Raw genomic sequence first — 133,673 nt, forward strand, 5'->3', positions numbered from 1 at the left:
AGGTGACAACTATAGTCCTGGCCAAAAACCAGAGCCTTGCATTATGGAATACAGTAGATGGAAACAATACTTTGGCCACCATATGAGAAGAGAAGAATCCTTGGAAAAGACCCTGATGTTGGGAAAGATTGAGGGCACTAGGAGAAGGGGACGACAGAGGACAAGATGGTTGGACAGTGTTCTCGAAGCTACGAACATGAGTTTGACCAAACTACGGGAGGCAGTGGAAGACAGGAGTGCCTGGCGTGCTATGGTCCATGGGGTCACGAAGAGTCGGACACGACTAAACGACTAAACAACAACAACAAAGATGGAAACAAATAACTGCAGCAGGCAAGCTTTTAAAAGCCTGACACCACTTTGCATGTTGAGAGTTACTTTGAAACTTAAAACTGGATGTGCCTGTGTATAGGTATTGTACAGTGCCTTCCCTTGAGTGGCTGCTTTAACTGGCATCTCACGAGCAGAGGGTCTCTAACCTGGAGGTATTAAAGCATAAAACTGAAGAATAAATTGCACTTTCGTTGGGCATCATTAAAATAAAAATCTCATAAATCTACTTCCCTTCGTTACATATCCTTTCCTCTTCAAAATGGATCAACGTCTTCACTAGAGAGCAGAAACTAGGAACAAGCCACTTCATTGCTATAGCAACATGGGCTACAAGCTAATGCATCCTTCCTCTGTTGTAAGCACCATTTGATAAAATTCCACACACCAGCCAGATGCTCTCTGGATGTTCTCTGCTACAACTGAAGAATGGAATGTTGTATGCTTTTGGGTGTGACTAAGTCATATCAATGCCATTGGCGGAAGATTACAAGAGCAGATCAGTTCCTCCTTCCTCCTCTAAATTAGTATAGGGGGTTCAATCTCATGGGAATTATTATTATTACTGGTTGGTGCAATCTTAGATTACGTTTGGTATTAACCTCATAGCATTAGGCTGCTGCAACATGGACTTTTTATGTATGCCAGGGATTGAAAGGAACAATAATCGCTAATAGTATGGGAGAGTATACTTGTGTTTTGAATGTGCAGGCATAGATTGAGGTGTGAGTGTGTTTGGAATTAGTGTGGATATTGAGCCAGTGTGTTTTATATACTGTGTGAGGGTGAGAGCCAATGCATTGTGGGCAGCACAATAGGCTTCTCCTCCTCCAGCCCCCAACACACACACACCAAAATCTGCTCCAAAGGGTTAGGGGGGACCACTTGGAGCAGATTCTGATACACGTGTTTGGAGACTGGAGGGGAGAACCCAGAAGTTCTCTTGTGCTAGTGGAGCGCCTTTTGTACAAGTGGGTGGATGTAATTGGATCTCACCCTCTGTTATTTGATGCTGTGGTCTGCTTGTCCTTGTAAACTACTGTATATTCGGGCGTATAAGACGACCCCCAACTTTTCCAGTTAAACTATAGAGTTTGGGTTACAGACTGGAAAGAGAAGTTGCTGAATTGGAACTCATTACCAAGCTTAAAACCATGGAGCCACCTGGGATGAATAAAGACATTGGATTCTTATCTCATTATGCATGATCAAGCTTTCTTTAGCGCCTCAGCCCTTGCTTCCCCCCCCCCAGAACCAATTGCAGTCATCAGCAGTCGTTAACAGCCATCTACAGGTTTACCACTCCCATCAGCCCATCACCCATTCCCATCACCCCCACCCCCCCACCCTCTGAATATACATAAGGGTTTGGTGGATTCTGTTTCAGTGTATCTGACGAAGTGTGCATGCACATGAAAGCTCATACCAAAATAAAAACTTAGTTGGTCTTTAAGGTGCTACTGAATGATTTTTTTTATAGAGTTTGGGATATACTTGCCGTATAAGAAATATGACCCGCCATATAAGACGACCCCCGACTTTTGAGAAAATTTTCCTGGGTTAAAAAGAAGTCTCATACGCAGGAATATACAGGACTTTGCAATCTTTTTCGATTAAAAATACTTGAAACCACAACAGCTTTTCTTGACACGATGGATGGGAGATATGTTGGTTCAGATTTGTCTGCCTTCTACCTTACTTTGCCTCATGGCAGCCTCTTAAATTCTAAGCCACCAGCTGGCTGAACTGAATTGGCACTACAATCCTAAACACATCGACTTATTATGAAGTCCCATGTACTGTATGGTAAAATTTACTTCCAGTCTGGATTATTTAAGATTACATCCTACCATAGGACCAGAGACTTCCAGAATCCAGAGCCATGGCAACACAAAATGATCTTAATACAGTTCAAAGCATTTTTTAGTTAATGCTAGTTCTATTTTAGCGTAGGCGTGGGGGGTCCTAGTCTCCTCATACGAATTAGGATCGTCAGGATTCCGCACAGCAAAGGAAGGATCTCTCTTTGACCTCAGATACCCGAGGCAACTTATTTGGAGATTTCCGTTTTGGAAATGTTTTATCATGCCATTTGGGTGTTGTTCACACACCAGGGCAAAATGCCAGAATCCTGCTTGCTTCTTGCAAGGCCTTTTGAAATGTTTCGCCTAGTCACTGCGAAGCGTGTTTTCCCCCCCATTATTATATGAGGATGTTTATTCCAAGCAGAAGATATGCTCTTTTCATTGTGATGGTGCTGCAATTTCGTGTGAAACGAACAAAATGAAAAGGATTGCATGTACTATTATGTTTGCCCTGAAGTCAAGTGCCTGGAGTTGTACAAAAGGCTTTGAAGTGTTCACTTGCTTAATTATTGATTTGTAAACATGGTGATGGTTATAGAAAAGGCTGAAAACAGCCACTGGATACCAATTGCAGTGGCAGAATGTTATCCTTTCAGGTGCTTTATAAGCAAGAGCCTTTTTTGTGGCTGCACAAAGACTGACTGACCGAGATCGCTTAGAAATAACCCTTAGTATACCGAGTAAGATTTATCTACATAATGTATGCTCTTTCAGAACCAGAAGGGACCTCCAGTGTGGCTAAAAAAATAAGCACAGTAAAAACAAAACAAAATGCAAAACTGTGGACAACCAGGGTAGCCAGTGGTTTAAAGTGTTGGTGCAAAAGAAAAATATAGGACGAGAAGTCACTAGGTGCTAAGATCCAGGTTTGGGGCAAGTACTCTTTGGTGAAAGAACCTCAGCAGAGATTTTAAGTCACAAAATATGCAGCAAAGCAAAGCTTGGAAACATAGGCTGTTCGACCTTTAAAATATGCCCTTCAAAGTTTCTCTCCTCCCCCGGCATAGGAAGAGACTACACTTTTGGTAAGTTAGAAATTGATTTACAGTACTTACAAATTCTTCTATGGTCTGGTTCATGTGCTTTTCCATACATCAGTCAGTAATACATAGCTTTGTTACTAAGTGGCAAAAGTTCCTAGATTATTGGTATAGGAAATCAAGAGTGGCTTGTGAGAGACATGCGGTTGAGCTGGAGCAACCAGCACAAACCTCTTCACACGCAGAGTTTCTCAGGTAGACGGGGGTGGGTGGGTGGGCAGGCAGGCTTGATTAATTATTTCCTTCCAAGGGAAGTGACATAGCTAAGGCTGGCAGGACATCTTACTGTATGGTATTAACCCCTTCATGCATTAATTAGACTTAAGCATGTTGATTATATGAGGCTGGTTATCCCGCATAAAGAACCCCAAGAACAGAGATCAGCAGGGACCTTGGCATTGCCCATCCACACTCAGACTGATCAGGAACCCAGGTCACCTGGTCATAAGTCTTCCCCACAATAGCAAGCTGTTGTGTATTTCTATTTAAACTGTAGTTATTATTTCTAATTTTGCATCTTTCATTTTAGGCGATGCATAAATAGCCACTCCAGGCAACACTGAATCTTAAATGGTATCAAAAACAATATTAAAATATCAAACAATGTAAAAAACAAACAAACCAATATTAGACATGTGAACATATGTAATGATGAACAACATTTTCCCGCATGGATTAAAACACACATCCTCGACTCTTTCGGGGCTTCTATGTCTCTTAATTAAACCAGATTTACAGTAGCATACAACCACTTTGTCCATGTCTCATTTATCAGTACAATCATTTTAATGGACCCAAAGCAGTAGGAAAATCCATTTAATTGGATTGGTATTCTATCATTTTAATATGACAGCCAAAATTACTTCCAACACTCAATTGGGGTAATTTTGGGTGCAATTACTGTCACTCACAATTAGCCATATTAAAACTGCCAGCAAAATGTAAGCAAATATTTCATGCATTTTGCCCTCTCATTACAGCTCTGCGGACAAGGAAAGGCCCACTCCTAATCCTGCTTTCAGTACTTTGTGTCCTCACAAAAATTAGCAGGACACCATCTCCTAAGGCTGGCAGCGTGGGAGAATCAGTGGTACCTGACCTTTCCTGAATGGCCAGGTAATGTGAAAAGACTGGGGCCCACGGTATATGCTATACAGTTGTAGATCAAGCCATTCAGGTGCTTGACAACTCTGCTGTTTTTACAGTCCCAGGCAAAGTACAAAGGTGGGAGGATTATTTTGTCCTCGGTGGCCATCATTCATGACTGACAGGCTGTGTTGAGTTTGGTGAATACTGAATTGGGCACATCTAACCAGGTGGTCATAGAATCATAGAACTGTAGACCTGGAAGTGTTGTCTCCTCTGCCCATCAGACAACTGCAGCATCCATCATTCAGAGACCACTTCCAAATATTGCATTGGACTGTCACAAATCTAAGTGAAGACCAAGGACTTGGAGAATTAGTTTGTCTTAGATGGAAACATTAAGAGCAGCTTGACCAATCCATTGTCTCCTTCAATACACGGTTTGGCAACTTGGGAAGCACGCCAATCTGCCAGCAGATGGCACTTGCTTACCACTTAACTGCACATCTCTGAAGGGTCCCTAACTTCCAAACTCACCAGGTGAGGAAAATCAAAATAACTACCTTCCCTCTGCTTGCATTTGTGTCCAAAAGCTGCACAGGGAAGCAGCGGCTCCAAAGTTCAGTTCCATGCATGAATATTTCTGGTATCACTTTGCACTTGTACACTTTGTTGTATCAAGAAAAAGGCTGCCGCTGTTAACTCTGTGTGACAAAACAGTTAACAGAAACACCACTGAATGGGGGTTTCCAGAATAAGGGCCAGCAGAGTCAAAGAAGAAAAGAGAAATATGCGCAATGAGCAGCAGGAGTGAAGCACTTTTAATGCACAAAGCAGTTCAACATCCCCATCTCAGTCATCTCTGGTTTGCTCTGGGAAAGACGCTAGGACTCTTCCTCTTTTACAGCCCCTCACTGCCAGAGGCCTTCCCACAACAGTGTACAAACTGAGCTAAATCCCAGGTCGACATCACAGTCTAATACCGCATGTTTCAATGTAATTTATTGACCTGATTGGAATGTGGTCGAGCTGCTGTTGTTTTGTGTGCGCCTTAAGCATTTTGAATGAGGTGGGGGGTTTCTGCAACAAGCTAGAACTTGTGGACATTTCAAAGGGAGGGGATGGAAATTAAGTTGGGAGGGAAGGAGAGGAGTCCTTCCAACTCCACAGCCCCCCCCCAGCTCTAGTACTCATTTAATTATTAAAAGATAATTGTAGGGGGGCAGGTGGATTTGATCTGAAGGGGTCAGTCTCCTTGCATCTTAAAAGGATCCTTCAGGAAGAATAGGCTTCCACAGTGTACCTAACATGCTCCCAGCGCAATTTATGTTCCTGTTTTCAGTCAAAGGGTTGCAAGAGTAGTTTGCTTGCTTCCCTTTAGCTATCCCCTCCCCAGGCCCCATCCGGCAAGAGTGATACTTGTGAGGTGCCCTCCAAGGCCAGTATTGTTTCCCAGCACTACAAGTTCTGGGCACCACAGTTCAAGAAGGATACTGACAAGCTGGAATGTGTCCAGAAGAGGGCAACCAAAATGGTCAAAGGCCTGGAAATGATGCCTTATGAGGAACGGCTTAGGGAGCTGGGTATGTTTAGCCTGGAGAAGAGAAGGTTAATGTGATAGCCATGTTCAAATATATAAAAGGATGTCATATAGAGGAGGGAGAAAGGTTGTTTTCTGCTGCTCCAGAGAAGTAGACACGGAGCAATGGATTCAAACTACAAGACAGAAGATTCCACCTAAACATTAGGAAGAACTTCCTGACAGTAAGAGCTGTTCAGCAGTGGAATTTGCTACCAAGGAGTGTGGCGGAGTCTCCTTCTTTGGAGGTCTTTAAGCAGAGGCTTGACAGGCATATGTCAAGAATGCTTTGATGGTGTTTCCTGCTTGGCAGGGGGTTGGACTGGATGGTCCTTGTGGTCTCTTCCAACTCTATGATTCTAAGTACAAATGCAACATCCACACATTGTCATTTGGAAAGGAGGAAGCCATGGCGGTGGGCCATTCCTCCTGTTTTCTGGCATGACCTCTTCCCATGTAGATGCCACAAGTGGATGTCCTCAGGTGGACATACTACTTTACTGATATAGAGCACCATATCTACTTTTTAAGTGCCAGTTAAAGACACTCTGATCCCAACAAACTCTCCTTGTTGTGTGCAGGTTATCACAGATGGCCAGTCTGAAAGCGACTTCAAAACAGAAAGTTAGGTGGGGCATCATAAGGATTGGGGCCTTTTTTTTGATGTGGCACCCTCCTTACGCAAAGCCCTCTCTAGGGAAAGTTGCCTTGCAATCTCCAATCTTAGGAAAAGTAGTTTGTTGTCTCTAGGAACAGAGGCAGAATGTCTCTGAATACCAGTTGCCAAGTAGCAACTTCCAGATGGTGGGCCTTCTGTAGGATCTGGTTACCCATTGTAGATTACACGGTGCAAGACTGGACAGGAGTTTGGTCTAATCCAATAGGGTTCTTTTTACATTCTAATAATTTTGAGATGCTGCATTTTATGAGTTTAGGAATGGATGTACCCTGCATTCAGCAGGTGTCTTCTGTGCCAAACTTGGGGGGGGGGGGCACGTTTCCTGTAAATTCTTTTTTTTAATAATAATTTTTATTAGTTTCCAATTACAACCCAATAATAGCCTCATTACTGTGCCAAACTCTAAACGTTTGCTGAAAACAAAATTAACACCACCTTACAATAGTCTATTGATTTTAATTTCTTTTTGCTTTTACTTGCTTTTAACTTTTTATGAAGTTATTGTTTGCTTTTTATACTGCTGTAAACTGCTGTGACACAGTTTTATAATACAACTGTCTATAAATATTTTTTTCTGGAATTTGACAGACCGTTGTGAACCACCGTGAGACTAAGAAAATACGTTCCATGCCCTTTACTGTTACCAAGTAGACCCCCATCAACACACTAAACACAGGCAAGAACAAACTACATTTGAACTTTGTTTTCTAAATCAATACAATTTCTCAAATTTATTTTTAAGAATTACTTCTAATATATCTTTTTCACAGAAGGAGGGTATAGGGAATGCTCTCATTCCATCTGTAAACACTGAAATACAGATCTGGGAAACAAGGGAAGAGACACAAAAAAGTGCATTTTACAAAATTATCAACTAAAATATATTTTACATGTATTACATTTCAATTTAAATTCTACTGACTGCATTTTCAGTTTCAAAAATATTTCCATATCTAATAGATTAAAAAAGCATGAAATATTTTCATTTCAGATAAGACATTTCAAATCATTTACATGCTGCCCGCAAAACAGCATAAAACAACCACACAAGTCTTTAAACAATATTTCTTGGCCTGAAGTAGATTCTGACAATATCAGAAGCACGGAAGGGTTAGGGATTCTCCTCTCCAGAAAGGGGGCTTCTAGCCCACCCCCGAACCTGGGCAGATATACAATTTATTTCCTTTTGTACAATTGTGTGAGTTTTGTTTTTGTTTTTGTTCCTGCCTGGAGAGGAGGCAGGACGAAGGAGGAGGAGGAGGAGGAAGCAGTAGCAGACATCAGATTTTTTCAGGAAATGTCTGGTTTCTCAATTTTCCCAAAAGCTCTTTTTTACAGGGCAGTAGCACCCTGAACATGAGTCTCGAATTAAAAGCTTTGAGGATTCCCATCACTATACCTTGAACAACACTACTATTTCCCCCCTCCCCAGAAAAAGAGGATACCTAGCAACGTGGTTTCTTTCCCCCCACCCCCAATTACAGGGGCGGAGAAAGGAACCCCAAATCTGATTCTGCATAGATCAGACTACTCAACTTCTAACACACACACACACACACACACACACACACACACACACACACTTTTACCCATATCATTCTGGGAACATTCCCTATTCCAGTCATTCTCTTTCCCCTACAATTCCCTCTTCAACCAGGCAAATGGAAGAACAGGCAGCAACTACAGAACCCACAGTATTGCTCCCAAACTACCCCAGCATACCTCTAGACTGAAAAGAGTGATGCCAGCTCTACCCTTCCTTCCATCCCATCTGAGCCTCCCTCACTGTCAGGCTCTCTCGCCTGCTTGAGGGAAACATCACACGGAAGCTTCTGTTCCATTCCTGTGCTATAACAAGGTGTGCTTTGTAGCACCGGCAACTCCCAAGAGCCCACCGACATGCCCAAGCAATGGTTACGGGGGGGAAATAAAGCCATTACTTTGGCACTAGCCAGCTTGGATCAGCCACAGATTCTTGCTCGGAATTAGGGTGGGGAAGTTCCCCCATTAACGGCAGGGAGCAAATCCTTTCCTACTGAAACACAGTAGGAATCGTCTCCCCGTGACCTTGAGGTATAACCAACCATCTCTTGCTTTGACCTTCCCAACCTCTCTCTCTCTCTCCTCCCCTTCACTTTCCCATCTTTGGTATGATGAGCAAAATCTGCAGATCCCCAACTTGCGCTCACGGCACAAGGAACTGAACGTGGCAGGGATACTTCCTCCGAGCCAGGCAGGCAGAGAGAGCCCAGGTGGCGAGACTCCGTTCCAGCCTGTGGGCAAGTACTACTTCTACTTGAAAAAAAGACGACAATATTAAAGCCGTAGGAACGTTTCTATCATCGTATAATAACACTAGTTCAGAACACTCCCCCCCCCCCACAACACCCCCCCCCAAAAAGTAACCCCCACAGGTCCCTTGTTCGGGTGAGCGACTCTGGCCATCAGCAAGCACATCGGACTGATCCAGTGTTAATTCTCATTCTTTAGAATTAGTGCAATCTACAAATGGAACCCCAGCTTTGTGTGACCGGTTCAGCGGGCTCTTCGTATGCTGTCCTTTGGTTTGCTTTTAGAATTAACTGAAATAGCTTCGTGTTAAAGCCAAAACTAAAGTAGTTTTTTCTTTCTTTCTAACACCTATACATGTAAGGCAAGAGGCAGAAGTATCCGTAGGAATCAGGTAGCAAGTTTTTCCCCCTCCAAAATGCAAACCTCTCATTGGTCAGTTCCTTTTGGGAGCCAAAGAGTCTCGCCTTGGTGGGCATGCTCAGATGTCAGTGTTAAGAGGAGATTTTTTGGGGGGTGGGGAGGTGTTTGGGAGAGGAGAGAGGTAGGCAGGCAAAAGCAGACCAGGCTGGTCAGGTTAGGGTGCCTGTTTCGAAAAGAATGCAGCTCAAGCGGTACAATGTCCTTGCTAACTGTGGCTTCTAAGCCCTCCCCGAGTACGCTGGAGTGTGCAAATCCAGGTTCTACAAGGGCTGGAAATAAGAGCAAAGAAAATGAAATTGGGATGGGAAAGAATACCCACTATTTCAACCAGCAGAAGGGATGCCTCTCCAAACATCCGGAGGGAAGGCATCGGTTTTGTAGCAGCTGTCAATTAAACTCTGGGAGCTGTTGCCCACTTATGAAGCAGTGATCCTTAAGGTTGGACCCTGTTTTCTCTCGTGTGTATGTGTGTGCGTGTGTGTGTGTGCTAAATCTACGCAGCTTTTCATAACGGTCTGAAGTAATCCTATTGCATCTTTCCCACTTCCTGCTTTGGAGGTGAAGCTCCAAGCCAGTCAGGAAAGCAAACAACGGACCGGGCAACCCCAGAAAGCAAGTGTGGTTCTCCTCCCCTTAGCAAATCAAAACCTGTTCAGCATGTGGCAAGGATACGCAGCACGTAAACGTCTCCCAAACAGGGGTGCTTCTCCAACCTCAAGTATGGCATTGATCAGAAGGATCTCTGCCCTCAGCCTTCATATCGAGGACCCACGGCAGCTCAGCTCTCTTCTGCACTCGTTCCCCTTCTGTATACTCTAACCGTCCCCACCAAAACTGGCTCTGGATTCAGTTTATACTGGCTTTTATCCCCTGGACCACCCTGCCCTTTCCCCTCCCCTCCCCTCCCCCTCCCTCCCCCCTTATAAGATGCTCATTGTACATATATATATATAGATATAGATTTACAGAAGCAAGTACCTATATCTATATACACACACACACATATTTCTCTATAGATATATATTTCCATTTATGCTCTTTATATGAAGTGCTGTGCTTTGAACTTCTGCCTCGGCAGGAAATCTGCTCCCAAAACGCAGAGGAAATAAGAGTGCTTGGGCATCCCGTCCTGTGCCCAAGGGCAGGGCTCCACCACAGCACGTGCCAGCAATGAGGTCAGGCTGCCCTCGGCTCTCCAGCCGCCACCACTTGTCAACCCCACGGAGCTGCAGAGCTTGGCTACTGCGGATTCTTCAAGATGCGCCCATGCCGGAAGTCGTAGACATGGCGGCAGAGGAAAACCAACTCAGGATCAGTGTCCTCTGGCACCTTGCGATGGGCAGGGGTGGAATACTCTTCCGATGGAGGAACCATCATGGCTTTCTTGCCCGGGATCCCCTCCACTCGACGCTTCGCCAAGGCACAAAATCTGCAAAGTAAAAAAAAAAAAGAATAATACCATTTTTTTTAGTATTATTAAATTCCTATAGAACAGAATAAATGTCTAGTTGAGCCTCTCTAAAGGGCAAGGGCAAGCAAAACCAAGAGTGGGTTATAGTGATCTTCCCATTTTGAATCAACCAGAAAAATGAGAGGAGGGCCATGAAGGCCCATGATGCACTGATAAGACCTCAGAGAAAACACATGGAAGAAACGTATACTGTAGTAATGTGGCCCTACAGACTCCTCTGCTCCATCTTGGCCATGTTGAAATTCAAAGAAAAATTCCCCACATGTTCTGTTGACGAGGGTGACTGGGGGAAAATTCACTTGCTTACAACTGAAAACACAGCAATTGGACTGTGGATGATCAGTGGAAGCTTCTCTCTGCTCTTCCACTGTTCAATCCATATCATTTGCATGCTGAGTTTGTATAAGCATAGACTGGATTACTGCAGTTCACTTTATGTGGGTCTGCCCTTGGAAGCTCCAACTGCAGCAGACTGTGGTAGCCAGACTGCTCATGGGGGCACCTGTTCATCTACTACTGAGCCAGGTTCAAGGTCCAGTTCTGGGCACCACAGTTCAAGAAGGATACTGACAAGATGGAACGTGTGCAGAAGAGGGCAACCAAAATGGTCAAAGGCCTGGAAACGATGCCTTATGAGGAACGGCTTAGGGAGCTGGGTATGTTTAGCCTGGAGAAGAGAAGGTTAAGGGGTGATATGATAGCCATGTTCAAATATATAAAAGGATGTCATATAGAGGAGGGAGAGAGGTTGTTTTCTGCTGCTCCAGAGAAGTAGACACGGAGCAATGGATTCAAACTACAAGAAAGAAGATTCCACCTAAACATTAGGAAGAACTTCCTAACAGTAAGAGCTGTTCGGCAGTGGAATTTGCTACCAAGGAGTGTGTTGGAGTCTCCTTCTTTGGAGGTCTTTAAGCAGAGGCTTGACAGGCATATGTCAAGAATGCTTTGATGGTGTTTCCTGCTTGGCAGGGGGTTGGACTGGATGGCCCTTGTGGTCTCTTCCAACTCTATGATTCTATAATTAATTTACAAGGCCCTGAACACCTGAGGTCCTAGGTAGCTTAGGAACACTTGAACACTTCTCTTCCAGCTTGATCACTGAAATCATCAGCAGAAGCATTGCTGGTTGTTTCCCAAGTTCACAATGCTCATTTGACAACAACAATTTATGGGATGGCATTCAATTTCATTGTACTACGTACAATGACAATAAAGTATCTATCTATCTATCTATCTATCTATCTATCTATCTATCTATCTATCTATCTATCTATCTATCTACGAGAAACTGAGCCATTGGTGTCATGTGCCGAGTCTTGTTGAAAACTCTGCAAATAGATCCAGCACGCGCCTTCTGTTTCAATATTTTAACCCCACTAGGGTTATGCTGGCAATTAAGACTATAATCTTTCCACAAAAGTTAAGCTTATTTCTCAATTAAGATTTTTTATATGTGGCTTTTGGTATGGTTTTATATATATATTGTTGTAAGCTGCTCTGATACTATTTATGAATCATGGTACAGAAACAATTTATATGAATAAATAAAATGAACAAACAAACCAGTTTTAACCCAATCTGATTTTTTTAAATTATACAGTGGCACCTTGGTTCTCGAACTTAATCCGTTCCGGGAGTCCATTCGACTCCCGAAACGGTTCAACTTCCAAGGCGCGGCTTCCGATTGGCTGCAGGAGCTTCCTGCACTCAATTGTAAGCCGCAGAAGCCGCGTCAGACGTTTGGCCTCCGAAAAATGTTCGCAAACCGAAACACTCACTTCCAGGTTTGTGGAGTTTGGGAGCTGATTTGTTCAGGAGCCAAGTCGTATGACTACCAAGGTACTGCCTTTTCACAAAGAAATGCACAAGGCAGTCTTGTTTGTTAAATGAAAAGAACTACAGTCGAATTATTTAAACAGGAGCTTCTTTTAAAAGGGCTAGGGAAGATATAGGTGGGGACGGCGCTCTCAATTGCGTTCTACTGTGCAGCTTAATCATAAGGACTGGCCACTTCTTTATCTTATATGGCCCCATGGACTAGATAGGTGAGGATTGCCTTTGACTTCAAAACTATTTTATAACAATGAAATACTTTAGGAAACAAACAGCTCACGACTACAAAATTATACAGAAGACTGCTCCCTACAGTCCGGGCAAACGTCCTTTAATAATGCATAGGAGCTTAGATACACTTAGCAAACATTAAATGTTCCTTCTAAAAAGGATTCAGATTTCTCTACTGGGGAAAGGGAGATTCTCATGCCTTAAGCTGTCTTTAATGTTAGTGGGGTGTGGTATTTTGATTCAGACTGTGGATTATAAAACGGCACTCTTCAATTTTTGAACGAGCTTTTAACTATTCTCTCCCCACCCACCCCTACCCCCCAGTTTCACAGAGAGAGGAATGAGTTGGCAGGTGAGAGGCGAGTGGACAGGGTTTTGTTTATTTAAAAAAAACTAAAACAGGAAAGAAGCCAAAGTAGTAATACTCTTTTCTCCTAGACATACCAAGAATAATCGACTGAAAATGGATTGATATGCCCAGACAAGCATGATTGATGCCAAGGCAGAGAGAGAAAGAACACACCCATCAGCACATGCAGCAAAGCAAAGCACACGCCATGCCGTGGAACTGCCTTTCTGGAACTCTGAGACTACAGCAAAAGCAAGGTAAGAGCACCACCTACCTGCAGTATTCTGCAAAGGTCAGGACATAGCACTTCTCCTCGATACAGGCAACACTGTTTTCATCCTGATGTCGGGATGCAAAGATCTCATTCTGCAAGAGAGCACACAGTTGGGACCGTCGCAATGCATAGCAAAACTTCCTGTGCAGGGGAGGCAGTTGTCCTGCGCATACTTTTGTCTCTGGACTGCTAAGATAGCATGCCTGCATATTTCTCAGGCAGCCACTTTGAACGTAGGCTGTGAAGCAACTTCTCATGGGACACATATGGGGTGTTGTTCCAAGTAAAACTTAAGAGCTGCCATCTTTTTAGACCAGGCTTTGCTAACCTGGTGCCCACCAGATGTTTGGAACCCAAAGCTACCACCTGGAGAGCACCAGTTTGGTGAAAGTGGTTTTAGATTATATAAGGCATTCGCTGTTGAGATTCTCCCTTAACTGTCTGGGAGCTAAACTGCCCAATCTTAATGTATGGGTACTAAGGAGCAAGCCCAATTAAAATCAATATCTTGTAAGTGTGCACAGGATTACAGCCTGAATTTAATCTCAACATCCACAAGGCATCTAAGCCTTACTAAAATTCTATCATTTAAATCAGGCATGTCCAACAGGTAAACTTCAGAAGAGGAGAGAATACGAATGAAGCAAGAACAGGAGTGCTAGACTTGGTCTTTTGCTTAAATCTTGATAGATTTGAAATGAGGCTGCACTTTAAATTTTAATACTGTATTTTAATCTGTATTTTAATTAATTGTTTTTATGTTTTATTGTAATCCTGTTGGTGTGAGCCGCCCTGAGCTTGGTTTTTGACTGGGGAGGGCGGGGTATAAATAAAAATTTATTATTATTATTAGATCATGATCTACCAGTAGATCACTGGACGTCTGCGGTAGATCACTGGTAGATCACTGGCTCCCCCCAAAGAGGCTGAAAAACTGTGGCTCCCCTAAAAAGCTCAACAACTTTGACCTGAACCCCCCAAAAGGGGGTAGATCACTACCAGTTTTTAACTCTGTGAGTAGATCACAGTCTCTTGGGAGTTGGCCACCGCTGATTTAAATGATTCACGTGAAGGTTGCTGGCATCCAATTGTCTTGATAGACAATGGAGTGTGCCTCTGGGGGGTGAAGTCAAATGGATGTGTTAGCAAGCACCAAAGTGACCTCCCTGGGGCACAAACCTGGGCAGTGTTTATGGAGGTCCAGGGCTGGCCAGACAACAAGACACCCCCCCCTGGCCTCACTAATACAGTCCAAAGGAAAGTAGAGAAGTACATTTGGCACCAGCTTGGCTGCATGAATTGGCGGAAGGAGGAGTACAAAGTGCTAGTCATCTTGGAGACATCACTCCCAGATTTATGTGGGGTTTACTCCTTAGCCTTTTCTTCTACTAAAGATAACACCCAAGGCAATGGAGGTATATTGCCAGAAACAGGTAGAATTACTTGTGAAGAATTATACTCCCTAGAGTAAATGTAGTTTTTCATGTTATTTTGCAACCAGCAAGAAAACCACTATGCTGCAAAATAGTTTGAGAAAATGTTAACTGGAATCCATTTTAACAGCATTGTTACTTTGCAAGCTTTGGGGCTTGGATATTAATGTTTATATTTTACATGGAACTGTTAACTAAGAACTCTTGTCAGTTCAGAGAAATTTATGTGAATTTTAAAAGGATGCATTGCCTTTCCAATCACTGCAGAAGTTGGACCAATATACAAGATTCTTCTTTCTGTTTCTGGAACCAGCTTGTCAACGCTTCAAATCAGATGCCTCCCTTATCCTCACAAACTACTCCTTTCTTTCCCACACAATTTAAAGTATTCTTTTAACTTGAAAGGCAAGTGTGTCATTCTAGAACAGATATGAAGCAATCAGGAGTGGCTGAATCATCCTGTCAGCAGGACAACAGAGCCAGAACTAGTTTGATAAAAGGAATTCTAGGGTGGTTTTGTGTGTGTGTGCTGAAGAGACAAGGAGAGCATTTTTTGTTTTGCTGCTGCTCAAAAAAGTCTAATTCTCCCACAACTGACCTATTAAACTGTGGGGAAGATGATCAAACCTTCCATAACAGACAAACACCTGTGTATTTAGTGTACAATAAAACAACTGCCTGCGAAGGGAGAAATACAACAGGTGCAGATCTTAAAAATCTAGTATTTAAAGAGGTCTCTTTAAATACAGCTATACCGAGCTTTTCAAACAGAATGTGTTCCGGGAGTCCGTTTGACTCCTGAACTGTTTGAAAACCAAGGTGCGGCTTCCGGTTGGCTGCAGGAGCGTTCTGCAGCCATTTGGAAGCCGTGCCGGACGTTTGGCTTCCAAAAATTGTTTGGGAAACCGAAACATTCACTTCTGGTTTTTGATCATTTGGGAGTTGAAACGTATGAGTTCCAAGGCATTCAGCAACCAAGGTACAACTGTACAGGTAACTCACAACTTATGCACATTTAACTTGCATGCATTCAAAAAGGGGGAAGACTTTCACAGAGGTAACAGCACACTTCCAGAGCAGCTACAAGTTGACTGTAAAATCACGAATGTTCTGAATGAGGCAGTAGAGGGCCGTTTTTACACCGGAACTCAGATTACTTGCCAATTTATGAGATGCAGCAGGTATTTACTTATCAAACCACACTGGTTACGGTTACAGTAAGAGATAGCCTGGCTAACCAGGAATAGAAAATTCCAAATGTTTTGAAATAGGCAGCACCTGGGTAAGGAAGGTATGTTAATCACTCTCCCTTCTCCCTGCAAGAAAATGACGGCACAATGATCCCCACCTGATCATCCCAACTACCACACAGACACACGCAACTCACCTGATGCATGCTGGGATTGCGGCCTCCCTGAGTGTGCTCTGGTCTGTAATACCACAGGAGGCTCATCATCAGCTCCCCTGGAAGCAGACAAGGTAGGTTTACAAAGAAATCAGCATCAGCAGGAGCATAGACATAGCAAGAGAGAGAGAGAGAGAGAGAGAGAGCGCACTCCCAGCATTCCCTTGGCTATAAGGTGAGCCTGACTTCATGGCAGAAATAAGAGTTGTGCATACTCATACATTTCTGCACCACTCTGGAATCGTCTCAGGAAGGCTCGTTAAGAAATATTTAAGTAAGTAAAGTTTTTAAAGTAAGTTTTAAAAAGTTGTGCGTGTCTTCACCCACAAAATTAACAGTCATGGAAGCAGTTAATTATTTGCCCAGGATTGAATGACTTCTTCTAGTCAGTTCAGTCTTTACACTGGAGCTTTGGGTCAGTCTGTTTAGACTTCCTTCGGGCTGCTCAGATTGTCTCACAAGCGACAACAAACAGCTTCTGCAAACAGGATGGTGGTTCTGCCGTTTCAAAGCAAGGCAACATGGTTGTGGGTTGAAGCTTTATTTGATCAATGCTCTTCAACCTTGAGTTCCCATATGTACTGGACTACAGCTCCCATTATCCCTGACCATTGAGCTAAGCTGGGAGGGCAAGAGAGGAGTTATAGTCCAACATCATCTGGGAACCAGAGGCTGAACTAAAACTGGATTAGAGAGCTCTAGAATTCCAAACCGCTTTCTTAGCCACACAAAGCTGTAGGCACTTTGGGACAATTCCACAGCATTCCTCTTTAGGAAGCCAAAAGGTTTGGATGCTCCTCGTAGCCTTTTTACTATTGGCGTTTGGAATGTAACTTTTTATTTTTTGAAACATGTTTTGTTAAATTTTCAAGAATAAGTAAATACATAAGCAGCGGGTGCTGATACAATTGCATCACACTATTATACTATCCTCAAATAACTATCTAATTGAAACAAAACTAATTCCCTTCCTCCCCCTACCAACAGACCCTTTGGTTCCAAGTGTCGTAAGAATGCCCTGTTACTCCACTACAGGCAAGTGTGGCAAAGAAATGTGAAGCATAACACGTACCAAAATATAGCAAATCTACCAAAATAGCACTCTACTTTAAGATGCCCAAACCCTAACAAAGGTGGTAAAATCCCACCACTCTCCCGCAAAGTAATCTTTATTTGCTTGTCCCCCAATTGCTTCCCATTTATATGTAAGTTTCCCCACTAAAGTTAATGCCATTTAACTTCTAAGTCTTGAGTCATCTTCTGCAAATTAAGAAACTTCCCCTCAAAACCCACCCACCCCTGGCCTGGAAAGGGAGAAGCCACCTTGCTCCCACACAATACTTCTGCTTTTTGTTCCCACCTGCAGCACGGCATGATCCTAGCTGCTAGAAGACAGATTACAAAGCAGGCAGAAACCAGAGCTTGACGCTATTTCCCAGATTGCGAACTATAAAGAACATTAGTCTAATTAGTGGCTTCTGAGATTCTGGCTGTTAAAAGAATCACGTGGCAGCAGGTGTTGCTTAGATGTTACGATCAGTAGAAATACAGTACAACTGTTTTGAGGGCAGATTCCCCAAGTATGCAGCTTGAGGCAAGAGCCAGAATTTGCAGTTCTTAAGAACAGTAGGAGAAATGCTCAGGGATCATACGACAAGGCATTCCTGCGCTTCCCGTTGTTGTTGTTGTTGTTTGCAAGGGGAGGGAAATGAAGGGAATAATGTGTTGAGAGCCATTTCAGAGGGTTGCCGTGTGTGAGCCATCAGGCAGGCGGACAGAAGGGAAAAGGCTTTTTCAGCAGTGACCCTACATTTGTGAAACTCTGTTCCAATTGGGATTCAACTGGCTCCATCATGACAGGCCCTTAAGGGGACATGGAAAACTCATTTGTTGACTGCCAACTTTTCACATTTTTAGGATTTTAACTGGGCTGCTGTCGTTGTGATGCTGCTTTATTTTGAGATCTCCTGTTCTACTGAGCTGTTATCGTGGCTGCTGTGGCTCAGTTCTGTTGAGATGGTGGGCTCACAATTCACTCCCTTAATGTGTTCTGCTAAGCCTACTCATTGCCCTGTGGGGAACTTTGACATAATGGGCCTTCTGCTTCCTTCTAATTTGGATGGAATCATTAGAGGCTTTGGCAGAGGTGTGGAGGCAAGGTGGAAAGGATAACCCTCCAATTCTCTTCTAGCTCTTTAGTTCTTTGATAAATAAATTCAGTATTAGCTGTGTGTGTGTGTGTGTGTGTGTGTGCGCGCGCGCATTTACAAGCCATCTATCACATGCTACCTTCCATTCCATTTCTCCCTGACAAAGGAGATGGTTATACAGTCATTTACCCATCCAATACCTGTTTTGGGGTCTTCCCATAGGGCCGATATCTTTGCCACATAAGGCATAGATTTCTTTCGTGGTCCAGATTTCAGGAGGACTGTGTCTCGGACCCGGATGATTTCTCCATCTCTCTCCACGGCCTGGTAGCTCTTGCGAACAGCTGGCTCTGGTTCGTTCTACAAATATTGACAAGAGAGAGCGCCGAGGAAAGAAGTGAGGCAGGGAAACAATGCTGAGAAACAGACGCCAGCTTCCTTGAATCCACCTACACCAAGCAGAAATCTTTCTGCCAGAAAGGGTGTGTCTGCACTGCCAGAGGAACCCATGGAGAAGCTGCAGCATACAAAACAGCAGGATGCATCTCTCCTCCCAGCAGGTTAATTTCAGAAGCAAAACATGCTGCTCAGATGAAAGGCAATGATTATGAAACCCAGAAAAGAAAAGGAAAAGAAATCCTCAAGCAACTTCAGTTTGTTCACACTGGTTTTAAGGAAAGCAGCTCTGCAAAAAGTGGGGTACTTCAGCACTCTGGCCGCAGGCTTAACATCCCCAGGAGAAGAATCTGTTTAAACTTCTTTGCAGTGAAACACAACACAGGGCAGTCCCACTTAATACAAGGATGCTCTATGATTTTTTTCCAACTTTTTTCCAACACAGAAGCAGGAGCAGGGTGGGGCAAGGCACATAAAGTCAATCATCATCATCATCATCATCAATTAAAATGGTATACAGTCGTACCTTGGTTTTCGAACAGCTTAGTTCTCGAACATTTTGGCTTCCAAACGCCGCAAACCTGGAAGGGACTGTTCCGGTTTATGAACTATTTTTGGAAGCTGAACGTCCGACGGGGCTTCCACAGCTTCCAATTGGCTGCAGGAGCCTCCTGCAGCCACTCAGAAGCCGTGCTTTGGTTTCCGAATGTTTTGGAAGTCAAACGGACTTGCGGAACTGATTCCATTTGACTTCCAAGGTACGACTGTACTGCCCTATACCCGCAGGTCTCAAGGTGGTTACAACATAAAACCACAATACAAAACCCCAAAATACATAATAAAAACAAAAACAACCCAATACATTTTAAAAGGGCATTGGGTGTCAATCAGCCAAAGGCCTGGTTAAAGAGGAACGCTTTTGCTTGGCGCCTAGAGCTGTATATTCAAGCAAACCTCATTACTGGAGAAAAAGCCGCAGTTTTGGCAGGCTGCTTACCACAACATAGACAGCCTTCTCAGAGGCTGCTCCAATGGGTATCCAGCCATTGGTGGCTCTTCTCCGGTTGATGCGTTGCTGCTTTGGATGAGAGTGACCCCCAACGGTTTTGCTGTCGGACACATGTAAACAGCTGGCGGTGTTGCGGAGGCCTGATTTGGAGCCGCTGGGAGGCTTGGAGCTCTGTGGGCACTCACGGGCCATAGTCTGGGGCTCCGAGTTGGGCGTCTGCAAGTGAGGAACAGGTTCTGCAGCTGGTGGCACACTTGGTACCGGACATCCTGAGAGTGGGTGGGCAGGTGAAACAGGGTGCCCTGCCACAGGGATTGTGAGGCTCAGCTGGTCCAGGGACTTGCAGCTGTCTACAAGGAGATGAGGAGGGAGGGAAAGCAAAATACAGCGTGAGGCACTGCTTGTCGGAAGAAGGGGGAATTATTGGGATGGTTCCTGAGAGCACGGCCGTAAAGCCCTGCTTAACAATGACTAAGCACAAATATTACCATCGGAAGCCAAGTGTCACGCTCAGAATAACAGCAGGAAGAATGACATCCTGGCTCCATTAAAAAAAATACTTTTTGCTTCTGCCCAGTTCACCTCCTCCACCACAGTATTTACGCAGCATTTTCAGTATTCAAAATACTTGACTGCCCGGTGCCAAATTTGTCAGAACGTGTTTTCAACCTCAAGAACCAAAGTCTCATTTTCCTTGCACCTTCTTTTTCTTTCAAGGGCAAGTTTTTAGCTTGTGTGCTCTAGTGATTAGTTGGGGGGGGGAGTAAACGTGCAAACCGATTTTGACTGAGATATAGAAGGCAAAATGGGTCTTCCAGGAAAAAGATTCCTGTACTTCCCCATGCTATCAGATGCTCTTCTCCCTAGTCCCTACATCATTACTGCCGCTTCAGGTGTCCCAGAGGGGGTTATCTGCGCCGTATTATTAGATTTTGAACGAAAATAACAAAAGAAATCTCCTGCAACCAGAAGAAAATGTGGAAAATCCCTATGATTCAGTAACAGTTCACATGAGAAGACCTCTTCTGCTTGCCACACATGCAGAAAATCCAAACCTCTTGGGCACGCAGCTGCCACATCAGTGGCATTGGGTGCTGCTGCCCTATTTCTGGTCTACCTACCAAATCAAGTATAAAAACAATACCAAAACACCCGCGGTTCCTCCTGGCAAAATGCACACAAAAAGGGCTTCATTTTCTTAGGATAAGTTAGAACAGGAGAATGACTGAACTGTTCCAAAATAATGCAAAAGGCTGCTTCCTATGTGGGACTGGGGATCCTAGCTGTCACAGCCAAACACGCCTCGGCGCAAAGACGTTTTTGAATGGCAAGAGTAAACATGGGTGGAAAGGTGCTTACCTAGCTCAGTTGGTAGAGCATGAGACTCTTAATCTCAGGGTTGTAGGTTCAAGCCCCACGTTGGGCAGAAGATTCCTGCATTGCAGGGGACTGGAGTAGATGGTCCTCGGGGTCCCTTCCAACTCTACAATTCTATAACTAGACTGGTGACTGGGAGCGGCCGCTGAGACCACATAACACCAGCCTTGAAAGACCTACATTGGCTCCCAGTACGTTTCCGAGCACAATTCAAAGTGTTGGTGCTGACCTTTAAAGCCCTAAATGGCCTCAGTCCAGTATACTTGAAGGAGCGTCTCCACCCCCGTCGTTCTGCCCGGACACTGAGGTCCAGCGCCGAGGGCCTTCTGGCGGTTCCCTCGCTACGAGAAGCCAAGTTACAGGGAACCAGGCAGAGGGCCTTCTCGGTAGTGGCGCCCACCCTGTGGAATGCCCTCCTGTCAGATGTCAAAGAGAATAACAATTACCAGACCTTTAGAAGGCATCTTAAGGCAGCCCTGTTTAGGGAAGCTTTTAATGTTTGATGGATTTCTGTATTTTAATATTTTGTTGGAAGCCGCCCAGAGTGGCTGGGGGAACCCGGCCAGATGGGCGGGGTATAAATAATAAATTATTATTATTATTATTATTATTATTATTATTATTATTATTATTATTATCTGAAGGCAGCCCTGTTTAGGGAAGCTTTTAATGTTTAATAGATGATTGCATTTTAATATTCTGTTGGAAGCCGCCCAGAGTGGCTTGGGAAACCCGGCCAGATGGGCGGGGTACAAATAATAAATTATTGTTATTATTATTATTATTATTACTATTATTATTATTCTATGATTCCCCTATGATGACCTGACCAACTCTGCAAGAAGGGAGCTCCAAACATGAAGATAAGCCGGCTGGCCTGAACCTTTCAGAACAGTCAGCGGAGCAACTTCAGTCGGCCTCCGGTAAGTGAGAAAGTTCACAGAAATGGGTGCTGCTATGAGTGGCGGCCCCTACGTACGCAGCCTTGGAAATCCCAGCAAATTAGAAAAATCAATGCCACAGCTGATTTCGATCTAAAGCAGCAAAGTACGGCTGAGGCTTTTTGCTGTGGGAAACTGCTGCCCTCTGCCTCCCACTCTGCAAGCTGTAAAACAAGGCTGGGAAGCAGTCCTCCCTCCTCAGAGATGGGAGTATTAACAAGCAAGTGCCACAGCTGTAAAAACAAGGACAGCTAATAAAATAGGACAAGATCTTTAAATGACCTGATTATTACAGGCACAGCCACCTTTCCAGGGCTCCCTGAGTTGTGGTGGCCCCGCCGTTTGATATGTTAAAAACATCAATGCAGAATCCCTGAAGTAGTAGCACTTTTTGTATCTCAAATCCAGTTCTCAATGAGCTGGACAAACCTGCATTTCGGCTGTTAACACTTCAGGCTGCAGATGCTGGCTTGGCTGAATGAGCCCTTCATACACAAATAATAATGATCTAAATCAGGCTTCCTCAACCTCGGCCCTCCAGATGTTTTGAGACTACAATTCCCATCATCCCTGACCACTGGTCCTGCTAGCTAGGGATCATGGGAGTTGTAGGCCAAAAACATCTGGAGGGCCAAGTTTGAGGAAGCCTGATATAATTCACCCACCTAGAACCAGTCTTCCTGAAATATAGTTCTCTAGCACTAGGTCTCAGTACACAAAGAGGTAAGGGGATGAATTCTGGCTTCCTGCATGACTCAGGGAAGCAACCAAAGATTATCAAGCTCACTGGGTGATCTTGAGCCAGTCACTCCCTCTCAGCCTAGCCTACCTCTCAGGGTCCTTGTGGGAATTAAATGGAGAGGGAGAAAACAATGTAGGGCACCTTTAAGAAAAAGGTGGGGTGCTACTGGAATGAATTTTTTTATTTTGTTAAAGCAGCTAGAAGGAAATCTCAATTTGCTGCAACGAATCAAGCATTTTAGATTGGGACGGGAAGGGAGGACAAACAGGAGAAGTTTGGAATCTCATGGGCGGGAACAGAGAGATGGGAAGAAAGGAGTTACTGTCTCAAGGCTGGACTCATGCAATAAAGTTGGCAGACAACAGGTTTAAGTCAGGACAAAATGCTTCGAACATTGCATTGAACAGAATAGCCAACACACCAGCACAAAATACTGTGCTGGCTGAAGTGCTAAGATAAAAGGCTTTTAAAACAAAAGGATTAGGTGAACACAGATACCTAGAGGCTAGAAGTTCAACTTCCATCTTGAGTGTATCTGATGAAGTATGCATGCACACGAAAGCTCATACCAAAATAAAAACTTAGTTGGTCTTTAAGGTGCTACTGAAGGAATTCCATCTTGAGTGTTCACATCTATGAGTATCTGACACTGTGGCAACGAGGGACTGACACAAATGTTTTGACCTGTTTCCGATCTTCTCTGGCACGTCTGGCTGCCAACGGCAGAGGGAGAATGCTCAGTTAGGTGATCTGAGCTGGCACAAAAATTCCCACAAAAGTTCATTAAGGCTAAATGGCAGTTCTCCGCTGCACAAAGCATGTTTTAATTACGTCATTGAACACTCAGCTGTTCAAAGGTGGCTGTTATCACAAAACCATCACATTGATATGTCCTGAGTTATGGAAGACTCAGAAAGTTAATCCACCTTAGGTAAAGGTAAAGGGACCCCTGACCATTAGGTCCAGTTGTGACCCTGGGGTTGCAGCGCTCATCTCATGTTATTGGCCGAGGGAGCCGGCGTACAGCTTCCAGGTCATGTGGCCAGCATGACAAAGCCGCTTCTGGCAAACCAGAGCAGCACACGGAAATGCCGTTTACCTTCCCGCTGTAGCGGTACCTATTTATCTACTTGCACTTTGACGTGCTTTCGAACTACTGGGTTGGCAGGAGCTGGGACCAAGCAACGGGAGCTCACCCCGTCATGGGGATTCAAACCGCTGACCCTCTGATTGGCAAGCCCTAGGCTCAGTGGTTTAACCCACAGCGCCAAATCCACCTTACTAAGTTCTAAATACCAGCTCACACCTTTAAGGCAGGAATAACCGAAATATATCACAATTAAAAATGTCATGAGAGATCCATGCCTCTAATTTTAAAAATTAAAAAGAGAGAGAGAGAGAGATCCACGCCACTTCTCCAACATGGCACAAATCTGTGCAGTCAGCCAATAAACTGACCAGCCAGCAAGTCGTGCTGCAAGGATTGGTGAGACTGGTGCAAGGAGTCTCCATTTTGCCAGTGGTCTTTTACCTATTATTGGATATTACTGCCAGCTCCATGACACTCAATTGACCTGGAGGAGGCACTCTGCTGTCTGCAACAATCTTCTTGCCAGACTGAGGGAAAAGGAAAGAACTAAAAGTGACTTTCAAGCAATTGCTTCTGACCCAACTTAGAAGTGCCAGCCAGATGAAAGACAGGCAGTTTGAGGGGAGGGCTTCAATGGCCACTGGACCAATTGGCACCTATAGACCAATTGGCCGCATACAATCCTGAGTACCATCAACTACCAACAGAGGATAGAGCTGTTGATGGCTACTAGTAATGGGAGCTATATATTATCTGTATGTCTCTGAGCACCAGTTGCAGGGGGATGTGAGTGGGAGTGTGTTATTGTGCCCATGACCGGCTTGTGGGAGGCTTCCCATAGGCATCTGGTTGAAGGCTGGACCAGATAAGCCTTTGATCTGACCCAGCAGGGCTCCTCTCATGTTTAGCCACCACTCAAACCTCCTAATTTATGAAGGACACTCATCTTCCTTTAGCAACTTCATCCCTTTCTAAGAAAGGCAAAACCTGATTAAAGGTCTTCCCATGCATGACTCAAAATATTTACACCACCTTCCCGGTTCTGCCAACTAAACTACAATTAAGTTCCTGATCATAACACAATGTGGCTTAGGGCACTGGCTCCCCTTTACAGAGTCTGCACTCCCCCAATTTCCTGAATGTGTTATGCAATCAGCAAGTCTTTAGTGCAAGGTAAGATTTTGAAGGCACATAAATCCACCAGGTGAGAACAAAAATGGCACTATGGTAGCACACATATTTATACAAATACACTCTTTGCTCATATGCTTTTCTTTTGGAACCGCAATATATTCCGGGAGCAGGAGGAAATCGTAATGCCCATCTTATCCCATAGTCCTAGTTTAAACATTTCAGCCATCTACCTAAAACCCTCCAACGGTTTAATTGGATTAGCTATCCTTTCCTGCGAATCTTAAAATGGTTTTCACAGCATGGCTGTGCACAGCCAGAAAGAGATGTCCACAGAGGCAACTGCCATCTCAGGGAGAGGAAATTACATCTCTTTATTGACTAATTGTGTAAATAACAGTTATTACAGATATAGAATTTTATAGTCCGGCAGCTTTTATTCTAGACGCAGAATTTCCTAGTACAGCAACAGTGAGAAGCGTTTTTAAATCATTGGGATCAACATTTTACATGCAGTAAGAGAAAGATCCAGAGAACACATTGATGAAGCCCGGCTACACAAACACCAGAAGCTGTACCTGAAACAAATAACCTATGAAGTTGCCTTATATGGAGCCAGCCCCTTGGTTTATCTAGCTCAAGCCTTCTCCAACTGTGGATCACTGGGTATTCAGACTGCAACCCCCATCAACCTCAGCTAGCATGCCCAATGGTCAAGGATGGTGGGGTTGTAGCTCCAACAACTTCTAGTGACCCACGTTTGTGGAAGACTGGTCTACTTCAAGTGGCCTTAGCTCTCTGTGGGTACCAGGCAGAGAGGAATCCTTTGGCGTCGGAGATGCTGGCGATTGAACCTGCAGCTTTGTGCATGCAAAACATGCGCTCTACCTACTGAGCTATGGCTTCTCTTTACATGGATTCGAGTAAGAAGAACACAGGAAACGAGAAGAACCTGAACAAAAATGTACGGGTTGTGTATGACTGGGGTCATACTCTGTGCAGGCCCACCAAAATCAACGGAATTACTAATTTGTCCATTGATTTCAATGGTTCTACTGCAAATATGGCTTGATTAAATAAAACAGAGCAGTTTTTAAAAAAAACGCATCTATTTTTTAAAAAAACAAGGTTTTTTGCTGTTTTTCTGTAACAAGAACGGCTTTCCCTCGTTAAACTGGATTAAAAAGAAAACCTTAATGTAAACTTCATTACTTAAAACAGAACTTACGTTTTCTTACAAACTTACAAAAGGCTGCTTCTCTCTTTAAGGTAAAACTGTGGCAAGCTATTGTCACCAGTCATCGCCATGCAGCACCATAGTTTATGCACTTGCACTACGGCCTGATCCTGGGGGCCAGGGACTGGCAAGCCACCACTTATCCCTCTGTAAAAGGGTCATAGCTCAGTGATACAGCTGCACAGGTCCTGAGATGGAAGCTTCCCACAGTCAATTCCTGGCATGGCCAGGGAGGGCAGCTGCTGCTAGCAGATCTACAAGTGTGTGAAATTACCGTAGTAGGCAAGCTTTAAAAGGTGTTGGAACTACAAATCCACCAAGTGCAATTTTAGCTTAGGGAAGGGGAAGACACTGAGGAGAACTCAGCGTTGTGACCTACTGGAGAAAGTGTGTGGTACAGAATTAAGAATCTTTTTTGTTTAGCTCAACTCAATTCTCTATAAGACTACAGTACTAAGGGCTGTAAAGAGAACTTTGCAATATGTTCCGAGGCCTCTGAGTTTAGCCCCAAAATGTCTGGGGACCCTCCACAGTGGGATAGGCTGCACTAAAAACCACTTGGAGAATAAAACAGAATAACCCCCTAAATGTGCTCAGGCGACCACTAGGGTGTGTTGACAGGAATCTTTAGACCCAAGCCGTAATCTATTTTAACAGAGGTTCGTAAATAGCTACTTGCTTGGTTGCTAGTGAAGAGGAAGAATCAAGGCCAGGAAAAGTTGTGATTAAGTAGAATACTACGCTATGCAAACCTGGCAAATGTAAGTCTTAGTTTTAATTCTATCAACGTTTAATTGTTTTTAAATTATTTCCTCCTCGCATGCCTTTAGCTGTTCTCGTTTTTATCTGTAAGCCGCCTTGCATCCCTGGCAGGGGAAAGGGTGTGTGTGTGTAAATAAATATATAACAACTTATTTGTAAGTTGCTTTGGTCTGAAACAACTGTAGCTTACCGTGCACACAAAACACAGCCCTGACTTTGTGGTTTGTTTCTGTCCAAACAAACCATGAGAAGAAGCCGAGAACAGAACAAACCACAATTTGTTGCAAGAGCACTGGTTTGCACATGATGTCATTTGGCAAAGGGAGGAGACAGACGAGCGCAATTCGCAGCAAGACGCAGTTTCAGAATTACTGTGAAGTGAGAACAGGGTTGCTAGTAGGTGTGTGGGGCAGGTGGCATTCGTGTACCAACCTTCATAAGTGCCTTTTGTTTTGTTTTGTTTTGTTTCCTTCTCTTCCCTTTACAAACTGCTTGGCTTCCTCCGAGTACCAGAGCACTAGAGGAGGGTTTGTGGGGCACAGTGCCTCTGGATGAGGAGCAGCTTGGTATGCTATTCAGCATGACCACCAAATTGTGTGCCCTTCCTCTGCATAATGGGAAAGGATGGTATTCAACCAGCCAAGATCTCTCCATGTTATCAGCAATGATGTACACATATTAGCAGCCAGATATGTGGAGCTCTAGAAAAGTTGGGCCGCTGCTTTTCCCCCTGCACCCTCCATAATATCCTTCCATACTCCCCTCTATGGATTGAGCTGCACACTTGGAAATAAAACAAGCACAAACCAAAGTATGAGATTTGGGTTACCACTGAAATGTGAGACTATCAGTAGAAGCTTCCCACACTTAAAACTATTTGCTTTTAAATATATGAAGGCACATAAGAACTCTGGAAAAATCGGGGGAGGGGAGTGTTTTGCTTTCATTTTCCTGCAAAGCCGCCTTTTTTTTATTCCCCCCCCCAACCAAATTGAAAAATGTTGGGGTGTGACATGTGAAAAGATAGAGAAACTTGTTTCAATCCAAGCATTTCTTCAAGTTTTAGAAGTGCTTGATGGATATGATGACAAATATGAAGAAGCAGAAGCTGATAATAATAGCTCAGAAAACGAGACTGATTAAATTCCATGTAATGTTCATTGAGTCTTGGTTCCTCTCCCCCATCTGCCTTCACATTTCTTTCTATGGAAATGAGTGCTGGTGGGGACTGAAAGAAGCATGGCCAACTTAGGCTCATTCATTTCAATGGGTATGCTCTTGAGTAGGACTTAGTTGAATACAAACCTTGGTAATTTTCTTTCTTTACTCTAATGTTGATGGTTTATCCTGTTTTTATTTGGGGGGAGAGGCTTGCCTACTCCTCACCAACTGGTAAAATGAAAGATGCCATGTTCCTTATAGCTCAGCATAACTTTTTCTTTTTAAAGGAAATTCAATACGTAATTATAGATTGAATAAATGGCATTTCTAATATACCAAACATGATAATGTAATGGCAAAGTTGAACATAATATATAGAATCAGAGTTGGAAGAGACCACAAGGGCCATCCAGTCCAACCCCCTGCCAAGCAGGAAACACCTTCAAAGCATTCTTGACATATGTCTGTCAAGCCTCTGCTTAAAGACCTCCAAAGAAGGAGACTCCACCACACTCCTTGGCAGCAAGTTCCACTGTCGAACAGCTCTTACTGTCAGGAAGTTCTTCCTAATGTTTAGGTGGAATCTTCTTTCTTGTAGCTTGAATCCATTCCCCCGTGTCTGCTTCTCTGGAGCAGCAGAAAACAACCTTTCTCCCTCCTCTATATGACATCCTTTTATATATTTGAACATGGCTATCATATCACCCCTTAACCTTCTCTTCTCCAGGCTAAACATGCCCAGCTCCCTAAGCCGTTCCTCATAAGGCACTGTTTCCAGGCCTTTGACCATTTTATGTTCCCAAAGTACCCAACTGATTTTTAAAGTGTAAAGGGTGCTAAAAACCCAAACACTGCTTATTTCCCCCCCTCCCAACCCTCCCAACCTCCAAATCCCACCCCCCACCCCCGGTTTCAAAATTTCTGGAAATTTTACATTTCTACTCAGGTTCTTTTCATAAATGAATTTTTCTGAGGGGAAAAACCCTGAAGCTGAATACCCACATCGGACAACCTGTAAGTTTGCAAGCCTTTCATCTCACACAGCAAAAACGGCACACGGTATATGTACCCCACTTGCAAACAGAGAATTCAGTTCAAGCCATCTAGTAGGAGAAACTGGGCTGCTATGGGCAACCATTAAAACCTATCCCTGCAAGACAGGTCATACTAGGAAGTAAGATGAGACAGTCGCTTCAAGGAATGTAAATGTCAAGGCCAGCACAGTACCCCAGCATCTGATCACGTAGACAAAACTAATCCATTCTCAACAGGCTACAGTAAAAAGCCGGCAACCCACACTGTAAAGCCTCAAGTACTCTTGAGTATCAGCAGCCAAGTTTTTCTTTTATATATAAGGCATGGGGAAATCCCATTTCAGACTTACCTGCTGCAAAAGGCATCTTATAAGGGTAGCAGTTCCGCCCTGCGTGCACAGTACTGATTCTGCTCTCGGGTACGTGCATAACTCCACAAAGGCTGTAACTGTTAATTGCCGGTCCTTCCCCGCAACAGTAGGGAGAGCTGCACCAGTGAAATGGCTGAAACGAGGGGTCTGGCGGTAAAGATCCCGGAGATACCAAAAGCCCCTCGCAACCCGTCGCCTGGGACAGCTCATCCTTCGGGTAAACAGAGCAGTGAGTGTAATCATTGTATCCGCTTTGGCCATAATAAACGTAGAACCCATTCAATGGAGTCAAGTCCGGCGATTCGTAGAGGCAGCCACAATCCGTATGGTTTCCTGGCACGGGCAAAGGGTGGAACTGAGGTACTGGGAAGGAAGGCTGATGAAATTCCTGCTTGGGAGTCGGAGATTTCTCTCCGGGTCTTCCATATTCAGGTTTCATAGAGGCTTGCCCACCCATGATCAAAGGCAGTCTGTGATAGAAACCCTCTGGGCCTTCGCAAGAGTTAGGTAGCGGCTCGTAACTGACAGATTCCGTCTCCCCCAAAATTCTAGGAGGATCCTGAAGGGCTGCTTTTGTAAATACACCCTCAGCGACTCCTTGCCAGCTATGATGACCCTCTGTTTTTACAGTGGACGTTTCCTTTTTGGGTTTAACACAGTTTTTCCCACTGGCTTTGGCCCATCTGAGCTTGGATTTGGAACCGTGGTTTTCCGGCTTGCTCTCTTTTTCGCCACTGGATTTACTCCTGGGCCTCAGCGGCTGGTCTTTCTCATGGGTCAGTTTCAGAAACGCCGCAGCGTTGAGACTGGCCAATCTCTTTGGAGCAGGGTGGTAGGAAATCCCGCCGTCCTCACGCCCTTTCCCATCGTCGACGACAACACCATCCAGTGGCTGAGAAGCACACTTTGGACTCGGTCGGTTTGGGTTCTTTCCCTTTGCTGCCTTGGAGCTCTGCTTCTCCGCTGAGGGCCAAGCGCCCTGAGCACCGCAGCATATCTTCTTAGTGCAACAAACTCCGCCGACTTTGGGGGGATCTTTCCGGAAACGCCGGCCGGTTATTAAGCCGCCGTCCCGCTCGAAAAGCAGGTTGTTCACCGCCTCTGCGTTCAGCGAGGCTAGCCTGCGCTTCCTGGGTTCTGCAAGGCAAGCATCGCTTCCCGGCCGCCCGGTCCCAGAACACAATATTGTGCATCTCCCTGCCGGTGACTCTTGCTTCGCTGCTCTCACGACCTGAACGTGATCCGGAAGGCAGGCGGGTCTGAAGTCATCCATACAATGGGAGAGGCCTCTCTTCATCCCACTCGGAGTCTCCTCCGACAGGGATCCGGCCACATCCTCCAATCTAGTGAGGAGCACAGAGCACGTTTTTTTATCCACGGGCGAGCTGAGGCGTTTTCTCAATGGATACGTCTTTCTGAGCTCCTGCAAATTCCTGCTTTTATTCACGCCTGCAAATCGACTCTGGCAGGTTTGCCCCTCAGCGCCATTGCCTCGCTCGCAATCCTCCGCCTCAGTCCTATCCATTCTCTCACCGTCAATCGGTGACAAAGCTTGGCCAGCAGAACCAGCTGAGTGTTTCAGAAGTAAGAGCTGTTTCTTCCGGGCATGCGTCATAGGATCAATGTCCACCCCTGAGAACAAAGAGGAAAATATCTTAATATCACGGGTTGAGAATATCGCACAATACACCAAGAGATGGCAGGGATATGTTTTAGAACCATCTGCCCTGTAGGAAAAAAAAATTTGGACCCCTTCAGTGAGGGAGAGCTTTTCAGTCAAATTAAGAGCCTAGATACGTTAAGATGGGGTTTTATTTCAAACTGCGGAGCTTGATAATTGTACGCAAGGCTAAAGGCCCAACGCCTTACTACTAAGCCTCCCTTTCTTTTCTCAGATGTGGGCTACCTCAATCACGTCAGCTGGGTGAACGCTATTTATGATGTAGTTATTTCATTAAAACCACATCTACCCCTGTTTCCAACAAGAATTTTTCACTTGCAGTTCTCCCACAGAAGTGGGAAAACCCACCCACTTTTTTTGGGGGGGGGATGGAAGAATTGGTTGTCTCTGTGAGTGCCCATATGAGAGACAGAAAGGGATGAGCACATGTGTGCATTTGTCTGGAAGGGAGGAGCGTGTGTGAGCGTGTGTGTGTGTGTGTGTGTGTAGTATACTGTACTAAGGAGTTCAGCCACGGGATGGTGTAATAAAAACACAGTGAGGGGGAGGAAAGGAACTCTGCACATGTTCAGAGGAGCCCACTTTGCACACAGGGAGCCTTGCAAGGTGTTGGGGAAAGAGGAGAGAGGGAGGGACATGGGAATAGGGGTGGAGGTTCAAACCCCTACTACCCCTAGTACTGACTGGGGAGCAGCCGTGAAGGTGATGCAAGGATACAAAGCAGGGCTGAAGAATAAGAGAGAGAAGCAACACCAGAAGTGAGGTTGGGGAGGTTAAAAGGGGGCTTGATAGCTGTGTGGGGATGGTAAGGGAAAGGTGTAGGGGGTTGCCATGGGAGAGTGGCAGACAGGGGCATAGCGAGGCACCGCGGCACCCAGGGCGGCAAATTGCCATGCACCCGCGTCGTCGCTACGTAACAATGCAGGTGTGTTACGTAATGATGCATGCGTCATTATGTGGCGGGGTATCGCCCCCCCGCGCCTCCAAAGCCGCGCACCTCCAGCTACAAACTCCAGGTAAAAAGCCCGCTCAGCACATGCGTGTTACATAGCAGGGTATCGCCGCCGCCACTGGTGACTCCAATCCGCGCAGTGCGGCGGGTGTGTGTGTGCCACTTGGCGCCCCCAGCCCCACGACTCCCAAGCCGAGCCTCCAGCCTCCCGGTAAAAAGTCCGCTGGAGGCTCGGCTTGGGAGTTGCAGTGGTGGGGGTGCCAAGTAGCACCCCCCCCCCACAGAGTGGAACCTGGGGCAGACTGCCCCCATTGCGACACCCGTGGTGGCAGAGCCCTGGTGAGGTGTAAAGGGCAGAAGGCTGGTAAATGGGCGGGGTGTGCACTGAGGAGGGTTGGAGGGCAACATGAGCCAAAACGGCAGCCCCGTGTGTGTGTGTGTGTGTGTGTGTGTGTGTGTGTGTGTGTGTGTGTGTAAACACAACACCATATGTGACACAAAGTACTGAACACCCTCATAGAGTGCCATTCTGCGTTAATAATCGAACACGGCTCTTCAGCAGAAGCAGCTATTTTGTGGCAATCTGCTTTAAAAATTTAAGCTGTCATATGGGAATTGGGATCCTGGAGTGTGCCGTTTTAATTCATGTTTAATAAATGCTGTTAAAAAGCTCTAAAAACCGGTTCATAATCTATTTGAGCTTCTATCTGCACAAAAAGCACCAGAAGGCAACAGAGTGGTGGTGGCCTGGGCCATGGAAACCCTGTGGGAAATGCGATGGGCCTGAGTGAAAGTGCACTGTGTGCAGTGTCAGAAATGGGCTGCAGAGCCTGCTAGGAGGAGGGTGGGAATATGTTGCCGGCTTCCAGGTATTCATAGTAAACGGGGGCATGTGGGAAGAATAAAGGTGTGCTTGTTAATAGCCACCTCACTTGGTTGCATGCGGCAAGAGCCTGGAGCCTGGGTGGCCCAGTGGGTTAGAGTGTGGTCCTGATAACACCCAGGTTGCAGGTTCGATCCCTGTATATTCCTGCACTGCAGGGGGTTGGACTAGATGATCCTCAGGGTCCCTTCCAACTCTACAATTCTATGATTCTAAGGAAGAACCATGTACACTTTAAAAAAAGCTCGTTCGCCCTCTACCATCTTTAGGCACATATCAAGAACGCAGGTGTGTTGTGGGCAGGATAGTGAAACTTAGTGGGCCTATTTGGAAGTAGGAAACGGCCCCCCACAAGACAGCATCTTGGATGGCTAGACTACGAAAGCTTTATTAGATAGGTGAGGTGAGGCATCTTTGCAGCTCTGCGCTTATGGGGTTAGCTTTTGCATCATTTGTGGATTTATCTCTTGCCCTCCAGGGTTTTGCGACCCACTTCAGAAAACATCCAGAATAGTGCAGTGCATCACATGGAGACTTCCTCTTTTGAAAGAGGCAAGCAACAGGGCTCTGAGGAACAGCAGCTGGCATTCCACAGGTGCAGAACGGCTGGCTGCAGCAGCTCCCCATTTGCTCAAGAAGCTTCCACTTGAGGCCTGCCGCCTGCCACACATTTTGTACATCAGTCGCAATCAAATGCATGCATCACATCTGACAGGAAGAGGACACCCAGAAGAGCCTGCTTTTCCCTTTAAATACAGGAGGGAAAGTCTCTCAAAGACACCAGTGCTTTTTTTTGTACCTTAATTGGAAAAGGTACAGGTAATCATAACTCCACCTCCCTCTCCCAGAGCCTTCATTCAACCTCTGAAGGTTGCTTTTGGTTAAAAGCACAGGGTCCACCCGGCGACAGCATCAAATGTCCTTGGTCACCCATTGAAACCTCTGCACATTTTATCTGCTGGAAGGTAAAATGGAAGCCTCTACATCAGGCATCCCCAAACTTCGGCCCTCCAGATGTTTTGGACTACAACTCCCATCTTCCCTGACCACTGGTCCCGTTAGCTAGGGATCATGGGAGTTGTAGGCCAAAACATTTGGAGGGCCGCAGTTTGGGGATGCCTGCTCTACATCTTCAAAGAGGTAGAGCAGGTACAACAAAGCCCAAACTGTTGTTTCTCCTTCCAATGAATGGATAAAGTCCAACTACTATAGGGCTATTGCCTTTCTGTTTCTATTATCTTACAGCTTCTTGATCCGGGGGGGGGGGGGGCTCTTCCGTATGGGAGGAAACAACCCAAACTGTGGCTGAAAAATATCAGTACAGTGGCACCTCGGTTGAAGAACAGTCCGGTTTAAGAACGATTTGGTTTACAAACTCTGCAAAACAAGAAATAGTGTCCCGGTTTGATAGCTTTACCTCGGTCTAAGAACGGAATCTGAACGGTGGAAGGGCACCGATGGCGGGAGGCCTCATTAGGGAAAGCGTGCCTCGGTTTAAGAATGGTTTTGGTTTCAGAACGGACTTCAGGAAGAGATTAAGTTCGTAAACCGAGGTACCACTGTACAATATTTAGACTGCCTGGAGGAAGTCAATGGCAACTGAAACAAATCTATTCCTCTCCACCCACTCCTTTACTTAGAATAACTTCTAATATTAGGCCGGTGACAAGGTTACTTCCTACATTTAGGCTTGGAAAGATTAGGCTGCTGATACACCCTTTTTTGCTTGAATATGACCTCAAGGGTGAACAAGTTTTAGAAATGCTGGGCAAAGACAACTCCTTCTGTTAAAAGTATGTGGCTCATTTTGAACCATTGTTGCTCTTCCGCTGACGGACAATTCAGCTATCTCAATCTTCTTGGCGCAGATCATTCATTACATTTTCTCAACAGAGGGAGAACATTTAAAGTGACTTGCACCAAGAATTCCATAAACTGTGAACCCATAACAGAATGTGAAATACAGTTCTTAATCCATGAAAGTCCATTAAAATGGGCAAAAAACAAAACATTACAACTTGGCAAGCCTACATGCCTACATGGTATATATACCATATAACAAACTCTACAAATACCAAACTCTAGGCTGCATTTTAGCAGATAAACACATGGAATTTATTTTCTCCTACTCTGCACATATCGGCCAAGTCTGGACACAATGATAAATAATGGTTTGTTACATGTGCAAATCTTGAGTTTGTGTGCTTCCCCCCTCCCTCTTTTGACATGACCACAAGAAGATTGGAAACTTGTGCTTCCAGATTCAATTAACAACAGTTTAGTGCTGCATTTGAACCCTAAACCATGGTTAATTTTAACTATCGCTAGCTGAAACAAGCCAAGTTCACAAAGCATGTTGTGAGATCAACTATGATTTATTAGTTTAAACAAGCAAAAGAGTATCTGTAGCATATTTCGGTTTAGAAAAATGTTAACTGTGGTTTGTCTTGGGGGGGGGGGGGAGGAAATGCTTCCAAACTCATTCCCCCGGCTGAATTTCTTTCATTTTGAAATCCCTGCACTTCCATATTAGGATGCATCCAATGCTGCTGTTCCAGTTGCATCACCACCTCCCCCCCCCAAGTTCTTCATGCATCCTCAAAATCTGCTCCAGGGGGTTGGGTGACACTCCACAGCACATGGCGGGGGCACACAAGAGAGCAAAGGAAGGAGAACTCCCCTCACCAAGCACTGGATACAATCCACCGTAATCTGGAATGTTTTGCATACGATTTAAAGCTTTCAAGAACCACACCTTTATGGTGACAGCACAGGCCCCCAATACATCAAGTGGCAGGCTGAATTCTACATAACCTCCACAGGAACCTAGTAGAACACACTGCATCAAAACTGAGGCTTCGTCACATTGATACGATTTGTTCCATAGCTCTGGAAAACAAGGCTTACATGCCCCAGGACAGTTAATTATTTTGGAACTGAGTTATGAAATTTGCAGACCATTTTATGCGACAGCATCTTCAAAGTCCCTAATCAAACCCAAACCAGGATTGTTCAATAGCTTTTAAATCTCTGGAGGTGGCAATATATTAGGCTATTAGAACAAATAGTGGCTACTAATAAAGGGGGGGAGGGACAGAGAGAATGCTGGCTTGAATGTGCTACTGGTCTTATCTAATACAGCAATTCTTGAGTTTTGAACCCAGTTAATGCTAGCATCTCCATAAACAGGCATGTCCAACAGGTAGATCGTGATCTACTGGCAGTCTGCGGTACATCACTGGTAGATCATTGGCTCCCCCCAAAGAAACTGAACAACTGTGGCTCCCCTAAAAAAAGCTCAACATTTTACCTCCTCCCTGGAAAAAAACTCAACAACTTTGACCCAAACCCCCCCTGTCCATAAAGATTACGTCTACTTCCCTTTACCTAACTTGAACAGAATTGCAAACTTGTGTGTCCCAGGTCAAAAAGTACAGAGACGAGTTTCATCATCTAGTTACACCACGGACCTGGCACTTAATCAAGTACATTAACAGCGTAGAAGTAAACACATTGGCCATCTAATCCCTCTCTCCTAGCAATTGCGATTTGGGCAAAGGAGGCTAAGGAGAGCTGCCAGCGTCTTGATGACGAAACACTCAAACTATCATCATAAAACATAAAAGCTGCACTTGGCATTAAGAGGAGGCCCTGGCAATTCACTCCCAGTTCCCAGGGTTCTTTGAGGAAACCATGACAAGCAAGTTTAAAACCAATTGACGTATAATTAGTATAGACGTAACTGTGTAGATAAATACAAGCACCATGAGTAAACTTGTCAAGTTAAATTTGGCGAGCGCTTTCGTGGATTTAGGGAGAGCTTCTCCCGGCACCTGTCAAAATTCGACTTTCACGCAGTATCCCACCTTGCGCTGAATCTGGCAAAGCCCAGTGTCAGGTCTGCGCAAGCGGCAAAAGTGGAGCAGGGTGGAGCAGTTTTACTCTGAAAACAAGCCCTAGAGCAGGAGTGGGCAAGCTCCAGGTTTGCAGGTTCTACTTGTTTTCCACTGACATCCACCAATCAGAGCACGGTGCAAAATAGTGGCTCCACTAAGAACGCTAAGAATTTAGGAAATGCCCAGCCAAGGAGTTTGTGATCAGCACGAGAAGTAATATCACAAGACCGTTTTCACACCCAAATCCACTCCTGGTTCACTCCCACCCACCCCTCTTTCTGGTCAGCCTAATTTGGGAAGGGAAAGCTTTTAGGTTGCTTGACAACAGAGATAGAAAATCTTACTGATCTACTGCAAATCAATCAATCTGTCTGTCTTCTGCACCCCCTGACGTAGAATATGGTTTAAGACAGGTTGGGAACATGGTGGGGAACCCTAGTCGCTGGAACACCGCAGAATAAAACCCAGAGGTACCACCTGGAATATTTTATACAGTGGAACTGAAGTCCCTCCTCCTCCTGGCCCATAAAAATCCTTTAAAAAAACTAACTGAAAATGCAAAAAGAAGCTACACGTCCAAACTCTCAGAAGTCTTTCCCTACACGCTTCTCATTCTAATTGCACAAAACTTTGAATAAGCAACGTCTTTGCCTCCCTTGCAAAGTAAAGTACAGCTATGAATAAGGGCCATTTCTGAAATTGGCAGTTTCTTCACTGCTCAGCTCTAGAAATCCATGCCAAAAAGAGCTGCTGATCTTTCCAGCTATCACATAACCATTGGCGTACCTGCTGGTAATCTTTTCAGTCAGACCAAAAATGCAAGCGTATGCAGAGTAAGCAGCTTTTTAAATTTTATTCCTTGTTGAATACGGTGGCTGCAAACATACGGGTCCCTTGAATCTCTGCGGGTGCAGACCCCATCCTAGCAATTATATCACTGCCAAGCAATCACACTCCACAGTAAATTATAGGACACGCTAAGCTGTTATCAAACCCAGCGCTTGCCTTTGCTGGAATGTTTGATTTTAAGGCCATGAGGCAAGCACATATGAATGTAGGCAGTAGTTGCAGGCTCCCCGCTTACACAGGAGTCTGCTGCGGTAGGCTTGCACCTTCCCTTAGAAGCCACTTCCTAATTGCAAGCATTCAAATCCTCTGGGGTTTTGCACTGCTGGCGCTAGGCTTAATTTCTGGCCAAGTGAGTAGTGCTGTGAATCGCTTGGCAGAAGCGCATAACCCACAAGGACAACAGCATATTTTCATTGACGCTATAACACAATCACCAAGCATTATTCCGATGGGAAGCTATCTGACTCTGAGGATTTGATAATAGACTAAAGGTGAAGGGAAACAAGAGAGGAACAGCTAGGAACACTACCGAACTTTGCGCAAATCCATGAAAATCCAAACTTGTTCCTCTGGGGAGAAATCATACCTTAGAGCAGTGGTTTTCAACCAGTGTGTCTTGGCACCTTGGGGTGCCCTGAATGAAGGTCAGGGGTGCCATGGGCAACACTGGCCTCTTTCCTTCCTTCCTTCCTTCCTTCCTTCCTTCCTTCCTTCCTTCCTTCCTTCCTTCCTCCCTCCCTCCCTCCCTCCCTCCCTCCCTCCCTCCCTCCCTCCCTCCTCTGATGCCCTCTTGCATCTCTGCCTCCCAAAGGCTTGCATGGCTGTTTGTTGCACCAGCCCTGGCTATAAGCTCTACAGGCAAATGGTGTCTCTGGGTCTGGCCAGGGAAAGCTGGTTGTCAAGAGCTGAAGCAAGCAAGCAGGCAAGGAAGTCCAGCCAGCATGTCCACCAGCCCTTGCTGTTGGGAATGGAAAGACACGTCCCAGGCCCCTGTGGGGCAGTGTGAGGGGCACCTCTCTTTGGGGCAGCTTGGAGACCAGGGCGGCGACAGCAGCTGCCTAGAGGACTTCCAAGGAGAGGGGAGGGGAGGCTGAAGGAACCCTCCACAAGGGAGGGGGTTCGAAAAGGGGTGGGGGGCTGCTGGCTCTGCAGGCAAGGGGGTGACATAACTGGGCTTCTGAGCCCCACAGGGGTAGCACAGAAAGAATGTAGTTGGTCAAGGGAGCCATGGGCACAACCACTGCCTTAGTGGTAAAAACCACAGAATTGTAGAGTTGGAAGGGACCCTGAAGATAATTAATAATAATAATAATAATTTATTTATTTATACCCCGCCCATCCGGCTGGGTTTCCCCAGCCACTCTGGGCGGCTTCCAACAGAAAAATAGAATAAAATAATCGATTAAACATTAAAAGCCTCCCTAAACAGGGCTGCCTTCAGTTGTCTTCTAAAAATCTGGTAGCTGTTTTTCTCTTTGACATTTGATGGGAGGGTGTTCCACAGGGTGGGCGCCACTACTGAGAAGGCCCTCTGCCTGGTTCCCTGCAACTTGGCTTCTTGCAACGAGGGAACTGCCAGAAGGCCCTCGGTACTGGATCTCAGTACCTGGGCTGAACGATGGGGGGGGGGGGGGTGGAGACGCTCCTTTAGGTATACTGGACCGAGGCCATTTAGGGCTTTAAAGGTCAGCACCAACAAGATCATCTAGTGGTCCAACCCCCTGCAATGCAGCACCATGCTCTAACCAACTGAGCTTTCCTGCACATGGATTTGCACGCAGAGCGTCCACAATTCAATCCCTGGCGCTGCCAATTAAAAGAATCAGGTTGCAGGTGGTGGGAAGACCTCTGCTCATCAATGGAGACTCTCCTGGGCTAGACGGACAAAATAGTCTGACCCAGCATAAAAAGGGGTTGCTTATGAAGGTGACCCAAAGGCTTGCAAAGCCTCTGGGCACAGCATTGTATTTATTTATTTATTTATTAAATTTATATACCGCCCTTCATCCGACGATCTCATGGCATCTCACAAGATAAAAACACAGGCTGAAAGCACAAAACAAATAATTAAAACGAAAATAAAGCAAAACCCCTCCAAACACATTCCAAAGGCTGTAGAATATTAATCAGCCCAAGGCCTGGTTGAAGAGGAACATTTTTGCTAGGTTCCTAGCAAAAAAAAAAATGCACCAGGTGAGCTTTCCTGGGGAGAGCATTCCTCAAACAGGGAGCCACCGCAGAAAAGACCCATTCTTGTATTTCCACCCTCCAGACCTCTCACAGGGAACTACACAAAAAAGGGCTTCAGATGAAGATCACAGAGGCAATCAAGCCAATCCTTTCTACACCCACAGTACATTCCGGCCAGCAGTATATATATATTTCCAATAAATAAAAAGGGAAATAAAAAATATAAATATTCCCAATTATCATAGCTGCCAAGTTATCACTTTTTAAAAGGGATTTTCCCTTATGCTGAATAGGCTTCCTCGCGAGAAAAGGGAAAACTTGGCAGCTATGGCAATTATGTAGCAGGTGCATGGGATCTGCTGCATATTTCCACCCTTTGCTGTGGCAAAGGTTAAATTTATTCAAATGTTCAATGTACGACTTGCTTCTCTTTCAAATTCAAGAAAGCTACAGACCGTTTCAAATTTTAGAACCACGTGGTGATTTCACAGTTTGTTAGTGTGCTGAAAAAAATGCTATATGAATGATAGATTCTGTTCCTACATTGTCAATGACAAACCTCCTGGTTTGAGATTGATATGAAAAGTGAAAAAGGAACTAATCTGGCATGTCCTGATGGCAGAGGTGGGGAGAGAATTTCCTTCGCAGAAGCATTCTGAAATGCCTGAAGAGGGAAGACATAACAGCTGATTCAATGTTGTTCACAGTCGTGGATAACCATTTCAGAATAATATTTTAGGTTAAATGCCGTATGTCTACCAACTATACTTCAACATCTGTCACATTCATGAAAATATGTAAATCATGCTCAAAGGCATCTAAAATATGCAGATTTCTAATCTGGTGCTGAATAAGTTGCTCACTTCTGTAACAGACACATGAGAGTACATGCATTCAGAGCGAGCGGGAAAATAAGAGTTCAAAAAGGAAGGACGAAAACGCAAAGAGAGGATTTGGAAAGTAGCAAATGTAGAGGAGGGCGAGCACGAACCAGAAGTGGGTGGCTATTAATCTGCATTTTTTATGTTCCATGTCCAATTTGAGCTAAAGTCTGGGTAGAAACTGTGGCTTGTTAAGGAAAAAGCCCGCAATCCCTGGGTTTAGACCTAACAGGAAGCCAAGGCTTCCTGGTTTGTTTATGCTGCTTTTACCAGCAGAGAAGCAAAGCAGAAGCAAGAGGCAGCTGGATTAACATCACATGTGAACACACCCACTGTTGTTGAACTGCACTTGAAATGGACGTGAAAAGGCAACACATAGGGCTGGATTGAACTAACCTAATGCACTAGCGGAAGCCAGAGTAAGGACTCCTGAAACTTCAACCAGCCGTTCCTCTGTCTCCTCTCTCTGCACCTCCCCCAAATCCACTTGGGATGGTTGGGAGCAGGGCTGGCGCGTCCATTTAGGTGAACTAGGCAGTTGCCTAGGGCGCCAAAATGGAGGGGGCGCGAGCCAGCCTGCCCAGGGCCGTCCCGTCCTAGCCTAGCTTCTGCTGAGCAGGTGGAGGCGGCACAGCCCGGCGGAGCGCGAGTTAGGCGTTCTGCTTGCCGCGCTGCGCCCTCCCTCCAGTTCCCTGTTGTGCCCTCCGGCAAGGCCAAGCACGATGGGCAGCCAGAGGGCGTGACAGGAAGCTGGAGGGCGCGATGCGGCGGGCGGGAACGCCAAACTCGCGCTCCACCAGGCTGTGCCGCCTCCGCCTGCTCAGCCCCGCTGCTTTGGGGCGAACCATGAGGGAGGGCTCCATTTCCCTCCCTCACGGCTTCCTTTGAAGCCCTCCTTCAAGGCTTTGAAGCGAGCCAGGGAGAGGTGGCGACAGGATCAGCGCCCCGAAACACTCCTTTCGGGGCACTCATCTCACCGCCGCCTCTCGCAAGAGCAGGCTTCCTCCCCCCTTTCTTTTTCTCTCTCTCTCCTTTCTCTCTCTCTCTCTCTCTCTCACCCACCCCTTCCTTCCTTCCCTCTCTTCCCTCCCTCCCTCTCTCTCTCTTGCTATTTCCCTCTCACCCCTCCTCCCTCCCTCCCTTCTCTGTCTCTTCCCTCCCTCCCTCTGTCCTTCCCTCTCCCTCCCCTTTTATCCCTTCCTTCCTTCCTTCCTTTCTTCCTTCCTTCTCTCTCTCTTCCGCCTCCCTCCCCACCCTGCACTGTTATTCTATTGTAGCAGGACTGCCACTGCTTTGGAACACGTAGCAGAGATCATGGTTACAAGGAACAGGTTGGATGTAAAATACATCTGTGTTTGAAATAGGATTGGCTGGGAGGGGGTGCCAGAAGGTGATCTCGCCTAGGGCGCAAAAAAATCCCTAGCACCGGCCCTGGTTGGGAGAACCCCCAGAACAGTGCAGAGGGGGAGGAGAGGGGAGATCGCTCCATGGGGCGAGCAGCAATGTCTGTGCTGGTGGACCGGTAGTCTTAGCGCAACAGGATAGCTCAACTGGTAGAGCAGGAGACTCAATCTCAGGATCGTGAGTTCAAGCCCCATGTTGGGCAAAACATTCCTGCACTGCAGGGATTTGGGCTAGATGACCCTTCCAGCTCTATGATTCTATGAATACTGAATTACACCCTTTAGTTTTTAATAACCGCTTTTAAAGCACACACACACAGACGTGTACACACAGACTGCCTCTAAGATGCGTGCTTTGAAGCAAGAGTGTGAAAAGAGGAAGCCCAAAGGGGCAACTCCAGTCAGTGTATGGAAAACTACAACACAAGCAACTGAGTTTGTCAGCTGCGGAATATTAAGTTCACGTCCTTGAGGGGTGTGGAGAACAGCTCGGAGAAGCAAGGTAAGTGCTCAAGACAAAGCAGCAGGGCTGCACATACTTCTAGACAGGTATATCCATGACTTGCTGAGTCCTCTATCTCTCATATATCCACAGTTATTCTGCCATCTGTACCTCTATTTCCCTCAGACCCCAAAGTCGTTGCAACATCCAGGTCCTTTGGAAGTATTCAGCAGAGGCACAGGGAGCTTATATTCTAGGAACTGAATTTAGATTTTTGCCGGTGGCAAACGTTGCCACCACACAGATCTTTGGCTATGACCAATAAGCATTGTGGCTCTCTGTTACTCAGTCCCACTTCAATTACATGTACGCCGTTGTTGGGGCAGCAAAAGTACAGTCAAAGCTAGGTTGTTGAACGCAATCCACTCCGGAAGCCCGATCAGCTTCCAAAACGTTCAACAACCGAGGTGCGGCTTCCGACTGGTTGCAAGAGCTTCCTGCACTCAAGTGGAAGCCGTGTCGGAAACTGGAGCATTTACTTCCGGGTTTTTGGTGTTTGGGAGCTGAAACATTCGAAAATGGAGCCGTTTGGGAGCCGATTTTTGACTGTATTTGCAAATAAAGCAACTGTAGAGCTGAACACCCAAACACCCCAAAGTGAAAAGGAGCATCAGTTTATGTGCAATCACTGTGACAGTTTATTTATAGACCTAGCCAGCTATGGATTTTGTTTGTGGTTTGTTAATGCACTTTGACTTATCCCTTTTGTTTTAAGTCCAAGTATATTATCACCCCACGAACAAAATCCATAGCTGACTAGCCCTATAAATGAAGCTTTTTATAGATTATCCCCCAGTGTTAATCTATGTAAATGACTGAAGTACCCACAGATCTTTGCAAGGCCCAACTATTCCTTGCTCCTTCTTAGCATAAGCTGCAGAGGGGGCGAGATCTCCTTCAGGCACATTCTTCCCGCAAGGAAGGACAAAAAGTACTAAAGTTCTTCCTGACCTTCAGAGTTGTGTGGTATAGATCACAAGAGCGTAAACGCCAAAATCTCAATGATTTATAGCAGCAGCAACTCTGACAGTTGCCAGCGGGGGCTGTAACTTCTCAGCTGGGGTGGCGGGTGGTTTTTATTATGGTTTGTCCCCTGTTCCTGAAACATCTGCACTGCTGAGGACTGACAGGGCTTTAAGTGCAGCGAGAACATTTTGGCAGCTCAGGGAAGTAACACGGACCAGCAACACTTGAGATGCTTCCTTGGGAAGGCCAGGTTGAAGGAAGGTGTCCCCAGAAGGGACAGCGGGTTCATCCCTTGGGGGAGGAGTGAGCGGCAGGGGCATTGTCCTTACTGTATTGGCATGGATTCCCCTTTCTGCATGGGAGGCAGGGAAAGGAGGGGTGCTGGGTGGGGTCTCCCCAAGGGAGAAGCAGGTTGGTTTCATGTAACTGGTTCCGGAAGTCTGTTCATAAACTGACACGTTCATAAACTGAAGCGAACTTGATTAGTGTGCGAACTTGATTAGTAGTGTGTCACTACTGACACAGCAGCAACTTTTCATGACGAAAAGGCACTCTCATTCTACAGATGCTTAGTAATCATCATAAAGAATTACTATCCATGGGTACAGAACTTGGAAAGTGGATTAATCTGTTCCAGACGGTCCGCGGAGTACTTAAACTGAAGCGTTCATAAACTGAAGCGAACTTTCCCATTGAAAGTAATGGAAAGTGACTTAATCCGTTCCAGATGGGTCCACGGCATTCGTAAACCGAAAATTCATAAACCGAGGTGTTCATAAAACGAGGTTCCACTGTATGTGGTTTGGACTTTAAAAGACTTTATCAGACCTTTATATTAAGTGATTGATTTGGGCGTTATGCATGTCTCATGTTAGGGTAATTTATAGAATTATGATATACTAGTATTGTGAAAAGCAACCGGTTACGTTTAGTGTGATGTGAAAATACGTAACCCAGGTTCATTGTTGTGTATGTGCCAGTCAATGCCTCTACATAGCTCCATCCTTATTTCAGATACTGTGATCTACCATTATATTGTGATGTTTAGCTGGTGATATATCGTTGAAAACTAGATATTGCCCGGCCCTAGAGAGGACCGAATGGAGGAGGTGGTTGAAGCCATTTAGTGTTGGCAGGAGGGCAGCTCCCTGTGAGGAGTAATGAGAGACTTATGTTTAAGCACTTTATGGTATATGATCAAGGTGCTATGAAGTGTATGTACTTTAACTTTTAGCCTCTTTACACATTTTCTAGTGCAAATTAATTAACTGCTATGCATTTCATAAAATAGGACCAAACTGATAGGAACTGTGTGCACTTTAATTTTTAGCCTTGAAAAAAAATTACACACTTTGTTACTTTTAATTCATTTGATATAGTACTACCAGGCAGTGTTTGCTGGTTTTATTATTGATAGTATGTAAAATGTGATTGATTGATAAAAATTGATATATGTTAATGATTAATGGCTTGTTTTATAATAATTTAAAATGTCGTAACGTTTATATTAGCAAAGTGAGTTGTTTGGATTGTCATTATGTTCTCAAAGGAACTAGTATTCAACTGTTATTGTAAGGATGTACTAAATTGCATTTCTGTTGTGTCGCGAGTCACTTTGGGCATGCATACAAACTGAAATAAAATTTAAAAAACAGACACACAGCCCTTCACCAAAACTGGTCACAGTAATTGTTTACAACAAGATAAGCAATATGAAACACATATAAGCAAGAACATTAAAAATAATTCTCATAAAATACCTAACCTAATAAGCAGCATCACAACTTTAAAATGACACAGACCCTCAGCTTCTAAAAAGGCAAGTATTTACGGTACCTGTAAGCAACTAACTGTTTCCTATGACACCTTGTGATGCACTCCATGTTGAGTCTAGCCACTTGAACACAATAAACAATTCTGCGAGAAATGAGCAACACTATCAATCTGCTTGTTGTTGTTATTATAATTTATCACCTGCCCTTCACTCTAAGGTCCCAGGGCAGGTTACAATTAAAACAAAACTTTAAAAACAGTTTGTAACAACTTGCAATCACAGAAATAAGGTAAGTCCTAAAAATATACATCTCTGGTGTCAAAAGCCAGGGTAAAGAAGTGTGTCTGCAGCATTTGCCAAAAGGTGTGCAATGAAGATGCCAGACACATCTCTGTGAGGAAGTAGTACCACAACGGGGCCACCATGAAGAAGGCCCTCTCCCAGGACACCCCCACCTGAGCTTTTGGGGGTGAGAGAATTACCAAAGGGTCTCGTTTGAACACCTGTGGGGAAGGTGGTCATTTAATACAAACTCCACTCATTTTGTGTTGAAAGCAAATCCGAAAAGAAAAGCTATGGATGCACATCGTGAACACAGTATGATACATTTTATTGCAAATATGATATTTACTCATCAGAATTCTGGATTGGCAGGAGTCCTTCACTACTTGAGCAACTGTTCCTATTCCTTGATGATACTGGAATGCTTCAGGCTAAACCTATACAGTACATGAAGCATTTCTGGTAAGAGCAGCATAATCTACCGTGTTTCTCATATTATAAGACATGTCTTATATTTATTTTTTCCTCAAAAAAACACACTATGGCTTATTTTCAAGGGATGTCTTATTTTTTTCCTCCTCCTCCTGCCACGGCTGGCATTGCTGCTGCGCCTATCACTATGTCTTATTTTCGGGGTATGGCTTATATTCCTCGAATGCTTAAAAATCCTGCTATGGCTTATTTTATGGGTATGTCTTAAAATATGAGAAACAGGGTATCGGATATTCCACCAAATTATCAAGGATTATAGATTAAGATCAGGCCATGTGTAAATTTCCATGTAGTGTGACTGCCAAAGACACTTAGAAATTGAAGCTTGTTACAAAGCCTGATGGACATAATCCTAGGAAATGCAAGGGAGGAAAACCAAGGTAACTCCTTGCCTATGACACTTGAACATGCATGCATTCAAATATACATGCAATGAAAACCAATTTCCATGCTACTTGGGATAAAAACAGCAAGTGATGTGAAATTTACATTTGGCTTCATAGCAGAAATAAACAATTCATTCAAAGAGCAACAACAGTGGTGTCTAGTATACTTTGGGGATGAAAATCTTGCTACTATAAAAACTGTGCCAAGACACTCTTGATGGTTCTGTTTCATCCAAGTTGTGAGTGGCATTCTTCATGCTAAAAACAGATGACTAGACTTGATGAAATGTCACATGTGTCATTTGACAGAAAGGCTGGCACCACTCCTAACTGTGCGGATAGCAAAATATTGACAGGTTACATCTAAAGCCAAACTCAAGCGGCAAAGAGTCTTTACATTTATAAATATTAACACATGTATTTAGTCTTCCCATTTGTTGTATTAAGTGACAGATTCTACTCCACCCAGAAATTCATTCTCAGTTTTGTTTTTAATCCAGCTATTTTGAATGATCACTCCCCGCATCATAGGTAAAAAGTACTCCACAGCATTCTTGTCCTTTTGTCAGAGATTTTATTTCAATCAGCGTTCGGTTGGGGGGGGGGCATCTCTTTCCCCCCACTGGCTAAACCAGCAGTGTTCACACTGTGTTCCAGAGAACTGTGAGATTTGTCAAAAATGTGAAGACTGCTGTACACACAGCAGTCTGAATTACATACAGGCTGAATTGCAGGACGTTAAACCATATGAGGACGTTAAACCATATGACCCAGTGGTTCCTTTTAACCGTTCGTAATTCTACAGAAGCTTAATCATATCCAAGACCAAAATATATGGTCGCTATGAGACATAACACTTAATGAAAAAGCAAGATTCTCACTTGTTATTATAGTGTCTAGAATTGTGTGCATCTCAAAATATGACATTTGTGACATGTTTGTATTACTGGTGGCCCGTCTCCGACGTTCTACTAGCACAAGAGACTTGCACTAGAAGAAATGAACTCTCCTCTCCTTTCCAGCCCCCATCCTGTGTACTTTCAAAATCAGTTCTGAACGGTTGGGGGTCCCACTGAAGAAGATGTGGGGAGCTGCAGGGGAAGGAGAGGAAATGAAACTACTTTGGATGAAACCCTGTACAGTGGAACCTTGGGTTACGTACCGTCCTCCTTACGAATGTTTCGGGTTACGAGCTCCCCTAACCCGGAAATAGATACTCCTGGTAGCAAACTTTGCCCTGGGGGTGCGAGCGGAAGTCGCGCAGCGGTGGCAGCGGGAGGGCCCCATTAGCGAAAGCGCGCCTCAGGTTAAGAATGGTTTCGGGTCAAGAGCGGACCTCCAGAACAAATTAAGTTCGTATTGCAGAGGTACCACTGCAATAGGTCTGATTCTAAGCATGGTTACTGGAAGCAACTCCTATTGTGTTCAGTGGGGCTTATTCCCAGGAATAGGATTCCAACATTACATAACTTACTGGCAAGACCAATAAACTAAAACAAAATCCCCAATTAAATGGATATGCAACTTTTTTCTCAAACAGCAGCTTTTTTAAAAAAGAAAAGAAAGGGGGGGACAGGTGCCTGGAGAAGTTTTTCTCCTTATCTCACACACTGTGGTAAGAATGCCTCCAAATCCATACATGTACCACAACATCTAGGAACTAAGAAAGAACAACTTTATCTTTAGACTTTTGCATTCATTCGTATACAAATACAGTGGTGCCTCGCAAGACGAAAGTAATTCGTTCCGCGAGTCGCTTCGTCTAGCGAGATTTTTGTCTTGCGAAGCGCGGTTTGCCAAGGCAAAACAAAAAACAAAAACACGCCGAAAAACTCCGTCTTGCGAAGCGCGGCCATAGAAAACTTCGTCTTGCGAAGTGCTGAAAACATCGCAAAACGCTTTAGTCTTGCGAGCTTTTCGTTGCGCGAGGCATTCGTCTTGCGAGGTACCACTGTATATGAAGATTTGAAATGATTACTCAAACTTGTCCTTCCTAGATTAAGAGATTTTTAAAATGAATAAATCAGGCACAGTGATCATACCTAACAGGGTATTCACCAAGGTGAAGCATGCTGAACACTTTAGAAGTGCTACTTAAATGCTATTCATTCAAATCACAGGTTATGTATTAAGCCCACCATATGGGAATCCCTTGCAGATGATCTCAGTGCCTGGAGAAAGACAGTCAGATCATGCATCCGCAGCAGTGACCAGAGGAGGAATGACTGCTGGGAGGAGCACAGAGAGAAGCAGTGCTATGGTGCATCTGTAGCAGCACAACTAGATGTCTTCATCTGCCCCAGCTGCAACAAAACATGTCTCCCCCATATCAGCCTCTACAGCCACAACAGGTGCTGTAACTCTCCAACTGTTTGACTTTACCCCCGAAGGTACACTCTTCCACTGTCTCCCAAGACAGACGGATGCCAGCAATAATCCTAGGTAGGTAAAATATTGCGAACAGCTCTGAGAAGGGAGTGAGTTTTTGCTTTGCTTCTCTTTTGATTCCACTCCTTCCATCCAACTACCTGAAATGTCATATTGCCAGCTGCAATCTGAAAAACGTAACAAACTCAACAGATTCTACTTGGGTAGAACAGCAGTGGGCTATGAACAAGTGCCATTAACACTTTAAGACTGTTCTTACCTATACAAACTTCTGGTATTTCCAACTCTCTCGTTGCTGCAGAGCAGGGAAAGAGAGAACCTTAAAGTTTAAATAAATGAGAACATGTGGATTCCATCCCACGGGCCATTGAAATTAGAAACACAAAGCAAAGGGAAGTTTCTTTTAATCAATCATCTCCATGGGACTTTCTTTGGACTTTATGGTTATTTCACAGCACCTACCGTAATACAAATTTAGCTGATGAATACTTTGCTATTTCACGTTGTCCTGTTTTATTTTCCCCCCTGCCCTCCTCTTGTTTCCCTAAATCCAGGAAGTTCTGCATTTTGGAATGAATCAAAAGGAGTGTGGTGCTATTTATAGAATACACTGAAGGGTGTACTTGCAGGTATTGCGAACGTCAAGGCTACAATCCTGTGCACAGTTCACTTGCTTAAAACTAACTGGAACCAGCAGCTTTTAAGTCACTCAAGTGCATGAAGAATCACAAAACTCTGAAGGAACCCCAGCTTTCTGATTATATTGCTCTGGGGATGATTTTGTACATCCTGATCACATTGTCAAATTCTGCATTCTTACCCTTGCAGTCAAGGCTTGCCCTTGAAAGACAAGGCAGGAGGGGAGTCATCCTACCAAAGAAATACAGTACATGACCCAAGGTTGAAGTAGCAAGACCAATCTTTCAAAAGCACCAGAAAATCCCCCATGAGCAGGTGTGAATCATTGGGGACAACTTATGAAGGGGAATCGTGTTGGCTGTTCCCGCACTAGAAATACAGCTAGCATGAATGAACTGCAACATTATTCTATCTATTCCGCCAGGCTTGCGCAGCCAACTGAGAAAACACCTTTCCACAATAGTCAGCTGATTTCTGGTCTTAAAAGTTTTATTGCATGGTTTTATGTTTAACATTTCTATTTTTAAAAAATGAATGAAATAGACATTATCAAGAGGTCCTGTTTCTACTCCTCGTGGAAAGTCTTTCCTCAGTTTCTGGCAAAGACAAGAACAAGTGTCTCAGCTTCTACCTTGGAGGTGGGGACAGAGTGGTGATGGCTTCCATAGTTGTGATCTTTGTTGGCTCAATGTAGGGAACCCAACTTTGAGAAACACTGGTGTGGGGAGTGGAAATATCCTTGCCCGTTTCTCTACCTGCAAGCTAGAGAGAAAGGTTGTAGATGACTTGGAACACTTCTGCCAGACAGCACCACCAGCACCAAATCAACCCTCTGCTTTTCTCCTCCAGCTCAAAAACTTTGGCGTGGAGAAGGTATCTTGAAATTGTCTCCAGACTCCTGTGCATGCACAGCAGTAGACAACAGGTTTTCTACATATGAAACTCACAAGCAAAAATTTAGCACCCTCGAGCTGATTCGGTGGCATGAGTTTGCCACCCAACGACAGTGATTGAATGACACGGTGGCCTAAAAGTTACTAAAATCAAAACTAGAAAATGCCATTTAAAAATTAATCTCTACTATACTATGCTCCAAAATTAAAGTTTTGCCCATCGAGTCTCTTATTCAAGCGCACATGTGTTTTTGGCCAGGTAAGGCCAGGTTATGAGAGCCTCAAGTTATTAAACACCTCCATCAGAACAGACAGTTTCTACCAGCCACTTTCCTGTAAAAGTTAATTGCTTGGCAATTAAATATTTCATTACTAAGCAATTAGCACTTAAAAGGTTTAAGTGCCGAGCACTCAGCTGCATTCCAGAACTGCACAGGAGGCAGGGAAGGCACCAATCCAGGCAAGGAGGGCACCGATCCAGCAATCCATGTGGCACAGCCAGGGGAGACCAGGTATGACACAAAAGCAGGTGTCAAATGCCATATTGCTGAGAGAAGACTCAATGAGGGATGAGCTTATCATCCAACTGTTGGGCTTGCATATTACAAAAGCTATAAACTGCTGTTCATACAGTGAGAATGCAAGCAAGGAATGGATGTTAGTAAAAGGAGCTGCAGAACCCTCTGAGAAATTTTACTAGGAAAATGTTTTGCTTTGGGTGAATTTCCTTGTGCTCTGTGTTAACAGGAAGCACACACGCGTACAAATGCATCTCAAACCTTTGCTCTAGGAAGGAGCTGGCAGCTACAGCATCCTAGAATTGCAAAGTTGGAAGGGACCCCCAAGGGTCATCTAGTCCAACCCCCTGCAATGCAGGAATGACAGCTAAAGAATCCCTGACAGATAGCCACCCAGCCTCTGCTTAAAACTTCCAAAGAAGGTATTCTGTTCCTCAGCTCTTACCCTCAAGAAAGTTCCTCATAAGGTTTCTGTTATGAATATAGAAAAAGGCAGAATAAAAGGTGGAACGTAGAAAAAGGATTTATTTCTGTTCAGACTATTTGCTCATCTAGTGCCAACATGGTCAATGGTGACAAAGGTGTAGCCCGGCAAGAGCAGGAGAGTCAAAGGTTCCCTTTATCAAGCCCATTATTCTGTACTCTGAGGAGGAATGGCAGAGTAATTGCCCCTTCCTCCCTTTTATAAAAAAGCTGCAGATACCAAAGACTGCACCAGGGAGCAGAGCATGTCCTTGACCAGGTAAGGTTGAGGAATGGTCCCTTACCTTAAATATGGTTGAGGTTAAACAACCTCTGAAAATGCATATAACATTACAAGATTCCCTAAGTAATGAGTCAGTGTTGACTGGAGGAAAAGAGAATGCTGAAGCCGGAAAAAGTGGCCCTTGGGAACAGGGTCACCACCATACTAAGGGATGAGATGGACTTATGAAAGACGCAGAGTAGGCTTGCTGTTGGGCCAAGGAGGCAGAGGCAATAGTTGGCTTTGCAGGGCACAATCTTTGCCAAAGATCCTACACAGAATGAGAAGATCAGTTTACATGCAACTTACAGGAAGAGGAGAACAAAAGCAAAATGCCACTAAGTGCCATGCAGAGTTCAATCTTGTCAAGTGTACAAAAATGCAAACAATTTCAGTTTATATAAAATACCCTTAACACACAACACAGGAATCCTGGGCTGATTACGTAGTAAGAGGAAGGAAGGAGGAGCTTTACACTGAACTCAGATACGGCACTTCCTTTCTCTACATTCAGTGCAGCAGCCCTTTCCTTCAAAACATCGCATCTGTAATGTCCACGCAACTAGTCTGTTCCAAGCCCTACGTTGTTTGCACAACTTATTAGCTAAATTCAATGACAATGATGTTATACTCTGATCTGTATTAGAAAAAGTCAAATGGAAACCACCACTAGCAACAAGATGATTTTTCCTTTTGGGGGGAAAACGCAACTTGACCAACAAAACCTCCACTGTTGGTCTCAGGAGCATAGTTTAAATAGACTTAACCCAGGATTATTAGACAGGTATAAAAGAAACACAAAACCCTTTGATGACAAGCACCAATAATACGATTCATCAATTTCCAAGTGACAGGGCTGGGTATGGTGCTTTCAAATTCCTAGGAACAGCCATACACACAATTTCTATGAGGCTTTCCTTCCAAGTTAAAACTTAAAACAAAGACAATTTTATGAGTTCTTTGTTTAAAAAAAAAATGTCAAAGGATGCGCTATAATGTGCTTAATTGTGTGCTGTATAGAAACAGTTTGGCTTTTGAATCCTCCTGTTCCATGTTAAAAACAAAACAAAACCCAGCCATAAATTTAGGCCATCAGAACTTTATAGCAACTACTGTACTACAAAATCTTTGCCTATCTAAGTAACTAATAGTACACAAGTAGTACATCATCCGATGTTCTTCTGAACCTTGTGAGGGGTCTTACACAATGCCTCCCCTTTCCCTTTTAGTCTGTTTCTGGAGCATATCAACATGGTTTCTCCAAGGAAAGGTTCTGCCTTACTAATATTTTCAAATACACTGAGATTTAAGGCATACATATAAACAGAAACAATGTAGACGTTATGTATTTCTGTTTCTGTAATGGTTTGGATAATATTTCCTCACAAAAGTTGTTGGATAGGATGTGTCCTCCTATGGATTAGAAGACAGATTTTTTATATATAAAAAAAACACAGCTAAATATTTGGAGTAGTGGGTCAGCAATGTTGCACCCAAGCCTGCAGATGACATCTGCTATTCAGGATGATGAAAAACAATTCAATGGCAAACAGCTCCCGAAAGAATATTTCTAGGGTGAGCAGGCAATTAAATGGTGAACGTGATTCGAAGTATTTGATTGGCAAAAGATTTGAGGCAGATAAAATAAAGTCCTTCTTCACAAAGTAGTTCTTCAAAACGAAACATAATTAATAAGGAATCGTATCCAACAAAGTTGTCCCCTTAGCACACCTTTGACTCCGTTGTCATCCAAGAGTTTAGCCACCTCCCAAAGTTCTAATGCCAAAGGAAGATAAGAAGATTATAGCTGAATTAATTCTTTGCATCTGTCTTCACAGGGAAAGATAAATGGAAGATTCCTCTGCCTGAACTAAATTTTGCAGGAAGGGTGTCTGAGGAACTCAAGCAAACAGTGGTGTTGAGAGATGAAGTTCTAGGCAGTCCAGTATACTTGAAGGAGCGTCTCCACCCCCGTCGTTCTGCCCAGATACTGAGGTCCAGTGCCGAGGGCCTTCTGGCGGTTCCCTCGCTATGAGAAGCTAAGTTACAGGGAACCAGGCAGAGGGCCTTCTCGGTAGTGGCACCCGCCCTGTGGAATGCCCTCTCCCCAGAGGTCAAAGAGAACAACAATTACCAGACCTTTAGAAGGCATCTTAAGGCAGCCCTGTTTAGGGAAGCTTTTAATGTTTGATGGATTTATGTATTTTAATGTTTTGTTGGAAGCCGCCCAGTGGCTGGGGGAACCCAGCCAGATGGGCGGGGTATAAATAATAAATTATTATTATTATTATTATTAGGCAGAATAGACAAAATAAAAACTGACAAATTGCCATGTCTAGATGGCATCTGCAGGAGAGTTCTCAAAGAACTCTCAAAGAACCTCTCAAAGGCGAAATTGCTGGATCTTCTAACAGAGAAAAAAAAGATAATTTCTCGCAAAGATCAGCCTCTATATCTCAGGACTGGAAAGTGCCCAATGCTTCACCAATTTTCAAAAAAGGATCGGGGTTGGGGAGAGGGAGGTTAATGGAAATTGCAGGTCAGTTAGCTCAACATCTTTTTCAGGAAACCTGGTGAAAAGGATTGCTAAAGATAAAATAGCCAACCACAGAAGAACAAGCCTTGCTGAAACAGATCCAGTATTGCTTCTGCAAGGGCAAGTACCGTCTCACAAACCTGTTCGAGTTCTCTGAGAGTTTCAGTAAGCATACCAGGTGTGTTCCAGGTCACATAGGAACTAGTTAAACAACAGGAAGCAGGAAGTAGGAATAAATAGTTCTCCCAAGGGAGGGATGTAGAAAGTGGAGTGCTGACCCACCAAGGATCAGTACTGGGACCTGTGCTTTTTAATTTGTTCATAAATGATCCACGGTTGGGTTGAGCAGTGAGGTGGCCACATTTGCTGATGATACAAAACTGCTCAGGGTCATCAAAACAAAAAGGGATTGCAGAGAGCTCCAAAATGACTTCTCCAAACCGACTAAATGGGTGGCAAAAACCGGCAAAAGCAATTCTATGTAAACAAGTGTAAAGTGATAACATGTACCGGTAGGGGCAAAATATGTTTATTTCACATAAAGACAGTGACACGTTTTTTTTCCATGTGTAGGAATGCTGTGTGGGAATCCCCACCTTAGTCATAAGCTCCCATACATAGTGGAATAATTTCTAGCATACAGGAAATGAGTGCAGCAGAGCCAGTTCATGCACTACATTTTTAGGGGCATATCTGAAACATCTAGTTATGCATCTAAAAATGTGAAGTATGAATTTAGAAAAAAACAGTCAGACTAGTAGTTACTATTATTATTAGTGATTTATCTATTTGCTACTTAATTTTAAAAAGTTTTCAAAGAGCTGTGAATATTTTCCCCAGTTGTGTTGGCTGCAAAACCTGGGCTAGCATATAATTTGCTAAATAGCCAGTGTAACAAACACAAAGGCCCAAACTCCCTGCTTCTCTTCAGAAGCCCCCTTTTCTGCCCACAGACATCTTCCATTCATAAAATGCACACACGGTGTTTGCATCGCTGTGGGTTAAACCACTGAGCCTAGGGCTTGCCAATCAGAAGGTCAGCGGTTCGAATTCGCGCAACAGGGTGAGCTCCCGTTGTTCGGTCCCAGCTCCTGCCAACCTAGCAGTTCGAAAGCACGTCAAAGTGCAAGTAGATAAATAGGTACCGCTCCAGCGGGAAGGTAAACGGTGTTTCCATGTGCTGCTCTGGTTCGCCAGAAGCGGCTTAGTCATGCTGGCCACATGACCAGTTAGCTGTATGCCGGCTCCCTCGGCCAGTAAAGCAAGATGAGCACAGCAACCCCAGAGTCGTCCGCGACTGGACCTAATGGTCAGGGGTCCCTTTACCTTTATCTTTTAAATATAGGAAGAAAAACATCACAAACTAAACAATGTGCTAAGTATTGCAACCTCTCTCTCTCTCTCTCTCTCTCTCTCTCTCTCTCTCTGTGTGTGTGTGTGTGTGTGTGTGTGTGTGTGTGTGTGTGTGTGTGTGAGAGAGAGAGAGAGAGAGAGAGAGAGAGAGAGAGAGAGAGAACACCCCAGATAGTCAAAATCCTCACTGACTGGATTCTTCTCCAAAATCACATGGGAGACATCCCATTAAAATATTGTGATTTTGGAGTTTGTCTTTATTATGGATGACCTTGCGGAGCTTTGTTTGTCCCCTTTCACCAACTGAATGAACCCAGGCTCAGCCTGTAGAAGGATGCTCTGCTATGTACCTCAGAACAGCTGCTGTAGGATTTCTATTGAACAAGTGCCACACTGTCATTCTCCCCCCCTTTCAAAAGCAACAATTTGCTTCTTTATGCCCCTTGGTCCTAATATTAATATATCCCAATTAGGGCTGGGCAATACCAGCTTTTCAACATCGTGATATATCACCAGCGAAACGCTGTGGTCTGGCAAGATACTGTGATGTTGAAAAAACAAGCTGGGTGAAATTGCCACACTGTGGGAGCTGAGACAGTTTCACCCCACCGCCTAGCGGGCTGGGACAAGGCAGCTTGTTTGTACAGCTCAGCTGGCAGAGACATCCCTGGTGCTCTCCCCGCTTGCGCAGGAGTCAGCGCCAGGCTTGGGAATCCTTTAACTGCTCGACTGAGGGGAGCAGCAACCGCACACTCCTCAGCCGGGTAGTTAAAAGATGCAGAGAGAGGAACAAGCTGTATCAGCACCTTGCCAATGTAGTTTTTTTCTCCCTCTGCACAGTATGAGGGCAGAGTAGGGTGGCGGTTTCACCAGTGATATAGCACTGAGTGAAGCCAACATTGCGGTTTGCTCCTCATACCGGTCCTGGGCGATGTATTGATATATCGCCTAGGCCTGATCCTAACTGGAGCTCTTGAAAGTGCCTGGTCAGTTGAACTAAGGATCCACCCAGCCACTCAGCTACTGTGCATACATGCAAGGAGAGGTATCTGCAAATCACAGAAGAATCACAGCCTAGCTGACCGTGATCACTGGACTGAGAAAAACATGCACACAGGGACCTTGGAACCATTACTATTAGCTACCAATTCTTGTGGATAGCTGAACTTGTGCACACAAGCTCAGTAAACACTGAAAACATTCACCTGGTCACAAATAACTTAGTATCACCCACTGCCAAACCCAGATTAATCCTAGTAGGCATGTAAACCAGCTAAATGTTAGACCAAATGTTGCATTAACAGCATTATATAGAAATTCACATTTTTTTAATGCCTTTCCGATCTACAGGACACAGATGAAATGCAAGGTGTTCTGGCTAAGATTGTCCATTCAAATAGTTCTGTGTAATTCAAAAGCTGACTGCATTGTACCAATAAAAGGTAAAGGGACCCCTGACCATTAGGTCCAGTCGTGACCGACTCTGGGGTTGCGCGCTCATCTCGCATTATTGGCCGAGGGAGCCGGCGTATAGCTTCCAGGTCATGTGGCCAGCATGACAAAGCCGCTTCTGACAAACCAGAGCGGCACACGGAAACGCCGTTTACCTTCCCGCTTTAGCGGTTCCTATTTATCTACTTGCATTTTGACGTGCTTTCGAACTGCTAGGTTGGCAGGAGCTGGGACCAAGCAACGGGAGCTCACCCCGTCTCAGGGATTCGAACCGCCGACCTTCTGATCAGCAAGCCCTAGGCCCAGTGGTTTAACCCAAAGTGCCACCTGGGTCCCTGTCGCCACCTGGGTCCCTGGGTCCCAATACGTTTGTATTTATAAGATGCACATGCTACTTTCCCATAAAACTATGCTGAACTATGCAGTTTCCATCCAACACTGAAAAGGTATTACCTGAACAGAATGCATGAGCAGAAACCAAAGAATATGAACAAGAATGTTGAAGAATAATCAAATTCTTTTAAAAAAAAACCACCCTCCTATCACCAGCACACACACACACAAAATTTGGCCATACCATTGATATGCAGCAAAAATCTGCTTAACAGCTTTTGTTTCCCAAAGGCACATTTCTCAAGCCATGCATTTTATAGACACAGTCCTTCCTACTGCAAGCGCCAGTCTACCAAGCAGCGATCCCTTTTTAAGCCTCCTCATGCTTTCATAAGCACCTCCTGCGTCTGCCCCAAGACCTCCTGGAACATACCAATCCCAGCAAGAGAAAGAAACCTTTGCCTTTATCACTAATTGTATCCTCACGGTAGGAAAGATCAGATAAATCCCAAGACAGGCACTTCTATCTGGATTGCACACACAGGCCAAGCAGCCACATACAGTAAAAGACACACATCTTATGTAGTTAAACCTCCCAAGCGTGAGGGGGAAAGTGGAATCATTACTTCTATGACCTCCATAGAGCAGCTATGATTCCTTGGCCTTGAGTAGTCTTCCTTTTCGCTGATCAAAGGTGCGTCTCACACTCCACCGTTTGACGGAAGAAAATAGATGCTCTTCTCTCCCGTCAAGTAAACAAGTAAATTAATGGCACTGAGAAAGCAACTTCAAAGGTGTTTTGAGTTTTTTAAAAAACACTTTACAAACTTTACAATTCCTATCTCTAGAGAGCACATTTTCACACCCTTTATTGGAAGTGTGTATAGGTTTTAATCATCACAACAAAAACATTTCATTCGTGGAATATGAAATTCTGGAAGGACACTACAGTCTGTAGAAGCAAAATAGTGAAGTTCAGCAGAATATTGCACCTGCCAAGTAACGTGTAGGTGGAAAGCCACATTTCAAAGTGGAATACAAGGTTATCCCACTGTGGTTACAACACTAGTCCTGTACCTATTCTACAGATATAGTCATACCTCGGTTTAAGTACGCCTCAGTTTGAGTATTTGAGGCTTCCTGGTTTGTTTATCCTGCTTTTACCAGCAGAGAAGCAAAGCAGAAGCGAGAGGCAGCTGAATTATCATCACATGTGAACACACCCACTGTTGTTGAACTGCACTTGAAATGGATGTGAAAAGGCAACACATAGGGCTGGACTGAACTAACCTAATGCGCTAGCGGAAGCCAGAGTAAGGACTCCTGAAACTTCAACCAGCCGTTCCTCTGTCTCCTCTCTCCGCACCTCCCCCAAATCCACTTGGGATGGTTAGGAGAACCCCCAGAACAGTGCAGAGGGGGAGGGGGGAGATCGCTCCATGGGGCAAGCAGCAATGCCTGTGGTGGTGGACCGGTAGTCTTAGCGCAACAGGATAGCTCAACTGGTAGAGCAGGAGACTCAATCTCAGGATCGTAAGTTCAAGCCCCATGTTGGGCAAAACATTCCTGCACTACAGGGATTTGGGGTAGATGACCCTTCCAGCTCTATGATTCTATGAATACTGAATTACAGTCATACCTTGGTTTAAGTATGCCTCGGTTTAAGTATTTTCAGTTTAAGTACTCAGCGGACCCGTCTGGAATGGATTAATCCACTTTCCATTACTTTCAATGGGAAAGTGCGCTTCAGGTTAAGTACAGACTTCCGGAACCAATTGTGTTTGTAAACTGAGGTACCACTGTACGATTGAAGAGCAGCTGCAGCCCACGTCTATGGATAGACTCAAGAGCAGCGTTCCCCAAACTTAGGTCTCCAAGCTGTTTTTGGAGTGCAATTCCCATCATCCCTGACCACTGGTCTTGCTAACTAGGGATGATGGGAGTTGTAGTCCAACAGTAGCTGGAGACCCAAGTTTGTGAAACACTGAGCTCAAGAGAGCTGTCATGCAGAAGGTGGGTCAGACTTGTTTTCGGCTGCTCCACAAGGCAGGACTAGAGCCAACCAGTGAAAATTGCAGGAAACAGATTTTAATTACTGTATACAATTAGGAAAAGCTTCCTAACCCAAAGAGCTTTCCACTCTGGGAGGTGGTAGGTTCCCCTTCACTGAAGGCATTTAAGCAGAGGCTCCATGGCCATCTATTAGGAAGGCTACAGTTGCACCCTGCATGTAGATTTCACACTGAGCTAGTCTGCCACTACAGTCCCTTCCATGTCTATGATTCTAAGTCCCACAATGTGATATTACTCCAAGTGTGCACAAGACGGAGGGTGGTACCAAACAAAGTTGTCCTATTCGTGCCAGGGCCTCTGCTTGAGCAACAAAACTTCACTTTTCCTTTCCCCTCCCTGTGTCCCCCCCCCATTTCGTTTGGGAGCGTTGAGGGAACCACATAAACAGATTTGGGGGCTGCATGAAGGAGGAGAATTTCAGTTTTGCATGTGGGAGTCCTTGCGCAAACGGGACAACTTTGTAGAATACAATCCTTGAAGTCATAGATGAAGTTTTTCCTCATTTCTATCCCTGCAGAGAAGACTAGTTTCTTTTTCAAGATAGCAATCTTTACTATGCCAAGCCAGGGAGGCAGGACCTATTTCTATCCCATGGTCTCCTTCCACCCTAATCCCCAAAACTAGAAACACCATCATTAGCATTGTCTACAATACCTGTTCTCCATATATGGGTGATTAGGAAAACAACACTTTCTACTCTCTACAGGTTAGCCAACAACAGCATCAATTCAAGTTTTATTATTATTATTTATATCCTGCCCCTCGTCTCTCAAAGGAGCCCAGGCCATATTCCAGAAGCAAAATAATGTCTACTAAGGCTTCAAGTACTCAACCATGTTTTGGTGGTTGTAGCACAGTTGTGGTATACCACGGGTGTTATTAGGTCTTTGCTGGTTGTGCTTACATTGCTGGGCACTACTGACACAGCAGCAACTTTTCATGACGAAAAGGCACTCTCATTCTACAGATGCTTAGTAATCATCATAAAGAATTACTATCCATGGGTACAGAAGTACAAGGGAGAGAGAAATCCCTTGTGCTTGGTTCTTTGCTGTACTGGTACCAAACGTTGTTCAGCTTCTCAAGCTTGATGTGGAATGATCCACCATGAAAATGTTTCACGAAATCTCGCTATGAGCTGCAATAGTGCAGGAAATTAGTGCGAAAATAAAATTACAAAATTGCACCTCTGGCTACCAGAGACATCTCTCAGACCCAAACCTCTCTTCCCAAATAATCTTTGCTACATATGCTAGACAGCTCTTACCAAGGATCATGCTATTTTTGCAAAAAAATTACATAGGCCATCACTTGAGGTCACCTTCAAATGCAAACACCACAATTCAGCATGAAGGACTGGGTGATGTTGGTGTCCCAAAATACAAGCTCTTAAGAGTCAGAAGGCAGGAGCTGCAAGGCTGGTTTTGTCATGAAAGTAGAGACAACCAACTCTCTGTGCTATATATATATATAATGAAAAATGCAAACAAAAAACAGTAACCATAATCAAGCTCCCATTCCCACTTTATCCAACACAGACGCAGAGTAAGAGAATTAATCTCATTAATTCATCAAAAGACAGTTCAGAACAGTTCACAAGATTAAAAACACAAGGTAAAAGCACAAATCAATAGTTAAACAGAAACAACCAAACAAGAAAATGGGATGGTATAACCAGTACTTTTTCCCTAGAAAAATAGGTGTTGGTACTCACCATTAAGTTATTATAGTGTCACACTTTTTAACAACTGTGTGCCCTTGAGTACCCCCTTTTAAAAAGCATGGGGTATAAACAAAAGGCCTTCGTGACTTCAAAACATTATAGTCATAAGGAAAGTCAAACAATTCTATATTTCCAGTCATAGAATAGAATTGTAGAGCTGGAAGGGGCACAAGGATCACCTAGTCCAACCCCCTGCAAGGCATTTAAATCTCAGCTAAAGCATCCATGACAAATGCTTATTCAACCTCTGCTTAAACACCTCCAGACCTTTGATAAATGAAAGACAACATATTTTCTGAAGAGTGTAGCATTTAGTAGTATTTTAATACTTTCTGATAAAATGCTCACCGTGACAGATTCATTGACATCCAATGAATGTTGGAAGATTTAGGACAGATAAAAGGAAGTGCTTTTTCATGCAGTGCATAGTCAAACTACCTAGGAGGTAATTATGGCTTTAAAAGAGGATTAGACAAATTCATGGAGAAGGCTATCAATGGTTACTAGCCATGATGCCTATACACTACCGCCACTGTTGAAGGCAGCAATGTTTCTGAATACAGGGTGCTGGAAATCGCAGGAGGTCAGAGAGTGCCCTTGTACTTGTGTTCTGCTCCCTGGTTTCTCACAGGCATCTGGTTTGGCTACTGTGAGAAAAGGATTCTGGACTAGATGGACCACTGGTCTGGTCCAGCAGGCGATTCTTATATTATAATCATACCTTCCAACTCCCGGTTAGAAAAATCCGGGATCAGCAGCGCCGGCACCGGAAGTCGCTTATGAGCATGTCTGGACATGCGTAGAAGCGACTTCCGGTGCCGCTCTGCCTGATTTCCGGTGCCCAGACATGGGCAGAGCACCCAAAATCGGTTCTGCGCATGTCCAGACATGCGCAGAAGGAGCCTCCCGGGCAGGTACTGAAATCCGGGGGATTTACGGGATTTTCTCCAATCCAGGCTGCCAGCGGGAAACAGTTTAAAATATGGGGGTTTCCCGCGAAAAACGAGAGACTTGGCAGCTATGGTTATCATCAGTGTCCAGATCACAACTGACATATGTGAACATATGCAGCAAGTACAGGATGTGGACTCAGAAATCACATACACACAGAGAGAGCTTGGGTATTGTATGAATATGCCTAATCGACTAACAAATAGGCCTGGACATTGTTTGGGGGACTTGTTCTAGGAAAAACAGCCCCAAAGTTAGCCTTTGGTCGGTTTTAGAAATCTCAAACAATGATAATGACGACAGCCCTGTTCTAACTTGCTGTAATGAGATGATGATGCAGCAGCCTGTATAGAAACATCCAGGTTTACTGTACATTCGCATGCTGCCCTAATAGAGGGAACAGGAAAGTTCTTCACCTGATGTTAACATTTCCAGGATAGCAGATGTCGCGGAACAAAAATGCAGAAAAGCAATGGAGAATATTGTTTGACTAGCAGTGCAGACTAAACGACTTTAACCACTGTGGTGAAAATAGCCGTTTTTAAGTACTTATGTTTTCTCTAACTACTGTAGAATTGTTGCATGGTGGGAGTTATAATAAATGAACCCCTGACCCATGAAAAGATTGCACACACTGCCTCTATCTCCCCTAGGAAAGCTGGAAGCGTCACATTTTGCATGGATTGGATGCCCCCAGCTGCAGACTCCAATGCCTGCTCTTCTTGTTTTCTTAGAGCTTAAAAGCCTCCCTCCCTAACTTCTTGCTTTATACCAATGAGTCCAGGTGTTTAGTTTCTTCAATCCATCAATGCTATATCAAACCTTTTCATGCACATTCCTGCCACTGTTTAGCAACCTTTATGTCTCTTTTAGGGTTGCTGAAGTCTCCCCAAACAATTCAGTAGGGAATCCAGGATTTTGGCTTACCCATCCAGCTTGTTTCAACTGAGCTTCAACCTTTACCCCAAATGTTCATATCTACATGCATTTTTTGCATGAAAAATACTTTTAATTAAGCTAGAGTGAAGATACACACAGCTTAAGTACATCTTAGTGTCTGTACTGCTAGCAATCATGTAAAGTTTGCTTTATTTACCTTTCAGGACTCTTTTGGGGATTTAAAATGGTATATATAGCAAACTTAGGAATATTAAGTATTTTTTAAAAAAATATCAATTTTGCATATTTCATACATGTTATGAAATATTATTCACAGTCATAGCTCTGAAATATTAGAATATTTAACTGAATCCACATGCTACATCCCATTAGTATATTTTTGCCATCAGAAAAGGATTTATTTGTCTTCCTTCCCTACATTTCACTGTCAACCTTAACTATTTTAATTATTTCCCACAAACTCACTAGATTAGAGACTTCCAAAGCAGGTGCATTTTCTGTCTTGCTGTCTCTATTTTCACTTCCATTATGTTAGTAACCACTTTAGCATCCTTTTTGCTAATGCTCAGACATCTAGCATATCCAAGAAAAATTGTTAATGAATCTACGCATAAGGAATATCCCAAGTATTGAGTATGCTTGTATCCTGAATTTTCAACCCACCAATGTTTACAGTCTGCTCCTACTAAACCACACTTCCAAATATAGCCTAGAATTTCTTGAATCTTATACGAATCACATATGTATATATTGATATAATGGTTTCTTTTAGACTATCAGCTATTGATTTAGTAAACTAGCCAAAAGTACTAATATTCATCACCTGTGGAAGATAAGCAGTTAGCTGGAAAAATGTAAACACATTCTGCATTTCTTTAAAATTCACCTCTGCTAAGATACTAAGTATAATTAAATACAATCACATTCTTGAAAGTTCAATAGACTGTCATATCTAGAAACTAGCTAGTTTTCCTGTGACAGGATAAGAATACCTTAGAACACAAGGATACGCCCCTCTTGTTTACTCCAAGTTAAAATAAACGATAACAATACAAAGGTGTGTACATTTTTACATTATGTTCCTCCTTTATAACCAGAGATCCATTTTGGACTGATATTGACTGACACACTAAGATGAAGGTGGATATTATTTTTAAATGTTCTTGATAAAGTATATACTTCAAGACAAAAGAGAAGTAAGTTTAGCCATTTACCTATGATATTCCGTATTTATTCTACTGATCTTGATCTCTTCTAATCTTATCAACTAAAGGACTGTGCTTGTTTGAAATTAAATCCTAGAGTTAGAAGTGACTTTAATCCCCAAATATTTTATTGAAGGTTTCTAAGGAATTTGAAAGAAATTATATCTTGCTTTTACAGCTATGTGATACGAAAACTCATAAATTCTGACTTGGTTGTTAATCCAGGATGAAGACTAAACTCATTCATTAGTGTTGTGGTTTCTTTTTTCCTTCACTTGCCATATTAATCAATCTTGGGCCTTTAGATAAAAACCCTCCCCTTTCTAATTAGAAAAAGGGTTCCCATTACCCACTGAAACGCAACTGGCTCATGGATAACACATAATTTTGCCCCAATGATATAATGCATTAGTTTGTGCAAAACTGAAGGTGAAGGAAAAATTCCGGTGAAAGAACTAAGCATCACTGAATTAAAGAAGTATAGCTTTTCATCAACTCCACAGACCTGTTGTATTTTGCTCCTCTTAACCATTAAAAGAAATACTGCACTTGAAATCCTCTCAGGCTGGAACTGTCTGGAATTGGATTTAAAATCTCCTGCCCAAAAAATGCCCCTTTTTTCAAGGCTATCAACATAATTAACTCTATACTGCAATCTTCTGAAATCTGTACAGTGGTACCTCTGGTTAAGAACTTAATTCGTTCCAGAGGTCTGTTCTTAACCTGAAACCTGAAACTGTTCTTAACCTGAAGCACCACTTTAGCTAATGGGGTCTCCTACTGCTGCAGTGCCGCCGGAGCACAATTTCTGTTCTCATCCTGAAGCAAAGTTCTTAACCTGAGGTATTATTTCTGGGTTAGCAGAATCTGTAACCTGAAGCGTTTGTAACCTGAAGCGTTTGTAACCCAAGGTACCACTGTATTAGGTTCGTATCCTGATTCCATGGCAATTTTGCTTCTGCATGCATTTCTTGCTGACTTTTCAAAGCTGCCTATACAATTTCTCACTGCTTTGCCCTCTAGCAACTGAATCAGCCAAATGTCCTAGCAGAACGCAAGAGAGTCCTCAATAAAAAAAAATATGTGTTGTGGGTGGTGTTGTTGTTTAAGGCAGCTAATATGCAGAAACATCACAAGTTACTGTAACTTTTGGGAAATCAAGAGTGAGCAACCTATTGTATCACAAGCAATTAGCTCAGCACAGGGGCTCACTCATAATTTTGTTAGTGCTCACACACAACCCACGGTTGTATCCTACCCTGACCAATCCAAACTTTTGTTATGTAGCACACATTCATTGTGCAGTGCTCCTTACTTTCTCTATTTTGTTCAATGCAATTAAATTGCAGTTATGCACAGGACTATAATGGCGATTTTCAATTAGTTCAATTGATTAGCTAAAAACTAGAAGTTGTTCCCAGAATAGCCTCATTGCATTATTCCTTCATCTGGGTGTTTACAGCTACTTATGTAGGTTAGTAGGGAGAGGAAAATATGCATTGCACAGAAGCAAAATCCAAATGTATCCTCTACTTGACGATCAAGGCTGGTGGTGAGTTTTCTTTTTTTTTAATTAACAGGTATTAATTAAAATGGTTACGTTACTTGTGGTACCAATTGATAAGGTATAATTGCATGTCTGACTACCAAGGCTCACCAACTATTTCAGCTGTTTGTTTTGCATCTAATGATTGCTGGGAGTGGAGCTTCTGTACTGGAATAAGTCGGAATAGTAGTTGAAGAAAAAGTATTCCCAGTCTTCTATTTCAATAAAAGTTTCAAATACTGTGTAAGAAGCACCAACTTTTTATTTTTTTTATTTTTTTAAAGGCTGAGAAAAACAGTCTCTTGTCCCAAGGGCTGACCCCTCCATGCATTCATCTCACATCCTCAACACATATTAACGGTCCAACTTTTTAACAACCCTAGCCTGAAATCAGGGAGGCACAAGGCAAATGCAGGAGGAAAAGAATGGCAGAGGTGCCTGCCAGGTTCAAAGAGTTACTCAGCAGCAACAGCTACTGAATAGTTGTTACTGGAGTACACGGCAGGACAACAGGCCCTGGTTAAAAGACTTAGTCTATAGTTCGACACAGAGAACACAAGTACAGACTGCTGCATCAGGCCAATGGCCCATCTCGTCCAGCATCTTGCTTTCACAGACCCAATCAGTTGCCTGTGGGAAGTTGCAGTGGAGAGGAAGGAGTAGGAAAGACCCACAGTATAAACAGCCTTCTGTAATGTAACTCTGGGTAGAACTTCTTGTCTACAGGTGAAGCTCGGAAAATTAGAATATCGTCGCAAAGTGCATTTATTTCAGTAACACAACTTGAAAGGTGAAACCAACATATGAGATAGATGCATGACATGCAAAGCAAAATATGTGAAGCCTTTTTTTTTGTAATTATTTGTCGTCAGGCAGGTCAATTATAAATGGAATGTAATTAATGAAATGTAATAGCAATGTTTATGTTTGTATATTTTTGTATTATTGTAACTATTTGTTTTATTACTGTGGAATTTCAAAAAGAAAGCATTTGTAAAAATAAAAATTAAAAAATAATACAGTAGGACCTCAACTTACGAATTTAATCCGTTCCAAATGCACACTCGTAGGTCAAAAACTTCGTAAGTCGAGTTTCCCATAGGAAAAGCGGTTTCCCATAGGAATGCATTGGAAACGGAAAAATTCGTAAGTTGAGGAAACCGCTTCTAAAAACTTGTAAGTCGAGGAAACCACATCTAGCTGCGAACAGGTTTTCCGTTCGGATGTCAAAAAATCGTAAGCGCGCGGCCACTTTTTCCGCTCGTAACTCGAAAACGTCGGATGTCGAGGAGCTTGTAAGTCGAGGTCCCACTGTAAGTTGCATTACTGAAATAAATGCACTTTTCGACGATATTCTAATCTTTTGAGTTTCACCTGTACGTATGTCCCTGTAATATATTTTTATTCAAAAGGACAGTATTGAAGAGTTACCGTTCTACGAAAAGCTGTGAAGGGCTATAAAGAAGCCAACATTCCATTTATTTATTTGTTTGTTTTAAAGGAGGAGAACAGAAGCCTTCAAAAATGGCACAGAAACTTTCAAGGATTGGTTCAAGGAGGATTTGTAAATATTGTGACAACAGATTCAGTACTGCCACGTGAATGATGGAGTATCATTAGCAGAGTTTGTTATAAGGGTAACAAATGGGAGAACAATGGGAAAATGCAAAACTGTCTATGAAATGTCACACTGCGCCCCACTTTAAAGGGTCACTAATCCCATAAACATTAGGAGGAGGACCCAAATCTAAAGAGTGTCTTAGGTTCTCTCACTGTCACCTATATGAAGCTTTGCCTCGACAAAGGGCCTCTTTAAAAGTGCTATAATAAAGAATGTTGTAGACTTCATTCACAGAGATTAAGGCAGGTTTTCAACAGGGTTCTATCTAATGCTTAAGCAAATCCACTCAGAGATCAGAGGATTTCTGGTCCTAAAGGTGCTCCGGTTTTCTCTTTGCTTTGAAAGATCAATGACAGGTGCCTTACTGGGGCAAAGGTCGCAAAGAGGAAGCATCCAGAATGAATCTGACTGAGGTCTTGCTTACAGAGCGAATACCCACAATTCTGGACCTTCTTCTCTTAAAAGAATGAAAATGAATCCTTTGCTTGAATCAATTTGCTAGAAAATTCTGTATTTTTAACAAAGCCTCTCGAAACGGAGAAATGGCCCTTTAACCCATTTGCAGCATATCAACTGCCGTTGATGCAGCATCACAGCTGAGGAGTGTGGATTGGGAAGTCCTTGGTCCTCACAGCCTCAAAAGCCTGTAATATGGTCATAACAATATTGACCTACCTTGCAGGACAGGAAGTTTTAAAATATTGCCGAAATCATAGCTGCCAAGTTATCCCTTTTTTTAAGGGATTTTCCCTTATGCTGAATAGGCTTCCTTGCGAGAAAAGGGAAAACTTGGCAGCTATGGCAGAAATAGGCATTCAAAATTATTTGAAGAGGCATTGAAAATGCACTTTACAAATACAGCTGTACCTTGGAAGTCAAATGGAATCCGTTCCGGAAGTCCGTTCAGCTTCCAAAATGTTCGAAAACCAAATCATGGCTTCTGAATGGCTGCAGGAAGCTCCTTCAGCCAATCAGAAGCCACAGAAGCCCTGTCGGATGTTCGGGTTCCAAAAGAACGTTCGCAAACTGGAACAATCACTTCCAGGTTTGCAGCATTCGGGAGCCAAAAACGTCTGAGGTCCAGGGCGTTCAGGATCCAAGCTACGACTGTACTAAGTCTTCAAGTCCTGCTCCACAATCCACTGACTAAAATGCATAGGTAAACAGTGCAAGGCTACTGTTTTGGCTCCCAGACTTTGAAAGTATCTAAACGCTTGAACGTCCAGCCCCCTCTTTGATTCTGCTTTGGCATTTCATGAAAAATGATACTGCTCAGCAGGGCTCTGGTCCATAACTGTGTGCTTTTCTCTTTCATGATGATGATTTTACGCTGGGCTATTTCTTCAGAGCCAGTAGTTTTGATTAAAAATAGCAGAACGTTGTTAGCACCTTTAAATACTCATTAACGGAAAGTAGACTGAAGAATAAAAGTATTTTAATAAATAAAATCCACTTCCCTTCTATTTCGAGATGATTATTAATGCAGGCAAGAATTCCAGTCTGGGGCCCGGTACATACCGTGTTTCTCATATTATAAGACACGTCTTATATTTATTTTTTCCTCAAAAAAACACACTATGGCTTATTTTCAAGGGATGTCTTATTTTTTTCCTCCTCCTCCTGCCATGGCCGGCATTGCTGCTGCGCCTATCACTATGTCTTATTTTCGGGGTATGGCTTATATTCCTTGAATGCTTAAAAATCCTGCTATGGCTTATTTTATGGGTATGTCTTAAAATATGAGAAACAGGGTACAAGAGACTACCTGCAAGGATCCCTTCAAACCTTGCTTTCTATGACTGATTTACACACTTGACCAAGACAAGAAACCCATCTCTAACAATGACTTCAGATTTCTGTTCATCCTGCTTTGAGCTGGGAAGATAGGATAGGCCACATCTAAGTTCTCCAGAAGTGCATGGCCAAAGACGCTGCACGTCCTCTTACATAACACCGGTCCTGAAAGACCTACATTGGCTCCCAGTACGTTTCTGAGCACAATTCAAAGTGTTGGTGCTGACCTTTAAAGCCCTAAATGGCCTCAGCCCAGTATACCTGAAGGAGCGTCTCCACCCCCATCATTTAGCCCGGACACTGAGATCCAGAACCGAGGACCTTATTGATAGTGGCACCTGCCCTGTGGAACACCCTCCCAGCAGATGCCAAGGCAATAAGCAATTATTTTACTTTTAGAAGACAACTGTTTAGGGAAGTTTTTAATGTTTGATGCTGTATTGTTTTTAATATTCATTTGGAAGCCGCCCAGAGTGGCTAGGGAAACCCAGCCAGATGGGTGGAGTATAAACAATATTATTATTATTATTATTATTATTATTATTATTATTATTAAGTGCTGAGCTATCAGCACTAGAAAATCCCTTTAGGCCAGGTACTTCCCGCCCCTGTGTGGCATGGGCTTCATATTCTAACTGTAATGAAATATTGGATGGGTAAAAATCAAACAATACAACTTTAAAAACACACTAAGCAAATGAAAAAGTCAGCATATATCCTTGAAGATAAGCGTGCACTAGATCAGCTTACAAACCCGATGCAAGCAAGATTCTTGAACCAGCAAATATTCTGATTTATTATGATGCCAGAGATTCTTTCAAATGCATGAATTCCTCAAGCACTCTGTAAAAGTCCCTTTGGAATGTCACAAGGAAAATTTAGCATTGCGCCACCTACTTGAAACCAGAACTCTGGATCTCAATCCAATCTACAGAACAAATCTAGCAGCTTGCAAATGCCCTGTAGGCAAGAGCTTTACACATGGAAATTTTGGAAAGAAGGGCAACCTGTTTTGGCTCCCAGACTTTGAAAGTATCTAAACGCTTGAACGTCCAGCCCCCTCTTTGATTCTGCTTTGGCATTTCATGAAAAATGATATGAGCTTCAAAATAGAAACCAAAACTCAAAGTCACAGTTTATCCATCGATTCACCAGGTGATCTCAGGCATCTGCCTCGGATCAATTTCTTACAAAATGGAAACTAACAAAAGTCGATGCAATAAGGAAATGTTACTTGCCTTAAGGATTAGTCAGGCTACATATCTAAATAAATAAAAAGTAATGATCCATCTAGAACTGGCTAACCTCATAAAATCAGAAGCATCCGGAAAGGAGCAAGAGCTGATCTCCTGAAGTTACTTTCACATTATACTACAGAAAGCAACACAAGCAACCAGTTTTGTTTTCCATACAGACAGAAACAAATGGAATTCAGTGTCATTTGACTCTTAACTTCGTTCCTCTACATAAATGACAAGAAACCTTAACTTGGAAATAAAAACAGAAAGGTACTTTCCTAATCCTAACATTATTCTTCTACGTAAACACAACTTCCAGATTCTAGAAGCTCAAGTCAGATGTGTGAACATGTGGTCTACCTAATGAAACAGAATGCCTGATGTTCCACACTGAAGAATATCTGAAGAAGGGTGCATGCACACGAAAGCTCATACCAATGACAAACTTAGTTGGTCTCTAAGGTGCTACTAGAAGGAATGTTTTTATTTTGCTTCGACTACGGCAGACCAACACGGCTACCTACCTGTTCCACAGTGTAGTTATGCATAGGAGTGATGACACTGTTATAAAATCATCAAAATGAAAACTATACTGTACACACTTTTCACAAAATAGTTGTCCGACATGCAACACTGAGTTGCTACAATCTGAGTACAAGATTAATTTAATGCTGTTACCAAACATTTTTAGAACACTCATGAAGAACCCCTAAAGATAATTTTGCAATACAACTTCAATCCTCTTTTCTGTTCATAAAAGAAATGAAGTTCTAAAACGAGCCTGTAAAAGGTTTTTAAACACGTTGGAGATATACATTGTGGATGACTAATCAATCATATTTTAACCTTCCCACAATTTTGCACATCACTTGCAAACAGAAATGTTCCATCAACTGCACCATTTCAGTTCTCCACCCATTCCTGCCTATTCAGAAGGCTATGGTGGGAGGGAAGATAACCTGTCAGTAACACTGATGTGGATTTCATTCTGGATACCCATTTTCGCTCTCTGTTGAAACTGTCAGACAAGGAGGGGAAGGGGACTTCTTACCTACACTCTCTTGCTACTCTTAGGACATGAGGAGGGTGTGAAAACTGGTGTTAGCACCTTCTCCCTAAGTGCAAGGGGTGGCAGCTTGTGAATAGTGATAAAGGACATTCCAGTAGTCCTTACTGGAAGGGAAGATGATTCCAAATTTGATAGCCAATGCACTCAAAAACGTACATCTGATTTTGGCCTATGCAAACACTACACATCCAAGTTGTGATAAACAGAGAAATACCACACAAAACAAATATTTATATTCCCTGAACTATTAACGATTACAAAATAATTATCTCCAGGAACAAGTAATACATCCGCTTGGCTCCCTTTGTTTTTTGCTACCACTTCACAAATGTCTTCCACTATTTTGATGGCAGCTTTCAAATATCACAGCAAATCAGTAACTTTACTTTGCCTCACTGAGGCATGTCTCTTGAGCCAGTGTCAAGTTATTAAGTGCCTTGTTCTTTCTAGAGAAAACCCATCAAGATTCAGTTTCCGATGCCTCTTTCCCACGACCACTTTCTTTTTTTAAACCCTCTTAGGGTTGATCGCTTCTGTTCTGGCGCTCGGTTCCAAGTTCCTGTTCCAAAAGACCCCTCAGGAGAAAGAGAGAGTGTTGCATGCGTCTTTGTCTTTTACAGCCCATTTTAAACAGGACATCTGTCTCTGTGTCTGGTTTACCCCAAAAGGTGCCTCGGACCGACACAGCAGCCCTCTCCCAACTAGGAAACAAGACTGGGTGACAATGTCGTTTTCAAAGAGGCAGGGGACAAAATTAGGAACGGGGGAAGAAGAGAGAGAAGGAGAGAGAGCGCCAAGGAGGCCCTTCACGTGGTCTCCCATGGGTTCAGTTCCTGCCTTTCCCCCAGATGAATCGGGAGGGGGAAAGGGGGTGTTGTTTTTTCGATCGTCGATGTAAAAGTTAAATGGCTTTATTACATAACTTTAGACCTTAAAGCTAATCCCAGGAAGCGAATAGGCAGCCTGACCCTCGCTAGCATGATCCAAGTGGGCCACCGGGGAGTCGTTGTCAGAGCTCAGCCCACCTGCCACCGGGGGCCATTTCCTCCCTGCTCTCCGGAGGCCGGGTGATGGGCGGGGTGAGACGGGAGCAGCCCGGAGTGTCCTTCAGCTCGGGCAGAGGACCAGCCCGAGGGCCACGGCGCCCTTCGGGGAAGGGGGATCGCCGCCCACCCCCAGCGACAAGGCAGGCCCCCGGCGACACACACACTCGAGAGGAAGAGGAGGACGTTGCAGGGGAGCGGCGGCGGCTGGTACTGGAACCGCAGCCAGCAAACTAGCCACCCACCCACCCACCCACCGTGACACGAGGAAGATCAGGGAAACGGGCTGAGGCGCCCGGAGGGACACGCTGCCTGAAGACCTCCACCGATCGTCCTCCCTCCCTCCCCTCCAGGGCCCTCGTGCCGGCACCAGCCGGATCCCAGCAGAAAGTTCCCGGTGGCCCCCCCGGCTGAAGCCTGCGCGCCGACTCGTCGCCGGGGCGTCCCGCAAGAACCGCGCCCCCCTCCACCCCCCGCTTCCCCGGCGGCACCTGTTCCCATCACCCGCCCGCGCTCGGCAAGTTCCTCGACGCTGCGCCCTTCCAAGCAGCGCCGCCGCCGCCGCCGCCGCCTCTGGCTTGTGGGGCTCGCGAGGCTGGCGGCGTCGGCGGGCGGAGCCCCATCGCGCTGCCGGCCGGCCGGTGCAGATTGACGGGCTGACGCCGAACTCGCTCGCTCGCTCGCTCGCACTCACCGGGGCGCTCGCGGGCTGCTGCTCCTCCGTCGTCGTCGTCGTTGCCGGCGCCGTTCGGATCAAGCGGGCCCACCCAGGGCAGGCGGAGGCCCCGGCCGGGCTGGAATCCGGCGGCTGGAACGCCCCGGGGCGCCCGAGTCCCGGGCTCCACGCTGCTGCGTCAGCGCCGCCTCCTCCTCCTCCTCCGCCGCCGCGTAGCCGCCCGGCTGCGGGATGGGGACTGGAGGCGCGCCCCCTTCTGGGGCCCGCGCGCTCAAGGCCGGAGGAGGGGGCGGCGGCTGCTTCTCCTGCTCCCGCCGCGGCTCCCGCTCCCGCCGCTCCCTCGGCGCAAGGAAGGCTCGGCTGCTGTCCTGCCTCCGCCGCTGCTCCGCGCCCGCTGCTGCTGCCGCCTCCGCCTCCGATGTGCTCTAACTCCCCGAAAGCAGCAGCGGCAGCAGCGAGCCCCTTGCTCCGCTCAGGCTCCGTCCTCCCTTCCTGCTTCCTCGTCGGCAGCCAATCGGCGACCTCCCCAGCGCCGTCCGCTCCGACGCGCCCGCCAATCGCGAGGCACCTGGCCCGCCCCCGCTAGCCAATCTCCGCACCAACCACCCGCCCCAGCCAGGTCCCAGCGCAGGCAAGGCAAGGCAAGGCAGGCGGGCGGCTCCCAGCGGACACGGCATGGCCACGGCCGCCCAGCCAGGGGGAGGGGCGTCCCCACGCGAGCGGCAGCATCCTCCGCGCGCGCCCCGCCCCCCACCGCCCAACCTGTATTCTCAGCAGCCCCGTCGAGCCTCTCGCCCGCCCGATCGCTCTTTTCCCGCCTGCCCAAGTCCCCATCTGCTTTCCCCATCCTCCCCTGGACGTGAGCGGAGCGGGGGCGCCTTCCCTCCTCGCCTCGGCCGCCCCTCGTGCTGACCCACGCTGCTTTCCCCGCGGGGAGGAGAAAAGCCCCGAAGAAGTTTATTTAGCCCGGGTCCGTCCCTCCTGCCCCCCAAATTCTCCCCTCCTCTTCCCGTGCCTCTTTCTCGCCCTGTCACACAACGGACTAGCCGTCACCTTGGTCGGTCACCAGCAGCACCCTCCTCCCCTTCCATTCGAGCGCCTCTTCCTTTGTTGCATCCAGTCCCCTCGGGAGAGCTTCCATATTCAGGTCACCGGCTCTACTTGTCAGTCACCCTCCACCAGAAGCCGCCCACATCGGCCCGAGTCCCTCTGCTTTCTACCTACCTACTTTGCCCAGAAGTTCGTAGGCTAGCCTGCTTTCCCTCAACTTTCCCTTACTGATTGGACTTTCATCTCGACCAGTCTCTAAAGCTTGGAGGAACATTTGGACAGCTAAAGAAGAATCGCGGCCCCCCAAATCCCCATCTCCTTGCTAAGGGTGGGGTGGCCTTAGCAGCCTCACTTCCACTGTTGGGTACTTCTAGACTGTCCTTCCACCTCATCTCTGCAACAACAGGGCACCTGTGGACCATAGCTGTACACACCGTAGACAAATGCAAGCTTGATTGCATTACCATTTAATATGATTACATAGCACTGAATATTGAACCAAATCTTCAGCACAATATCAAGGCTGCAGAATAAATGAGCAAAACATTGCATGCACCTTGGTAATGTTCAGTGTGTGTGTGTGTTCCTCCTTCAGGGAGCCTAATGTGACAAATGTCAGGTTAATAGGACAGGCTTTTCAATTTTGCCTTCTAACTGTCCCATGTTCGTTCATTCTCATTTTCCAGTTTTGCTCATAGAGAACCAAAGGTTCTTTGCTGTGTGCTGCAAAAGACTTAGTTTGGGGGCATTTAAACTGATCTGGGATCATTTACTGCAGAATAATCTCTTGAAGGCTGTGGGCTACCTACCCTCAGGCTGTTTGCAGGTTGCGACCTTTTGAGCAGCTGGAATTTAATTCCAGGTCCGCACATTATCTACCTTAGATCACACACAAGCACTCTACCACCCCGAATTCTAACCATATTAAACTACAATGACTGATAAAAAGCCACATGAATGCATACATAATCCATTTTGCTTCTCAAGCTACAATTCCCTAAAAAACGAATCGACAAGTAATCCAAGAGTACCATGACACTAGCCTACTGCATGTACATGATTTCACTTTTGTATTCCTTGTGAATTATTTTGGAATAATTAACTACATCTTGTTAATTATTTTGGAATAATTAACATTTCTCTTGCTATAAACAAACACTAATATAAATTTCCATTTCAGCTGAAAACACATACAGTTTTTGCAGTATTTTCCAGGAATCCCAACAGAAACTCTTTATTTTCCCAGGAGATGGGGGAGCCCTGGGTGAATGTGAGTTCAATATATGGCGCAACAGTGGAAAAAGGAAACGTTTCACATTCGATTAGTTTTAATACACTTTAATATAACAGAAATTAAAGTCATCTGCATCTGCAGGCATCTTGGCTTTTTGTAATTTTGCTCAACTCTTCTTGAACTTTATGGTGCTCCTTTTCAGTTGCTGCTTCTGCATCCACATACATGCTTACTGGTTCATTCACATGAAGAAGCACAAGGCAACTCCCATAGTGGTGCTTTGGGATATATAGGCAACTCCTATGGTGGTGCTTTCCAATAAGTGAAAGCTCCTGCTTTCACATACATGCCTGTTATCTGAGGATCTAATATTTACAGGCCTAGTACTTTCTCAAAGATCTGCTTATAGTTGGTTCACAGTCCCCCAGACATCATTCCATGACATCATTATCACGATAATCTCTTAGACACTAACAAAATTAAGTGGTAGCGGAAGTGTGTGTTTATATATCAATCTCAGATCAGTTTCTAAAAATGAATTGAAAATTTAAACACTGCATGTGACTTGTGATCATAGGGAAGGGTGAAAGGTTTAGAAAGGGGAAAGGGAGGTTCCCTGCCAGTCACTACTTTCTAGAATTTACAAGACGGTGAGTAGATCAAGTTGTTTTGAAGAGTGTAAGAAGGCCATCCACATCAAGTGATCTTAAGCGTGCACTTGAATCAGGTGCTTGAAGAAGACTAAACTGCAATCCCCAAGAGCAATCCCTCAAACACTGGCTCAGCCAAGGATATATGCATCAAAAGTCAGGTCCACATATGAAAAGTGAGAAATTTCATTTCATATGCCTAGAGCAGCAACAGCCCTGGTTTTTGTATAATTTCTGTTTTGTTTATTGGGAAAATGTCTACATTTCTTGGAAAAGTGTCTGAATTACAACACATTTCTCTGACTCATCTTAAAATGAAGCAGCTGTCACTGCTGGATTCTTTAAGAATGATTTCTTTAAACGGGGGCATCTTCTGCTTCAAAATACTTACAGATGCATCATTCCCCCCCCCAACTCCCCCTGCCTCCCAAAATAGCTTTGTGAAATTGCTATCTGTTCAAGTGTTTTAAGATACAAGAACTCTGAACAGCGACACGGTGAAACAATTTCTGTATCGCTGTGGGGTTGGTTGTTCACAACAGCTAGAGATTCCAAGGATGCTATCCCACATCAACTATCTTGCCTTCAGTTTAAGCCAGTGGTGGCCAAACTTGGCCCTCCAGCTGTTTTTGGACTACAACTCCCATCATCCCTAGCTAACAGGACCAGTGGTCAGGAATGATGGGAATTGTAGTCCAAAAACAGCTGGAGGGCAAGTTTGGCCACCACTGGTTTAAGCCAGAAGAAGAAGAAGAGTTTGGATTTGATATCCCGCTTTATCACTACCCTAAGGAGTCTCAAAGCAGATCACACTCTCCTTTCCCTTCCTCCCCCACAACAAACACTCTGTGAGGTGAGTGGGGCTGAGAGACTTCAGAGAAGTGTGACTAGCCCAAGGTCACCCAACAGCTGCATGTGGAGGAGCGGAGCCCCGAACCCGGTTCCCCAGATTACGATTCCACTGCTCTTAACCATTACAAATGGGCTAGCAGAGATGACACTGCCCAAGTGTAGTCAAGTGTTGCTTAAAGTAGCAGACAATGCTGTACTTTTCCCTTTAGGGTACTGGTTGCCACACTTCCAGTTTAGAATAAGCCAGAGAACAGAGCAGAAATCGACGATTTGGACAGAGCCTAAGAGCTTAGTAGAACTGGAGGTGTGGTTGGTTGTTTCGCACATCATGCTAAGTCAATATTTGGCCTGGCAAAAGTGCTCCACATTCCTGGAGAGTGTGGCCACTTAGTGCCCTCTCCTAAAAAAGCAAACAAGCTGCAAACCTTGGTTACAGCTTGTAACGTGACTGGAGCAAGCCAAACCACAAGGTCGGGTTCGGATGACATGCTAAGCCGAATCAAACTATGGCTTAGTTTACAGCAGCAGGACCAGAGATGGAGCCATGATCTTTACTTCTGGAGGCCACACACTCCCATATTCCCACCAAAGCTTAATATTTGGTTTAGGGTTATGTGTGAACCAGGTAGTTTTTAGAAAGCGTTTCCAGGGACAGGATAAAACATTTGCTCCAGTTTTAATGGACTTTGTTTTGTTTTTTAATCATTTTTATTGATTTTCCAATAAAAACAGCCAATTAACATATCCATCAAATAATAGTAATCATAATCTGAATTGACTAGAAGGAATGCCATTTCTTGATTCAATAAACCAGATTCATATGCACACACAAATAGCACAATAAAAGCTTTCTGTGTGATAGTGCCCTTAGTGGCACACCACCTTCTCAATCTAACTATGTGACCCATACTGGATTTAGGGTGGTGTGGGTGGTTCCCCCCCACAGGGCACTGAGCCAAGGGGGTGCAAAATTGAGAAGCTCCATAATTCAGAAGATCCATTTGAGGGCACCAATTTTGGGGCTCACTCAGGGTGCCATATTACTAAAGATTAAGTCCAGCCCTGTTGGTAACCCCACAAACTTGGATGTGCGCAGGGTAGAGGAGGCTGGAGTTGGCTACTAATTTCCAACTCCTTATTAAAAAGTTCAAAGTACAGCTGCATGAGCAGTCTGAATAAGGAACTGAATTCTATATGCACCTCAAATTAAGCTTTGGGGCTCCTAAACATGACTTGGGTTCACACCCATTAAAGCGCTGTATGGAAACTCCATTTTGACCAAAGAGAGTGCTTTTGTTTTTCTTGAAAGAGAGTTTCTCTTTGGCATAAGAGCTTCCCTAAATCTGAGGGCGCAGGGGCATATAAAATTTCATTTATTATTCAGGCTGCTTACGGTGTGTAGGAATACAGAACTGGGACCTAGCAAATAACCTTATGGGAAGAGCATCTGCTTTGAAGGCAGAATGTCCCAAGTATAATCCCGGTATCACCAGGTAGGGCTGGAAAAGACCCTTCCCTGAAACCCTGGAGAGCCACTGCCACTCAGTTTAAGTGATGCTGAGCTACATGGACCAATGGTTTGACTCTGTGTAAGGCAGATTCATATATTCCTATCCTCAAGTGGATAAGAAGGGCATCAACGCATTGACATGAAATAGCTCTCTGGTCCTCCAGTCACATAATAAAATGTAGTGTGCTCCGGGGCTTACATGTTTTACTGAAAAAGTCATTTTATTTTCCAGTTATTTTCACGCTTGCTCAGTACTGTAATGCTTTCAAAGGCTTTTTATGGTGCTGTACATCACCTGCTGTGTTTTGTTTTTGTTTTGTTTTTTCCCAAGAAGGCGGTATATAAATACAGTACAGTACATTCATTCATTCATTTACAATTAAATGCTAGCAAATTCATTTACAAATAATTCATTATTTTCATGAATTATTATTATTTAATATTATTATTTATTGGATTTCCTACCTACCCTTCACCATAAGTTCCCAGGATGGGTTACAACAATATAAAAACACAATATAAAAATCAGTACTGGTGTCTTTTTTAAAAAAATCAGAAAATACGGTGGGCCCTAAAAATGTTCTACCATACTAATCTGCAACTCCTCCATGAGGTCTTGTTTTTCTCGCACCATAGACAGCAGAAGATGACTTCTCCCATACACACAAATGCTGCAAATAGAAATGCTGGCAGTAATTCTTTTCACCATTGTTCTAGTTACACCTATCAGCCAATCACCCATTCCCACCACCCTTCTGAGTAATACCCCTCCCCACCGTCTCACTATATATAAGGGTCTGGTGACTTCTGTTTCAGTGTATCTGAAGAAGTGTGCATGCACACAAAAGCTCATACCTGTGACAAACTTAGTTGGTCTCTAAGGTGCTACTGGAAGGAATTATTTTATTTTCACCATTGTCATTTCTGGGTTGTTGTTGTTTAGTCGTTTAGTCGTGTGCGACTCTTCGTGACCCCATGGACCATAGCACGCCAGGCACTCCTGTCTTCCACTGCCTCCCGCAGTTTGGTCAAACTCATGTTCGTAGCTTCGAGAACACTGTCCAACCATCTCGTCCTCTGTCGTCCCCTTCTCCTAGTGCCCTCAATCTTTCCCAACATCAGGGTCTTTTCCAAGGATTCTTCTCTTCTCATGAGGTGGCCATTTCTGGGTGGGCAATGGCATCAGACTGCATGGACTGCCTCAAACAATTTCCTGAAGGCCATCCAAAGGGCCATGGTCCCACAGCAGGATCATTGAATGTGCAAAAAGATCCCCAATTCCCAAAACACTAATAAGAACTTGGAAGTTGTCTGAGATCATCAGTGGGAATGTCCAGAGGGGCAGAATGAATGTTTTGATCAGGAGATACAACTAGAGACCAGCTAGTGGTTAAGCAGCCAGCCCAGAGCTTCATATACTGAATACTAGAGACTTTGGAATATATTTTTGAAGTATATTTGTAATCCATGAGTGATTATTGGTGTCTGTGACACAGCTATAGGAAGACTTGTGAACTTTACTCTTAATCTGACCTTTCTCAACATGGAAGAATACATGTTCAGCTACACCTTCCCATTAAGATTTGTTCACATAAGAATGACATTTCTTTACCCGCTGAAAAGGAAACTGTCCATTTGTACTCAAGAGCCTGAAAACAAAATTAATCAATCTGAGACCAACTTTTGCTATTCTCAAAACATGCACCCCTACGTATAAACATCTAGCAACATAGTCCAGGGTGTCCCCAGTAGACAGTGGGTAAGAATAGAATAAGCTTTCAGGTATTCACTTTAATCTGCAGAAAAAAGAGTATATGTTCAATTCTGGACCATACTTAGGGGACCTCTAGATAATATGAATTGTGCAATACAGCAGGAAGTGGTGCTGAGGAGTTCATGAGTGAACTCTACCCTCCAGCTTCCACCTTGATCAATATCATGGCTCAGTGCTAGAGAACAGCATGACGCTTGTAACATCATCTCTTCTGATCAAGTGCAGCTTAGATCTTGTTTTTGCTTACAGTGTGCCAAAAGACAAGGTGGAAAGAACAGTCTGACACATTAGGGATATCCTGAACAGCTTTCACCTTAGAACATCTCACCAAGTTTCCATACAATGGAAAAAAGGGAAATGAAATGGGGGGGAGAGAGGTGTACTTTGCTCAACCTACATAAAGCATAAACAGTTTACTTTTGCCACCAACGTAGGTATCCTCAACTTACTTCCTGGTGGGAACTTCTTATTTTCCAGAAACACTTCTGATGGATAAGCAGTCTGTATAAAAGTTGCACTGATGAAGGCATCTGCAACTGAAACATCTACAACAGGTGTGGGGGATGCTGCTGAACTACAACTCCCATCAGCCCCAGCAAGCACAGCCAACAGCCAGGGATTATGGGAGTTGTAGTTCAGTAATATCTGGAGGGCCAAAGACTCCCCAACACCTGATCTACAAAAATTCCTCTCTTTGGCAGTAGGTGCACTGTGGAATACAGGTACTTGTAGAAAGTATTCTCTCCTACTAAATAGTTACACTGAAATTTAGGAATAGTAGAGGCTAGTATAGTTAGAATAACTAGCTTAAGTTGACTGTTATTACATTTGTTGATACACCTTTACATTGGTCACTTGTGAGTCTGACCCTAGACGTGTTTAGTTGAAAGAATGGCCTGCTGGCTGTTCAATGGGGCTTACTCCCAATACTGTACGTGTGAATTGACTGCAAGCTTAGTTAAGAAGCTACATTTATACTTTTAATACACACAGAGAAAAGGAAAAAGGTGTGGCAATAAGACCAGGATTTACTCACTGTACATTTGATGTTTCATGAATCAAATGGAATGCTAGAGCTTTTCAGCTGCTTTTCACACAATTGTATGTGTGTTGTTTTAGGCAAGCTAGCAGACAATTTAGGTGGCAGACAAGCTGAAGCAAGGGGCATCGATCCCTATGAAGGTTGAAAAACTGCACCCTTCCCTCTCTCCCACTTACAGGGATTCCTTGAGGCGCCTTGAGAGGTTCCTTGCCAAAAAGAAATAAATAGGATTTTAAAAAACAATACCCCACAAATATGAATGTTTCAAAGGGTCCCCTGGAAATGTACCTTGTCTACCTGTCAGCCCCATTACAAGCTATTCTACTCTTGTTTTTATGTGTGAACGGAACGGACAGGCTCCTTGAATGGGAAAGAAATAAAGTCCGTTCTGCCACCATAAAGTAGAAACATATACGGTATATTCATCAGCACCCCCTACAATTGTCACTGCAATCTGAATGTAGGAGCAAACAGCTTCACAGGTCTCAAACAAGGGAGCTAAGTCACATTAAAAAAAAAGGCAAAGCCTTCAGTGTCTGAACAGAAAAATAAAACATCATTTGCGCAGCACTGAAATGATATCAAGGTAGATGTCAGGCGAGCCTCTCTGGGGAGGTTATTCCATAGCCAGGTTGCCACCACTGAAAAGGTGCCTTACCAGTAGTCACCTGCTGTACTTCACTTGGCAAGGGCATTCAAAGTAGAAGAAAACTCACCTACCCCCAATCAATGTTTCCTGTTTCCAAACAGACACATGCAGCTTCAATAAGGAAGTTGCAAGCGACTTTTTAGCAATAATTTTTCATGGATTACATGGTCCTTTTATTACATTTCTTCAATACCCAACTGGTTTAAATAACAACCACCACCTAACATTGGCAAAAATGAAAGATTGTGCAGATCAAATTATCTGGGATTATTATTGCTCCAGCAACCACAAATGTTTTTTTTTAAGCAAGGTTTCCTATTTGACATTTCTAAATCCTTCCCATGTAAAAAGGACGCACCTTTCACTTGCTACGCAAAACGCCTGGAGAAGGGGGGGGGGGAATGTGTCTGCTCTTTCCATCTGAAAGAGGTCACTGGGGTAAAGGGACCTTGTCTACCGACAATCTCAAACAGCACCAGTGATGAAGGCCTGGCTATAGTTCCCCACTAACTACCTCTGCAATAGGGTGGAGAAACCACAAGCAGCGTGGGTTACAGCAAATCCTGCAATCCATGATAGCAAAGAGGCTGAAGGCTTTTTTTATGCAATCCCTGAAGCTTGTGTTATGTGGCTGCATAACCAGATGCCTGTGGGAAACCTGAGTGCACCATCACTCTGCTTTCCTGTGGTTTCAAGCAACTGGTATTGGGATAGGGTGGCACCCTGGCTGTGAAACACCCTCCTTAGAGAGGCTTGCCAGACATCAACCTTGTCTACACTGGTCCCCAGTACATTTCCGAGTGCAATTCAAAGTGTGAGTGCTTACCTTTACAGCCCTAAACGGCCTCAGCCTTGTATACCTGAAGGAGCATCTTCACCCCCATTGTTCAGCCCAGATACTGAGGTCCAGCTCCAAGGGCCTTCTGGCGGTTCCCTCATTGTGAGAAGTGAAGCTACAGGGAACCAGGCAGAGGGCCTTCTTGGTAGGGGCTCCCACCCTGTGGAATGCCCTCCCCTTCAGATGTCAGGGAAATAAACACCTGACTTTTAGAAGACACCTGAAGGCAGCCATGTACAGGGAGGTTTTTTGTGTTTTAATATTTTGTTGGAAGCTGCCCGGAGTGGCTGGGGCAACCCAGTCAAATGGGTGGCATAATAAAGTTGTTGTTGTTGTTGTTGCTGCTGCTGCTGTTTCATTGCCAGGCAAATGCCTCTTCCTCGTGTATAAGGAGCTGAGGTTTGCTTTTCTCATCTGAAGGAAGTAAAGGATTTTCAAGCGGATAATTCACCTACGGTAGTGGCATTCTGTAAACAAGGCTGTTGAATTTGCCACTATTCACCCACTTAATAAATAATAATAATAATATCTAATAATAATAATAATAACCATTTGAATTATGGTGCTGGAGGAGACTCTTGAGAGTCCCATGGGCCGCAAGAAGATAAAACCTATCCATTCTGAAGGAAATCAGCCCCGAGTGCTCACTGGAAGGACAGATCCTGAAGCTGAGGCTCCAATACTTTGGCCACCTCATGAGAAGAGAAGACTCCCTGGAAAAGACCCTGATGTTGGGAAAGATGGAGGGCACAAGGAGAAGGGGACGACAGAGGACGAGATGGTTGGACAGTGTTCTCGAAGCTACGAACATGAGTTTGACCAAACTGCGGGAGGCAGTGGAAGACAGGAGTGCCTGGCGTGCTCTGGTCCATGGGGTCACGAAGAGTCGGACACGACTAAACGACTAAACAACAACAACAATAATAATAGCCAGAGAGGAGAATCTGGTAATTCTTCATTTAAATTGTGTTTCTCATCAAGAAGAAAGAAGAGTAAGGGCTAGCTAGCTGCTGGTAGAGAATGCTGGTGCAGTCACCAAATAGTAGCATGACTAGGATGGGGCAACAAAACTACCTGTCCCAGATGGAATTTAGATAAGGACACAAAATGGGCAAAAGGGTGTTGTAATAAACCGTATGAGTCAGTTACCAAACGAATGTGACATTATGTAATGTTTTGTTTTCAGTACAAAAGAAAGAACCGTGTTTCCAGAATGGTAGATGAGAGCCAGGGAGACTTCTCGAAGGTAGGAGTCAAGGCAGAATGGCACAGATTCAGCCTCTCAGTGCTCCTGTTTGTGCCTCTCGCCTAACGCAGTGAGACTCATTCAACCATTGATCCTGCAGCTAGAAGGAAGGAAGGGAGAATATGTGACCCTGGACAGCGGCAGCCAGCAAATGATTTATTTACTTACTCGCTCAGTATCTATCAGAGGAGAGAGAACGTTCCATTTTTTGCTGCAGTATCTTTGACAATCCACAGCCAGCCTTCAGTGGTCCCTGGTGCTAATTTCTGCTGGGTGGGCACAGAACTAGGAGCTTGCCCCAAGCACAGAAACAACCAGTTATGGCATTCCAATTAGGGAAATATGTGAAGTGAATAAAACAGGACGCTGGCCTCCCTGGAGAGGTGAAGCACAAGACGTATTAATGGAGTGCAGAGATAGATTTATTGCAAGAACCCCATTGCACTCAATTACCAGCTACTACATCTTGAGCTCCACTCTCCCTTTGAGTGCAGTTGTCTTTGGCAGACTCCCTATGGAGGCACCTGCTCTCTGTTCTTCTGGCTGGAACCCACTGGGTAAGGAGAAAGCATGCATTAACTAGTCCACCCAATCAACGCAAGCTATTCCACCTTACTCAACTGCTGCATTGGTCGATGGTGCAAAATCCACAACCTGATTTAATGTTTCTATGTGTGAGTGAGTGAATACTTTATTACGGTTGAAGACCAGCTCTTATAAAAATTCCTTTGGAAAAACAATTCCAAAGAACATATCATACATGTGACGCTTTATACAACAATAAAATTGATATTTATAAAAGCGATGGGGATAAGAGTGCTTAAAGCTTAAAACTTAAAAAGCTGTCGCAGAAAACTGAGCCTAGGTTGCTCGGGGAAGCGTGTTTTGGGACATTCAGATGGGCTGGTTCTTCCCAGGAGGGAGTCTATGTCTGCATATCTGGACACAGAATTTGGCGACCGTCCTGGTTATCTTCTGGTCTTTACCTAACAGGAGCAGGTCGTATATTTGCTTTTCCGGGAAGCCTACTGACCTCGCCAGTATGGGGTCCAAAGATCTCCCTGCGTGCCTCTTCATAGAAGGCGCATCTAAAGAAAAGGCGTTTCTATGTGTGTGTTTTATAGATATTTAAAAAGATATTAACTTCCTTGAGTTCTCTCTCTTGTGAGACTCTAAAATACATTTCACATCCACACAACCTAATCCCTCCCTCTCCTTTGATCTGCCAGCTAATGGGCTAAGTAGGAGAGTGGATGTTCCCAGCTGCGCTTCCTGGCAAGGCTCAGGTGGCTTCTTTTTGACGCTGAAAAGCTTTTCCACAGCAGACTCTGAGAGCTTCTAAAAAAGGGGGGGGGAAATGTTGGGAGAATAAGAAATATTTGTGTGTCTTGATATCCAGTTAGCCAAGGAGAACCCTCTGATTTGATTGCCTATGTTTTTTAAAAAGATACCAACAGAATCACAGGTCTTTGATTAAATTAGGATTGCTAATTTCTCGGGAAGCCTCTGTAGCTGTACCTCTTCAACCTTTCGTCATTATTATAATCTTCCAAAATATTGCACATCAATCCAAGGAGGAAATAAGGTATTACTAAGGAAAAGAATCATAATTATCAAAGCCTTAATAGGATTTTGATGTGCAGAAATTAGCAGCCGATCATATTTGTCCCCACGCTGTGGAAAGTTTCGACTGATTGTCTTTCCTGATTAGACTGCTGTTCAAGGCACAAGAGCAGGGTAGGCTGGTTCCCCTGGTCAGCAGGCAATCCTAGAATAAATACAATCTGAAAGCACCATTGGTATGCCACTTCTTAAGGTTTGGAAGCCAGTGAGGAAGAATTACTGACAAACTTGTGATTATCAAAGGGAATAAGTGATATATGGATATGGATAAATATGCAAGAGGAGCATATTTATTTCAATTTTTTTCAATGTGAACTGAATGCCATGGTTTAAGAATGACAAAGTAACCCTCGAAGTGGCAATGTTATTTTGGATTCCATGGTGCCTCCCTGACTTTAACACTCAAATGGAAAAGTATTAAACTATGCAGAAGGAGGGTTTTCTGCAAGTACAGCTTGGGGAAAGGTCATAGCTTAGTGGTACAGTGCATGCTTTGCATACAAAAGGTCCCAGGTTCAATCCCTAGTGTCTCCAGAAAGGGAAAATTGGAAAGATTTCTGCTTGAAATCCTTAAGTACTGCTGCAAGTCAGAATCAACAATACCGAGCTGGGTGGATCAACCGTCAGACTCAGTGTAAGGCAGGTTCAGATGTTCATGGAGTGGTGAGAAATGAGGAGCCTGCTCAAGTTCCTTGCTATATGCAAATATTTAAATGCATAAGAAGTTTGTTCTTCTTTGCATTCAGACCCAGTGACTTGCAGGAAGGTGGAGAGGGGCAGCACAGTGAGGGAATACTTGGCTGTATAGTGGCAGCACACAGCAATTCTATAGTACAGTGATGGCCAAACTTGGCCCTTCAGATGTTTTGGGACTACAACTCCCATCATCCCTAGCTAACAGGACCAGTGGTCAGGGATGATGGGAATTGTAGTCCCAAAACAGATGGAGGGCCAGGTTTGTCCATCACTGCTCTAGTACAACATGGAATTCACACTTCCCATTCAACACTTTGTTTTATGATCAAATACATCACAAACAGTGGAATGTCTATAAAGAGCCCATCTTTTCATATGGGTCTTTCTTGTAAAGAGAGCACTATCACTGAAGATTAATCTGGATTAGCCCCCATCCCACGGGTGATGATTCGCAATCATTAACAGGAATTAGAATTACTCTTCCAAATGCAAACTTCCAAAGAAAGAACAAGGAAGCCCACCTTTCAGTCACCCTGGTTATTTGCACAAATGGGCAGCTCAACGTGTGTAAGAAGGCCATTAGTTTGTTCTTAGGCAATCTTGAGTATGTGCCCTCAATGCAATTTAGCCTGGATTTAAGAATCAACCCCCTCATTCAGACATCTTTAGTGGACTCCTGGGAATGAGTAATCCAGGCTTCTCAGTTGGCAATGGCCATTGGCAGCTGTGTGATGTGTTGCTTTCTGGGGAGCAAGTGGGATAATGGAAAAGGCTGCCCTTCCTATACCGTTCAAATCAAACACATGCATACATTACTAGATCTACATCTGAAGAAGTGTGCATGCACACGAAAGCTCATACCAAAATAAAAACTTAGTTGGTCTTTAAGGTGCTACTGAAGGAATTTTTTTATTTTACTTAGATCTACAAAATTCACCCTGATTATCCATTTCTCTTTGAAATCCACCCCCCCCCCCAATCCACAACCACAATGCTCATGTCTTAAATGAAGAACCAGCCTTACCATGAAGAAGAAGAAAAACGGGGGACAAGTAAGAAGAAAGTGGATAAAGAGAAGTTTTTCTCCCTCTCTCATAACACCAGATCTTTTGGGTATCCAATGAAACGGATTGTTGGACACTTTCAGGATAGACAGGATAGATACCACACAGCACACACTTAAACAATGACATTCGCTCCCACAATAAGCAGTGATGACCACCAATTTGGATGGCTTTAAAAGAGGAATAGACAAATTAATGGGGGGTAAGTCTATCCATGGCTACTAGCCCTGAAATATATGTTCTGCCTCCACTGTCATACGCAGGATGCTTCTGAATCCCAGTTTCTGGAAAACCACAGAAGGGGAAAGTCCTGCTGAGCTCAGACGTCCGATTGCTTACTGTGAGAACGGCATGCATGTTGAACTAGATGGGCCACTGGCCTCATCCAGCAGGGCTGTTATTTTCCTAATCATACTCCCCAACATCTCGCAAATGAATGCAGAGTCACTCCTGAGAACTAGGTGGAGCCAGGGGCAGGCAACGATGGGTCAAGGCACTGGCCCCAGCTCATCACGGCTACCCCTAGGCTGCAAAACGGTTTCCAACACAATACAGTGCCCCAAATAGCAACAGTTCCAGAACGTGAAAATCAAGGAAAGGTGATCTGCACAAGAGCTACAAGAGTTTATATTTCATTTTGTTCTTATGAGCTATAACCAACATTTGCCCTTGGCTTACCACTCATGGCTTGTTTGTGGAGACAAACCATGAATCTGGGTTCAAATGTGGCAATAATTAGCAGGAGTGCGGGAGGAACAGAACAGCCACAGTTTTCTTACTGTGCCCCATAGTTTGACTTAGCATTACAATACAAGGGAGGCTTCTGTTTCTTCCCACTCAGTTTGCAGCACCAATAACTTCGTTATTTGGATACTCTCCTCCATGCAACCATGCATGCAGGCAAAGATTCCACCCAAACCAGTGACATGATCAAGAGTGATAAATTAAGATTACCCCAAAGACAATTCTTTAAAAATAGGACACAGAATATTAATTGCAATACCTAGTTCATAATTCACAACATCTCCACCCCCTCCCCTGCAATCTTCAGCTTAAACTCCACACCCTCTAGCAGGCAATCATCATTTTACTCCAGTTATGTATTAGTCACTTTTCAGGGCCAAGTTCTCACAAAGCAACATACAAATAAAAACAACAGAACTTCATTGAAGCACTGGGTGGATCCAAACAAATGCACAAGAGATGCTGAATTAGATCACAAATATTCTTTTAAGGAAAGACGGCAATATCTTCTTGAATGCCAGAGCTAAAAGGGTCAAATGTATGTTAACTGGAAGAGTTTCACAACTGCAGGGCCACCACTAAGAAGGCCCTGTGCCATGTGCTTCCCAGTCTAAATGATTTCACCAGCAGGATCTCATATGCAGATCTTAATAGGCAGGGTCATATGGGAGCAGGCAATCCTTAAACTAATCTGTCTCTGTATTAATACCAGCATGCTGGAAAGGAACTGGAAATCTGTGCAACTGGTGCAAAAGTAGTATTAGTTACATGTTCAGACCTTCTGCTCTCCCCACATCCCCTTTAGCATCCTGGCAGCTGCATTATGTACGAGTTGAAGTATCCAGCCTGTCTTCAGAGGTAGCAGTAATCCTGTTTACTGTGTGTTTTATTACCTGTTCCCAAATTCTGCTTATCAACTTCTTTCTCCACATCTCACTACCGGTATGTGGAGAGGGGGGAAACTGACCAACAGTTAAAAGCATGCAGTTTGCATTTCCCACAGAGGCTTTTGACATGGAAAAGTTTTGACAGGAAAAATTAGAAGGGGGGCTGGGTGGATCTGTATTTGCATTTAATATGATAGATCTTGCCACTTTATTTGCTCGAGTGTCAGTGAGATGCTACATTTATTACCAATTATCGTTTCTGGCACAGCCTTAAGGTGAAACGCATCGAGATTTTCAAAGGTTTATATACAGCTTTGATAAATCAGCTCTGTGTGATCTGCATCCCTGAGGCATTGGCTTTAGTTAATAGATGGATGGGCAATACCACAAACTAGCAGCCACCAGCTGCTTTTTTTGAAATTAGGATTCTTATAGCTAAACGACCTGAGATACTGTAATAGTACTTGATTCATAATGCAATGGAGGTAGGCAGGGATTGGAAGCACAGTATTGCCTCTGAATGCCAGTTGCCGGGGATCTCCTTGGCCAACGCTCTGCTCTGCCTCCCCAAACTGCTTTTTAGCCATTTCTTTCTTTCTTTCTTCCCAGTTGTGCTCCTAGACTGCCACAGAGTCCTAATATGCTTTAAGCACTACCCAGTTCGGCAGGAGAGAGTGGAAGCCGTCTTGGCCAACATTTGGGGTGGCAATACCTCGGAGTACTTGAGGGCAGTTCTACCTCCCGCCAGACCCTGACCTCCCACAGCCATCACTCTGCCTACTTGTGTACCGGGCCTTGGCCACAGGCATGTGGACCCAGAAGGTTGTCAATGAGGTAATATAGTTCTCATACTGAAAAAAGGTGCCCCATCCAGTAAAAACCTTGATCCAATGGTATGAGTTGTACCACTGAGAATGGACTCTGTATTGCTGAGTAAGACAAAAGGTCTCGTTCATAGTCAAACTGCTATGCAACACCTGCTCAAAACAAAACAATGAACCAGTTGGTCCCTCTAAAACAGACATGACCAAACTTGGCCCTCCAGATGTTCTGGGACTACAATTCCCATCATCCCTGACCACTAGTCCTGTTAGCTAGGGATGATGGGAGTTGTAGTCCCAAGACATCTGGAGGGCCAAGTTTGGTCATGCCTGTTTAAAGGACACAAGCATCTTATGAACGTACAGACTACTTGCTGAATCAAACCCCAAGGTTTATCTAGAGACCATCATTCTGACTAGGATCCAAAGAGCCACATTAGGTACCTATATGGGCTTCAGTATACCCAGTGGGAATTTTTGAGTGCGCGCGCGCGCACACACACACACACACACACACACACCCTGAGCAAGAGCAATGACCATAAAAATGCACCAAATAGCTGTGTCAGGACAATTGGTCTGACCCACCCAAGTTGTGTCAGCAGCACAGTAGTTATTAATAGCCTGACGGCGCTTAAGAAACAGTTTCTGCATCTTTCCTCCCAGAGAAGCAAAGTAATTGCTGAAGGCTAAATGCATTCTTGCATTTATTGTACTGTAGTTATCAACTGGAATGATGTTACTCCCAGGGTCTTAAGTTAAAGAAATATTTGCATGCTGGTTTTGTACCTTTTAAATATATATATATTTAAAAACAAGTGACAGAGGAAGGTGGACTGCAGTGAGCAATCAGACTGTATAGAGACACACCTGCTGAGTAATATACCTCAGCTCTGTATAGGGAAGTTTTTAATGTTTGATGTTTTGCTGTGGTTTATTAAATTGTTGGAAGTCGCCCAGAGTGGCTGGGGCAACCCAGTCAGATGGGCGGCATATAAAAATATAATTATCATTCCTAATCGTTTTTAAAAGTAATGTAGCTTTATCTTTATTGATGAGGCTTAAAAACAACAACCCATGTGTGCCCAAGGACACAGCCACATGGAGGTACAGATCATGTCTGACAGCCTACCACCCAGAAGGACAGATAAGCTACAAGAGTGGAGGGTGTTTTTGTGCTCAGATCCTGGTTGAGAATTTTCTACAGGCAACCGGTTGGCTACTGTGAGAACAATATGCTGGACTAGATGGGCCTTTGGCCTGATTCAGTACGCCCTTCTTAAGTTCTCAGCACATTTTTTCCTGTTAAAGGTAAAGGGACCCCTGACCATTAGGTCCAGTCGTGACTGACTCAGGGGTTGCGCGCTCATCTCGCATTATTTGCCGAGGGAGCCGGCGTACAGCTTCCAGGTCATGTGGCCAGCATGACAAAGCCGCTTCTGGCAAACCAGAGCAGCACATGGAAACGTCGTTTACCTTCCTGCTGTAGCGGTTCCTATTTATCTACAGGTACTTGCATTTTGACGTGCTTTCGAACTGCTAGGTTGGCAGGAGCTGGGACCGAGCAACGGGAGTTCACCCCGTCACAGGGATTCGAACCGCCGACCTTCTGATCAGCAAGCCCTAGGCTCAGTGGTTTAACCACAGCGCCACCTGGGTCCCTGTTAATAGTAGCTGTTTCCCCCCTCCAAAACACACACACTAAAATAGCTTTTAAATTTGAGAGGTTTTTAATAAGGGAGTGGGCAGGAGGACCCACGACTACTTCATTGGTGGAATTCAACACCAATGAACACTTCAACACTCGTCTTGGCTTCAGGCATCAAAATAAAACCCAGGTACCTTTTCTTGCCTTCATTGGGCTCCACTCCTGTCGTGGCAAATAGCAACTGTGTTTGTGTATGTTTACTACATTTGAAAAATAGCATGGAGAAAGGGTTAGTTCCCTTCCACTCCTTGGATTAAAATTAGAGCCCACCATGACTGCCTTAAAGAAAAATCTAGAGATGTGACCATGAACTGCCCACTGTATCACGTCTCCCTTGGCTCTTTGACTGGAGCACTGGAATAAGTAACAGGGCAGTTTACTCCCAGGTAAATGGACACAGGCTCACAGCCTGAGAATATTGGAGGCAGGGAACGATTCTCCTTAATGTGTGCAACACAGCAATATTCAGTAGGCCCTTGGGGAAAAGCAGGAAATAAATCTGAATGAATATATTTAACTACGGGCTTGCCATTTAAAGAGGGGGATCTGCCAACCTTGCAAACAACCTATATTAATAAAGATGCATGAGCATCATCGTAGGAAAGAAAAGGGCAAGCTCAAAAGCTTAGGCTGAATCTGCACTGCTAGCAACAGCCAAAGGATAAATTGTAAATAAAAAAAAAACTGGATTCAGGAAGATACAATCCAATACAATGACTGAGTCACACCCTCCCCCTTAACTGCTTTTTAAATACAGTACTCCTTTTCAGAGTGGGCTCTCTTATTACCATTCCAGCTAAGCTGCTTTAAACACTTCACATCTAATGAGGCTGCTAAGCACTACAGGTTGCCTTTGGCTCTAAAAGCTTTAAAGCTAAAGGCATATATGGAGATGACTGGCTCTTTAAGATGCCTCTGCACACTATAGAAACAAGTCGCAGCTTCTGACACCTGCAATTCTTATAAAAGAGCTTCCCTACGTACACAAAGAAAATGCTTACTGGCCCCTTTCCCTGCATTAATTCACCATGGCTGTGCAAATGAAAACCAAGGTTTGCAGCACGTTGCTCCTCTCCACTTGATTTTCAGAGCTTTCAATCATCCGATACACAGGCATTTTTTGGGGGGGGGTGTCACTCTGTCGGAGACGTGGGATGAACAAACCGGATGAACCGGACCCCTTCCGTCGTATCTGCACCCATAGCTGCAATGGCAATGTCATGGGATAAATCTTCCTGCAGTACAGTGTACTCGGAAGAACAATGTAGCACAGGGCAATTCAGAAGTGACACTGTGCCAATGACTTGCCTTCATTGGACTGTGCGCCTGATACAGAACCAACCCAATGTTGGTATCCGTCTGTCACGTAGGACAATGGAGGGTGCCTCCTGGGGGGGGGGGTCATAGAGCAATGCAAAATGTGCGATTTGGTTGCCCACACAGATATGCATTTGATGTGTGAAGCTAGACAAGCACCTTTTTCACAAACTCTTGCTTATTTATTCATTAACCGAATAGGATCGATGCTGTGGTCACAAATAAATGAGCAAATTGCTTACATTAAGCATATAGAAATGAGGATCTCTGCTTAGATTAATAAAAAGAATGTGCCCTAGACCCTTTTCTTCATTAGAACACTATTATCCCTGAGTGTTATCGCAACAATTTTCTTTTATTGCAGCCATTGTGGGTACAGTGGACAGAGTACTGCATGGCCAGCATTCAAAACATGGGAGTCATGGGAGTGGAAGGAGGATGAGCAAGCCTCTGCTCTGTGGCAGAAATGTTCTTTTTCCTTAGAACTTAACTAATGCCAGACACAATGGTTGAGGATAGGCTAGCTAGCTGCTGGTGCATGATCTTGCTTGTGTGCCATGGGAGATGATTGCCTTTTATGGGCAAAAAAAATGAAAGGCACAAATACAGGATGGGAGACACCTGGCTTGAGAGCAGTACATGTGAAAAGGATCTAGGAGTCTTGGTAGACCACAAACTTGACATGAGTCAGCAGTGTGATGCAGCAGCTAAAAAAGCCAATGCAATTCTGGGCTGCATCAATAGTATAGCATCTAGATCAAGGGAAGTAATAGTACCACTGTATTCTGCTCTGGTCAGACCTCACCTGGAGTACTGTGTCCAGTTCTGGGCACCACAGTTCAAGAAGGATACTGACAAGCTGGAACGTGTCCAGAGGAGGGCAACCAAAATGGTCAAAGGCCTGGAAACAATGCCTTATGAGGAACGGCTTAGGGAGCTGGGTATGTTTAGCCTGGAGAAGAGAAGGTTAAGGGGTGATATGATAGCCATGTTCAAATATATAAAAGGATGTCATATAGAGGAGGGAGAAAGGTTGTTTTCTGCTGCTCCAGAGAAGCGGACATGGAGCAATGGATTCAAACTACAAGAAAGAAGATTCCACCTAAACATTAGGAAGAACTTCCTGACAGTAAGAGCTGTTCGACAGTGGAATTTGCTGCCAAGGAGTGTGGTGGAGTCTCCTTCTTTGGGGGTCTTTAAGCAGAGGCTTGACAGGCATATGTCAAGAATATTTTGATGGTATTTCCTGTTTGGCAGGGGGTTGGACTGGATGGCCCTTGTGGTCTCTTCCAACTCTATGATTCTATTTAGTTGTAGGAGGTATGTGCTTCAGTGCTGGCGAGAATGATATTCAAAAGAGAAAGAGAGAATATACACCCCCCCCCACACACAAAATTTAGTTTAAAATAAGCAGGACATCCAACATGGCACTGGAAGATGAGCCAGAGAATTATGGCACACTTAATGCTTGAACTATATCCTTTTTTTTTCATTTCCAAAATGTTTATTGAAAGAAAAAAGCAAAGGAAAATTCCATAATGTTACAAGCATTAAAAAATAAAGTGTATATACATTACCACATTACCATATACTTGTCTCTTTTTCCTTATTACAAAATTCATCAGTTCATATTCTTGGTTCTGACTTCCAGTCGCTATCCGCTGTGAGACTCATTTAGTTTCTCTATGTACAATCCCTTCTCATCGAATTCTTATTAATTCTTTTGTACACACTATCACCGATCATACCCATTTATCTGGTTCATTAATATATACCAATCAATCCAAGACAGCTCTAAAGACTTCGTCACTATTGTAATTTTCTTGCAAGTATTTTCTAAACCTTTCCCATTTTCCATGAACTTTTGTTTCGAATTCCCCCTTAATTTATCTGTTAATTGAGCCATCTCAATAAATTCTAATAGCTTAATTCGCCAGTCTTCAATTGAAGGGATTTTGTCCCCTTTCCAATTGGCCGCTATCAGCAGGCGCCCCGCCGCCGTGGCATATAAGAAGATCTCTCTATACTTTATTGGTATGTCTTTCCCCAAAATTCCTAGGAGGAATGCTTCAGGTTTTTTTACAAAGTTAATTTTCAATATTTTTTTCAGTTCCTCATAAATTTTATTCCATAATTCCTTTATCATACCACAACCCCACCACATATGCATTAAATCTCCTCTTGCAGCCCCACACTTCCAGCAGATCTCGGACATGTTTGGATACATTTTAGACAGCTTGTAAGGTGTGAGGTACCAGCGGTACTTCATTTTGTACATATTTTCCTTTATTGCATATGACGCCATAAACTTCATATTATATTTCCACAAGGTCTCCCAGTCCTTCATCATTATCGTATGGCCCAGGTCCTGGGCCCACCTGATCATAACGTGCTTCACTGCTTCTTCTTGGACTTCCCATTCGAGAAGTAAATGATACATTTTGGAGATGATTTTAGTATTATTATTTAACAGATCTCTTTCCACTCTAGATTGTTCCGTATTAAATCCTTTTTTTATCATCCTTAAAGGTTTCTCTTAATTGATGATAGTCTAACCAGCTCACTAACTCATCTTTTATTTCTTCATAACCCTTCATTTCAACTTGTTCGTCACTCCACCTCAGCAGTGTTCGATAGGTTACCCATTTTTCCTTGGTGTTTTTCCGCCTTACGGCTTTAGCCTCAACCGGTGATATCCACAGTGGGGTTTTTGATTCCCAACAGTAAAACAATCCTGAGAGGCAAGAAGCATGGTTCACCAGCTGTTTGGATCAATGGTTTGAAAGCTGGCAAAGAGCAGCTTGTTCTTATCTCAAGATTGGGGTAACTCAAATCTCAGGCAGCCTCTGTCAAGGCCTACAGCCTCAGGTCAAATATTAGGAATGGAAGGAACTGATGAATCAGCAAGTTTAGCCAATTCTTCTGAAGAAGGCCATCTGATACCCAGGCAACCCTGACATAAGCCTCTCCTAACCTGCTGAAAATCTTTAAGTGAAATTTCGAAACAATCCCTAAGCAGATTTTGCTGCTGCTGCTGCTGCTATAGTTGGAAACTTCCTTCTAAGCTTAGATTCATCGCTCAGAATCCCTCTCTGGAGTCTGCTTCAAGAGTAGACCAGCAAATCTTGCCCACTTACCCTTTTTCTATCCTGTTAAAGAATAGCCTTATGGAAAAATCACACTTGGTCTCTCTGAGACCAGTGCCTTTTACTATCCCCCCCCCCCCGCCATAAACAGCACCTTCAACCACTGCATCCTGACACTCAGCAAGTTGACGAATTCTTCTCACAGGTCTTGCTCTTTCACCGTCCCACAGAAATGAATGGCTCCCACCGATTATATAGAATATCAACTGCAAAGAACATAGGGAAGAGTCTAAACCTGCCCAACCCCTGCAACAGATAGATAGATAATCTTTATTGTCATTGCCGCCCTGTGGGAACACTAACTCATGCCGAGAGTGGGATGTAGGCATTTTCACTCCTACCTCACCTTTGCAGCTCCTTTACCTTTTCTGGTCACAATTGAGACAATTGGGGATATTGTTTACATGGTGCAAAATCTGATCCCCACCCCAGATGCTCCTATGTTTTAATGCTTCTGAGATAAACCTGTCAGGTACAAGATGAATCTATGCAGCAGTTAAGACCTTCCTAGAACATTTGTTTCCTATTCCTTTCTGCCACTATAGTTATTATTTAAATTTTGTAAAAATTACATGCGCAAAAAAAATTAATCAGTCTGCAGTGCTATCATTTTTGCAAGCCAGGCTCACTTAGGTCGCAGAGGGTCCTGCAAAGTCAGCACCGCAAAACTGCATTTTATAAGGAACCCTCCAGTTAAGGGCACAGCCAGCATTCTGATTAACAGCTTCTTCTTCAAAGGGCCCTACGGTGCACACGCAGAATTGGACTGTCTTGGAAATTGCTGCCCTCTGTAGCAAAACACTGTGGGAGATCCTCTGAAATGGTGCTGTGCTGTGCTGACTGCATGTAAAACCTACACTTTCTCGGCTCCTGTGCCACTAAAATTGGCAAGTTTTCCAATTGATTTCACAATTCGGTCTTTATTATATGCCTACCAGCATAATGGAAAGAAGGCATTGCCGGGGGGGGGGGAGTTATGCTATTTCTCTCTGCAGCACTTTGCTTTTCCTCCATCAGAGTGAATAGGAGGAACATGAGGAAGCTGCTCAGTGCTCTGAGCACTGACTGGCAACTGCTCTCTGGGGTTTCAAACAGGAATCTTGCTCAGCCCTGTCTGGAGGTGCCAGAGACAGAACGTGGGACCTCTACCAAGAAAAGTCTTATGATCAACCACTGATCTACGGTCCCTTTCACCTTAACAGTGGGTCATCCACTTATACGAGAGAAAGCAAAAATGGTGTACTCCAAGATACTTAGTGTGATGTGTTATAGAGATGCAGGTGGCGCTGTGGTCTAAACCACTAAGCTTCTTGGGCTTGCCGATCGGAAGGTTGGTGGTTTGAGTCCGTGTGATGGGGTGAGCTCCCATTGCTCTGTCCCAGCTCCTGCCAAACTAGCAGTTCGAAAGCACACAAGTGCAAGCAGATAAATAGGTACCGCTGCAGCGGGAAGGCAAATGGCGTTTCCGTGCACTCTGGCTTCTGTTCCGATGTCCCGTTGCGCCAGACGTGGTTTAGTCATGCTGGCCACATGACCCAGAAAGCTGTCTGTGGACAAATGACAGCTCCCTTGGCCTGAAAGTGAGATGAGCGTCGCAACCCCATAGTCACCTTTGACTGGACTTAACTGTCCAGGGGTCCTTTACCTATACCTGTGATGTTAAAACTGTTTCCTGCTCCTGGTGATCTATTTTAAGAGACTGGGGACTAGAGAGATCCATAATATGCTCCTTTGACCAGCAGTACAGCAGAGTGTTGACACTGTACAGATGGGTGGAGCTGTGGGTTAAATCACAGAGCCTAGGGCTTGCCGATCAAAAGGTCGGCGGTTCGAATCCCCACAACGGAGTGAGCTTCTGTTGCTCGGTCTCAGCTCCTGTCAACCTAGCAGTTCGAAAGCACATCAAAGTGCAAGTAGATAAATAGGTACCACTCCGGCGGGAAGGTAAACGGCATTTCCATGTGCTGCTCTGGTTCGCCAGAAGCAGCTTAGTCATGCTGGCCACATGACCTGGAAGCTGTACTCTGGCTCCCTCAGCCATTAGAGTGAGATGAGCACCGCAACTCCAGAGTCGGTCACAACTGGACCTAATGGTCAGGGGTCACACACCTTTACCTTTACAGCCGATTGTGGGATGTTTACTCTGCCCCACAGAATTTAACCGAAACTATTGAAACTTGCTGTACCTATGGAGACCCACTCTTGGCTCCATTTCTTGGTCATGAGCTTTATTATCAATTAACATATGCATTGAGATTATAGATAGATGAGTCATCTTATGCTGAGTTTAAATAACTATAATGTGTGTGTGTGGACAGGAAGGAAGTGCTACCTTTTAATTCCTGAAATCTGGAAAAATGATTACCAATGAGATCTAAAAATATCCTTGTAATCAAATAGTATTTTTTTTCTCTAAATACACCCACAAATGATAAGAATTCTACCTAATCTACTAAATTTTGGCTTTTGAAAACATGTTGCAATACTTTTTGAAAAAAATGCAGGGGGAAAGGAGTTATGGAACACCAGAACACCTCTTGCTGTTTAACTAGGATGGATAGTAGGAATTCTTCAGACAATCTTGAGATCAAAACAAACAGAGAGAAAGCAGTCTTTCTTCAATGTGTTGGACTGAACTGAACTGTATAGATAGAAAACAGCAACTTGAGTTATGCCCAGAAGCATAATGCAAATCTAGTGCTGGAGCAACAGTGTTTCTGCAACTTGGTTATGACAACCTAGTCAGATGGGTGGGGTATAAATAATAAAATTATTATTATTATTCAATAAGAGCAGGGTGCGGGCTACCATGATCTGCATCCATTTAAGTGCTTGCTTCATACTGTGCACCACACTCTTTATTGAGATATCAGATATTCTATTAATTGTAATAAGGACAATATAGCACTGCAGAGCTTTATAAGGAATGAGAGGACTCTGCCCTCAGGGGGCTTAGAATCTAGACAGACACAACCAAGGAAGGAGAAGGATATGAAGTTTGAGGAATGAACAAAGGAAGAATATGCAATTATTTCAGCCACATTTACTTAGGTTAAAATCCTATATCCACTTACCTGGCAGTAAGCCCCACTGAATTTGATGAGGCTTAGGGACGCAGGTGGCGCTGTGGGTTAAACCACAGAGCCTAGGGCTTGCTGATCAGAAGGTCGGCGGTTCAAATCCCTGCAACGGGGTGAGCTCCCATTGCTTGGTCCCAGCTCCTGCCAACCTAGCAGTTCGAAAGCACGTCAAAGTGCAAGTAGATAAATAGGGACCGCTACAGCGGGAAGGTAAACGGCGTTTCCGTGTGCTGCTCTGGTTTGCCAGAAGCGGCTTTGTCATGCTGGCCACATGACCTGGAAGCTGTACGCCGGCTCCCTCGGCCAATAATGCGAGATGAGCGCAACCCCAGAGTCGGTCACGACTGGGCCTAATGGTCAGGGGTCCCTTTACCTTTACTTCTTCTGAGTAGGCATGCATAAGATTGTGCTGTGAGTTTACAGTCTCTAGATAGGAAGGACCTGCAATAAAATATTATTGTGTTCTGTATGACAACAGATATTTACCCATTGCAATTCACATCTTAAATATATATATTAAAAAACAACACTCTTTTGGTTCCTTTCCTGGTCTTGCACTCTGTGTCCCAAATCTCTTCCCTCAGGAACTGATGTCCCTTGAATTAATCCCTCCAAACATCCCAGCTGTCTGCATTTACTGCTATTCTGATTCTAGTGAGAATTCACAGCGGCTTAGAGTGGCTTATTTTACTTCACATTATAGAAGTTTATAAAATTATGCGTGTCAAGTTTATAAAATTATGCGTGAAGGAATGGTTAACTATGGAATTCACTCCTATAGGAAGCAGTGGTGGCCACCAACTTTAATAACTTTGGCTAGGAGCCATGATAAAGGCTGTGCTCTGCCTCCTTGGCCAGAGACCGTATGATTCTGAGTACCAGCTGCTGGAAACTGCAGGAGGAAAGAGGGCTCAGGTCCTGCTTGCAGGCTTCCTACAGATATCTGTTTGGCCACTGTGTGAGATCAGGAAGCTGGACTAGATGGGCTACTAGCCTGATCCAGTAGTCTCTTAGGATGTTCTTAAAAGGTTTTTGTAGGCTATGATGAAATCTCTGCTCCATGAAAGCTTATGCCATGATAAACTGTTTAGACTACAGCATTTTTACAGCACAATTTATCGGCATAACTGCAAATGTGCAATCACAGCATTCTACCCACGGGAAGAAAGGTAGATTCTGCTCTATGCCAATCCCCCTCCATCCCCTTAAAATACATATGGCGTTACACCAGCAAAACCACTCTCTTCTGGGCCAAGTACACTGCATGAGGCAGACTGAATCTCCTCCATCATGTCCTGTCAATCCAGTGTTACACATCCTATGCATAACATAGGATGTATCCTACAGTGAGTTGGATGGGGAATTGGGCGATACTCTATAGATACGGCATACCTGTTCGTTTCAGATCCTTAACTACATCATATACTGTGCAAGCATACAGATGCAATTCACTGATCAATGAAGAGAAGTAGAATTGTTACTTTTGAAAAATAGCCAGCCACTGTTAGTTGACTGGAATTGGAAATGGCTTAGCTACTTGTTTTCTCCTATCTACACTATCCAATTGAAACTATTTCCCACACCAGTTAATGGGTGACCAGCAGGGAAGGGTTTCTAATAACCTGTCAGCATCGGGTGATAACCACAGTGTATAAAAGGCAATGGATGGTTGCCAAAGAGGGGAAAGATCCTAATAGTTGTAAGCATTTTTATAATGAAATAGTTAATTCCTTTTAACACTGAATAAAATTCAAGGGTGAGACTTTTCACAAATGCATGATTAATGACCTAACTCTCTGTTTGAATATGGCTATAGAAAACAATGTCCCCAAATATACTTGAAATCTACATTACAATTTGACAGAGAACATACAGTATACAACCTTTATTGTGTTCAACCTCAAAACTGATGAAACCTAGGGCCTCATTAATTTCTTTTGTAAACACATGCCAACTTGAAGGTTTAAAAACAGAGAGCCTATCATCTGGGAGTTAGTTCCATTGGAATCTTAAGCAAATGTGCTTATAATCAACGTGTAAATTATCTGTTTGATTGTCATTATATGACTGATGAATGGATGAATCCAAAACTTCAAAGTGTGTATTACTTTGAGAACATTTAATGAAGTCTCTCTCTCTCTCTCACTCAGCTAATATATGATTTCTTGTTTAGAAAATATATACAGGTATAGTATAAAATTAAAAGAGAACACAGATTTGTCTCACCCAAATCCAGCAGTCTCAATGTTTATCCAGTATCTGAACATACAGATTTAAATGGCTGGCAATTATTTGAGACAGCAAAGGGCATCAATGCTAGCATATTTGAGACAGCAAAGGACATCAATGCTAGCACATAACTGTGGGTGTTTCAAAATACTGTAGAACTAGCAGCAGCCAGGAGAACTTTTCACCATCTCTATCTGAATTACTGAAATACTTTATATATACCAAATACCTTACAAAAATTCAGATGGAGATCTTGAAATATGCTTGCTAATAGTTTAGAATCAAGATTGCCACTTTCGAGCAGGGTTCTTTTGCCTCAAACAACTGAACAGGCAGAAATTAATCAGATACAGCTTTTCCCGGAGTGGAGCTGCAGCGATACAAAACTTTCAGATGATTTTCTCCCTTTATGCAGCCATTCAAAGGACAAGAATTTCAGCAAGTAAAAATGGTAGCCCTACTCAAAACATTCTGCTGACACAGTGGCCTGGTAGGGATAGTTTATTGTTAGTAGCCCATCATTGCTCTCAAGACTCCACTGGCTTCCTGCAACTGCCTTATCACAACTCAAGATGTTGCTTTTTAATTATTATTTTTAAATAATAGAGCTCTATGTTTTCCCAAGAGACAATTCACCATTAAAATTCAGCTACAAGCCCACCATTTAAAATTCCCATTTAGTGAGTTAACTGAATACACCTGCTCATCAATGTTTTAGTCTTACTTGCTGAAAGACACATTTCAGTTTTCATCCACAGTGCCAGTAAAGAGATCTTGTCTGACAGATGTAGATCAAAGTAGCAAATTTGCAAAATAAAACCGGGGGGGGGGGAGGGGGAGGAACGGAGTAGTTAAGGGAAACCTGCCACAATCAACTATATTCTTATAGGATGATTTTAAATAATACATAGCACACCTCCTCTAATCATATAAATGCAGCAAAAGCTGGCTGCATGAAGGTATGTAAGACAAGGCCTCTCACTCTCAGAGATGGCACTACACTATGTTTTGAAGCGGTGTGTTCCTGGGAATAAACATATTGCTACAGGGTCCTGTCCCCCCCTGGAAGAGACAGCTAGTCTGTCCTCCTGGGCGAAAGCTGTAAGAAGAGTTTCCACAGAGAGAAAGGCCATTCTTCATACAAAAGTGAACAGAAGTCCTAAGGGGCTACTTTGGAAGCAGTCTGCCTTCCACAGAAATCTCTTTTTAAAAAATCATTATTAATAAAAATTAATACAATTTATCAATACTATAACCAATTACATTTTTCCCATTTCCCCCCTCCCCCTTCCCTCTACCACCCTCCCCGGACTTCCCTCAGCTCCCTTATCTGATTTATTTATACATATTGTTTCTGCATGTTATATGATTGCATATAGAAACCTCTTATCTAGCCCACCTTGCCTTCAGCAAAGGCTAGTACTATACCAGATACTGACTTCCAGTCTGTTTCAAGGCCCAGTAGGAAGTGCTGGTCCCGGTCCTGTCCATTCTTAACTTTATTTTCCGGTTTCTAAATACATATAATGAACAATCCCCACATACCACCACAGCACGATGGCTTTTGGCGATTCCAATACTTCGAAATCTTCATCCTCCCCACCTGAGGTGCAGTGGCTGGTTTTGGGGAACAGGGCCTTTTTAGTGTTGGTGCCCCAGCTTTGAAATGTTTCCCCAAAGGCTCAATTGGCACCACTCAGATTTCATTCCGCTGCCAAGCAACGGCCTTTCTCATTTTCACAGCTTTGGTTGTTGCTCTGTTTCATTGGGAAGCCTGCTTTTATAGCGTTCCCATTTTTGTTGTTTTGATGCCTCTGTTTTTATGTTATAGCAAACATTTTTATTGTAAGCTACCCTGGCAATGCAAGGGGACGCTGAGTTTTACTGGAGCCGGGATTCTCTCAGAACCTAGTGAAGCAAGAGGCATATGCAGAGTGCTTTTCTCCATCAGTCAGTAACTTAAATCTAAACAGCCAGCAACCCCAGGAGCAAGACGATTCAAGCTGGGAGGATGTGGCTTCCCAAAGCCACCTCCACCGCCGGCACTTTCTCTTTCGGAGCGTCAGCCTCAGCTAACCAAGGAAAGAGCTTCGAGAACAATCGAGAAACTTCGCCCAGGAAGCGGCTCGAAGCTTTCAGCCAAAACGCTCGGCAAGCGGCAAACAGATGCCGCTTCCACTACAGTATTGGAAAGGCTCCTCCTAGGGAGACGCCGCGCGTTGCCGGCCCTCCAAGCGCCCGAGAGTTGCAAAGATTTAGGGGTAGCCGAGCAAAGGCGGCTTCGGTCTGCGCCAGCCGGAGAGCGAGCGAGCGAGCGAGCTTCTCGCGGTGCTCTCTCCAAACCCCACTGGCGGAGCGAAGAAAACGGCCCTGCTGAGCCCATTGCAGGCTTGAGGAGCGGGGCGGGAGTCGGGGCCAGATGCTGATACCCGCGTCTTCCCTTTCCCAGTCAGCCATTCAGGCCGGCCCGCTTGTTGTGCAAACAGCAGCCGCGCGACCACACATTCGCGGCGGCGGCAGCTGCTTCTCCCAGGCAGGCGTCGCCACCGCTTCGGTAGCAGCTCTTTTCCTGGCTGGCCGGAGACCGGCGGCGCCCTCGAAAAGTCTCCGCCTCGTGGCCTAGAGCGCAGGGAGACGTGCAGGAGCCTCAGCCCAGGCCCGAGAAGAGGCGGCTGCGTTTCTAGGGTTGCCATGTTTCAAAAAGTACAATTCCTGACACCCGCAAAGTTGTTCAGCTGTTGTTGTTTTTAGGAAGGCCCCAACACTTTTTTTAAAAAAAGAAACTACCAAAATTGTTGAGCTTGAGGATGGGAAACCTCCCCCCGAAATCGTCATTTTTGATGCTATTTCCATCACGTTGCCACATGACATTCTGCCAATTCAGCAAAATACCCCCCCCCCACACACACACCGGTTTTTTATTTTATTTAATAAATTTATATACTGTCCTAAACCTGGGGGTCTCAGGGCAGTTTGCGCCCAAACCAGGACATGTCAGGAATTTGAAGACAACCCTGTTTAGGGAAGTTTTTAATGTTGGATGTTTTATCGTGTTAATAATTCTGTTGGGAGCCACCCAGAGTGGCTGGGGAAACCCAGCCAGATGGGCGGGGTAGGAATAATAAACAAGTATAAATTATTATTTTTCTGGTGTATGGAAAGTCTTAAGTTTCTCTGTCTCCCTCTCTGCTGCTGCCGCACCTTCCTGCAAGCTGACCCTCCGCTTCAAACCCACCCAGGGTCCTGGGGCGGGAAAGGGGCGCTGAGGCGAAGGGGAAATGTAGGGATGCAGTTTTGAGGGGCGAGGGAGCGGGCATCATGGCACAGGAGTGAAGTGTGTGCTTGGCGGGTTTCAGGCTCTTAAGGTTAACTCCAAGGAAGTCAGAAGCAGAGCTTGCTCTTTCTCTTGAGTACTGTAATCCTGTTTCAAGTGCAAGGGGTCACCTGCAGAGCGTGTGAAGTGGACGCCTGCCCCTTGAGCATGTGCAGAGCGTGCTTTTACCGGCGGCGATGCTGTACATTTAGGACGGGTGTCAAGGCGTTCAGATGGCTTTTTGCACCGCCCACTCGTGTGGTCTCTACAAACGAGACTCTTTCCCCACAGTTTTAGTGTGATCTGCTGCAATGGGGGGGTCATGGTTGTAGCCAAGAGGGGCAGCGTCCTCCCCAAATAAATCAAAATCAATACAAATCTGATGTTCTGCCCTCCTAACAAATGCCTGCCTCCCCCTAAAAACCTGGCTATGCCCATGATAGGGGCTAGGGAGAAGCCTCTCCACCCATATAAACTGAGGGAGACCATTTATTTAAAATTATTATATACCGTGTTATAGCTCCAAGAAGATCTCCAAGAAAAGAAGGATTTGGGAAGGTCCAGATGAGAATGAGTGGGAGAGCTATCCTGCACTCCGGCCCTTGTGGGCTTCCCATAGTCATCAGATTGGCCACGGGGAAGAACAGGGTGCTTTTGTTTATTAGATTCAGTATGATGCCCTGAGCTGGTTACAGCAATTTTAAAATACAATATAAAACTGCCAAAATAAATCCTAGTCAAGGTAATGGGGTGGATCTTAAAAATCTATAGGGCCTCACAAGGGCAAAGGTGCATCTTCAGCAAGCAACAAAAGCTACCGCACATCGTGAAGATGCCAGATGCACCTCTGTGGGGAGGGAATTCTGCAGATAGGGGTTGTCACAGAGAACCTCCTCCCAGCCCACTGCTCCCTGAACTGAGGAGAGTGGATCTATCAAGAAGCCCTCCTTTTCATCTCAACGCTCATTAGATTCTGTAGTTAAGGATGCAGCCTCTTGATAATTCGGGCCTAAATCATACAGGTCTATGACTTTAAACACCAGTGTGAGCACCTCGAATTAGTTCACCTGGAAGTGAACTGGCAAGCAGTGCAGCTGTTTTAAAACGGGTTATTGCGAGTTCTAAATGGAACCCCATCTAGTAATTTGTCTGCTGCATCTTTGAACAGTTAAGTTTCTAAGTCATCTTCTGTTGGCCAGGGAAAGAATATAGGTACTGTATATGAAGGAAAACTCCCTGGGTGCCAACATCGAAGTTTGGGGCAAGTACTCTGGTGAGAGAACCCCAGCAGAGATTTAAAATCACAAAATACTCAGTAAAGTAATGCATGCAAATATAGGCTGCTAGACCTTTAAAATATACCGTAGTGAGCGCCAAAACTTCCCTTAGCATAGAAAAAAACACCACACATTTGGTAAATTAAAAATGGTTTACTTACAAACTTCAAAGGTCTGGTTCATGTGCTTTTTCCATATAACATTCAGAAGAGGTTGCACAGGCAGTAAAATTTGGTTTAGTTAGTGGTGAAAGTTCCTAAACTATTGGTATAATAGGAACTCAAGAAAGGCTTGTGAGAGCCATGCTCACACGTTGAGCTTCTCTGGTAGACTGGGAAGGAACAATAGGCTAAATAGCTAAGCATGGCAGGACAGCTTACTCTATGATCTTAACCCCTTTGTGCATTACTTAGACTTAAGCATGTTGATTATATCAGAGCAGTTATCCCACATCTTCAAGAAAGCCCCATGTGCAGCATATTCCAATAATCCAATCTGTAAATAACATGAGTGTAGAGTACAATCACCAAGTAATCTCTGCCCCAAACTGGAAATAGGCACTCCTAGCCACCAAGACCACCTGAGCCTCCAGTGACAATGCTGGATCCAGGAGTACCCTTATGCAATGAACCTCCTCCTTACGGGGGTTTGATCTGGCACAGAAGGAGGCCATCTCTCCACCCCTGGAGGCCAAGAACTCCGAGCAGGTAGCAACTCTGTTTTATCAGAGTTCAGCTTGAATTTATTGACCCATATTTAGCCCCTTGCCACTTCAAACACCAGCCTAGCGTGCTTCAAGCATATCTCTTCTATCTTTTCTAAGCTAACCTTTTAACCAGGAAGTTGTAAGAAGCAATACTTTGTTCTGTTCACTGATACAGATGACTTTATAACTGCTCAATGACGATCAGACCTATATGTTAAATTACATCTTTACCCAATCTGAAAAGGTAAGAGAAAGGCTTTTGATTCATTCGAATCTAATGGATTTGTGGTGTCACACTAAGCTTCTACTGTATATTTTAGAAAGTTGTTTGTTCACCATGCATTTGGATACCTCTAAAGATATTACAGCCATTTTTTTCATGCTAGTTCCTAAGATCAAGAAGCAGGTTTTCATCTTTGCTTGGATACAATTGGATGACATTTTGAATCAAGACTGAACCTTTAAAAACTGCACCGATTTAAACCACCAATTTCAAAACTGCACTGATTTTTTTGTTGTTGTTTCTTAGAATTCCCAAACAATGCTGGATCCAAGGCTTCTAGTTCACAGTATAGGGAAGAGTTTGGGTTTTCTTTGGCAACAGCAATATGTATGTTGGAAAGAACTTCAAATGCTTTATGAGAGAGGACTGGTTTTCTTTTGACTTTAGGCCCTTTCACACATTGTAACATTCTACAAGGTGATATAATAATAGAAGGAAAGTACTATACTACATGTTTATGACATATCTCATATATAGAGCCAATTTGCTGGCATGAAACATGGTGATTTCTACGTAGATGTGTGTTCTGTCTAGGAACGCTGGAGTGTGTAAAGTGACTCTGAGGGAAACAACACCTGCCTGCTACTGAATTGCTATCTACAAACACTAAAAAGGACTTAACTTGGATTTCTGGAATTTTCTGAAGTCAGCGTTTTATCCAAGGGCTGCTTCATATATGGCTCATTTCTTTGGCTACCGCCACAGGTCCAGGGCTCTTATAGAGCTGCAATAACTTTTAAATGCCTTCCTACGTGAGTCTGCTAAATAGTGTGGGAAACATAAAATCCAGTACTGCTGACCGCAGAGAAATGGAATAACTGGTTTTGCACTTTGTCCTCCAGCAGGACTCCATGGTATTTAAGCATTCTCATGGCTACAGGGATCTCAACCATGTGTCTGGTTTAATGTTTTTGAACCAAGCACAACTTGGTATTCTATTTTGTGTTTATATTCTCCTATGTCTGAACATGAGTTTGACCAAACTGCGGGAGGCAGTGCAAGACAGGAGTGCCTGGCGTGCTCTGGTCCATGGGGTCACAAAGAGTCGGACACGACTAAACGACTAAACAACAACATGTCTGAATGTACATTTTATTATCTTTTCCCTAAGTTGATTAATCACCTTCCTTTTAACCAAGTTAATTGTTTGATTAATTGAGTAATTTCAATTAAATTTTGCATATCACCCAAACTTCATTGTGGGTGCTTTTTTTGAGCTATTGAAGTGCGAGGCAACATAAAACAAACAAATCAGAAAGAAATGCTGTCTTTACTGTTTTCTTTTTCGTTTCCTATTGCAGTAAAACACCAGAACTGAAATAGCCATATCTGGCTGACCATCCTACACACGATGAGTAAGAAAAATTCAGCTGAGTGCAATTTACTTCTCAGTTGACACACAGTGGATTCCACTGTAAAATACATAAAATAACTTTGTCCTCAGACCCCTTTCAGAGCATACCTATTTGTGTTAAAGGGCTAAACTGCGATCAGGAAAGATGCTTCCATATAGCCTAAAATCTGCTTTTGCTCCTGGATCCCATGTGTGCTTTCTTTTTCTGCAGTGCCTTCACTTGTGAATGACTGGGCAGAGAGTTTCCTTGTCAGCCTCTGAGAATTTCTTCGTTCTTCTTAATCTCTCATGAGAAATGCGCAGTGGAGCACTCCTGTCATACCAGAGTTAGAATGAATGAGATAAGGATTCTAAAGCACCCTGTAGAATTCTTGTGCTGCATACATGATTAATAACAATAAAGTGACTGGGCATTTTGGAGTGGATTTACCTTAGTTCGTGAATTTCCTTATTTCCCCTTGAATGTTCAGAGAGCAGCGATTAATATTAATGTGCAATTAGAGAACTGGGAACAAAAGCTGGAAATGGAAAGCGTGCCATTAAAAAATTGTAATAGACTCCAGTCTGAAGTGCGAGTCTATAACCTCCCCAACAGGCATTCCCGCCCTCCTGCCTAATCAGCACTTACTATAAAAGGCATCTCCACATTCAGAACAATTCTTACGTAGATCCTAATTAGAGAGGAGCTCAGTCATTGCCTGTGTGGCTTTTCTGGCTATCTATCAAAGCCTGTTATTTTTAAATAAGGGGTCTTCCTGCTCCAGAGTTTCTGCTCCCACCCGCTCCCAGAATGAAGCTCTACAGCTGAATTTATAACATTACATTACATGCATTCCCATGGCAACAGACTGTGATGTTGCAAAAAGAGAATTATGACTTCACTACAGGTGCTGCCACAAAGAGAAGCTGGGTTACCCAGGAGGAAGTAAATATTCCAGAAAGAACATCTGATGCAACAGGGAAGGGAATAAAGCTCAGCAATGATAGAATGGCTGTTATTTGTGCCAATGCACTGTATCCAAAGAGCATTTGCTCAGTTGTGTTGTATCTTGCTTCTATGTACAGTACTAAACCACAAGCTAGTCAAAACTGAGCTATGAACATAGGGAAGAGTGCCTTACAGGGTGTTTCAGGGTGAAACCAGGCATGTGTGTATTGTGGGAACAATGCTCATCATGAAAGTTTTTCACTGCATTTACACGGTGCTCTGAAAATGCTAGCTCACATTTTCTTCTCATTTAATCCAGTAAAAAGTCTTTTAAAATAAACCTGTTGTCAACAACCTATTTGATGTCTCAACAATTCATTTACAGTATTTAAACCCCATCTGGAAGCACCTTTTGTCAGACAACAGGTCCATCTTCTAGCCCAGTATTATACACTGACTGGCTGTGTTTCTCCAAGGCCCCAGGGAAAGGTCTCATCCCTTTCCTACCTGGAGGTGCTAAGCACTGAATTTCTGCCTGCAAAGCCTGTGCTCTGCTACCGGTACTGAGCTACAGCCCTTTATTCATTCATTTAGGCTGAAATCCTATGTCCACTTATCTGGCAGTAAAACCCATTGAAACAAGCAAGACCTTTATCTGAATATATAGGATTGCAGATCAAGGCCCTTAACACGTTCATCAGGGGTTAGTCCTGGATTTAATTTAATGCTAGGGTTTAATCTTGAGAGTATGAGAAGTTAATAATAAAGGAGAAAGATCTTCTGATTGTAAACATATAAAAGTACTATGCTGACACAAAATTTAAAAATTCCTTCCAGTAGCACCTAGGAGACAAACTAAGTTTGTCATTGGTATGAGCGAGATGAGTGCTGCAACCCCAGAGTCGGTCACAACTGGACCTAATGGTCAGGGGTCCCTTTACCTTTACCTTATGTCAGACCAACACGGCTACCTACCTGTAACTAGTGCTATGCTAAATAAAAAAATTCCTTCTGTAGCACCTTAAAGACCAACTAAGTTTATATTTTGGTATGAGCTTTCGTGTGCATGCACACTTCTTCAGATACGAAAGCTCATACCAAAATATAAACTTAGTTGGTCTTTAAGGTGCTACAGAAGGAATTTTTTTATTTTGCTTCGACTCAGACCAACACGGCTACCTACCTGTAACTACCGTAGTGCTATGCTGACAGTTCATTTTGTTTGCAGCCTGATTTCCCCTTTCCCTTTTAGCTCCCATTGTGGCTTCCTCTCATTAGAATGGTGTAAACGATGGCATCACGTAGAAAACAATGGAGAAACCCAAAACTTCTGTCACTGCAGTGATCTGGCAGCCATTTGTAGCATTGGAGTTGGATGAATATATTGCAGCAATGCGCCGAAAGACACTGGTTGAAAGGATAAAACTTAAAAGATTTATTACTCAAGGCAAACAAAGTCCTTGCAAATAGATGTGAAGTTAACAGTGACACATGTTAGCAGCTCATACTCAGACTAACTTGGAAAAGAAGGAAGAAGGAAGTAAAGCCTGAGAGTTGGTGATCTACGGTACTTTATGAACTGGTAAAGTTACTAAAAGAGAAAGAATCAGTAAGGGATGAATGGGTTCCTTTTTTGTCTATTCCATCTCCACGGATTCCGATAACTTGCAAGCTTTACTGTTGCTTTACTCCTAATAAGCAGCATGCCCCGATCCACTATCCACCAAAGTAGTGTGGGAGATTTAGCAGCCCAACCTAGCAATGCATATTATTCCTAGATAGCATGAGAAGGGGCTAAGACCACAGAGCTTAATTCCGATAGGCAAAGACAGACCATAGAAATTTAACTGGTAGGGAGGGCTCTGTGTGATGTCAGCAGCATCATTATAGTTATGTTAGTAGCCCAGTCTTCCTCCAAGCAACTCAAGAGCAGCTATACATAGAGCAAACTCCATTTATTCTTACAACACTCTTATGATGTACGGTAGGTAAAAATGAGTGGTGATTAGCAGTCCTGTGTGAACCTGCGGAATGCATGGCTGAGGTGGGATTCAATCCCATGTCTCTAACCACTACACCACAAGCCCCGTATCTGATAGTCATACAGAAAATTAATCCCATTGTGTCTCTCTGTCAGTGTCAGTGTCTCTCTGGCTTTGCATAACAAAAGTGGGAGGCAAATAATATAATTGTAATTATTGCTGCTTGCTTCCCACTGTGATAAAAACAAATTTATTGCCTCCTGTGTGAATCACACCCAAGGGTATCTCTCTGGCTGTTGTTGGAGGGAGAGGGCTGGATTAGATAGATCTGATTCAGGAAAGCAGTTATTATGATGGTGTTGTCATCGTTCTGCTCTTAGACAGTCTTCTCCAACCCGGTGCTCTCCAGATGTTTTGGACTACAGTTTCCATCAGCCCCAGCCAATGTGGGAGCTACAGTTCAGCACACCTGGAGGGCACCAGCTTGGGGAAGGCTGTCCTGGAGATGATCACGTTTGGGGCTGTTTACAAATCTGCACTGTGTTCTTTATCACCCAGGGCCTGTGGCTTTATGTCAACTTCTGAAGCTTGTGGCAAACTACACTTTAAAACACAAGCAGTGTTAACGGTATGTAATGAATTACGCAGAAAGCGCTGCTAGGGGGTGAAAAAGACAAAATAACTTTGTGTAAAACATTTGAATTTTAATGCTGAGTGCTGACTTAAAACCTCACATTTTCTTCTGCTTGCTTTTGGTTAGCAGGACTGAGAAACGGGAGGTAGCTGGTAATATTTTCTTTCATCATAATTTGGCAGCTGGAGCGAGGGGGGGGGCAATCTCTCTCTTTTTCCCCTTCCCTCACTTCCCTCAGTCCCCTGTTACTACTTTGTGTGCTGTTATTGCCAGCCAAGCCACAAGTAGCGTGCTTGACAGGAGGAGAAGATCCAGATTTACAAACATCCAGCATAGAATATCTACATTTCAAACTCAGAGCTTTGTGCTACAGCAGCCTTTGCAAACCTGGGGCCTTGCCTAGAGTGCAAAATAGCCTGGCACCAGCACTGGCTAGGGTTGCCATCTGCTTCTCTCTTTTTTTTTTAACCAGCTTATGCTCCTGTGCCTTCAATAGCAGATTGATCGGCTGATATCAGCAGTTATAATGCTTATTTGTCTACTGTGAGCAGCTTTACTGGCCAATTTCTACAAAGGCGCAAGAGCAAATCAGGCCTGCAATTCCCTGGTTAGCTGCCCGCAACCCTAAATAGATTTATCAGGGTGTTTGTACGGAGCAGGGGGCTAGAAAATCAAGTGCACAAGAGATGGGACAAGGATGTGATGAAAGCCAAGCTTCACTGCTCTAGCTGTGAGGCTGGCATGGCTCTAAGAAGCAGAAAACTGAGTAGGTGGTGAGACAACAAGGGATTGTCTGATCACTTCAAATCTCTGAGGTTCTTCTGCCACTAGAAGGCACAGTCTGCAAGTAGCAGGGGTGACCCACCCTATATCGCCACCTGAGGAGAATTGGGAATGTCCCACCCCTGGTTGCCCTCCGCTACCTCCCTGCTGAAGTCTCGCTTACCTCATGTGACTGTGATGGCTTCCGGTGAGATCTTGTGGAACTCTCACAAGATCTCACTGAGATCTCACAGGAAGCCGCCACTGCGTGACTCTGCCAGCTGTGGTAGGGACAGGTGGGGCATCCATGGGGGTACCACCCCATGGGATTCTGCCACCCAAGGCAGCTGCTTCACTCTGCCCCACCGGCTGGCCGGCTCTGACAAGTACTGTGTTGATGATTCAAGGGAATCTGCACACTTTTTCATGCTTCCAAGAACTAATTATTGATTGTTAACTACGCTGGGATATACTTGTTATGGGGAGCAGCTATACCAGATAAAAATATTTGGCTTGAAAATTACTACTTTTAATTTCAGTATCCCGTTCACCAGCTATAAAACACATGGAAACAATGCTTGCAATAATAGTGCATTTTAAACATTGTTAGTGTGGGGAAATAGGTGGGTGTGTAGAGAGAGAGGAACTGGAAGAGTTGTGCTATTCTCTTATTTTAACAGAAAGCAATTATCTTTGCATTTAGTCAACCCTCCTGTCTCTACAGTTAGGCAAGGATTTTCAAAGTCAGCAATTTACATTTTGCAGAGGAACATGCCCTCATCACTGTAGCCCAAGACTTTAATATGCAGGAATCTCAGCATCCAGCTGGTAGATTTATGCCTGGTGGAAAATAATACAAATTGCAGAGAACTTTCAAGTCTCCTGAGTACAGAACAAACTGTAATTAATTGATGTGTTAAATGCCGATAAGATGCTCGGTCCTGTTCAAAGCATGGACTGACACCCCCGACCACCTGACATTTCTTAGATTTCAGCGGAACTTCCCTGACCTGACATCTTAAGAGGCAAACACAGGGAAGGGATTGAAACTGAAAGACCAGAGCAAATGTGTGTTTGTGTATATGTACCGTTATTGTAAACCTTATTAACTTCAATTTGAGAGCCAGTCCCAATCTATTATTATTATTATTATTATTATTATTATTATTATTATTACCCACCCTTCATCCCAAATAACACCAAATTATCAGTGTTATTTTAGTCATTTAATTGTCTAGCTTATAATGGTAATTGATTAATGAAGGTGAATGAATTAACCCCAATTAATTAGACTCATTAGTGGACTGGCACCTTCACATCCGTTTTGTAGCATACCTAATCTACTATTGGCAGGGTGAACATACTTCAGGGAAAGGAATGTGTGATCCATCTGTCCTCCTTGTGGTAGGTTAATCTCCTTACCTAGAAGAATGCTGGGGTAAGGGCGAAGAAATCCCCAAAAAGGATATTACATTCTTTCTGTATGCCACAACAGCAGCAAGATTATTAATTGACAAGAACTGGAAGACAGAAGACATACTGGTACCAACTACAGATGAATGGCAAATGAAGATGATGGACTTTATGGAACTCGCCAAACTGACTGGGAGACTCCACAACCAGAAAGAAGAGAAGGTGGAAGAAGACTGGAAGAAATTTAAAGTATACAGTGGTGCCTCGCTAGACGAAATTAATTCGTTCCACGGGTCTTTTCTTATAGCGAAAAATTCGTCTAGCGAATCCCATAGGAATGCACTGAATTTTATTCGATTTTTTTTTTGCCCATAGGAACGCATTAATTGAATTTCAATGCATTCCTATGGGAAACCGCGATTCGCTAGACGAATTTTTCGTAAAACGCATTCGTCTACCGAGGCAAGCTCCGCTCGAAAAATCCTTTCGTTAAGCGGAAATTTCGTTAAGCAGGGCATTCGTTAAGCGAGGCACCACTGTACCTGAAAAAAATATTGTAGTATTTTAAAATCTTGAAATTCTTAGGGAAGTTGATATAGGCTATCAGAGTAGAAATAGGTGTTATATGTTGTTTTTTAATTTAAGTTTAAGATTTATGATGAGTAAGTTTTTTAATATAGTTAAGATTTTGATATAGATATACTGTATGTTGAATTTTTAGAAACTGATAAAGATGATCAGAAGTGGAATTCAGATGGGGGGGACTTGGGGAAGTCACCTAATGATGTTAAGAAAAAGTAGAAATTAGTAAGAATTATGTGTTGTTTGTTGTTTTCTTTGTATTTTTGTTTGTTCTTATAAAATGAATAAAAATTATTTTTTTAAAAAAAAAGAATGCTGGGGAAAGTGCTCTGTAAGAGCTTCTACAATGTTGTGATGATGCATTCATATATTTCGATGGAGAGCCTACTGTGCTTTATGGCTCAGAGGAAGTAACATTTTCATATTTCAACTCACATGTCTTCCTAAGCATGCTCTAATTTAAGTTAGTACCGCTACCTTGTTGTTGTTTAGTCGTTTAGTCGTGTGTGACTCTTTGTGACCCCATGGACCATAGCACGCCAGGCACTCCTGTCTTCCACTGCCTCCCGCAGTTTGCTCAGACTCATGTTCGTAGCTTCGAGAACACTGTCCAACCATTTCGTCCTCTGTCGTCCCCTTCTCCTAGTGCCCTCCATCTTTCCCAACATCAGGGTCTTTTCCAGGGAGTCTTCTCTTCTCATGAGGTGGCCAAAGTATTGGAGCCGAGCCTCAGCTTCAGGATCTGTCCTTCCAGCGAGCACTCAGGGCTGATTTCCTTAAGAATGGATAGGTTTGATCTTCTTGCAGTCCATGGGACTCTCAAGAGTCTCCTCCAGCACCATAATTCAAAAGCATCAATTCTTCGGCGATCAGCCTTCTTTACCGCTACCTTACTAGTGGCAAATTCTGGCAAAGTGCTGGCATTCCTCATGACAGCACATCCCTTCTAAGGCTATGCTGCAAAAATGAACTTTTGACCAATGTAGGCATTATGACTTCAATACTTCCCCCCCTCATATCCTTCCATTTGCTTAACATCCAGCTTGATGAGCAGTTATCATGAGTTCAAGACCTTGCTAGCTGTTTTGGTTAGCCATAATAGAGTTTTGGATAGGTTTCCAAAATAAAAGTGTGAGGTTACCTTTAATCATGCATGTCATTGTCACCTACCTTTACCTCTGCTTAGCTTATTTATTTGACATGCAGAACATGGACCAAAGAGATGGCATCATTGTCCGTGCAGTGTAATCAATGGCAATGCTCAGTCGCTGCCCATCTTTGCACCATTGTCAAGGGTGGCAGGCCAGTGCCTCATTCCATAAATCAGGACTGGGGAACCCATGGCTTCTCATTATATTGTTGGACTAGAACCCCCATTAACAGCCACTAGCATGACCAATAGTCAGGACTGATAGGAGTTCTAGTTCAACAATATCTGCAGAGCCACAGGTTCCACATCTCTACCCTAAATCTTAAAGTGGCTTTTGCCACAAATGACACATCCCTCATACTTTTTGCCTTTAGGTTGGCAACTGTGAACTGCAGAAAACCTGAAGAGATTGGATTTAGCCCAAGGGCCTACAGTCACTGACACCAATTCTAGCTTCTCTTCTGTTATGGAACAGTTCTGTTTCCTCCACTTTCAAGCTGCAATATTTTTTGTCAGTGAGAAAACATGGATGTGTTCCTCCTCCCCATAAGCTAGCAAGTCTATTACAATTGTGACTATTGTGCGGAATGAATTTTCAGGGAGCATTTACTGGAGAGTGCTGAGTGAAAGCGCTGCCCCTCGCAAAAGCCCCTGCTATTTTGTGAATTTTTAATATATATATATATATATATATATATATATATATATATATATATATATATATGAAAATGTTCCCAGTGATGGTAAACAGCACTATACTGACATTCTCCTTCCACCTTTTATTATTAAATTTGGAGAGCATTAAGCCTAATCTTCTGTTCTACTTTCTCCCTGCCCTTTCCTTAAATTTCAGGAACAGTGAACTTAATCTGCTACATTTTCCTTGCAGGCTTTTGCATTCCCTTGCTTCATATTGAAAGAGGCTTCTCCTCACACTCCACATTCTTGGAACCATGTGTTCTTCTCTTTCCGTCTTACAGCTTATAAATGGTCAAAAGCGGATGTTTATACTTGCAAAAGCACCTACTTTGAGTCAGCCCCCTCCTCTCTGAAGCAACAAGAACAAGTAACATAGTGGGGTAGAAATAAAGTTCATCATACCACCAGCGCCACACAAACAAACACCCTGCCCCGAAAACCACAGAGGCCCAAAGGGGTGGGCCTAACCAAAATGATGGTTCCAACCCATCTCAGCACAGATCTTGAGCCTAGGCAAACATTTACCTCATGCTGAAAACCACAGAGCTCTGTTTGTATATATATAGAGAGACAAAACAGTAGCAGGAGATGCATGGGGTGGGGTGGGGTAACTAGTGGAGTCACAGTAAAAGGGGAAGGAGAGCAGAGTCCTCACAGCCTTGAGAAAGGAAATAAGCCAAGGGCAATATTTCCAAAAAGGATCTACATTACTTAGAAGTTCGAGCCATTTAGGGTCAAATCAGACATGACAACCATGCAATTAATTACTGCATTATTACTTTTTCTGCATCCCCCCCCCCCCCAGCAAAAAGAAATATCTAATACGGTAGCTGTTGTGAGGAGCATTGATGGATCTCTAGCAGAACCATAGCAAAGGGTAGAGCTGACTTAGCCCATTGCCCCAGCCAAGTCTCTGTTCTGGATTTGGCTCCCCCATGGCTGCTGTTGTTGTAGCCCCATCTGAGTCCCATTCAGGGCCGGTGCTAGGGCTTTTTGCGCCCTAGGCAAAATCGCCTTCTGGCGCCCCCCGGCACATGTGCCATGACGCATGCGTCATGCCCCATGCACAACACCGCAAGCCAAAAGGAGAGCTCAGCGCCCTCCTGCCTATGGAGGGGACGCTGTGAGCTCCTCAGTGGCTTCAGCGAGTGAGCGGCAGCGCCCGTAGCTGAAGGTTTCAGCTACAGGCGCTGCCGCAGCCGCTCGCTCGCTCTCTGCAGCCGCTGAGCTCCCAGCATCCCCTCCATAAGCGGGAGGAGCATGTGCACGCGCTGTGGGAGGGTGGCGGTGGCGCAGGGTTTTTGCGGGGCAGGCTGGCCAGCGCCCCCTCCATTTACGCACCCTAGGTGACCACCTAGTCCACCTAAATAGACGCACCAGCCCTGGTCCTGTTGCCAAGCAAGCAGGGGCTAGGAGTCTTTGAGTAACACTTGCATGAGAACAGAATCCACATACAGACAGTCCAGAGGTCAGGGAATCCAGATGATCACAGAGCCAAGGGTCCAGATGAAAAGCAGGAAACAGCAAGGTAGCACCAGGAACTACAGGCATTGTTTCCAGCCTCTGACTGCTGCTGAGAGCTGTGTTTCAAAATGCCAGAGCCAGCTGGTCCTCTTCAGTGCCTTCTCCCCCTGCCCTTGAAGGTTGATCCTGCCTCCCTGCACTTCAGGCTGCTGTTCAGCAGGTGAAGCTGACTCCTGGCCCGTGACAGTTGTTTGCATTGGGATAAAAGCTCTCATTGGCACCAATGTTACTGGAGGTCAATGGGACATATAAAACAGTATTACCTAGAGGAGGGATAACCAATGTGATGTCCTCCAGATACTGCATCCCTGACCACTGGCCCTACTGGCCAGGGCTCAAAAGAGTTGTAGTCCAAAAGATCTGGAGGGCACCAGGTTGGCTACCACTGGCTTAAAAAGATGCTCCCATTTTGTGGGGTGAGTTGTTGGAGGGGGGGAATCGGTCATAAGCCCTGTGCCATTAAGACCTTCTGCACCATTTTTACTGATGTTGGAGATGCAGTACAGTTGTACCTTGGATCCCAAATGCCTTGGTACTTGGATGTTTTGGCTCCCAAACGCCGTATACCCGGAAGTGAGTGTTCCGGTTTGCAAACGTTCTTTGGAACCCTAACGTCTGATGGGGCTTCTGCAACTTCCGATTGGCTGCAGGAGCTTCCTTATGGAGCTCTTTATGGAGCTATTGCAGTAGATGGAGGCCAGGGAGCTGCTGCGATGGGCTTAGGGCCCCTTTTCCTGCGCAGCCACTCTGCCTTTGCAGATGCTTCTCTCCCGTCACTGTTACAATATTCACCCTGTGGCTGTTCTACAAATAATATGAAGCTGCTTTATTATACTGAGTCAGACTGTTCATCTAGCCCAGGGCGTGGGGAACCTCAGGCCTGGGGCCAGAATGCAGCCTGAGAGGGGAAAGCAGTCAAAGCTGCCAGCTCCCAAAGTCTTATAAACCATTCCCTCAGATGTGGGAATTCTTTCTCTTCCCAGTATTTTTCATGCAAAATTCTTGCTTCTAGAATCACATGGTATAATAGTTTCTCTCTGTCCTTAGGAACCATGTCCTTAAGATAAATTAGCATACATATGGGTCTAACTGTTCCAAATATTGGCAGTGATCACTTTAGGTACGCCTGGTATATGCATAACTGAACAGGCCTGCATCGTGCTGAACCCGGAAGTGACCCAAAAACATCACAAAAATGCCACAGAAAGGGGAGGAATGGGTGGATGTTTTCAGGCTTTTTCAATTGTGTCTCAAATATACACGTGTGGTGCCTTGGAACGTAACCCCCGCGTAAATTGGGAGTTGCCAGAACTTCAGAATATTGGATGCAATTTCATATAGTACTTTTCACCTCAGGACAGTTTCACCAACAGTGGACAAAATCTGCTCTCTTCATTTCACATTTAGATATTCTAAATATCTGAGCTGGTGCTTACCTACCACATTGTCCAAAGTTTTGAGGAACTTCTAAGCATTCCCATTAGGCTTCAACAAGGCCTGGACGATGTATCGATACAGGTATGAGGGCCAGACCACGATGGCTGCTTCACTCAGTGGTATATGGCGGGTGAAACCGGCGCCGCTCCTGAATCCCTCTGCCCCTAGCACACGAGGGAGAAACAAGCAGCAGCCATGAGCTGGCGACAGAGGGACTCGGGAGCAGTGGCAGTTTCACACACAATATACTGCCAGGTGAAACTGCCACCCTCCTTGGACCCTAATACCACTGAGGGCAGAGGGTCAATGTAGCTTGTTCCTCCCTTGGTTGCCCGTAAAGCAGGCAGCTCATTTAAGCTTCTCTGTTCAGGGACTGCCCACCCTGCCTCCGGCTCATGCAAGGCAGAGGCGGGTTGGGGGCTCACTCCATCTTTGGGCAAGTGGGAGGAGCGAGTGGGCTGCCTGTTTCTCCTGGGAGAAAGAGGTAGCTTGCCCGCCTCCACCGGGTGATGAAAGCAGAGGGAGCCCCACGAACAGAGCCTGACACGGCTCCCTCTGCCTTTGAGCGAGGTTTCCAAACCTTTGATCATGGATGCTTTAGTTGAGATTCTTGCATTGCAGGTAGTTGGACTAGATCAGGCATCCCCAAACTTTGGCCCTCCAGATGTTTCGGACTACAATTCCCATCATCCCTGACCACTGGTCCTCTTAGCTAGGGATCAAGGGAGCTGTAGGCCAAAACCAGGGGATGCCTGGACTAGATGATCCTTTGGGTCCCTTCCAACTCTACAATTCTATGGTAAAGAAAAAGAGCAGGGATCTGTAGCAAAGGAGCTCAGAAAGCAAGGGGCCCACACCTATTGCTTCCCACTGCTAGCCTTTCTGCTTCCACACATGGGCGTACCCAGCACGGGGCAGGGGGGCAGCTGCCCCCTAGAAGCAAAAAAGGGGGCGAATGGTATAAAACAGCTCGCAGTGCGCGCTGTTGTCAAGGCAGTTCACCTTCTCAGTCGGGTACACAATCTTGCCACAGCAGGCAGGGCCGTCTTAACTATACCAGCCACCATGGTCCGGCGCCCAGCCAGGCAGGGCCAGGCATGGCGGGCAGCTGGAGAGCACGGCACGACAGGCAGGGACGCTGCCAGCTGTGCTCCGCCTCGGCCTGCTCGGCTGAAGCGAAACGGCAGCAGCGGTAGCGAAGCTGCCTCCGTCAAGGGAAACCTGAACCTGGACCTGGGCTAACTTGCATGTATGCAAATGAGGTGCTGTGGAGCATTGTGGGGCAGCACTTTCTGTGCTGTGCTCGCTGTGACTTGAAGGAGTGTGGGCTGAAGTTAGCCCAGGTCCAGGTTTCCCTCGACAGAGGCAGCTTCGCTGCTGCTGCCTCGTTTTAGCCACCGCTGCCGGTAAAGGAGTGGGCGTGGCAGAAGGGCAAGTGCGGGTGGCTCCGTGTGTCGCCTCGGCAATGGCTGGAAACTGCCCCCTCCCCCCTGGGGGGCGTGGACATTGACCACGCCTCCTGGGGGATCCCAGCCATGTCATCGCCAGCCAGCCAATCAGGTGGCTGGGGGGTGGGGGGCGTGGCTGGCGTGCCCCCCTAGTTTTGATCCTGGGTACGCCCATGCTTCCACACGTTCTTGTTCCCCCTCCTTCCCTTTCTTCTCTTGCTTCTGCACCCCAATACTTCCCACCTCCGCCACATCCAAACTTCCTTCTGGGGGCCACATTTGAAAGCCATGCAATAAGCTATTCACAAAGCAGGCAGCCAATAGGAAAATCAATGCGCCGATACAACTTTAAAGAGACCTCACCCGTGAACTCACCACAATTCTCTGAGATGGTTGTAGCTGGAAGGGTGAGCACATGACTGCAAAAGGGAAGTGGCCTTGCTTAAGAGGAAAACATTTAGTCGCTCTGCAGCCTCGAACACAGAAGATGACATGACACTTTCTTTGTTGCCAGGAAAAGAGGGCTGGCCAGCTCATTCATTAGAATATTTTTGCACCAGGGAAATAGAGACAGAGGAGGAGCCGACAGACAGAAGACGCAGAACATCTTCATTAAAGATTAAGCAGCAGAAATGGACAGCGGCAGCCTGCGAGGCGCTTTTGCCGCAGGAGAAAATAAGTCAGTGAAATAGCCCAGAGACATTCAAATTGGGATTTCATTCTATTAGCTGCCCTGTAAGAGGCAACAAGTCAAAGGGATAGGATGGGCCAAGGAGGAAATGGCCTTTCCATACTACCAGCTGAGCTTCTGTTACACAGTTCCACGTTAGAGGCAATGCCTGTGGGGAAGCAGGTACGGTAGGTGCCCAGTGGCACAGAAGCTCCCACAACTCTTGGCAGGTGCAGCCTCAGAGCAGAAGCTCTGCTGAATGAGCAATGAGACATGACAGGCAAGAGAGTTTCTAGGGAATTGTTGCAGGCCTCAGGCAGTTTTATGGAGGCTCCAGGCTAGATGACCTTAACCACCCAGGAAGGGCCTTGTGGTTTAGAGCTTCATTTCTGTTGTGCAATGGGATTTGTAGGAAACGGGACAGGGCATGTTCTGGGCCTCAGCAATGGGAGGGAAGGGTCATATCAGCACTTGCCAATGTCTGGGCCAAATGCTATCACACACGAGAAGGTAGAGATCCCCTTACTTACAGTGCAAACCTACTCAAAATCCCTATTCCATTTTGAAATGGTGTGTGGTGTATGTATACTTCTTTATATTACAGGGTGCGTGGCTAATTTAGACACACAACATCCTTTTTAAAGGCATGCCGTGTTATAACACCATTTTTATTTTTTTAAACAGAAACTGGGCTTAATGCACAAATATGTCAAGAGACAGCATTGATGCAAAAGAGCAACACACACACACACACACACACACACACACACGGGTGGCACTGTAGTCTAAACTGAGCCTTGGGCTTGCCGATCAAAAGGTTGGCAGTTTGAATCCCCGCGACGGGGTGAGCTCCCGTTGCTTGCTCCCAGCTCCTGCCAACCTAGCAGTTCAAAAGCACGGCAAAAAAATCCAAGTAGATTAACAGGTACCGCTCCGGCAGGAAGCTAAACAACATTTCTGTGCGCTGCTCTGGTGTTGGTGTTCCATTGCACCAGAAGCGGCATGGTCATGCTGGCCACATGACCCGGAAAAACTGTCTGCGGAACGGACAAACGCCAGCTCCCTCAGACTGTAAAGCGAGATGAGCACCACAACCCCAGTTGTTCGTGACTGGACTTAACTGTCAGGGGTACCTTTACCTACCTACCTACCTACCTACCTACCTAAACAGAATAGGTTATGTTCTTTAAGGGGTGTATGGTGTGTTAGGGTGCACAGCTGTCAAGTTTTCCCTTTTCTCACGAGGAAGCCTATTCAGCATAAGGGAATTTCCCTTAAACAAAGGGAGAACTTGACAGCTATGGTTAGGGGAGGCGTAGTACCTCTGCTGGGGAACACATTGTGCTCTTCCTGGGGGTAGTTTATCTACCTTAGTCCCCGCCCTGCACTCAGCTCTCACCTGTGGCTCCTAGAAGCTGTCAGCATGTGACAGCGGCCACACCCTGGAAAGGACCTCGATTGGCTGGCTAAACCAGGTGAGGGAAGCTGATGGGTCTGAAGCCCTCAGTGAGTTAGGGACTTCCCCTGCATGCAAAGACAGGCTCCAGCAGATTGAGCAGATGAGACAAAGAGTGGGTCCAACGGTCAATAAGGCAGTTTCTGCACATGCTGCAGTGTAGAGGGAAGTGAGGGGCAGATGCAGCTTGTCAACCTGGGAAGGCAGCCCATCCAGAAGGAAAACTCTGATCCCAAACCTCTCCTGCAAAGTGGGATATCATCGGGAGAAGAAAAAGCTAAGGAGTAAATCCCACACAAATCTAAAGTGGAGTCCCTAAGACAGGTGGATGGCGTCTTATATGCCTCCTTCCAAAAACTCCTGAAGCCAGGCAAGTGCCAAACAAATTGCTCTGCTTTCCTTTGGACCACATCAGCAAGGCTGAGAGGGTGGTATTGTCATCTGGGCAGCCCAGGACCTCCATACACACTGCCCAGGCTTGCACCCTGGGGAACTCCCTTTGGTGGTTACACAGAGGTTTGTCTTTGCCCCCAGAAGTGCACTCCATTGACTCTCGAGGCAGATGGATGCCAACCATGTTCTTTAGAGAGTAAGCCCATTGAGCACAGGGGTTTTATGTTTCCAGTAACTATCAGTGCAAACCAAACCAGGTCATTTAAAAATGTGCAGGAAGCCCAAAAATACTCTCAAAAAGCTGTGTGTGGTGGACTGTAACATACAGAAGACACTGTGTGGCACTGCGAATCTTGATAACTTACAGCTGACCAAAGAGACGTGAATAGCTCACAATCATATGAATTTCAGTTTCTTACCAGCCTATTCATTAAATCTGCAGAAAATCAAATGAACAAAAGCGCTATTTCCAAAGCCAGTAAATGCTTCGTTTGCCGTTGGATGATGTGCGGCAGTAGCCATAATCTAGAGGCACTCCCTTCGGCGAGAGAGAAGCGGGCATTGCCCTTCTTGAGATGGTGCCGTTTTTATGAGTACAGTACTTATCATTTCTTTTATTATTATTATTTATAGCTGCTTCTCGATTAACCAGCTCGTTAGTCCATTCAACCAGCTCGTTAGCCTGTTAAAACACCGCAGCGATCCATGTTGCCTAACGTCTTACACCTGGTGCCGTCGCGCGACGGTACCCTTACGTAACTACTTTCATTCTAACGAAGTAGGTTTGCCTGCGCGTACAGAGAACTATTGCACAAGGAACGTGGGAGCGGGGGCGAGGCCGCCTCCTGACCACTAAGCGCCCTTCACCACTAGGGGCGCGGTTCCGGTAGGCGGCCGCCCCTCCCCGCGTGCTCCGCCACGCGCCCGTGCGGCGCTTCGGAGTCCAGCCTCGCCCTGCCCGAGGTCGCGGCGCGCGCTGCTCCCAGGCTGACCCTCTGCTGCTGCCTGCTGGCGCGCAAGGAGAGGCGCACGGCGCGAAAGGGTCCCTGCTCCTGCGGCCCCCCCAGCTGCGGAAGCAGCGCCCACCGCGCCTCCTTCGAGGGGGCCGCCTCCACAGAGCGCTCGAGCAATTCCCCCCGCCCGCGCTCCCCACCACTTCCCCAGCCCGCGAGTGTGCGGCAGGCAGGCAGGCAGGCAGGCAGGCAGCCCGCCCGCCCGCCCCTGGTTGCCTCCCTGGTGCTCTCCCGGCTTCTCCCCCTCCTGCTCCCGCTGTGTCAGGTAGATTACAGCGAGCGGCGGGAACGAGCGCGCGGGAGGGCTGCCTTCCTCCAAGGCGCCCTGCGGCGGCCGCCCAGCAGGAGGGAAGCTGCTCGCCTGAAGGGGAGCGGCTTCCGACGGGGCTCGGCTGGTTGCCAGCTGCGCGCTCCGGCTCCGGCTCCGGCAGCTTCCAGGCTCGCGCCATTCACTTCCCAGCTGCGGGCGCAGGAGCCGCCGGCCGGGAGCAAAAGCCCGGAAAATGAGCTTCCGCTGAGGAGAATGCGGAGACCTTCCCCACCCCACCCCCCGTCCCTTTCTCCAGATGCCGCGCTTCTCGCGCCGCTCAGGCGGGCTTCTTGCTATCCCTATCCCTGCATCTCTCCGTTCTAATACGGCGGAGTTTGTTCCTGTGGTGAGCCCAGCCCCGCGCGACATGAGGGCTGCCCGCCTATTCAGACGACGTCTATCATCCGCGTCAGTCATTCCCGCAGTCTGCCGCCGCGACGCGAGAATAGAAATGCGTGGAAAGAGAATCGGCGGGACCCAAAGAGGCGACGGCGGCAGCAGCAGCTCCGTGTGAGTCGCGCCTCTCCCGGTCAGTTTCCTAGGCGAACAGGAAGGAGTCAAGCCACCGACCCGTCTAGCTCTGTGTTGTTGGCAGTGACCGGCAGTGGTTCTCCAAGGAGCCTCTCTCAGCCCTACCTGGAAACGTCTGGGATTGAACCTGGCGCCTTCTGTATGCCAAGCAGGTGCTCTGTCATAGAACTATGTATGACCCTTTTCCTAGGGTGGGTTAACATGTTTCTGACAAGGGCTCTCTCTTAGCAGCAAGACTCATGGTTTACTTGTGGAAGGTCTGAGGGTCAATCTGCAACTACGGTAGGCCTAGTGGAAAGATTTCAGTCCCAAACCCTGCAGAGCTGCTGCCAGTCAGTGGAGCCTGCACTGTGCCAGATGGACCACCGCCTCTGAATCTCAGTTGCTGGAACCCGCAGGGGGACGGAGTGCTGCTGCTCTCAGGTTCTGCTTGCAGGTTTCCCATATGCCAACAGGATTGCATCCAGTTCAACAAATGTGGCTGACACAAAGAGGCACATTTCATGTAGGAAAGCAGCTTTTAGTGTGACTGCTCACTTTGGTTCAATAATATCAAGACACAAAAATCTGAAATACATAGCTGTGGTTCAGCTGATTGGGAAATCCCCCTATCAGTCAGAAACAGACACAATTTCTGACCTGGGCAGCCCCATCCTGCATGTCAAGACAATGGCACAATCCCAGCATCACAAGCATCGACTGTCAAAAGTGTTGGCTCCAGATTTTTTTGGGCCCCTTGGTCATTACACTTTTATTAGGCCCTTCTCCTTGCCAATGTCATCTCCGCTTGGCCTCCCTCCGGATTCCAAGTGGAACACTGCCCTGAAGGAAAGAGGGAGGCAAGCGGAGACAACTGCTGCTGTTCCTGTTTGCTCCTATCATATGTGGAGAGGGCACGCAAACACGCAACAACATGAGAGCAAGCAGGGCCCAGAAACTCTGGGGATCAGCAGTGGGGCTTCTGAGCTGTGGGCCCCAGCAGGTTCCCAGCTGTGCTGAACCCTGATCCCTGGCAGGTCATATGTTCAGCTGCAAGCACTTGTCTCTTTGAACCACTTATGTAGCTCACGTGTGTCATGCAAAGGGATATTGGAGAGGGTGGGGCATTGGGCTGCTTTGCACTTTATGAAGCAATATTGTTTGCTGCAGTTACACCAGGCACCCCCAAACTGCAGCCCTCCAGATGTTTTGGCCTACAACTCCCATGATCCCTAGCTAGGAGGACCAGTGGTCAGGGATGATGGGAATTGTAGTCCAAAACATCTGGAGGACCGAAGTTTGGGGATGCCTGAGTTACACAGATGTTTCCAGCAGTAAAGCCAGGGTAACCAGAACATTTTGAGGGCTACCATTCCCATTAGCCACAGCAAGCATGACCACTGGTCGGGGGGTGATGGGGATTGTAGTCCAACATCACCTGGGAACCCACTTTGTACCAATGTTGCTGTTTGCTGAGGATCACAGAACATTTCACTGCAACAGGAAAATACAATTTTGCATCTAAAGGTTTTCGGGAAGTATTGAGAAGTTATGTGAACCAGCTTTGTAGGCTGCCAAACACAAAACTATTACTGGCTTAGCTGGCCGGACAACTTTCTTGCAAAAAGCCAAACCTTCATCAGGCTCTTGTGAACCTTATGGGCATACCATGTTCGTCAAAGGCTGTCTACAAACTATAATCAGGATGTCGACTCAGCTGTGTGTGGGATTTTAAGAGTAACTTCTTGTTTATCTGTCCAAGAGAAAATGTCCTACATAAGAACTCAGATGCTCATACATGCAATAGATGTGTGAAGAAAGGCTCTGATCTACCCCATTATTTCTCTAAGCCAGTCAGTCACAAAAGGGTACTCAAAATGCTTGTCTGGGAAAGGGGACCAGAGGGGTCAAATGGCTCTGGATCTCATTGGTCAGTAAGAGCCAGGGGCCACTTCTCCAGCAGAGGAGACTTTGAAAAGCTGAGTTGCCCTTGCAAAATTGTTCCATCCCACCATCAGGAATCCACACTGGACTTTGGGGAAGTGGAACTTCCTTGCTGCCAACTTGTAAGTCAATTAGAACCACATTTTAGTGGCTAAGCTAGGATCAGTCCAGTGCTCTTATTTTGAGTTGAAAAATGGTAGGAAGGGAAAGGGTTAAGCAATGCATCCTGCTCCACTACTCTTCTGTTCCTTGATTGCAGCCTCTAAGACTGTTTTTTAGTTAAAAAAACAAAACAAAACAAAACAAAAACAAAAGACAGGACTTGGAAAATTCATGCACTTCTTGGAAACATCTAAACATAAGATGAGTCTGCTGGATCAGGCCAATGGCCCATCTAGTCCAGCATCCTGTTCTTACATTGTCCAGCCAGATGCCTGAAGGAATCCTACAAGCAGGACATGAGTACAACAGCACTCTGCCCACCTGTGATTCCCAGCAACCGGTATTCAGAGACATCATGTCTGTGACAGTGGGGGCAGGGAGGTGGAACAGAGCCATTGTGGCTGGTAGCTGTTGATCATATGCTTTCGCCCTGGTCATCCTTCACACAGAAGAGAAGGCAGAAGAGAAAAACCTTTGGTGGAAATTGGTATTTTGTACTGTGTAGGTTTACGAAAAACAACTACAGTACCAGACTTTTAGAGGACATCCAAAGGCAGCCTTGTTTAGGGAAGCTTTTAATGTTTAACAAATTACTGTATTTTAATACTTCTGTTGGAAGCCGCCCAGAGCGGCTGGGGAAGCCCAGCCAGATGGGCGGGGTATAAATAATAAATTATTATTATTATTATTATTATTATTATTATTATTATTATTATTTACAGCCGTACCTTGGTTTTCGAACAGCTTAGTTCCCGAATGTTTTGGCTCCCGAATGTCGCAAACCCGGAAGTGACTGTTCCGGTTTGAGAACTATTTTTGGAAGCCAAACGTCCAATGGAGCTTCCTGCAACCAATCAGAAGCTGCGATTTGGTTTTCGAACGTTTTGGAAGTTGAACAGACTTCCGGAACGGATTCTGTTCAACTTCCAAGGTACAACTGTATTTGGTATTCTGTTTCGACCTGCCTGCTTTCCCTCTTTTTAAAAAAATAAAGTTCCCTAATTTGACCAGTGAATTGTGTGTAATTGCCAACCTCAGGGTTTTAGAATCCTCACGTACCAAGGTGCTTAGAATTCATGCTACTGAAAGGTTAGAATCAGAGTTGTAAGATGGCAAGCGCTCTTCTGAGATCTGGGAGTGAGTCAGTTTGTGATCTGCCTTTAAACTCTTAGTAACTTATAAGGGGACACATAGGGTGTGTTGGTCTGAGTTTCTGGGTTTTAGGAAGCTTTTGTGGGGTCAGCCGGGGCAATGAGCAAGCTGCCTTATCTTGCACAGCTGGAAGCTACGCCTGCTTCCCTCAGCAATGTGTGTGTAGGTTGAACTGAGGAGTGCTGGGTGCACTAGCTCGGAGCCTTTTTGAAAGTAATTGCTTTGATGAATCTCAGGTCACCAAGCAGGACTCAGACACAAGAGCACTTCCCTCTCCTGTAATTTCCAGCAACTGGTGTTCAGAAGCATTACTGCTGCTGACAGTGAAGGCAGAGCATAACCAACATGGCTAGTAGCCATTAATAGCCCTCTCCTCCATGAATTTGTCTAATCCTCTTTTAAAGCCATCTAGGTTGGTGGCTGGCATTGCCGTTTATATACTATTCTCCTAAGGTGTTTTTTTTTTAAAAAAACCCCAACCAAAAACATCCCATCAAAATAGGAATGGAGCGTGTGTTCAAGCCCTGTGTGTTAAAAAAAGGTTCTGCAGATAATATAATAATAATAATTTATTATTTGTACACCGCCCATCTGGCTGAGTCTCCCCAGCCACTCTGGGCGGCTCCCAATCAAATATTAAAACAATACAGCATTAAATATTAAAAACTTCCCTACACAGGGCTGCCTTCAGATGTCTTTTAAAAATAGGATAACTGCTTATTTCCTTGACATCTATTGGAAGGGCATTCCACAGGGCGGGTGCCACTACCGAGAAGGCCCTCTGTCTGGTTCCCTGTAACCTCACTTCTCGCAATGAGGGAACCACCAGAAGGCCCTCAGCGCTGGGTCCAGGGGCGTAGCCAGGATGAAAATTAGGGGGGCAAGGGGCAGGGCCAAGGGGAGGGGGGAGGGGCCACAGCGGGGCAAGGAAAGCTCCCTTCTCCCTTGGCAGCTTTCCCTCCACCCGCCCCGGCGATTGCGGAGGGGGAGGAGGGGATCGGAGCAGCCCGATTTCGGGCTTCTCTGACCCCCTCCTCCCCCTCCTCGAATGGCAGGGACGAGGGGGTGCCAGGATCAGTCCGAAATTGGGCTGCTCCGACTCCCTCCTCCCCCTCCGCGATCGGCAGGGGCGAGGGGCCTCAGGATCAGCCCAAAATCGGGCTGCTCCGATCCCCTCCTCCCCCTCTGCGATCGCCGGGGCAGGTGGAGGGAAAGCCCCAGAGCCGCGCAAAGCGGTTGCCTGGCTTTCCCTCCGCCCGCCCCACAGCCAGCCGACTAGAAGGGACGTCTCCCTTCTCCCTTGCTGGCTGTGGGGCGGGCAGAGGGAAAGCCAGCCAAACACTTTGCGCGGCTCTGGGGCTTTCCCTCCACCCGCCTCACAGCCAGCCAGGGAGAAGGGAGACAGCACCGGGTGGGCAGCGGGGCAGGCTGGCCAGCGGCCCTGCTTCTAGGGGGGGCAATTGCCCCCTCCTGCCCCCCTGCCTACGCCCATGGCTGGGTCTCAGTGTCCGGGCTGAATGATGGGGGTGGAGACGCTCCTTCAGGTATACAGGGCCGAGGCCATTTAGGGCTTTAAAGGTCAACACCTTTAATGAAACAAGTTCCCAGCCCTGCTAATAGCAAATGTCAACTGGTTGGGTAGTGATGGATATATAGCCAAAATGGGACCACTAAGAAACAAGCAGGGGGCAGCAGCTCAGGGAACTCCAATATTTGCAGAAGTACAAAAAGTCTTTACCAAACCCTTCTAAGAGAGTAAAAAAACCAATCCATTGAAGAATAAACATGTTTAGTAGCCATATAACATTAAAGTGTTGGGGAAAATTGAAAATGGAGAAGGTGAGATGGAATATTTTGCAGGAGAGGATTATTCTGTCCTGTCACCCTGGACAAGAGCAATTTTGCAAGGAGGTGAAGATACTGTATTCTGCAACACTTTGTTGCAGATCTCACTAGCTAATTCCAAATTCTTTAATGTTGATGAGATGATGCTATTTAAAATTATCCTCTTGTACTGCAATAATCCCAGGTCAACAACTCACGAATGATCATAGATTACCTTTTATAAACTGCTTTAAACGCCCACTGATCTTCACAGAGGATACAAAATTATACTGTATAGCAGGCATCCCCAAACTTCGGCCCTCCAGATGTTTTGGACTACAGTTCCCATCTTCCCCGACCACTGGTCCTGTTAGCTAGGGATCATGGGAGTTGCAGCCCAAAACATCTGGAGGGCCGCTGTTTGGGGATGCCTGCTGTATAGCAATAAAGGATGTGCACATAGTCTCATTTGATCTGGGTCCAGTGTGCTCATACTGCTCGCTTGGGAAGTGGTGCACACATTATCTTAAGTATATTATCCATATACTCTTATCTACCTTGTTGTTTCTTATGAAATATGGGATCTTGATTCATATCTACCCAAACTAGCTTTGATCTGAATTGAGAAACAGAACGACCTCGCTGGATTTTAAGTCGGTGTTGTGTACATAGCCATAATTTCAGGAGGGGTGGAGGGCGGAGCAAGTGCGTGCTTATGTTTGTAAATGAAAATATGAGTTGACAAACACACTAACCCAATTAATCTTGGTTCCTTGTTCATGTTTTTCATGCTGCTGCAGAAAATGCATTGTCCTATTGTAGATATTAATAATTCCCCCTCCAGAGGATTAATGGAAACCAAGTGGGAATTTGCAGAAACAGACAATCTGCTTGTCCTAAATTTATTAACAGTGAAAGGAAATGTAGTTTTATTAGCAGTGAACCTTGAAATTGGGATTTTCATGGATAGCTTTAGTGTATAAACTATTATGAATTACATCAAAATGAGCTTCTTTCAGGTGTTCTATAATCCACCTCAAGCAGAGAATATAAATATGTAGATGAGATGTACATAACAATGAAAATTCTCAGCAACTGGATTGCATCAAAAAGATCCTTCATTTTTTTACATAAAGTTGTCCACTCCGATTGTGGCTGCTGCATTAATTGATTCTAGGAGTACACTGTGCATTTTTGGAAATGTCATTTAAAAAACATATTTATTAGGATATTTATATACCGCCATTCACCAAATGACCACGGGGAACCTTACAACATAATAAACAAGGACTTCATAACAATTATTTCAAGTACAACTCTAATAAAAGCAATACTTTCGAGGCCTGACTTTCAGAAGCTAGTTTTGGTAAGAAACCAATTGCATGTACAACAAATCAACCTGTTTGTTTGCACTGATGTGCAGCCATGGGACTAACAGAAATAACCTCATTAATCTTACAGTCAACAACTTTAGCATCACACCCGAACGATGATATGGAATTACTAAATCATCATCGTCCTTCGAATTTAAAACTTTCTGTTCAATCTGTTCAAAAACTTTCCCTTGCATTATCTTGTAATCCTTAAAACATCCTAGCCATAAGGCAATATGGAATGATGCAGTAGTTCTGTATTACTCTACTTTGGCAGACATGGTGAGGCAGAGAGACGGACTCACTACTCTGACATTTCAGTCGTCCCCATTGAAGGCGTTTCCCGTACTGTGTGGCATTTTAATTCCTGCCTGTCAATGGACCCACATGATTACCTGTACTTTTGCTAGCAAGTTTATGGCTGAGGAAGGATCTGAACTAGAAACATCCTGATTAATGAGCAGAGAATGCTTCCAGTTGGGGACTTAATATTGAAAACAACCTGTTGAGAGGACACAAATGAGTTTAATTTACGGGGGTTTTCCTGGAAAGGGATTAAATGGGGGAAATGCAGGCTGTCATTTTGATGCCACGGTGATGTCGTGCAAATATAGAAAAACCCATGTCTACAGGACAAGCGCCGATCCCATAATATAAACCCATTTGTAGGCACCCAGAGTCCCTTGGCCACTTAAGCTTTATTTTTCTACCATTAAGTTTGGGTTAAACAGCTAGCTTGCAAAGCACCTCGCCTGCAAATTTGAGTGCAATCTGCCAATCTCTTGCTACACCTATCCCATTGCAGCAATGTTTCACCTACCTGGTGCTTAAGTGCGGATGGAGATTTGAGGCAATCGGGCACCTCACCCGCCAGCCTCTTGCCTCCACATGTTGCATTTCCTCTCCCTCCCCTCTGCTCTTGGCGCTGCCTGCGTGGATGGCCTGCCTGCCTTTTCCTTGGACTAGAGTACTGATCAGAGGCTTTTTCATTCCGGCTGACAACTGGGCCCCAGCATTAGCCTTTCAGCAAACAGCAGGTGCAAGAAAGAGAGATCGCAACTCTGCTAACGGTAATCCCCACTCCTCTTTCCACCCCGCGCAATATTGTCTGCTTCGCTCAAGGATGTTTTTGTCTTCTCTTCACAGCTGTTAGCTCCTTTATGCTGAAGTGAAGCCCTCTTCCTAATCTTTCAGCACAGCAATTCCTCAGAAAGGGGTAGCATGGGCCATTGTCAGTGAGCTGCAGGGTGCACACCGATGCCCCCAAGAGCAAGCGTGATCCTGCACCAAGGGCAGGGAGTAGGGAAATGAGAGCTACTACCTGCCCCTCAGTTGTCCAGCTGAATTAGTTGGCTCTGCCAGCCACTGCATCTGGCTCCATCTACTGTTGTTCTCTTTACTTTCTGCCCTACCTGTCTCAATGGGCATCAGCTGCCACTGCCTGCATAGTACACACACGTTCGGTTTAATACAAGTTGCTCTGTTCCATGGAGCAAGCCTCGGGGTAACAATGACCACCAATCTGCTGGCAAGTTGGTGAAAATTTCTTAATCGTAGAATTGTAGTGTTGGAAGGGACCACAAGGGTCTTCTAGTCCAACCCCCTGCAAGGCAGGAATCTTGCCCAACGTGGGACTCGAACCCAAGGCCCTGATATTAAGAGTCTCATGCTGTACTTGAAATAATGAGAA

General features: G+C 44.7%; 1 protein-coding gene across 1 annotated transcript; it reads right to left on the reverse strand.

The window, feature by feature from the left end:
• Positions 1 to 7,278: 7,278 nt before the first annotated feature.
• Positions 7,279 to 74,018, reverse strand: BAHD1 (bromo adjacent homology domain containing 1). The gene is made up of 7 exons (XM_035111179.3): positions 73,543 to 74,018; positions 29,671 to 31,323; positions 19,834 to 20,195; positions 18,641 to 18,800; positions 16,273 to 16,349; positions 13,453 to 13,544; positions 7,279 to 10,720 (listed from the first exon to the last, which is right to left on the reverse strand). The coding sequence occupies exons 2-7, from the start codon at positions 31,304 to 31,306 to the stop codon at positions 10,531 to 10,533; spliced, it is 2,517 nt and encodes an 838-aa protein (XP_034967070.3). The 5' UTR covers positions 31,307 to 31,323; positions 73,543 to 74,018; the 3' UTR covers positions 7,279 to 10,530.
• Positions 74,019 to 133,673: the final 59,655 nt, after the last annotated feature.

Source organism: Zootoca vivipara, chromosome 1 (assembly GCF_965207765.1).
Source record: "Zootoca vivipara chromosome 1, rZooViv2.hap1.1, whole genome shotgun sequence".
In the NCBI taxonomy this organism is placed as follows: Eukaryota; Metazoa; Chordata; class Lepidosauria; order Squamata; family Lacertidae; genus Zootoca; species Zootoca vivipara.

Coding starts and splice junctions, on each gene's coding strand:
- BAHD1 (XM_035111179.3), bottom strand. CDS start 31,306: ATGACGCATGCCCGGAAGAAACAGCTCTTACTTCTGAAACACTCAGCT. Junction 16,350..18,640: donor ATGGGAAGACCCCAAAACAG/GTATTGGATGGG, acceptor GTCTGCTTCCAG/GGGAGCTGATGATGAGCCTC. Junction 13,545..16,272: donor GCAATCCCAGCATGCATCAG/GTGAGTTGCGTG, acceptor GCTCTCTTGCAG/AATGAGATCTTTGCATCCCG.